This window comes from Gobius niger, assembly GCF_951799975.1.
Source record: "Gobius niger genome assembly, chromosome: 10".
Lineage (NCBI taxonomy): Eukaryota > Metazoa > Chordata > Actinopteri > Gobiiformes > Gobiidae > Gobius > Gobius niger.
Genome location: NC_136861.1, coordinates 2,215,077 through 2,359,255, shown reverse-complemented (window position 1 = coordinate 2,359,255; position 144,179 = coordinate 2,215,077). Strand labels below are relative to the sequence as shown.

The following is a 144,179-nucleotide window of genomic DNA, read 5'->3' as shown; positions in this document are numbered from 1 at the left end:
TTCCTACAATATACTGTGATGGCATTTGGCATGTGTAATGCCCCTGCTACTTTCCAGCGTCTCGTTAATTCTGTTTTGAAAGGGGTGCCACGCTGCAATGCCTATTTAGATGATTTAATTGTGTATTCGTCCACTTGGGAGGAACACCTCGCTACGTTGACTCAGGTTTTCGCTCGTCTTGCTCAGGCTTCCCTCACTTTGAATTTGGCCAAATGTGAATTTGGAAAGGCCACCGTCGTTTACCTTGATAGAGAGGTGGGACAGGGTCAGGTGTGCCCTGTTGAAGCGAAGGTCGCTGCCATAACTGCGTGTCCGCCTCCAGCAACGCGGCGCGCACTTCGTTGTTTTCTAGGTATGGCCGGTTATTACCGTAGCTTTTGTCGCAACTTCTCGTCCATCGCTTTGCCTTTAACTAATTTGTTGAGTCCAAAGGTCGATTTTGAGTGGACCGCTGTGTGTCAACATGCTTTCGAGTGCGTAAAATCATTGTTGAGCCACGCACCTGTTTTAGCCGCTCCAGACTGCTCTTGTCCTTTTAAATTGGAAGTTGATGCGAGTGCCGTCGGTGCGGGTGCGGTTCTTTTGCAGGAGGATGACAGTGGGGTTGACCATCCAGTCAGCTATTTCTCCCGTAAATTTAATAAACGCCAATTGGCCTACTCCACAATTGAAAAGGAGACATTGTCGCTGTTGCTCGGACTCCAGCACTTCGAAGTGTATCTTGGGTCCAGCTCTCTGCCTGTCGTTGTCTTTACTGACCATAACCCGATTTTTTTTCTTTCCCGTATGTACAACCACAATCAGCGGTTAATGCGCTGGGCTCTGATGGTGCAGGATTTTAATATCCAGATTCGCCATAAGAAAGGGTCCGACAATGTCATGGCAGATGCACTGTCCAGGATGTGAGTATTTTGTTTTTTTCTCTAGCGTTCCCCCGTATCAAATTATTTTTGACATTTTTGAATTGTTTAGAAAACTGGTAGTTTCCACTCAAGGGGGAGAGTGTTACGGATGGAGATTTTCAGCCCCGGTGCACTCCCGTTATTTCTGTTTATAATTTCTGTTTTGTTTAATATATGCGAAACCGCTTGGCGAGGCCCGCCGTATGACTGGTCCGCACCTGTTCCGCCAGCTCGCCACGGATTGGACAACCGACACCACGGCGGACCAATCCACAGACCAGGCTCGTCAACCGGCTCGCGAATCAGAATCAGCACCTGGAAGGCCACTCCCGTTAAAGCAATGGACTTTCGCCTTGTTCGAGGCGGCTGGGAGTTGAGCAACCCAGTTCGCCTTAGCGTCGTTATGTTCTGTCACTATGGCTAGCCGAAATTTGTTAGTGACTTGTTTGTTTCTGTTCTGACGCTTCGTTTAGTATTAGTTCCTTAAGTTGTGTTGTTTGTTTTAGGAACTAATTTGCATATTCGTTTGAATCTTTGTTTGGTAAATTTTCCAAGTAGTTCTTGTTTTGTTCGTTTTCATCTTTTGGTTTTCGTTAGTGTTATTTTTTGTTTTACCCGTTGGGCCTCCTTTTGTTCCCTTATTACTTATTTTTGTAAGAATAAAATGCGCAGTTTTAGTTTTAAATCTACCGTGTTCCGTCCTTTGTTCCCTAGACCATAGAGGGCGTAACAATCTAGATTAAAATGGCTCGCTTGCCTGCTGCAGCTACTGCTACTACGCAGGTATACGCCGTATAACCACTAGAAGGCCTGCAGAATTACCGCATAACTACTACAAAGTGGGAAAAGATACGTATCACTCATTTGCGCAGTGTTATTTTTGCGTTTTCTGTCCGTTTGGAGACCAGCACAAACTCCACCACTATTTCCTCCCCTGAAAATGAGAGATCACAGGCTCACATCCCTCTCTCTCTCTTTTTCTCTGTCCCTCCGACAGCCCGACTGTTCCCTCCCAGCTGTGCTCGTGCGCAATTGCGCACAGCTCCGGTGTACATGAGCACAAAATAAAACCCGGCCTGAGAATAGCTCATAATGATAGAGGCTTATTAACCGTCCTCACGGCACTGGAGGAGTCGCTACGTCTCAGCTCATGGACACTTTCCCTGTTCATCCCCGCTCTAGGAGTCCACAATGCCGAACGCTTCTCTCCCTCCCCTGCAGCAGCGTGAGAGCGGTTTTGGGCAAAGGCAGTGACAGGTGCAGGCGGGAAACAAACTGTATTACAAAGCGCTGAAGTCCACGGGAAAGACCGCGTAGACTGTTCGAAGTGTGCGTTTTACTCTCAGACACTGAAGCTGTCCCTTGACAGAGACTGAAAAGTGGATGTGCCCCGCCCACAGCGCTGACAGAGCCACGCGCGCTCCTGTTCACAAAAAAAAAATCCTAAAATGAGTCGTTCTCCAGAAGCAGCGCGCATGGTTTTGTGTGTGGGGGAGTTTGCAGGCGCTCGCTCTACAGCGCGAGAGCCCGGTGGTTGAGTAGTAGAGGAGTTGGTGAAAGCAGACTGGGCTTTATTCATTGAAGTTTTCATTTTGGCTTCAGTCCCACAGCCTTATAGTCTAGCTACAGCCTTTGAATGTTAAGAACATTCCTATAGGTCTATTGCTTGTCATTTCAATAACATTTATATTCACAGTTTGGTTTATAATCTATTTAATTCTCTGATACATTTAATATTAGTAATAGTAAGTGACGGGCTATTTTTTTCAGCGCATATAATTGGCTATCCCCCACGTCTGCTAAAAAATACAGTATACCCACTAGAAAATTAAAGACTACACCACCAGCAGAATCAAAAATGTCAATTACCTTGTCAGACACCCTGATGCCCCCTGGCGAGGTGCTTCAACAGATAGTGTTGTCTTTGGTCCTGTCTCTGAGCCCTCCTTTGGACTTGGACTGAAATCAAGTGTCTATATTTTAAGCTTTGTGGATTGCCTATACCTGGAAATGCAAGATGGAATTTTCAGAGTGTGAGGATGAAAATACAACAAACAAGTGATTGTTGTGTTTTTGTCACCCTTCTTTTAAACACTTTTTTCAAACACATGAAAAAAAAAAAAAAGTTTAGAAAGTGACGAGAAGGCAAAAAGAGCCACAAAAAGAGTGACAAAAACGTGTCGGTAAAGCAACAATAATATTACTAAAAGTGACAAAAACATGATGAAAAGTAAAGAAAAGAAATGAAAACACAACAAAACTGCAACAAAATGTGACAAAAACACAGCAACAATGTAACAAAATAAGGTCATGATCAGTTTTATCATAAGTCTTAGCTTTCAAATGAGGCATTACTGACCTATGGGCTTTAAGATCCAGTAGAGAAGCTTTATGGAGTCAATATTTATTGACTAGGTTTGGGAGCAGGACGACGCCTCAACCTATCACACTTTGCACACCAACCACTCTTGCTTTCACTTAACCACGCCTCTAATTACTCACGAGCCATTATATGCCAAGCCAAGCCTCGTCATCTCAGTTTGTTTGAAACTGTCGACCCCACCCTCCCTCTCTTCATGTATGTTCCATTTCAGCAATGATTCTCCTGGTCCCGAGGGGGTCCCGAATAGCTGGGTTCATCCGAGACGGAGCCCCCACCCACAGTCTCGCCCAGTTTCACTCTACACTATAACCTTGTGAATAAAATCTTAATTGCACTTTGTTGTGGCGTGGTCCTTGCTAGTGAACAGATTTAAAGCTGAACAGGAGAAAATGCGCTCGGTAAAGAGGTGCCGGCAGGCACATGAATGTGTTGGAATACAATCACAAGGATGGTGTCCCTTTTGAGAGCAAGCCAAGGCCAAATGGTGCAATCCCCCTCTGAAGGTGCGTTCACACCAAACACAGCCAAGCGTCAGGTTTACATGTAAAATACATGGAGGACGCGCCTCAGGGAGCGTCAAAATATCCTGCACGCGCCTCCTGTGCGGCACGTTTTGAAGCTTTTCGTACATGGTAAGCTTTAGACGCACCTCCAGGGCGTCCACGCTAGAGTTGGGAAATGTTTTACTTTTTGGGTCCCCCATGGCAAAAAGGTCCTGGGTGACAGGTCAGACAAAGAGCGGTTCAGAAGCCCCTTATGAGAGACCAACAGGCCCAGTTAGAATCGTGAGGCCGTCCTTCTGTGGACCCACCACCTGCAGGAGGAGCCATAGGGGCTGGTGCAATGTGACCCACGACCCGGCAACAAAAGAGTGGAAGAAAATGGATGGATCTTGTTCATGATGTGCATTCTGTATTCTGTAACTGTATTTATGATTTTTTTCTTTTTTTTGTAGGTGATCTCATCATCCAGCAGTTCACACAGTGTCTTTCCCTGGAAGCCAAAAGCCAGGACTTTGTGACCTTTAGCCCCTCCAAAGACTGTCTTGATACCTTTCTTCATTCATCCATCCATCAGTCCTATCCTGAGCTCTGGGCATAGACTTGTATGTGACTATGTAGTGAGTCATGGTGGTGTCACAAAGGTTCCCGTAACATCAGAGCTTCTAGCTAACAGGCCAACAACAAACCAATTTGTCTGAGCATTACAATAAAGCAGTGCATCGTGTCTGCAATAAGATCACAGATGACGATATCCATCCACTGTCCCATTACTTTGAGCTCCTTCCATCAGTGCAGAGATTCATTGTGCCAAGTAAAATGTGTTTCCTTTGCCATCAAGGAGCTGAATAAGTTGTAACTAATGTCGTTCAGTCAGTCTGTTCCTTTTCCTTTTCTTTTGATGAAGCGAATCTGCTGCTGCTGCGTCTGCAATGAACTGATTTTATTATTATGTACTTTGCTGGGCAAATGTATGAATGTGTGAGCAAGCTAAAGGCACATTTCTGACATCATTGTGAAAAGTAGACAATAAAGTGTTTCTATTCTATTCTATTCTATTCTAGGACCTTATGTCCTTTAGTTCTGCTGCAGTCATTTCAAGTTCTTACTTTAGTACTGCTTTTCAAGGTTGCTCCTGAATCTTGTTTTAATCTCGGTTTAGTCCTGCTCAAGTTCTGGGTCTGGGTTCTTGGAGTTGAACAATTGAGTCATGGCGCATTGAGTTGCCTTGTGTACGAAATGCGCGGTATAAATAAAGTTGCCTTGCCTTGCCTTGCCTTGGTGAAGCCTTGGTTTATGTCTGACCTAATCCTTTATTTCTGTCCAGTGCTAGTATGGTTTAGTCCTGCCGACTTCTAGTGTACTAGTTGTATCAGTACCACAGTTTGAGAACTAATGTGATGGACACCATTTTGCCAATATTTGAAATTAATAAAAAGAAAAGGAAAAAAAAAGTTTCCATTATCATATTTCTGGCCACGATTCCAGCATTAAATTTTACTTAACTGGTATTTAAAGGGTATTACATTTCATTACATCAGACCTGGAGCTACCCTGTGTTATCACCTGCCAGCAATTCTGATGATGATACCACTTCATACACGTAATTTTGTAAAATGGTTGTTAACACCCAGCCAGTTACAGCTAATGGTTTGTAGAAAAGAAGTCTATTTCTGAAACTATTAAAACCTGAAATGCTCTTGTACTTCTCTCCATCTTAGCTGACAAGGATAGTCGGCTAATGCAAGCAAGACACTACAAAACATTACAAGAAATGAGCAAGAAGCCAAAACCAAACCAAGGTGTGTCCCAGCTATTAGATCTCAACTTTGAAGCCAGAAGAGCAATCACTCCCTCACCTGGCCATCCACCAAAAAAGATGGGGACTGCTTGTGAAGCATTTCTATATATCCTGAAGGTAGGTTATGTATAATTTGTTTTATAAAGATGGGTCACACTGACTACAACAAAATTGAGGAGAGGTTATGCAAAATCTAGGCTAGCATGTTACAATGTTGTTCTCTAATTTAAAAAAAAACATCCGTGGAGTTCTTTCAGCCTCGACCTTCTACTTCTGAGGACGGCCTGCAGATGGCATCTCCAGACAATCATTTATTCATGCAAATGGCAAAATCAGTGGCTGAGATTCTCAGAGGCTGCACAGGCCCTTGAGGCTGCACAGGCTCAAAGCGACACGATGCTGCATCACCAGACAGACCTGCACCAACGCCTGCACCAGCGCCTGATAGGGCCATTCCCCAGTCCAGCCAGCAGTAACGGTGGGACCACGGGTGGTACACGAGGAAATATTTATATTCTGCACACATTCAAGCTACTGTCGAACACTAGGAGGCAAGGACGTCTCGTTATATTACTGGGGTGGCACTTTAAAAAGATAATTTTAAAAAATCGTCCACATATCGAAAAGTGCTGCACCATTAGAAATTTAATAATGGGACACAAAAGCATTATATTTAGCCATTATATATTTGAGAATATGCTAGTATAAGCCATTATTAAGACTACTATCTATTAATGTTAATGTTCATTTATTATTCAGTGCCTAAATGAACTTGTGACATTCAATATTTTTATTTTTACATTTTTGCCTTGCATTTTAATTGGGTCATGTAGGAGAATATTCTGAATGAAATAGTAATTGTCTATATTGAGCTCATTGTGCTGTGGAATTAGAGCGTTTAAGGTAAAGAAGTTGGCATTGTTTGTGTTTTATCCTTTTTATCACTTGTAGCTACATTCTGTGCCTGCCCTCTGCCTCGCGCTGCCGCCTTAAGCTGTGTACAAACCAAACGCTTTTAAGGCGTCAAAAACATGCTTAAGCCCGTAGTTAGACGCTTGTGCTTACTTGAAGTCAGACGCTTGTCACAAATGTCACCGACGCTCTGGCCACACATCAGCGTGTGTTCGTAGCTACAACAGGCATCCTCGAGGCCCAAACACATTCCCAGCGCAGATTCAGAAACTGAAATAAGTTTTCTTGTCGCCGCCTTTAATCCTGGTGTTTAGATGAAGACTTTGTAAAAGTCCCAGAGCTGCTGTAGCTCCGGTTCACAATGAAGCTAAACCTCTGTGACTTGTTTACATCTGTGGGCCGACATAGAATCTGCCCCGGTGGCTCAGCTACAACGTACGTCACTGTTGGAGAAAGCTCCTGATTGGTCGACGCTCGCAAATTCCTCCAAAAAGTTAAACATTTCCCAACTCTAGCGTCGGCCGCACTGGACGCCCTGGAGGCGCGTCAAAAGCTTTCCATGTGCGAAAAGCTTCAGAACTCGCTACACATTTTGACGCTCCCTGAGGCGCATCCTGCATGTATTTTAAATGTAAACCCTGGCCCTGCCCCCCCTTGCTACGCCACTGCAGCTGAAACATGTAACGGTAAAGATTTCAACATCTCTAATCTTAGTGTCTGACCAAATGAACCTTGAAAGTTATACTAGCCTAAAAACATTACTACAGTTAATTTACGCTTGTGATGGTGTGACGCCCCCTGCTGGTTTTGTTGTGGCCGTGTAACTGTTTGGGCTTTCCTCTCAAGGTGCTAACAGTAGGAGGTGCCTGGGGTCTGTGTGGAGCTGTGTGTGTTCCCGGATGGCTTTAAAGGGGCTTTCACATCGCTCTCAGCTGCGGCTCCGGGGCGCACGCAGGCACGATATCCTCGGCCACGCCATCGCCATGCCGTCAGTCGTTTGCTTATCCATGTTGTCAACCTGCCTAGTATGGGCTTAAAACTCCATTTATGTCCTGCCCCTCTTCTTTGTTGCGGCCTCACGAGCCGGGGGTCGTAACAAATGGGGCTCGTCTAAAAAGTTGAGTTGCGAAATTGGCAACTTTTTCCCTACAGACTTTGTTCAGTTGCTTTGTAGTGCGTTTAGTTTTTGCAGGTTTTTTGATGTTTTGGGTTCATGCCTTTGTTCCCATGCGCGCAACCTACTTTTGATGAGTGACTTCAGCGTCGGAGGGGAGGCCTGTGCTCCGTTCGAATTGAGTTTTTCGAAAGATTGTTGCGGTTTCGGCATGTTTTTCGTCAGGACATGCAGGTGTGTGAAAAACTCCCTATAGCTAGGTAGGCAAGTTTGGGGATAGGTGAAGCATAGAGGGGGCAGTGGTTGCTCCAAGCCCGTTGTCGCGTGCTTTAACTGGTGGCAACACTTCCGATTTATTCATTACATTTTTGGCTATTTCTGGCCGTGGATGGAGTTTGAGTTGGAAGACTTTGTGGCTGGGCCCTCAGTGGGTCAGCTTGACGGCTGTACGAAAAATAATTTGCTGGAGATTGCATTACGAAAACAATTGTCAAAACATGAAAAGAAGAAGATCCTTAAATGACAAATTCACGATGCTCCAGCTGAAAGAGAGATCCTTCCTCTGGGCGGTGCGGTAACTGATGCTGAGGAAGATGGAGTTGCAGTTAGAGTGACGTTTGGACCTCAGGGAACATGAGCTTCAGCGTGATTTTGAACTGCGCAAATTGGAGTGGGAGGCAGTTGTGAGGTGTGAGGCGTCGCGGAGTTTGGGTTGTCAAGTAGTAATCTGCTAGAGGCCGAGTTTGATGTAATCGGTGTATTCGGTTAATCCCACCATTTATAGGAAAGGATGTGGATAAGTATTTTAAGCGTGTGGCAACGACGTTGGGATGGCCTCAGAATGTTTGGCCTTTGTGTGACAGTGTGAATTTTGCGTGCGCCCCGCAGACTATAAAAGGTGTTCAGTTTCCTCACTCCGCCCCACCCACCTCTGACCCCTGACATGACGCGCTATCGGAGCCGGTGTCATGGTGGCAGTACAGCTTCTACTCTACTAGGACTGGGCGCACTGTCGCTGTTTGTAAAAGCGTCAAGCTCAGCGATGTCATAGTGTTGCGAGTATCGGGTGAGTAGGGCAAGTATCCTGTGAACATTCACTGATTTGCGGGTGGCTAATGCGGGTTTGTTTATAGCTTCCGGGTGGTTCGGCGTGAGGGCTTGTGTTGGTACGGGGAACACAAGGGGTGAGCCATGACCCGGTATGTCGCTAGAGACAAGACAGACGGAGGGCACAAGGGCGCCAGTGCCAGACCTGACGGGCCGTGCGGTGGCCAACTGCGGCAAATATGGAGGAGAGCGGCGCACGAGGCACCGGGGACATACTGGACGTGTGGACGACGCGTAGGAGGCAGACACTGGACAATGCAAGCGAGGGCACGCGAACGGGGCGCAATGTGCCACGATGCGACGCACCGAGGAGGGGTTGTGTGAAGGTGGCGAGGGAGCAGCGTGTCCAGGCCAGGGAAGTCCCACGGACAGGAGCGGAGGGGTCGAGCGGCGGTAGCAGGCTCCCCGGGCATACGCTCCCCGAGGTGGACCCCTGTAGCGCCAACGTGGAAGTCTCCCGCAACCGACTGGACCCCCTTCGCACAGACGAAGCACCTTAACGCACGCCCCAATTTGATAGCCCTTTTATCCTCCCTATTTATGCCTTTTTAATGTGTGTTTTACTGTGCTTTTAATTTAACTACATTAAATTGTATTTTATCCTTTTAACCTGGTTTTATCATTGGCTACACCACACCACAATATCCTCCAGAGAAGTTAAACCTGTGACACGTGTTTACAGGCAAGGCTCAGGAAGCATATGCATTGCTGTCACCTAAGGATAGCTTGTTGTATGAGAAGGTGAAGGTTGCAGTAGAAAGGGCGTAGAGCTGGTACCAGAGACTTATCGTCAAAAGACCCGCCGATACAGGAAAGCCGAGATTCAGAATAAACTTTGATCAGTTGCGTGACCTAATTTTGGAATTCAAGAACTGTTTGGCAGAGAGGATTGCAACTTATATTAAGGAACAAAACATTACGAATATGTCGGATGTGGCTGTACTGGTGGATGAGTACGTACTGACTCATAAAGAGTATTCAGGCGGTGTGGGTCCAATGTGTCAATGTGTGGCTGATGTGTAGCGGACCCTGCGTGCGGTTTTCACTTAAGGACTCGCAGGACTCAGGACACATTTGGAGGAAGCAGCCGCTTCAACTCCATTTATTTTTGGCACATAAAATCAAACGGTGTTAGCCCCGACGACAGCCCCAGCCCACAGTACAGTCTACGATACACTCAAAAGAAAAGACATCCACAGCATAAACTAATATGAACCAAAATGACAATAAAACAATATGATGACTTAAAAGACACTTGGGATTTACAACAAAATGAAATATAAGGAGCAGATGGCTCGAAATCCTACCTCTTCCATAAAAGAGCTAACAAAAGAGAAGACGGAACAGGAGGAGCCAACTTTTATAGGACTGGTTTGGGACAGAACGTGACACACAAAGGGGCAACAACCAAAATAAACACTTCAAAACAAGACAGACAACTCAAAGACACTGCCAGGTATGATTAACATCAACCAATTAAACAAACAAAAACTTTTGCGTGTGGCACCACGCAACACCCAGCACTGGCGTTTCACCAATTCTCCAGGATTAACTTCGAACTATATAACCCTGTTACAAATGTAATAAGCGAGGACACATCAAGACGGTCTCGCAGACCTCTTGCTGCTGGAGCCCCTCAAAAGGCAAATCCACGTTCAGAAGTGCCAGGACTCCTTTGTTAGTTATCTAAAAGTCTAAGTATCAACATTATCATTTTGGTTTAAGTAACATGACATCATGCACAGTCAACTCTAGCGTCGGCCGCGCTGGAGGCGCATCAAAAGCTTGCCATACGCGAAGATGCGCTGCGGGACCTCTTGTCGCCCCCCTCCATGTATTTTAAATGTAAACCTGAAGCTTTGGAGGCGCCGGCAGCGTTTGGTGTGGACGCAGCATCAGTGTGTTACGGGGCTTTACAGGCCCATCACTATTATTCACTGTTCTATCAACGTACTCACAACTGTCACCTCACAGGATCCAGAATGACTGAACCTGAGGACCTGTCTTTTATACCCAGTCTGTAATACTAAGATGCATTGGACTTCAGGTAACCCTCACCCTAATACCCCAAATCAGGGCGGCTAATTTGATAGCACCTGCATTGCACTTGAACAGGTGCAAATCACCTTTGTACGATAGGGAGTAGTTAAAAGTTGAAATTATTAGTTAGATAGAAATTCAGTTTAATCTATAAAATACAGACAGAATGGTCGAAGCTAGTCGTTTTGGGACAGTTTTTGGTTGAATAGAGTATTTCAGGATATTTTCAGTGAGTTTAGTGACAGTATTTGAGTTGTAGTGTACTTAAAATAGAGTTATGGTTATCAACTAGTTGAGTTTTCAGTTAGAAAAAGGTGTAGACAGTTTAGATGAGATTAGAAATATAGAGAGGTAAAGTATAGAGAGGAGAGGTTTAATTTATTTGAGATACATTAGATTTCAGGATATGTGCGAGGGAGAGTTAACTTGGCCATGGACCCTGTGAAAGTCACGGAGTTATTGGACTGGATGGTCCACCTGGCCACAGTGGTGACCTCGGCCAAGGAGACCAGCTACGTCTTTGACCAATTCCATGGCAGCAAACTTGGGGGACTCTGTGGCTGGGAAAAAACACAAGACCATTATCGCTTGGTATTATTGGCCTGGGATGCAGAAGGACATCCAGGACTGGGTGAGTAGAGAAATAATAACCCACGAAAATGACAAAGATGTGTCCTTCCTGCCAAATGTGCAGTAGCAACATATAAGAAAAGGTCCAATATCAGCCAAATCAAGTGAGTCTGTTACCCTTTTATGTACCTCTGTCGCGTAATTCCTTTGAATATTGATTGTTTTTACTTGAATGTCGGTAACTGAGGCCTTTGAATTGGTGGGGATGGACCTGGTGGGCAAACTGACCAAAATGAAAAGTGGTTATCAATACATGTGCGTAATGATTGACTACTTCTCAAACTGGGCTGAAGCCTGCCCCCTGAGAAGGAAGCCTGCAGAGGAGGTGACCACATGCATCATGCACTTCATTCACACTTTGAGTCCCAAAAAGAGTATTAGATATGTAGGACTGTTCTTATTTTCTCTTCTGGTACATCCTGAATAGGATGGTAAGGGAACACCCGGATACCTCTACTTGTCTCTATAGCATGTTTTTACTGAACCAGTTGATCAGTAACTTGCAACAGACTGATGCTGTTTTGTAATAGCTAAACAGGACTCGTTTCAGCCCAAACCCCACAGATTTTCATCTATTTCTGCTTCATCCAGTGCTACATTCTCCTTCCCCAGCCCTGTCCGTGTGTTGCTGCTTTTACCACGGGTCGCTGTGGCTGCAGCCCGTTAGCCAAAACAAAGTGGAGGGCTAAGGGGCAGAATTGAGATTGGGCATTAGATAACTGACAAACTGCAAGCGTAGATTTGCCTTTTGAGGGTCTCCAGCAGCAAGAAGAGGTCTACGAGGAGGTCAGGGGCAACATCCTGCGAGCTCAGGGGAGGACGCGGAAACGTAAACTGAAGACTGGGCATGACGACCAATTTGCTGTGGGGGACCAGGTTCTCTTACGAAATAAAAATGAGGAAGGGGAATGAGGCGAAACTCTTCCAGGAGTATGCTGGGACCTTTCACAATTGTGTTTCTGTGGAACAAGTATGTGGAGCTCATGGCTCCACAAGGCCAGACCAAGTTACAGGCCAACTTGGACCTGCTCAAGCGTTTTATTACACTCAAAGCAAGGATTCCATCTAAATTGAAGCTCAACCAGGCAGAGGAGTCGGGCGGTGAGGCGGGACCCCAGGCGGGGCTCAATCTGGACACCTGAGTACAGACCCTTTAAAAAAAAAAAATTAATTTCCATAACTCCATTCAAAACGTTAAACTTATTATAGACTCAGGGCCCACAACTTAAACGATGTCAAGTATTTAGTTGTTTATTTGTACATAATTTGGGCTTCCAGCTCACAAAACCCACAAAAACAGGATTTCCAAAAAATTAGAATACTGTGAGGAAATCATCAAACTTTACAGGGCATGAATAGATTGTTGTCGGTGCAAATCGATCTATGTTTACGTTTGCGTGTTAGAGAAGTTACCAGAAAAAACGTCACTGCGCAATTGCATTCACTCCCATGAAAATTAGTAAGGCAAGTTTTATACAAATGCATGTAAAGATGTAAATAAATATATGAAGTCCATGAATGTTTAAAGGGATATTTCCAGATTTGACATTTCCTAGTTATCCAGGGTGTTGTTGATTTTAGGTGATTTTTTTTTATTTTTTTATTCTTGCAGTCCTCATATTTGAAAAGTTTTGTGGTGCTAGGCAAGTGCATTTCTACGATATCAGCTAGCCTGCATTAAAAACAGTCTGACCCGCTCCACAGTGCACCTGAGGCAAATCACTTATAACACCAGACTAACCATGTAAATGTCTGTGTCCATAGAATATTTTTTGGAATATAACTGACCTTACATCACATAAATGATTGCATTTTGAGGGCCATAATAGTTACGACTGGCGGTGGAGACGAGACCGTGTAAAAGTGTGTAAACGGAAGATTTATTTACTGAAAGGAAAGAATAAACACATGTGAACAACAGATAAGACTAACGTAGGTAACGTTAATTTAAAATGTGCGAGATGAGTCAACGAGGCTCCCCGACCAGCAGCCAGCTGTGAGGTGGAGCACTGCAGCCAGAGGAGCCAGGGGGGGAGGAAGCACCTGCACTGCCCCTCTTCATCAGCACCTGCGGCAATCAGGCAAACAAGCAGCACCTGAGCAGAGGAGGCAGAGGGAGGAGCAACTGCAAGGGCCGACAGGTCCCCCAAAACCCTGTCCTGCCCCCAAAATACGACCGTCGTAACACTTCCTTAGCTAGAATGCTGTCTGAAGCTGGCACTGCTCCTGCAGATACATCTGATCGCCCGAGGCACTTCACATTTATCCATGACCTCCAACCATGCTGGGTCAACTCTCAGCTCCACTTACTATGCTCCTGACTTACCACTCTCACTCCGTTCAGCTCCTCTACTTCCTCTTCTCCTCACTCTTCTGACTATACTGTTACCCCTCTATGTACCACTAGAACCCCATCGGCTCCACGCAGTTCAGAACTGACCACTGTCACCCCTCTATTTGCTCTTTCTCCTCACCTACTCTTACTTCTGACCTCTCTGCTGTTATCATAGACTGTAGAATTAATAGAAAGCTTCTGCTAACAGCCTGTCTGTGTCTGGCCCTCATTAGTATACGAGATTTCTAAAATGTTTCTTATGAAAACCAGCCTGGTTTCCCAGCGTTATCACAGGAGCAATATCCAGCTGTAGAAACACCTTGCACAGCTAGGAAACAGCCACATGAATGACCAGGGAGCTTAAGAAGGGAATCATGGGGCGTGGATTGGTGCCGCGGCTTGAGCTGGGGCTGTGACTGGATGATTGGTAAAGGCTGCTGATGAGGCAATGAATGAAAGCTGCAGGTACGTCTACCATGTTGAGTTTACACTGAAGCTTCATTATAACAAATATTCTTAATGCAAAGTCGACTAAATTTGTCTTAAACTTAGTTGGATATTTTCTGCTACTCCTGCATTCACCTGCAGCCAATCCTCTGTAAGATGATTTAACATGATCCCTTTTATTTCAAATCCAAATAATTCCCCTCTTTGTTTTTCTTCCAGCATCCTTCTGCACAATTCCTCCAATGTCTGTACATGTCAATCTCAACAGAAAGAATAGTCAGATTTAAGGATACAATGTTTAATAAAATAATGCTCATGTCACAAATAAATGCTTTTATCCAAATACTGACTCACAAGCCTATATTGTGTCTAAATTTGCAATAGACCAGGGCAATGCCTGGCCCAGGGGCCAAAACTGGACCCCTACGTAGTTTCTCAGGGTGATTTTAGTAAAAGCACCTATATTGCCGTCAAAAATATTTGGACAAAGAAATCATTGTGTTTCACTACCTACGCCGCTATACACCTGAAGCCACAACTGACCAAACTAGTTCTAAATATGGAAGAGGCTTTAACTTGTGAACCAAATCCTCTTTATATTTAATTTGTTAAACCAAATATACAATTTAATAGCAATTTAACCATACCTAAATAGTGGAATGATTGAATAATTGACAGAACTATCAATTAAGTGAACAATATAATTCCCAAATGATTCACTTGTTTATCATCTTTGCTGTCATTACTGTCATAGTAATCACCCTCTATGTTCCATAATATGTCCATCACATACATCACCTCTGTACACTGCTGAAAGTAAAGATTGAATGCCTGTCAGGTCAGGTTATGGACCTTGATCATTTGTTTCGGGGTGCTGTGGTTTATCTTTCACATCTGCACTATTAAGAAAAGAACCATTGTAACTATCTGTGGCCCTGATAATGTAGGATGTTAAACAGTCTTGTGAACGAAATTCTTCACTGGCTGTGTGTTGCATGGTAAATGGTCTCAACCTTTACCATTTACTGTGTTTGTGTTACATAATGAAAGGGCATTTTGGGCAGAAACATATTTATGAACATTCAACACACTGAGTCAAAAGTCACAAAAGTCACAATCTGATATGTGGCATTTTAATAATATACAAACATGTACAAGGTCAGCATTTCAGTAAAATATAATACAAGGTTTAGCGAAGTCGAATTTAATGCTTTTTAATGCCAAAAATACTACTATTTTGAAAACCACAAACATAGAAATAAATTGGCGCAGATTTCATTGAAGATTTGCAAAGATTTCATCAGAGGAAAGAATGTACAGCAAAAACAAATGTGATCCATTTCATCCCAAACTGCAGCTGAACATGTTTTAGACCATTTTTATATTTTCAATGAACTTACACAGTAAAAATTGTCGAGAAAAGAAATTTAGAATGGCAGTTGGAATCTAATTTAATGCTTCTGAATGCCCCGTGGAAACTCTGTATTACATAAGAAATATTACAGATAAACTTTAGCTGATTGACAGTAACTAATAATCCAAAAATATAACTTTTATCCTCCCCATTTCATATGCAGAGTCAATTTACACAAAGGCACATTTGTAAAGGCTGGTTTAAAAAGAGCACTACAAATACAACTGAGAGTTTAAAGTCATTGGGAGTCATTTACCAGGAGATTGTCCATTTACTAAAACTGTAATACATGATATTTGAAACGTTACATCCGTGTCAACATGCCGACCAATAGCTATGTGGTATTTTCAAGGTTGCATTCACCATTTATCACAATGACCCCCCTTGTGGGTACGGTCTAGGATGTGCACAGTAATGCCTGCCACGATAAATCATTTTTGAGGACAATATATCGTCTCAGAAAATATCGCGATAAACGATAATATTGAGTATAATGCAAATACCGTAGGCAATAATAAGAAAACTGCAAGCAACTATTTTGAATTAAATGTATTGCACTTTTGGTATTCAACACTTATACCAAGTCCAAATTAGAAGGATCAACATATTCTAGGACATTGTATCAATCTGTGCTTTTACATGACTTACACTAGGATCTGTGTTTGAAGTAGGCCAGTTATGACAAAGAAATATTCAATATCCCTGATCAGAGACTGACTCCAGTTCCATTTACTTGCATACAATATTTAGGAAAAATATATTTCGACCAATATAGACATGTGGCACAGATTTTTTAAACAGACACTTCAGCCCAAAACACCTATTCCAGTCATGGAGCACAATCACATTGTGGTGGCGCATTGTTAGCTGGCTGAAGAAAAAGTAAAAATGCCAAAACGTAAAAATATCATTAGATATGTCAATCCATTTATTGTAGTACAGGGTGATTATGGAAAAAACTGAAAACAAAATAATGAATAACTCACAGTTTATGGATGATTGGTGAGTTTCTCAGAGCACGGTCAAAACCGTGTGCTCCGGCAGCGCCACACCCGTTACTAATTGCCGCACCTATTAAAGTAAATGGGCCACTCCCAGAGCGCCCCCTAATGGCACCACCACACATAAATCTAAACATTAATTAAAGGGACTATACGGAGTTTAAAAATGTTCAAACTAAGTATTTTCCTCCCCCTACATGTTCCAGCAATGTCTTAATGTGTAGAATGAGCCCAGACTTATCCACCACAACTGCCTCTAAAATCCTGCATTTCATTCAAAAAGGTGTTAATTCGGGTCCGAAGTGCCATCATACACAAGCTTGATATAGAAGCTACAGTTAGGCATACCTGAGGTGTCAAGTAGTGAACATAAAATGACTAACTTGCATCTAGCCCCTTTAAAGGAATAGGCCACCGTTTTTACATACTGAGATATGTTGTTACCTCACCTTAGCCGAGTTAATATATCCCTGTCTGGTCTTTGTCCGTGCGCTCTGTCATGCAAACGGAGCACATACGCAGCCTCTCCCACATGTCATATAGCTCCAAAAAAGCTCACGATAGAAGCTACCAAGCTCTTCCACGTGTTCCCTATTTAAATAAAGTTACGTGAAGTGTTTTCAAGCAAAGTATATTTATACAGAAATGTAACATGTCGATTTTATAGGTGGCAGTCAAGTTACAATTGTGGTTTTCTGAACAGACACCATGGGGAGATGAAAGACCCCTCAATCATCCCATTAACACTTTATCACTACTGAGGGACTATGGAAAGGATTTATTAAGGTAATCAAGTTGCTTAGTATTGCTGTTGATAAAGGTGAAGACCTTGGTACCCCTCTTTGGTCAATTCCTCTGGACAGACTGAACGTTTGAAAATTAAGTATGCACATTTTTTTTAGGTTATAATTTAAATGTCCAAATGCACAAACACTGACCATCACCCTGTGTCTCCCATGGAAGTTGAAAGCTCTCAGAAAGGCTGCATGGTCAATCTTCTCGCGGCGGCGGCAGCAACGGCCACAGACGCAGTGAACGTGAGGTTTTGGGCCCACGAGGAGGGCACCGTACAGGACGCACAGATGCGAGGCACGGACTGAGGAGGCACCAGACGGGACATGACGACACGCAGGTCAGGAAGCGAGATAGCGGCGAGGGAGCAGCGTCGAGCCATGTCCCCTGGAGTGGAGCAGCTAGCTAGATCGAGCGGCGGTTGCAGTTCTCCACGACTCCACGAGGACCACGACTAGCTACTGCACCCTTTTAAACTTGACTTTTAGCTGGCCACTAGATAAATTGTTTCATGCCTTTTTAACAGTATTCGTCTCCTTGATTGCACCCTAAGTTTTAACTCCCATTGCATTTTAACCTGTGATAATGTATCCTTTAGCTTTGTCTTTCGCCGGGTTGCCTGTGTGGCACTAGGTGTTTACTTTATAGATTAAAATAGTTGCCCCTCCATTAAAAACTCTTTAAGGTCATAAAACTAAGTTTAAATACTGTTTACAATTGTTTACTTTTCGCTATGTTAAGGTTTTACTGTTTTATGTGTCATGCAATACTTGGGTACACCAGCAGAGGGCGCTTGGTGCACTTGGTATCAGTAGCTGGCGCTGTAGAAGAAGTCCTGCCAGTACGATATGAGAGGAACAGTGGCAGCAAGCTCCATATTTAACAACATTTGTACATGTTTTACAGCTTGTGCCACCTGCAATAAATATGTTACACCAAGAAGGAGTTGGCCCATCTATCAAGACTAACACCTGCCTTGATTTGTTGCTGTCTATAACATTTATTGAAAACCTTTGAGTAAGTAAACTAATTAGTTATTAAAATGTATGTTTTTTTTTTCTCTTTTCTTCTTACAAACCATTGTCTCAATAAAGATTTTTTTTTTTTTTTTGAGGGCGGGGCCTCAATTTCCTACTACAGCTCTTCTTGGCTGGCATTGGATGATGCATTCTCTAAAAGAGATTCAATAGGTGTCTCCCAGTCACGTGACTAGAAATGCAAGCGCGCAACATTTTGAAGGGAAACAAAAATGTTCGAAGTCGTTGTTGGCTGCTCTTCACTCGCCATTGCGTTGTTGCGTAGTTCGAAATCCGCGCAGTAATCTTCACTTTACTGCGCAGTAATCTTCATTTTACTGTGCGGATGCCAAATTACTCCTGGTATTATTATGCCATACAATATAGTCCCCCCTTTTATCCGCTTAGAAAATCCACATTGTTTAATTTTGTGTAGTTATACTTTGTAGTGTAACACTTCACGTAACCATATTTAAATAGGGAAAACGTGGAAGAGCTTGGTAGCTTCTATCTTGACTAGTTTTGGAGCTATAGAGGAGAGGGGGAGAGGCTAAATGCTAACGCCGTCTGTGCTGTGTTTACGTGACTGAAGGCACGGGTGAAGATCAGACAGGTCCTAAAGAACTCGGCAAAGCTAAGGTAAGAACATATCTCAGTATGTAAAAACGGTGGCCTATTCCTTTAAGACACTTAAAGGAGCTATATCATGCTGTTTTAACCATTCCAAAGTTAAGTATAGGCATTTATATGATATATTGTACCTCTACCATTATGGAGCACTCATTTTTGTGATAAATATAAGTGTTTTCTGGAGGTATTTTTCGAACCCGGAAGACACAACGCTTCGATTCAGTTAACTCCGCCCCCTCTCTCCGCACATACAACTTTACCGTAATATAAATAAACAGCAATAAGTCAAGTCACTTCACGATGCAGTTATACGGAGTTGACATCAGCAATACAGCTTCATAAATGGCTAACACACACATGCTAATATGCTAACACACAAGCTAACCCGCGTTTGGACTGACTCACCCTCTGCTCCATCGCTGTTTACATTATGGGACTTGCGTTGGTTATAAAAGTTAATCCACTTTGGTTCTGGCGAAGGTTCACCAAACATCCATCAGAGACAGTCACAGAAAAACAATATTTTGGCTGATAGTCGCTGAATCCCGGAGAAAAAAAACAGCTGAGTGGCCTCTCCTTGAAAAAGGTTGAATAAACTCCTCGTCCTCTAGCCAAACGCGCTTCTTTTTCTCCGTGACATTATCGTTAGGTAAGAATAAGAACAGGTGTCCAGAGTAGGTAACGAGCTCCATCTTCAGCTGCAGCGCAAACATGACTGATCTGTTCAGACGCGATGTGTTTGTTTTGGCCTCAGCTGACCTGGAAGCACCTCGGGCACATCCTTTTTTCTTTTTTTAATTATTTTTTTTAATTATTTTTTTTTTCTCTTTGTTTCTCTCTTACGACAGAAATAATGAAAACGCTGTTTTACAAATTAAAATCAGGCCGTAAGCATAGAATTAAGACATTACATTACAGACGCTGAGCACTTCCGTTCCGCTGTTACGACACAACTGAACACTCAGTCGTTCACGAGGAGAGGGAGGAGCAGCTGCTCAGAGAGCAGGATTCAGGAGGATTACTGAGAGCTGCGTGAATGAAGCCACAAACCACTCTGGGGGTGTTTTTGATAAGGAAATAGCATAACAACATGGCTAAAAGCTCCAAAAAGTCGATTTTGCATGATATAGGACCTTTAAAAAACCATTAAAAGAACTTTAAAATCGAGGTGTGTGTGTGTTCAGCTGTGGGGTCCTACACGGGCAACTAATAAATGATAGAAGATGCGAGTGTGCAGGGAGGAGAATCGCCTGACCGATTCATTGAAATATACATGTCCAGGGGGACTGTGTCCTCCTTGGGGGATGCCCCACCAGACAACAGATCTCCTCAACAGTCAAAGAGATACAACTGTCTTCTTCCGCTAAACTATTCCTGACAAGAGGAATTTCTCTTGAACAAAGTCAGTGCAACAATACCCAAAAGATGAAAAAATGTCCCCAACCAGCCTTCTCCATTGCGGCACTCATCATTCTCTCTCTACGCGCAGGGGGAGAGGAGAGCAAATCCGGGTTGTGACGAAGGGGCATTAGTCGTAAACTATGCCAAAAGGCAGCAGCCGCCACAGCCTGAGGTCTCAGGGCCGCCAACGCCTGCAAGGCTTCCCTTACAAAGGCCTTGAGAGCCCTGAGTTTGAGGCAGGGGGCAAAAGGCAAAGATTAAAAACACCAAAAGGATTCCACGCATTCAGCTCTGCCGGGAAGAAATCCTTCCAAGGGGCCATACAGTCCGGGTCTAGCAACTTTCTCAGCAGTTTAAGTCTCAAGGCTTGCTTCTTCAGTACAAGGTCCATTAGAATAAGACCACCTCTTTCAACATCATTCATCACTACAGAATGAACAACCGCACTGCGGTTACTTCCTCTCAAAAACTGTGCTAAAACTGCTCCTATTTTTTCCGCAAACTCACCAGGTAAATCACACACAGTCAACACGTGGGTTTCCCTCTTAAAGTCAAATTTCGCAACTTCCAAAAATTCAACTTCGTAACTATTTTAACAATTACATCTTCCCCAGGCGTCTATTACAAACAATCTCATCTTTCCCAACGAGAACCCCGAAGACCCTATAGACATCTCCCGCATCCTTGAGCCGCACAGAGACAGGCCCAGGTCCAATGTCACCACAAAGGCTAGCTTGCGCATTTGCAGCTGGACGCTCCACCCGCGCAGTCGGCTGCCCCCAGTGCCTTTTTTAGGCGGCAGGCTTCATCCACTGCATTTTTGGTTCCCCTATCCATTGAATCAAATACATCGGCCAGCTTCAGGCCTGCTGGACCATCACTAAGGTTTTTTCGACGCTTGTATCCATGCAGGAGGTGGCCAAGTTTGGGCTGGACCGCATGCCGTCCGTCGAACCTGCGGTGGCCTCACTGAGAGTGTGAGGACTCTATGAATCCCAAATGACCTGCAGAGCGTTCAGTCCCTCGAAATCCTCTTGTTGTGTGAGAAGATTGTGGAACTGTATTTCCGATGTCTTCATGAGTTCATAGACTCACGTAGGTCAAGAGAGCCTGTCTCTCATGGCCCTCCCCCCACGCTCCTCCTCTGCCACATCCTCATCTGAGGCCACCCCATTACACACACACAGATGCACAAAGGCCCGACAATCCCTGCATTTACGCGCCCTGGGCTCTACACACTCCCGGGCATAGTGCCCCTGCTTGCCACAATTATTGCACAGGAATTCTGGACAGTCCCGCAGTATATGATCAGGCTGTAGACACCCCCTGCACACTCGCCCCTGTTGGTCATGTATTACCCGAACATAATCTGGGCCCGCAGCTTCACGCACCTCGTCCCGTCTGCCACAGTACGATACGATACGATATGATATACTTTATTAATCCCGAAGGAAATTCAGTTCATCAGCTGCACAATCAAGTCACACATACAAACATCAGATTTAAAATAACTAGAACAGTGCAGAGAATAAATATAATATTAATTTATAAGTATAAAAATAGAGTGTATTTAAAAAAAAACATTTCACTCCCATTTAGCCCCTCCCACCCAAGGATTTGTTATATAGCCTGATCGCTCTGGGCAAGAAGGATCTCCTGAGCCTGTCCTTTGAGAAGGAGAGCGAGAGCAGCCTCTCACTGAAGGAGCTCCTCTGCTTCATCACCAGCTCATGCAGAGGGTGGTCTCTGTTGTCCATCGCAGAGAGCAGCTTCCCCAGGGTTCTCTTCTCCGAGTTTGACACTACAGAGTCCTGATCGGCCCCAATCACAGAGGAGGCCTTTCTGATTAGTTTGTCCAGTGTCTGAGTGTCCCTCTGTCTGATGTTTCCCCCCCAACACACAACACCATAGAAAAGAGCACTGGACATTACTGCCTGGTAGAACAGTTGGAGCAGTAGTCCCCGGCCACATTCTCCTCTGCACCTCGGACACTGCAGAGACTCCCCAGGAGAGGAGCTTAGCCAGAATCTCCTCATCATCAATGTAAGCCGGCAGCCCCATGAAGGAAACAACCAGCTCGTCAATGGAGACATCCAGGGCATGAACCCTGGCCCCTCCAACCCGAAATCCATCCATCAGTTGCTCTTTCCGTTTGATGGAGGTGACTGTCAGTTCATATTTCAGTTTATTAATCTGTCGGCAAGCAATTATTTGTCCACACACTTCCTTTGCAGCTCTCATTGAAACCAAGGGTACCATCCCTTCCACTCCTTCGATTTACAAAACAACGGTCAAGTCCTTCTGATACACATGACACTTCTCAGTCACATTCAAACCATCTCCTGATTTATTGAGTCCATGATCCAAAGCCGATGGTCCAGAGCAAGCAGGGGTTGCAGCCATAGTGGTCGGTCCGGTGAGCATAAAGCTCAAAAGGGGAAAAACAAAATCACTCCTCCACAGCAGGAGTGCTGAGAGGAGGCACACATGCAAAGAAAAAAGGGGGCCAAGTGAAAGAAAAAATAATGAAAATCCCCCAAAACACACAAAAACAAATAAAACTCTTCTTCTTCTTCTTCTTGCTTCCGGCAGGCTATGCGCGGGCATGCGCAATGCTGCCCCCCACCGTCAGAAAACAATACACTAACCTAAATTCTCATCAAAAACAAACAAAACTCCGCAGCAACTTCCCTCCAAAACACTTCCTCGTTAGGCCACGCCCCTCGGTATCTCTGCCTTCTTCTTTTTCTTGTTTTACGGCGGTTGGCAACCAGCTTAAAGGAGCATTACCGCCTCCTACTGTTCCGGAGTATTGGTCAGCCAATGAGCTTACAAACTACATCCTTTGTACATGAACAAAGCAAAATAAAATAAAAAATAAAATAAATAAATAAAATAATAACACACCTACACCCTATCAAAAAACCCTATATCCTTCAAAAACCCCACCAGTTCCCTTATCTGTGCCCCGCTACACTCCAGCACACTCTTCATAGTGAACTCCCTAATGCCCAGCTCCTTCATCCTACTCTTCAGAGCTTCTCTTTCCACACCATAACCCTCACACCGCAAGATTACATGCTCTACAGACTCCTCCGCCTCCTGGCACTCTCCACAAAGCCCTGTCTCAAGTTTTCCTACCATCTTCAGTGTTTTGTTCAGTGCACAGTGTCCCAGTCTAAGCCTGGTAATGACCACCTCTTCTCTCCTACTTCCGCTATGCACCCCAAACCCTGTCACCTTCTTCTTAACCCCAGACAAATGTCTACCCTTACTCCCAGAATCCCCCCGCTCCTGCCACTCCTTAACAACCTGCCTCCAAATCACACTTTTCTCTTCTGATTTGCTGCTTTTAATTTCCATCTCAATCCTATTCTTACTCAAAGCTCCTTTAGCCAATCTATCCACTTTCTCATTTCCACCGATTCCTGCATGTGCTGGCACCCAAAGGAAGCGAACATTGCTGTCACCCCTCCTTATTCTGTTCACAGTCACAGGAATATGAAACAGCATACCCTGCCTCGTCCTTGAACAAAATGTTTGTAAACTCGAAAGGACAGCTGCTGAGTCAGAACACACTACTACTTATCTTAGTTTTGAATACTCTATCCATTTCAACGCTACCAAAATTGCTACCATCTCCACTGTATACACTGCCAGTCCATCCGAAGTGTGACTGTTTATCTCAATCTTTTTTGATGGGACCCCTATTCCAAACCCTGTAATTACATTATCCGGGTTTTTAGCACTGTCTGTGTACACATGAACACATTCAGAGTACTTATTCAAACTGTGATAATGAAATGCTGAAACCAGATCCACTCTTCCCTTCAATTTTCTCTTCAGGTCCAACAGGTACCAGTCAACAGAAGGGGTCCCCAATAACCATGGAGGAACAACAGGGAACACTAAGGCAGGACAGATTTTAAGGTCAGACACATGACACTCCTTAGCCCACTGATTTCCCACCGTTCCAAAATGCTCCTTCTGACTTTTCCCATACTCCCAACATTCCAACAGTACCTCCTTTGTGGGATGTCCATCCCCATGCCCACCAAGATGCACCCAGTAAAGTAATTAAGGGTGGTCGTCAATTACAAGCTATATCTGACAGGGGACGTACTGATGTTGGAGCGCTGGTTAGTATAGGGGTTGAGTATCTCTGCTTGTCACACTGAAGACTGGGTTTCGTTTCCCAGATGGAGAGTTTTGCTGTACTTCACCAATCTTTAAAGTGACATACACATGTGCTCCCCAAAATATGGTGAACTAGTCACTTGAACACATTTTCTGTAGTGTAGTGGTCGTCACGTTCGCCTCACACTCAAAAGGCAGGTCCCCAGTTCGAAAATGCACAGGAACACTTTCTCAGGCATTTGGCTGTGACTTGTCGCTGGTATTCTGAAAGCACATGACACAGTGAGGGAAAGGAAATTGTGCTTTGATGGGCCTGAAACCTGCTCTGTCTCTTTGATTATCACATGCAATCCAAAACTACCAGGGAGATTCTTAATAAACTGGACAAGGATCATGTCAGATTTGGGCATCTGTTTATGTGATTACTTGTCATTAAAAACTGATTGGGATTCCAAGCAAACTTATGGCCTCATAAAATGCATGACCTTCCAAGTAACACTGGTCCAATCGCCAATACACACATGAGTTATCCGTGTGCTTGACTGCACAAGAAGGGCTCTGGTGTGAGCGTGTGATGCTCTACTGTGACCAACAAGATCTCAGTGTCAGGAGTGGGATTTGAACCCACGCCTCCATTTGGAGACCAGAAGTCCCCTTGCCTGGGAAAGAGTTGACCTTGAGTCTTGGGCCTTAGATCGCTCGGCCATCCTGACTGCTTTCCACGCCTTTTGCATTGGGTTTAGCATATTTTGTGTGGTACTACTGTATGTTTGAAGCCAACTAACAGCACAGGCAGCAGCTGTGCATCTCAGAAGGCCGTTAAAGCATGTTTTTTTTACTAGAAAATATTGGTTTCTACATAGTCACTTTAAGATAAAGTTTTCAAACAGAGGACAAGTCTGTAGCAGTCTAAAGCCAAATCCAAGCCCCTACACGGGATGTACCACCGAAACATAACTGAAGTGGCGGATATACAGAAATCCTACCAATGGCAGACAGAGCCGGACTAAAGGACAGCACAGAGGCTCATCATGGCTGCACAGGAGCAGGCCTTGAGCACCAGAGCAATAGAGGCCCGGATCTATCACACCAGACAAGACCCCAGGTGTAGACTGTGCAAAGAGGCCAATGAGACAATCCAGCACATAACTGCAGGGTGTAAGATGCTGCAGGGTGTAAGAACATAACTGCAGGGTGTAAGATGCTGCAGGGTGTAAGAACATAACTGCAGGGTGTAAGATGCTGCAGGGAAAGCTTACATGGAACACCATAACCAAGTGGCTGGTATAGTGTACAGGAACATCTGTGCAGAGTATGGGCTGGAAACCCCAAGGTCAAAGTGGGAAACATCTCCAAAGGTGGTAGAGAATGACCGAGCCAAGATCCTGTGGGACTTCCAGATACAGACAGACAGAATGGTAATGGCGAACCAACTGGACATTGTGGTGGTGGACAAAGAGCAGAGGAAAGCCGCTGTGGTCGACATAGCAATACCAAGCGACTTCAACATCAGGAAAAAGGAACACGAGAAACTAGTGAAATACCAGGGGCTCAGAGAAGAGCAGGAGAAAACCTGGAGGGTGAAGGTATCAGTGGTGCCCGTGGTCGTTGGGGCACTCGGGGCAGTGACGCCCAAACTGGAGAAGTGGCTCCAGCAGATCCCAGGAAATACATTAGACATCTCGGTCCAGAAAAGTGCAGTTCTAGGAACAGCAAAGATACTGCACAGAACCCTCAAGCTCCCAGGCCTCTGGTAGAGGACCCGAGCTTGGAGGAAAAAGAGACCGCCTGTGGAGGGTGAGGAACAGTTTTTTTATTTAAAAAAAAAAACAAGACTCTTCCTCACCCTCCGCGGGCGGTCTCTTTCCATGGAATCTCACCGTTCTCCATCTAAAAACATTAAACTACACAAAATTTCGCAGAGGATGAAGGGTTATTAGAGTCCTGATTGGGATCAAGACAATATGCCAAATAAGAAAATATTGCTCAAATCACACACTCTAATCACACACCCGTCAGACGCCGTTGTTGTCTATTCCGGTCTAAGGCCTCATTAGTATGCAAGCCATTAAAAGATAAAAAGCTGCAATGCCCCTAAATATCATTGCCTGTTTTCTCATTTGCAGAGTAAAAGACTACATTATGTGCGCATCAACAATGCTGTGCCCATCTTCAAACTCTACAACAACCCCAAGGCCAGCCTGAAAGGGGACCTGAGGATCAGCAGAGAAACCATTCACTACATCCACAATCTCCTCAAATCTCCTAAGGACCATGGCTGTGCTGAGGACATAGAGATCCTCGTCTGGCCCATGGTCTGTCCCTGTCCGTTGCCAGTGCAGCCTTTGACATCCCAAAAAGCACTGTACACATGATAATCCACAAGGTTGCAACGACAATAAAAAACAAATTATCTACCGCAATTTCACTGCTAACACAGGATGAACTGCCAACAATTGCACAGGGTTTCGCCCAGTTAAGCCCAGCTTTGAATCACGCTGCTGGAGCCATAGATGGGACACACATCCAAATCAAAGCGCCTGGCCTCTTATATCGGCCAGATTATATAAATTACAAACTGTACCCCTCTATCCAAATGCAAGCAATCTGTGATGTCAGTGTATATGGTGAACAGCAGCGCTGAACTGACACAGCCCTGGGGAGCGCCTTGAATCTTTTGTTTTGCCACTGTATCAACATGGTCTGATTTACAGTAACAAGTTGCACAGTTGTATCTTTCATAATAATACCGTTGCTCATGATGAGCAGTCGAGTCTTTTTATAATCATTTAGAATTAGTGACCATCTAGAAAGGGTTTGGTGAACCATTCTGGGGCTATTATAAATGTTTCACAATCTAATGAATATTGTTTCTACAAGACGGCATCAGTTTGGCCACGGATCAGCTGAACCCGTAGGACCAAGTACACACCTCTTGCTTGTGCTTTCAACTTGCAAATACATCTTTTTTGGAAACTTGAACCGACCAGTGAGCAGTCTTTCCTGATGACGAGCAGCGTAAGAAATCCGGTCCAAGTTCTGCCAAAGAACCACGTTGGTGCTGACCTGCTGATTGGTAAGAGTGAGGCCTTTTTCATTTCTGAGCTGCACCAAGTATTCCGCAAGCTCATCAACACGATCCATTGTCAAACTCTGTTCATCCACGGTCTTGGAGAAAGTATTACAGTATTATTATACAGTATACAGTAGTATTATTACGCCTTACAATATAGTTCCCCCTCTAATCCGCTTAGACAATCCACATTGTTTTATTTTGTGTAATTATACTTTGTAGTGTAACACTTCACGTAACCATATTTAAATAGGAAAAAAGGTGGAGGAGCTTGGTAGCTTCTATCTTCACCTCGTTTGGAGCTATAGCACGTGAAGACCAGACAGGTACAAATGAACTCGTCTAAGCTACGGTAAGAACCAGAGATGCACATAAGTCTCTGACCTGCAAGTCCAAGTCAAGTCCAAGTCTCTGGCTAGGAGTCCAAGTCAAGTCCCAAGTCTCATCGCTTGTTTTATACTGAGTATTTGGTAGTGATTGGATTCACAAACTCGCCATATTATTTTTATTCTTTATGGCAGGAAGGCCTTTCTACTGGCCAACATCACGTAAATGTTTTTTTCAATCTTGTCTCTATTTTTTTTAACATCTTTGAGACAATAATCAAGTGTTGTCGCTCTTTAGAATGTTGTGTCACGTTAACGAAACCTATTAACAAAATAGGTACAACTTCTTTATGGCTACAGACCAAATTTTAAATCAAATCAAATTCACTTTATTTATCCGTTAGGAACTTCATTTGCAGGAGGAGTGCCACTACGGGCCCTATAAAAACAGAACATCCACAGACATTCAACAACATACAGCAATAATAAATACATTAGAAAACAATATAATGGCCCTTTGATAGATCAAGGTCGGGAGGAAAGTTACTCTTTGTCCCCAGAGGGAGGGACCTGAACCTGCGCCCTGACGGCAACAGGGCGTAGTGAGAGTGCAGAGTATGTGAGGAGTCTGTGGAGATCTGGGTTCGTTTCCTCAGAACTCTCGAGTCATAGATGCTGCTGAGTGAGTCCAGCTCCTGACCAATGATTTTATTGCTGATTTTGATTATTTTATTGAGCATGTTGCGGTGGGTGAGGGTGAGTGAACCAAACCAGACAGTGATGTTGAATGTAAGGATGTATGTAAGGATGTATGTTGAATGTAACATATGCCATGTTGGAAGTTGATGGTCATCTCTTTGGTCTTGGATACATTTAAATCTAGACAGTTCTCCCTACACCACCGTGAGAATGAGTCCAGTTCAATTTGCAATAATCCGTGTGTGTTTGTAGTGTCCATGATACAGTGCCTCTCGTTAGTATTCATACACCTTGAATTTTTGCACATTTTGTCATATTTACAACCCTAAACATAAAGATTTTATTTTTATTTTTTTACTGAACGTTCACACACAAGAAACAGACAACTGTGAAGTGAAAGCAAAATGATACATGATTCTGTTAATTTTCAAAAAATAGAAAAGTGAAAAGTGGGGCTTGCATAAGTATTCATACAGCATTTTCTGAGTGCATTAAATTGCCTTTAAAACATTTCTAATGACTCCAGAATGTTCACACCTTGGCCTAACGGTTAAATAGAGGCACCTGTGTGTAATCTACTCTCAGTATAATTACAGCTGTTCTTTCAGGCCCTCAGAGCTGTGGTCGGAGTGTGTTGGTCACTGAACAACATAATGAAGGTCAAGGAGCACCAGAGAGGTCAGGGATAAAGCTGTGGAGAAGTTTAAAGCAGCCTTAAGTTATACAAAGATTTCCCAAGATTTGAACATCTCCTGGAGCACTGTTCAATCCATTGTTCGGAAATGGAAAGAGTATAGCACCACTGCCAACTTACCAAGGTGTGGTCGTCCACCTAAAATACCAGAGCGAACAAGGAGAACACTGGTCAGAAAGGCAACCAAGTGCCCCATGATAACTCTGGAGGAACTGCGAAGTGCTGCTGCTGAGCTGGGGGAAACTGTACATGGGACAACTATAAGTCGTATTCTTCACAAATCTGGCCTTCATGGACGAGTGGCAAGAAGAAAGCCATTATTGAAAGGAGGCCATAAAAAATCCCGTTTGAAGTTTGCTAGAAGTCATATGGAGGACACAGCTCCATGTGGAAGAAGGAGCTTTGGTCAGATGAGACAAAAATTGAACTTTTTGGCCCAAATGCAAAACGTTATGTATGGCACAAACCTGACACTGTTCATCGTCCTGAGTGCACCATCCCCAGTGTCAAATATGGTGGGGGGGGCATCATGCTGTGGGGCTGCTTTTCCTCAGCGGAGACTGGGAAGATTGTGAGAATAGTTGGGAACATGGATGGAGCCAAATATAGAGACATTTTGGAGGAAAACCTGCTGGAGTCAGCAAGAGAACTGAGGCTGGGGCGGAGATTCACCTTCCAGCAGGACAATGACCCTAAACACAAAGCTAAATCTACAATGGAATGGTTTAAAGACAAACATATTAATGTGTTAGAATGGCCCAGTCAAAATCCTGACCTAAATCCTATTGAAAATCTGTGGAAAGAATTGAAAACTGCTGTTCACAAACGCTCTCCTTCAAATCTGACAGAGCTGGAGTTGTTTTGTATAGAGGAATGGGCTAAAATTTCAGTTTCTAGATGTGCAAATCTTGTACAGTCATACCCCAAGAGACTTGCTGCTGTTATTGCAGCAAAAGGGGGTTCCATAAAGTATTCATTCATGCTGTATGAATACTTATGCAAGTCCCACTTTTCACTTTTCTATTTTAAAAAAAATAAAAGAATCATGTATCATTTTGCTTTCACTTCACAGTTGTCTGTTACTTGTGTGTGAACGTTCAGTAAAAAAAATCAAAATAAAATCTTTATGTTTAGGGTTGTAAACATGACAAAATGTGCAAAAGTTCAAGGTGTATGAATACTAACGAGAGGCTCTGTAACTGTGTCGTCTGAATACTTGATGTAGGTTATACCTGGGGTGGTTACTCAACTAATGATCTTAAATATGTAAGAACAGGTGCATACAAGAATACTATGCAACCCAACACAAGTGTTTTGAATGTTGTAAGACAATTTAAACTTGCTGTCAGTATACCTAGGAATCCCCAACTGGTAGATTTCTTTGACCTTTCCAAGCAGGTCTTGAAAGGCTTTCTTTATTTCTATATAGGCTTTCACTCAGTGTCACATTTAGATTTATTTTGTTCTGAGCTGGACCTGAACAAAATCCGCAAACATGTATGTAAATATAGTAAACTATAAAGGAACGTTCATCATTTTCTTTGTGCTGGAAATATAATTGCACCTAATTTAGGGTGATCTCTCTAAGTTACATTGCACAGAAGTACTTCCCTGCCATCTTTGTAACAAAACAGTAGCTTGCAACCACAGTATCCAAGTTAAATGATGACCACCTTTTACATGAGTGATAACTTGAGATTGACCAAACTTGAAAGTGTGTTCATCCTGGCTCAGAGTGGACGCATTGTAAGACCACCTTGGCTAAAAACCCTCTCTACAGCTGCACTAGTGGCAGGATCAGCAAGACACCGCATAGCTACGTGGTACAGTCGTGGAAATGTCTTTGTATGCTTTTCCCAAAAATCTATGCAGCCTGCATCCTCTTCATCACAGCAAGTTGTGATGTAGCGCATTAGTTCGGTCTCGACTGAGGAGTTCTCCAGAGTCCACACCATGGCTTTTTCTTCTCTTGTAACCTGAAAAGAGCAGTGGGACTTTGGCTGGTTCTGAAGAAACATGTGCTGCTTCTGCTGCAGCATCTTGCTCTTTTGATTGAAGTCGTTTTCAAGGCTTTCTTTGCGCATTTCAACAAGGACCAGATCTGGAAAAAAAAACTTACTATGAATATCACAATTTCATAAACATTATATTTACACATGTAAATATATGTAAATTATAATAAAGTAGAATAACATCCTGTTCAAGCCAAAACAAGCAGAAGGATGGGTCTAGCAGAGCAGACATCATGTAGATTGAATCCCCAAAAGAAAGCGTGCTTGGATTTTCTTCTGTAGTATCCACATTGGTAAAAATCCCATTGAAGCGATTCTTGAGTGATGTATGGAGTGCGTCCACCAATTTCACCAGACAATGACCTGCTTTCTGCATAGCAATGAGAAGACTGTTGAGAGAAAGTACACAAGGAAGAGCTGTGCTTGCGGTCACCGCCTTCTCTCCTTATGTAAGGTCTGTTGCTTGAAGAAATGGAGCCAAAACTTCCACAAGCTCCTTCAGTTGACTCCAGTCTCTAGTTGAGAAGCAACGCTCCTTGAGAGAGGAGAGACTGCAGAGTGGGGGTTATTTGCTTCCATATCCATAGAATGAGCAGTTACCTCTATGAACCCTCACATGCACCGGTGTCCAGATGTCCACTGTGACAGAGATGGAATTGGTCTTTTCAAGTTTATTTTTTATTATTATGTCCATTTCAGCAGCAAGTTCACTCAGGCGCCTGCTCACTGTAGATCGGCTTACTGGGCTGTACCTGTCCTCCATCACTGACAGAAACTTTCTGAAATGCACATTGTCAATTAGAGAGAGCGGAAGATTGCAAGCAATAACTAGTTCTCGAATATTGGACTCTGTAATTGCTTTTTGTTTGGGATGGCCCTGGCTGTAGGTGTGAACAGTTTTATTCAAAAATGGTTCAATGCTGCTGCTCTGTCCCTCAGCTGCATTTTGGGACCTTCCCTGAACCTGCAGATAGAAATGAAAACAGTTTGTTTTTCTTCACGTATGGTCCACATCAACAGTTTTGGGGAGAATACTTTGAAATTGTATTTAGTTAGTGAATATTGAATACTTGTCTTAAAATGTAGTTTGTAACGTATTCTGCTACTACACAGTACTGTATTCTGAATCCTGTGAATACTTTTAAAATTCTTTCACATTGATTGTCATATTTAAATATGGCGCATAATTACACCTCTTCGGGTGTGTTTTCAAGTGCCTTAAAAAATTAGAGGTTGTGGCCTTGGCGTCAGTAGTTTGAAGGCCACACTCCTTACATTTTGCAAATCATTTGTCATGTCGCTGCAAAAAGTTTTTAAACGCAAAAGCTATTACAAGTGGAGGCGCTTGTTGTCCCGTGTCTGCTGTGATGCTGATGATTGATTGATAGCATCAATCGCGAGTCCCCATCTCTGGTAAGAACACATCTCAGTATGTAAAAACTGTGGCCTATTCCTTTAAAAGTTTGTTTACAACATTGGTCGATAACAACAAAAAGCCGCATTTAGCGGCAGCAAACAGGCTAGCTAAATCCAACATGAAAATAGAAACAATTGAAGAAACTACTGAAGTCGACAAGAGTACAAGAAGCAAGGAGGATGCGTTCAGTGTTCTGCATTCATCTGGCCAGGGAAAGAATGAATCTCAAAAGTGATTGGTCGCCATATACAGTCCTACAGCTGTCGGGTACCACCATCAAAGGTTTTGCAATTAACAAATTATCTTAACAAAAATATCTCAAGTTGAACATGTAACAAACTCAACAGCTGAAAGAGGAGACTGCTTTGGATATGGCTAAAACCAACTGTGCTTCTGAATCTGTTGGCTCGGTGCTCACTTTGTAATGTCCGTTTCCATTTGTTTTGGAGTTATTTCTGATCTTCCTTTTGATGCTTGGGGTAAAAGTTTGAACAAGACTGGCACTGGCTGCCCAGGCCAGGGTTTAGAGTTCAACTGCCATCTGACGTTTCCCCCAAAGCAGAGTGGTGCAGGGGAAGTGTGCTGGGCCCATAACCCAGAGGTCGATGGATCAAAACCATCCTCTGCTAGATACTTTGTGGCATGGTAATAAGGTGTGGTTCTTCTCTCTGTGGAAACAGTGGCCCTTCTGAAAAGCAAGATTTTTTTTCCAAAAAATTCCAAATGTGGCTGATGCGTGGCGGACCCTGCGTTGTGTAGTTTTACTAAAGGACTCGCGGGACTCAGGACACATTTGGGGGAAGCGGCCACTTCAACCCCATTTATTTCTGGCAAAATTTAAAAGAAAATGGCGTTAGCCCCGACGATAGCCCCAGCCCACTGTACAATCTACGAAATACAAAAGAAAAGACATCCACAGAATAAACAACTAATATGAACAGAAATGACAATAAAACAATATGATAACTTAAAAGACACATGGAATTCACAACAAAATGAAACATAAGGTGCAGATGGCCCGAGATCCTACCTCTTCCACAAAAGACTTAAGAAAAGGGAAGACAGAACGGGAGGAGCCCACATATATAGGACTGGACTGGGACAGGACGTGACACACAAGGGGCAACAACCAAAATAAAATACACTTGCCAAAACAAGACAGACAACCCAAAGACACTGCCAGGTATGACCAACACCAAAACACCGAACAAACCAACAAGAACTACGCCCAGCGCCAATTCTCCAGGATATACCATGAACCATAACCCTGTTACACAAAGCTGTGCCCCATGCAATGCTAGTCTCCTAAGGAACCCACAGAAGTCAGTTTGGGCTGGTGCCTTTTTACAATGAGACCCATTTGCTCCTCTACTAATCAGAAATGTTTTCAGAAAACAAAGTCATTGCTTGAAAAGGCTCAGATAAGATGTTATGCACAGTGAGGCCCCTTGATTTACAGGCCCTTTGCCATCTCATCGCAAACTGTTTCAAAAGGGTCCACTCACAAAGGAGACCGTTGTCTTCTAGAGCACTCAACAGAAAATCAACATCAACATACTTCAATAAATGCTACACAGTATGCCAGTGGGCTCGTCCGGGATTTGAACCCGGGACCTCTCGCACCCGAAGCAAGAATCATACCCCTAGACCAACGAGCCACAAATGACCATGCCTTAATGCTTTACCCTAGCAACTCTTTCACACTACAATTGAATGCTTTCATGCTCACCCCTAAAGCTGTCTGCTGCTCAACTGAGCAATCAATAAATGGCATTGGTTTACGCTTCTAAGAAGCCATTTATTCAATAAGACTTGTTCAATAATGTCTGAAATGTGACATTTGCATATGCTTGTAAAACACTCAACAAAATCTGAGACTAGGTTTTATTAAGTAGGACATGAAAGAACATTAATAAACAGCAGGTTTAAAGGGTTTAGTGGCGATGGATAATGCGCCTGACTATGGATAAGATTCTAGGTTTGACTCCAGAGGTAGATTGCCCATGACAGGGCAGCGCATGGCCACAAGTCCCAACCATAGACTGTAAAAAAAAATGGACGTCTTATGCTCACTCCTCCCCGTTTACCAGATTGACCACGGCTGTGGGGCAATTCATGGCGGATTTACAGGCTCCCCCTCCCCAGCTCTGACGAAGCATGTTCCTAAAAAGGACATACGGGCGGGATTTTCACCGTAGACTCGGCCCTTGCGTGACGTGTAGCTCGCGCTGCTCCAATGCTAACAGTCCGAGCCTCATTAAGTACCAGATTTCAAAAATTCATATTACGAAAACCAGCCTGGTTTCATATCATTGTTATTAACCCAGCGTTATCTCAGGAGGAATATCTAGCCTCGTCTAGTGTTGAAACAATTGAAACCAGGCTTTAAAGTAGTTTTTAACGTGTCTAAAGTCCAATGCTTTTCAATGGGGGCCTAGCGGCGATATGGAGGTACTGCAGCAACGGCGGAGCAATGGCGGCCCCCACGTTTGTGGTCAAAAAGCAGAGCAGCCAGCGGCCATTGGTCCCAACCCGTGGCCTGCTCTTTGGACCAGTGCTCTTGTTTCTCTTCAGGTCACATAAATCTTTCGCAAAAGACTTCCATGGAGAGGAACAAGAGATTTTACCAATGTTTTGATGCCCTGCTTACTTTATTGTGAAAGAAAGGCATTATGCATTTCAATTGCAGTACATGTAATCACTAACTTTTCCCTACCCTGTGACTCAAATGCTACAACAAGGCTACTCAACAAGTTCTTATCCAAAGTTTGACCTCTTCTGAAACATGGAATTGAACTCTGACATTATCGTATAGAGGTTTGTACTGTGTGATGGCCGCAGCAACCCCAGCATTACGGAAGAGTTTCTCAATGCCACTTGTACAATCAAACTTGTACAGTTTGTGATGTTCATCATCTACACCAGAGTCACAGGGTTTGGGTTAAACTGTATTTTCTGATTCTTCTAAACTGTTAAGATGTGTCTCATTTTGTTATGTTTTGCTGTATGCCCCCAAGTTACTTGTTCACCAAATACCGCTACATCACCCTTGTAGCGGTGTCTGCTGTTCACCAAACAGCAGATACCGCTACAAGGGTGACGAGATCTACCACCAGGGGGCAGTGTAGTTTCCCAAAATGCAAAAGTTAATTTGCTCAGTCTGCATTTTCATACATAGGCACTAAGAAATGGAATGAGCTCCCTTCAGGAATTGTGAGCATAACAGATTTCAGAACCTTTACTAAAGAAGTAAAGGACTGGTTTATGAAAAACCAGAGCTGCAGCATTAGCTCCAAATGATGTTTATAAACTGTAAGTAAAATGTATACTATGATTATGGACTTTTATGATTAGGACACCATATGCAAGGGTAAGAATATTGTGTTTTTTTACATGTGATGGTGATGATGAGGATGAAATGTAATAAGAGACTGAGTGATCTGTTATGGATGTGATGCTGATGAATGATCCCTGACTGCACTGTATATTTATGACACTTTCCCCAAAGACTACAGATGGACATTAGCTTGTGAAGCAACAGTCTGGTACAGTCATCTTTGCTCTCGAGCATAATGTACACTATCCTGATAAATAAACAAACAAACCATTTTAATTGTCAAGGCAAGCACTGATGATCGATGCGTATGAAATAAATGATCACACTGAGCACAGGCGTGTGCCGTGTCTTACATCACGTTAAACACTGTGGAAAGTGGAGACAAAAACGACTCCTTTGTCTTTATTGATCCTTTATTCATGTCTTTACTTAAATCAATAAAAGTCTTTATTGAATCAGTGACAATGTGTATGTGAAAGGGCAGACTCCTCAGTGCTGCAGCAGGGGGCGCTGCTGAGTCTGATCCTGATGAACAAGAGAAGCGTATGTGAAAGGGCAGACTCCTCAGTGCTGCAGTAGGGGGCGCTGTTGAGGCTGATCCTGATGAACAAGAGCAGCGTATATGTGAAAGGGCAGACTCCTCAGTGCTGCAGCAGGGGGCGCTGTTGAGGCTGATCCTGATGAACAAGAGCAGCGTATGTGAAAGGGCAAACTCCTCAGTGCTGCAGTAGGGGGCGCTGCTGAGGCTGATCCTCATGAACAAGAGAAGTTTCTTCAAGCGTTTTTGGACAAATGATAACATCGTCAGAGTCAGCACTGAGATTGAAACTTTACGACAAAAACATGAAACAGCCTCGTTTGTCAGTTCACCTTTACACGTGTTTATCAGATACACGCGCATTAGTATCAAACTCCGTCACTTCTTGGCCGCCGCTCGCTGCAGTCGATCCATCAGTTGGCGGTTAGAGGCGGGGCATCGGCCCAGCACTGCCCCCAGCTCCGCCTCGTTACGGCGCTCGATGGCTGCGTCCGCTGCCCCCTCCAGGTCCCTGCAGAAACACATGACCACACTTTAATACGCTTAGACACATGCAAGAGCGCCCCCTTCAGGTCCCTGCAGAAACACATGACCACACTTTATTACGTTTAGACACATGCAAGAGCGCCCCCTTCAGGTCCCTGCAGAAACACATGACCACACTTTAATACGCTTAGACACATGCAAGAGCGCCCCCTTCAGGTCCCTGCAGAAACACATGACCACACTTTAATACGCTTAGACACATGCAAGAGCGCCCCCTTCAGGTCCCTGCAGAAACACACTCTCGTCACAAACGTCGCAGTGGAGGGTTTTATTTCTAGGTCACATTTAAACTCAAACCGTCAATAAGCCGAATTCCCATCTTGACTGCACATGTGTGGCTACTAATTTCAGCCACCAAACAAACCACTCCGCCATTGAAATGTGTGAGCGAGTTCAGGTCAGCGGAGCGTGCCCACTGAAGTATACTGAGCCATAACCCTGAACCATAAGGCTTACGGGCATTGGTTTAAAGACTATAAGTCTCAAGTGACATTTCTTGCAAATATTTATGTTGTCAATATCTTGAAACAAGGACTGGTCGTCACTTTGACAACATCTCTACATATGAACCACCGTTCAGTTCTTTCAGTTTCTGTCTGTCTCCGTACGCAGCCCATCCATCCATCCATCCATCCATCCATCCATCCATCCATCCATCCATCCATCCATCCATCCATCCATCCATCCATCCATCCATCCATCCATCCATCCATCCATCCATCCATCCATCCATCCATCCATCCATCATCTTCCAGCTGTTGGAGCTGCCCAAATTACATTGCACCAGCCCCTTATGGCTCCTCCTGCAGGTGGTGAGTCCACGGGAGGACAGCCTCACGATTAAATGGGACTGGTTGGTCTCTCATAAGGGGCTTCGGAACTGCTCTTTGTCTGACCCGTCACCGGGGACCTGTTTGCCATGGGAGACCCTACCAGGGGCACGAAGCCCCCGACAACAGAGCTCCAGGATCATTCGGGCGCTCAAACCCAGAAGGGATCCGTACGCAGCTCTGGTTGTACAAATAGACTTTATGCTAATGCAACAAGCTCCACAGCAGCGACAAAAATGCTTTAAATCATCAACTTTCCAGCGGTTAAAATGGTCCAAATCAGAACTTTCTTCATTTATTTACGCTAGCCATCAATATTGTTTGGTAGCCAAAAAAAAACCCATTACCCATAATGCAACACGACATGGGAATTCAGCTTATACTACAAGAGCAAACTCCAAACGAAGAAAAAATCTATTTAAAATCAATAAAATACAGACAAACAATTGAATACGTAAAATGAAAAGCAGTATACAGACACAGAGGACCACACAACTAAGGCAGCATTTAAAACTGGAGAATAGAAGTGTGTGATTTAAAAAGATACTGACAGCACCACTGCTGATATTATTTTATTTACAGTTAACCAGAAAAATCAAGGCTGTTACGGTCTTTACCCCAGCAGGAGGCAGGCTTTGACCCGTTGTTCTGGAGAGACCTTCACCAAGTACTTCTTGGCTTCATTTTGGTTGTGGTTCTTCACACAGACTTCCACAAACGGCTGCAGCACAAATACGTCACGTTATGATCCACACAAACACCTACTAAAGGGAATAAACCCGGATGCCCTCCTGCTCCTAGGGAGGACTCACCAAGTATCCGATGGGAGACTTCTTGCTGCGTGAGAACTTGTCGAGCTCGTCCCAGTCATGTTTCTCGGCGAGCGCACGCAGCTTCAGCCACCAGAAGCGTTTGTCTGGGACGCGGAAGTCTCTGCAGAGCTGCTCGGCATGTTTATAAAGGCCCAGGTTCAACAGTGCCTCCATCGTGTCCTGGACAGAGGCGGCGTTAGCGACACGCGCTACTTTAACAACACGGGCTACTTTAACAACACGTGCTACTTTAACAACACGTGCTACTTTAGCAAAACAGCTTCTTGGACCTTGAACAAAAAAGTAACGAAATTGTAAAAAACGCAACAAAAAAGCAATGAAAAAACAGCAAACACCAACAAAAACAAAGAAAATGATACGACGAAAAAGTTATAATCACTTTTGTAGGTCTGGAGAAATGAGCTTGGTTAAGGTGGTAAGATGTTTTAAAACAGCATTGGCATGTAAATGCGATCCGATTGGCTGTTACCTGCAGAGACAGTCCCTGTAGCCCCGCCCCCTTCTCCTCGTCCAGCTTCCTCTGAAACTTCAGCAGCTTCATCTCCTCCTCAGTCGCCTACGACACACACAAAGTCAGAGAGCGCCCCCTGTTGATAGAGGACACGGCGCCCCATGTTGATAAAGGACACGGCGAGTCATACCTTGGCGTTGAAGTCATTCTTGGCTTTGTTGTACTCGTCCACAGCGTTTTGCAGCGACGCCAGACGGCCATCGAGTCTCTGGAAAAAACATCACACAATGCTATTTGTAGTATTTGGAGTATTTGGAGTACTACAGCCGTCCTGCTGTACTCACCGGCTCCTTGAAGGCGGCGCTCACGTAGAAGTTTCCGAGGCCGTCGTGGTCGTCGTCTTGGTTCAGCAGATCTTTGAGCGTCTGACTCTCCTCCACCTTACAGAACTGAGAGGGCGGGGTTAGGACTGAAGGCGTGGGGTTACCTGCAGGGGGCGGGGTTAACCATAGGAGGCGGGGTTACCTGTCTGTAGAGGCTCAAGGCCAGTGGTTGGTTCCTTAGAGTCATAAAGAAATCTCCTCTGTTCATTTCATTCTTCAGGAAACTCACCACAGTGAAAACTACACAAACAAATAACACAGACAAACAAATTCAGATCAATATCACACAAGTAACACACAGAACTCTTTTAGTCTTATGGGTGGTGTACACTGTGTACACCACCCATGTATCGTACGTCGTCAAAATCATGCAGTGTACACCCGTCATCAGTCACATGTCAGTAGGCTCTGTAGTTTCAGTGTAAAAGTGGTCAGACAGATTTTCATGGGGAAAAGGTGCAGTGGGTGTGGTCAGGTGCAGTGGGTGTGGTCAGGTGCAGTGGGTGTGGTCATTGGGTGGAGTCAGGTACAGACCCAGGTCAGTGTCTCCGCTCTCCACAGCTTTGCTCAGAGCCAACTGACTCCTCTTCATCTTCAGCAACAGAGGAACCTGCTCTCCAGAGCGAGCTTCAAACTCCAGCAGCTGCAACGAGGAGACGAGTCAGAAACCAGGTCTAACACGGGACTAAACCAGGTCTAAACAAGGACTAAAACCAGGACTAAATCAGGACTAAACCAGTGGAAATTGTTCTCCAGCGCAAGCTTCAAAATCCAGCAGCTGCAGCAAAGACATGGGTCTATACCGGCCCAAGTCGTACCTTGGGTCAGGGTAAAGGAGTCATACCTTGATGGCGAGCTCCGGCCGACCCGCTTTTGTCGGGTCAGGGTTAGGGCAAAGGTGAGGGGTCAGGGTTGGTACCTTGGGTCAGGGCTAGGGCAAAGGTGAGGGGTCAGGGTTGGTACCTTGGGTCAGGGTTAGGGTAAAGGTGAGGGGTCAGGGTTGGTACCTTGGGTCAGGGTTAGGGTAAAGGTGAGGGGTCAGGGTTGGTACCTTGGGTCAGGGTTAGGGTAAAGGTGAGGGGACAGGGTTGGTACCTTGGGTCAGGGTTAGGGTAAAGGTGAGGGGTCAGGGTTGGTACCTTGGGTCAGGGTTAGGGTAAAGGTGAGGGGACAGGGTTGGTACCTTGGGTCAGGGTTAGGGTAAAGGTGAGGGGTCAGGGTTGGTACCTTGGGTCAGGGTTAGGGTAAAGGTGAGGGGTCGTACCTTAGGTCAGTGTTAGAGTAAAAGAGTCGTACCTTGATTGCAAGCTCGGGCCGCCCGCTCTCATACGCCTTGGCCGCAATGTGAGAGTAGGAGACGCCGGGGGAGTCGCCGACTTTAGCACAAACGGTCCGCGCCACGGCCTCGTCTGATAGGTCTGTCTGCTGCACCTGGACACGCCCACAACAGAGAGTCAGGTGCCCTTCCTGTATCTGTTCTTAGGGGAGTCGCTCTGAGGTTTATTTTACATAAACAGACGAACCCGACTAACCTACACCATTCTAACCCAAACCTGACTAACCCAAACCCCACTAACCTGACTAACCCCAACCCGACTGACCCCAACCCTACTGACTCAAACCCAACTGAGCCCAACCCGACTAACCCCAACCCGACTGACCCAAACCTGACTGACCCCAACCCGACTGACCCCAACCCAACTGACCCCAACCCTACTGACCCCAACCCTACTGACCCCAACCCGACTAACCCCAACCCGACTGACCCCAACCCGACTAACCCCAACTGAGCCCAACCCGACTAACCCCAACCCTACTGACCCCAACCCTACTGACTCAAACCCAACTGAGCCCAACCCGACTAACCCCAACCCGACTGACCCAAACCTGACTAACCCCAACCCGACTGACCCCAACCCAACTGACCCCAACCCTACTGACCCCAACCCTACTGACCCCAACCCGACTAACCCCAACCCGACTGACCCCAACCCGACTAACCCCAACTGAGCCCAACCCGACTAACCCCAACCCTACTGACCCCAACCCTACTGACCCCAACCCTACTGACCCCAACCCTACTGACCCCAACCCTACTGACCCCAACCCGACTAACCCCAACCCGACTGACCCCAACACGACTAACCCTACTGACCCCAACCCGACTAACCCCAACCCGACTGACCCCAACCCGACTAACCCCAACTGAGCCCAACCCGACTGACCCAAACTATTCTAACCCAAACCCCACTAACCCGACTAACCCCAACCTGACTGACCCCAACCAGACAGACCCCAACCAGACAGACCCCAACCCGACTACTAGTAGTAGCAGTAGTAATAGTACTTTGCACTCGGCCCAGTGGCGCAGGACGCGGCTCACTCCCTGAAACTCTGGGATTTTCAGATAACGGCAAACTTCTATCGCCAACGGATACAGCCTCCTGTGGACCAGTCTGTAAAACAAGTATAAGTACTCCAGTACAAGTATTAAAATACTCCTGTGGACCAGTCTGTAAAACAAGTATAAGTACTATAAGTAAAAACAAGTATCTAAATACTCTAGTATAAGTATTAAAGTACTCGAGTACTCCTTTAGCCTGACTACAGGGGGGTCAGATGGGGGCCCGGAGGTTTGGTAATATGTTCAGATAAATATTTGGAGCATTTTATTATTATTGACATGTTTTGATTTGGTTCTACAGAGACTGTCCGCATGCTCATACAAGTCAGGGTAAATCAACGAGGAGCCGAGCGTTGACAGTTTTAATGCACAACATGGAGTCAAGAACAACACAACGCAAAGTGCAGTAAAACCCTTTTCTCACGCTCGGCTCCTCTTTTTTTTGGTTTAAATCGACTGAAACTGGCAGAAGTTATTTAACTTTTTAAGCTGTTTTTACCTGAAGCTGGTTCCAGCTCAATTGTTTGTTGTCACTATGGAAAAGGCTGCAGTGGAGTGATATAGAACATGATTTAACTGTTGCTGCTTGACCATGGGATAAGAGTAAAAATCCCACGGTCAGTGAGATGCTAATAACATATATTTGGTCCGGTGGAACCGTCTGTCCTCGGGTGTAACCCACTGGAACTGAACACGTGTGTATATAAACATGTATGTGTGTGTATACAGACTCACCGGTCTATCAGCACCTGCACCGTCATTTGTTTGAACCTGAGGTCAGAGGTCAAGGCACTCATACAGCGTTCAGGACTGTGCAGTGCTGCAGTAGTGCTGCAGTAGCACTAGAGTAGTATTTTTAGTATTGAAGGATACTGCGTGTGCGTCAGCGGCAGTCCGACTGAACTCTCCCTGACGGCGTTCAGGACTCTCAATTCTCTGCAGATAGTTACAAACGGCTCTGGGCTGAAGTCCGACAGGAAGCACTTCCCAAACGATGCTGCCTGCAGGGGTAAGAGGTCAGACGCTAATAGATCCATCACTGACCTGACTCAAAGGTACATTTAAATATAGACAATAAAAACTTAAACCCAGACTGAGCTAAAAGAACCCAACACAAGGAAACGGTTCATTATTAAAAGCAGAACTAAGTAACTTTCTTAGTTCCTTTTCGTAGTCCCACTGACAGTAATACAAGTGTTAAGGAGATGATCGGGGGGGGGGGGGTCTTTCATCTCCCCCCGGTGTCTCTGCCTCCGACACGGCATCCCCAATACCCATTATTGATCTTCCTAGCTGCTCTCAGTTCTCCACAAAATCACATTAGGCTCAAATTTCTGAGTTTTAGATAGATAATATAAGATAGTCCTTTATTGATTTCACAATGGAGAAATTCACTTGTTACATTCGGGACTTAAGATCACTCAGGGTGTGCAAAATAGACATGAAATGTGAGCAGTTCAATAATTAAAAAAAAAGACATATCTTATGTACAATGACTAAAACCAAAAATCTTAAGGGGCAGAAATATAAATAATGAGGAAATAAAGAATAAAATAAAAACAGAAAAAAACAGAACAGACTATAAAAAATACAATATCAAGGTCAAATTGTCACTGATGATACAGAGAACATTGCACGTAGTTTTGCAAAGAGGTTATTGCACATTTTACAGTCTTGTTGTACAGTCTGACAGCAGTTGGGATGAAGGCCTTGCGGTAGCGCTCCTTCTTGCACTGAGGGTGTCTCAGTCTGCCACTGAAAGAGCTTCTCAGTTCCTCTACAGTCGGGCTGGAGACGTGGGTACAGGATAGTGTCACTTTAACAGTGATTACAGCCAAGTTTGAGTGAAAAAAATATCTCCATTGTGTAATTGGGTTGTGGCACAATGTACAAAATCCCTCTCTCCCTTTGTCTTCTCTGTCAGCGTAGTATTTACTCTCACGGACAAAATGAAACATGCCATGACAGCTGCAGTGCTTGTGGCCTCTTGTGGCAAAAATTACTTCACTTTGCTTTAACTTTGACTTTTAAGGAACATCAGAAACAGTAAATCACTGGCTTTAGCAGCAGAGCCCTCTGGGTAATGCACTCACCCGCAGCAGAGCCTTCTGGGTAACGCAGTCCCATTCGTGTCCGGCTGCCTCCACACACTGTCGCACAGCCTCCGCCAGGACACACTGCTCCTTTATCTCCCGCAGGTACTCGTCCGCTCTCTGACTCAGCTTCTGCAAAACCAGACCTGCTTTAACCTTTTAATAACCTCTTCACAACCCTTTAATAACCACAAAAAAACCTCTTAATAACCCCTTAATGACCAGATAAAAACCTCTTAATAACCCTTTAATAACCAGATAATAACCTCTTAATTAACCCCTTAATAACCACATAATAACCTCTTAATAACCCCTTAATGACCAGATAATAACCTCTTAATAACCCTTTAATAACCAGATAATAACCTCTTAATTAACCCCTTAATAACCACATAATAACCTCTTAATAACCCCTTAATCACCACATAATAACCTCTTAACGTCTTAATAACCTCTTAATAACCACATATTTTTTTCAAAACTGATATCTGAACAATACTTTTTCTGATACGACCGATATATAGTTTTTTTCTAAGGCGATTGCCGATATGCTCAGCTGATATTTTTGACCAATATTTTTTGGCTGATTTATTCAAATGTCTGGTCTAAAATGTGGCTGATTATATTCTATTATTTTAGGTGATTCAATAGTTTCTGTCCCAGCTTTGATTAGTTGCCGTACGCATTAGCACACTGTTGCTAGTCACGGCATTTTGAAAATACAATTGCGGTGGTTAAAACTAACTCAGCGATTAAATTCTCTTAAACTCTCTTCTTTTCATTGTGATGTTTCTCTGTTCTCCTTAGGCCGAGTAAGCTTTTTTTAACAAGACTCGTTTCAAAGCCCTGATGTCACTCTTTCAAATGCAAAGACGGGAAGTCTCCATCACTTTCAGTTCCAGAGAGATTGGATATAGATATAGATCAGCCAATATTGTTTATTTATTGGTCTATTTGGTCGGGACAGTGCATGTTAATGAATATACATGGGTCTCATGCATGTAAACAAGCCACACCGGATTGCAGCCTTGGGCTAATTTTTATTGTAAAATCCCCAAATATTACATCAGTCGACCTCTAATTCCTATACTAAAATATTTATCATCTAGAACCAGAAAACAGAACAATAATGTGTAGAAGATCTGCACATTTACAATATCAGGTTCATCTACAATGTCAAGAAATGTGTGAATAATTTGGGGAGAATTGAGGAAAAGTGAGAGAAATTGTGGCAACAATAAGAAGAAAATTGTGGAAAAATTTGCCTGAAAAGGGAGAAAACTGGAAATTTAAAAAAAAATGCAAAAATGAGGGGAAAAAATTGTGAAAAGGGAAAGAATTGGGGCAACAAGTAAGAAATTGTGGAAAAATGGGGGAAACATTGGGCAAAGTTCAGTCCGGTTCACATGGGGTTCAGACCTCGTACTCGCGGTGCGCCTCCAGCAGCAGTGCTCCGGGGCTCATGGAGGCGATCTTGAAGATCTCCTGAGAAACCAGAGGAACCTCCTGCAGCAGCTCCTGATGAGACCCACTCAGGACCCGCACCCCATCCAGCTCTGGGACCAGGACCGAGACCGAGTCCAGAGGAAACCTAAGTGTAAGCGTTAAGGACCAACACAAACACTAACCCAAGACCAAGACCAGAACCTGACCCCTAGCGTGACCCGCAGACACTGAAGGATACTGGATGGTGTCGCTGCACTGGCCAGCCACCAGCAGGAGGCGCTCCCACATCAACACCACAGAGGGCTGCTGCGCTCGCGGCCGACGGCACCTGCAGGACGAGGAGAAAAACAGGTCATTAAACCAGAAAGATCAAAAGATCTGAGAGTCAGGCTTATCCACTGTCCCCGGATAACTCACCAGACCTAAACCCTGTCTCACCAGACCCAATCCCTGAGACTCACCAAACATAAACCCTGAGACTCACCAAGCCTAAACCCTGAGTCTCACCAGACCTAAACCCTGAGACTCACCAGACCTAAACCCTGAGACTGACCAAATCTAAACCCTGAGACTCACCAGACCTAAACTCTGAGACTCACCAAACCTAAACCCTAAGACTCACCAGACCTAAACCCTGAGACTCACCAGACCTAAACCCTGAGACTGACCAAATCTAAACCCTGAGACTGACCAGACCTAAACCCTGAGACTCACCAGACCTAAACTCTGAGACTCACCAAAACTAAACCCTGAGACTGACCAAATCTAAACCCTGAGACTGACCAGACCTAAACCCTGAGACTCACCAGACCTAAACCCTGAGACGCACCAAACCTAAACCCTGAGACTCACCAAACCTAAACCCTGAGACTCACCAGACCTAAATCCTGAGACTCACCAGACCTAAACCCTGAGACTCACCAGACCTAAATCCTGAGACTCACCAGACCTAAACCCTGAGACTCACCAAATCTAAACCCTGAGACTCACCAGACCTAAACCCTGAGACTCACCAGACCTAAACCCTGAGACTCACCAAACCTAAACCCTGAGACTCACCAGACCTAAACCCTGAGACTCACCAGACCTAAACCCTGAGACTCACCAGACCTAAACCCTGAGACTCACCAGATCTAAACCCTGAGACTCACCAGATCTAAACCCTGAGACTCACCAGACCATCTGTTTAGGAGCTGAGCGCATCTTCGTGTCCACCTCACACAGCTTCGCCTAAAACACCAGAAAAAACGGTCTGAGTCAGTCAGGTCTGGGTCATATCTGGGTTAGGGTTAAGATCTGAGGGACTCACCTGCAGGTTGGAGGTCCCGGTCCAAACCAGTCCGGTCTGAGTGAACAGAGCCAGATATTTGTAACTGAAGGAGACGCTCATCTGGAGGATAGATCCGGCCTCCGGACTAAGACCTGGAGGAGACTACAGACCGGGGTTGGGGTTAGACCGGGACTAAACCAGGGCCAAACAATGTCTAAACCAGGACTGAGACCCGGAGTAGACTGCAGAGACCGGGGTTAGGGTTACACTTTGCCTGTCCATCCATCCTCTGTTTTTTGTTTTTGTTCTAAAGCGTCAGGAACTTTGCTCACAGCCTCAAATCTTCCAAAGCTTTATATCGATCCGATCACAGCCAGGGACCAAATTAACCACGAGGGATATATTCTATTTCATGAAATGAATTTAAGAATGTTCCTGCTTCATCTATTCGAACAGGACTTTCTTCTATTGGAGGTTTTTTCGTACCGTTCCAAACAAAACAAACGGAACAGTTTCCAATGACGCCTTGTTCCTTAAGTTTTTAGATCGTTCACATTAGTCTCCGTTCTTCGGCCGACGCTCCGTAAAAATACACCAACTTCCTCGTTTACAAAATACGCCACATTTTGTTTGTGTAATTTCTCTGCCTGGTTCATACGCCTGTCAGTCACGGCCATCGGGAACTTAAAAAGAAATCAAGCTCATGCACACACACACACAAAGAAGAGGAAAAGCGTGTGTTCTGGCTGGACAGGTGAGGGTTAGACTGACCACGGCTGTACAGCTGGTGTTGTCCAGGACGTACAGGTCTGGTCCATTGGAGAGCAGGACTTTGGTCTGACGGTCCTGAGTGAGAACAGCCCAACAGCAGGGGGCGCCCTGGAGGCCTGAGGAAGAAGAAGGAAGTTTGTCCAGAACAAGGTCTTTAAGCACATTCAGAGTCTGGGGCAGCAGCTGAGTGGGTTTTGGATCAATTTACCCGAAATCAGAGGAAAGAACCAAAACAGACAAAGCAACAATAGCAAAATAAAAAAGCGACAGAAGAAACAACAAAAGAGTTTACAAAAGCGCGCCAGAAAAGCATCAGTAATTGAAAGAAAGAAAGAAAGTGAACAAAAACATGACGAAAACACGCAAAAAACACACACATAACAAAAACGCTTAAAATATTTGACAAAAAACCCAGCGACAATGCAACAGAAACGTTTGAAGCCTTAGTTTTCAAATGAGACATTACTTTCAGAGAAACGTAGATTTAAAGCCAGACTCAATCCAACAGTCGCAGCAACAGTAATAATAGTAGTGGCAGTACCCACCTGGGACCTCCGGGAGGCGCCGCAGCTTCAGGTCGTCGATGTTGGTAGTCAGCGTAAAGCGTCCGCAGCCCGTTACTATGGCGACACCAGAGCCGTACGGCGAGTGGAAAACTTTGGCCTCGAGCACCTGGCTCTGACTGACTTCCTGCACACGTAAACATGCAAACAAACATGTAAACAAACATGTAAACAAGTAAACAAACAACCTGTTGGGGAATGCAGATGGTGTCACAGACCTGTCCCAAACTGAAGTGTCTTTTGAAGGATCCAAACAAGTCGTAGATGAGAACTTTCCCGTCCTCCTGAACACAGAGCAGCTCATCTGAGACGGTCCACCCCAGCTGCACCACGGTGCCGCTTTTCCACTGGGAACACACAAAAACATCAGTAAAACGTCACAAAAACATCTCTGAAACATACAATAACTAAACATCACCAAAACATAACTAAAAATCACCCCAAACATCACTAAAACAACTAAACATCACCAAAAACATCACTAAACTAAACATCACCAAAAACATCACTATAACATAACTAAACATCACCAAAACATAACTAAAAATCACCCCAAACATCACTAAAACAACTAAACATCACTAAACTAAACATCACCAAAAACATCACTATAACATAACTAAACATCACCAAAAACATCACTAAAACAATTAAACACCACCAAAAACATCACTAAAACAACCCAAAATCACCAAAAACATCACTAAACTAAACATCACCAAGAACATCACTAAAACAACTAAATATCACCAAAAACATCACTAAACTAAACATCACCAAAAACATCACTAAACAACTAAACATCACCAACAACATCACTACAACATAACTAAAAATGACCAAAAACATCACTAAAACAACTAAACATCATCAAAAACATCACTAAACTAAACATCACCAAAAACATCACTATAACATAACTAAACATCACCAAAAACATCACTAAAACAACTAAAAATCACCAAAAACATCACTAAACATCACCAAAAACATCACTAAAACAACTAAAAATCACCAAAAACATCACTAAACTAAACATCACCAAAAACATCACTAAAACAACTAAACATCACCAAAAACATCACTAAACTAAGCATCACCAAAAACATCACTAAAACAACTAAAAATCACCAAAAACATCACTAAACATCACCAAAAACATCACTAAAACAACTAAAAATCACCAAAAACATCACTAAACTAAGCATCACCAAAAACATCAATAAAAAAACTAAACATAACCAAAAACATCACTAAAACAATTAAACACCAAAAAACATCACTAAAACAACCCAAAATCACCAAAAACATCACTAAACTAAACATCACCAAGAACATCACTAAAACAACTAAAAATCACCAAAAACATCACTAAACTAAACATCACCAAAAACATCACTATAACATAACTAAACATCACCAAAAACATCACTAAACATCACCAAAAACATCACTATAACATTACTAAAAATCACCAAAAACATCACTAAAACAACTAAACATCACCAAAAACATCACTAAAACACCAAACGCATCACTGTAACATAACTAAACATCACCAAAAACATCACTATAACATAACTAAACATCACCAAAAACATCACCAAAACAATTAAACATCACCAAAAACATGACTAAAAACAACCAAAACTCACCAAAAACATAGCTAAAACTACTAAACATCACCAAAAACATCACTAAACAACTAAACATCACCAACATCACTACAACATAACTAAAAATCACCAAAAACATCACTAAAACAACTAATCACCAAAAACATCACTAAAACAACTAAACATCACTATAACATAACTAATCACCAAAAACATCACTAAAACAATTAAACATCACCAAAAACATCACTAAAACAACTAATCACCAAAAACATCACTATAACATAACTAAACATCACAACAACATAACTAAGCATCACCAAAACATCACTAAAACAACTAAACATCACTACAGCAAAACTAAACATCACCAAAAACATCACTAACGTAACTAAACATCACCAAAAATATCACTGAAACAACTAAACATCACCAAAAACATTACCAAAAATATCCATAATATCCGCATGTCATTAGAACATTACTAAAAGCATCCTTAAAACGTCACTAAAACATAACATATTATTAATATCACTGACTGGGTCCATGATCTCTCACCAAAAATCTCCTCAAAAAATAAATAATTTGATTTGGAGCTATAGTGGAGAAGAGGGAGAGGCTAAATGCTAACGCCGTCTGTGCTGTGTTTACGTGACTGAAGGCACAGGTGAAGATCAGATGGGTCCTAAAGAACTCGTCAAAGCTAAGGTAAGAACATATCTCAGCATGTAAAAACGGTGGCCTATTCCTTTAACCTACTACGAACGAGGCCAGGCTGAGCCCGGAGGCCGAGTAGATGTCGAGGTGAGGCCTGGAGCTCGGAGAGCGGCGCTGAGGCTCCCTCAGGATGGCTGCGAAAACACAACATCTTAATATATAATCTCCAGCAGCATATCCATGTTAATAATAACGTGGATCCTCACCGATGGGCCCGCCATACGGAGCCGCTGCCACCAAAGAGTCCCTGAGCCCATCCCTGAGCGGCCAGGACATTTCATACAGCTCCGTCTTACTGAGAAACACCACAAAACAACTATTAATATGAATTTAAATGCCTCATACAGCTCTGTCTAAGAAACACCAGATAATAATTATTAATATGACTTTAACTGAAGCGCGCTCTTTTTCTGACGCATGGGTCTCTCTGTCTTAAGTAGCCACACTGTTAACAGTTAGTAGGTTTCGCTTTGCTTTTCGCACAGACACTAAACAGTTTTAAAGTGCCGCGATGGATATCACATCGGAGCTGAAGCGCATGGATTTGGATAAACAAGGAAGGAAGGACCAAGAGAGAAGAGAGAGAAGAGTGAGGAGAGAAAGAGAAGAGGTGTATGCAGGGGGTATGAGGCTATGAGCACACAGGTTGGGCGGCGTGTGGAGCAGCTTCAGACTTTTACGCACAAGTTTGAACACATTTCCCTTGCAAAATTCGTGTTTAGTTTAGATCCATTTATCCTTCAATCTCACATTTTACCTAACATGCAGTCTATACAAAGGATAGAAAAATCTCCCCCAAAAAATGGGGATATCATCCAACCCTAAAATGCAACAAAAAAAGTGACAAAAATCCCACATAAGAGTAACAGAAAAGTGGGGGAAAAGTGACAAAAACACAACAAAAAAAGCAATAGAAAAAATTGTCAAAAAAGTGACATCAGGAAAAAGGTCTGTTTAGATAAGTTTTGTAAATGAGGCGTTACATTGGCCTAATGTAACCTTTTAGATTTGTGTAGAGCTGAGACAACCACAGGAAGAAGACTTAGGAAAAACAGCTGTAGAATATGACAGATACAGACTCATTCATCAAATATTTATCATCAAAAATATGATCTACACATTTATGTAAATATGAAATACTACAGGAATAAGATCCAGATATTGTTCCATCTATTGTGTAAAAAACAAAGTGAAAACAACACAAAACTCTCACGACACAAACCACGGTTTTAACGAGACGCTTCACAGAGATCAGTGACTCAGCGTCACAAGAAGCTAATTCAACTTTTCCCAATTCTTTTAAAACTGAAGATTTTTTTTAAAACTTTATTAAAGCCGAATGGATCAGAACAAGTGTCCGATCAATGCCCATCAGTGAAAGATTATACTTAAGCTCAAAATAAGAAACGGGGCGAGGAGAAATATTTAATTGAACACATTTCATAGGGAGGTTCTGGGAAACCATCAAATGCGATTATATTTATTTTTTATGATGATTTTAAAATATCAAACGAGGTTTCAGAGGCCTCGACAAAAGACACGTCATTACTGAAGCAGTACAAATATTATATCATGTATTTTAATGAATAAAACAGCGTAGTTTGGGCCCGTTAGCATTAGCGGTTAGCTCAGGAGGCTCCCCGGGTCTTTGGTGGATCTCTCACCGGTAAAAGGCGTCTCCCAGCGGGTTCCAGCTCGCGGTGACGAACGCCATGTCTCCGGTGCCGCTGTGGAGGATCGGGGGCCGCGGAGAGAACCAGGATTTGTTTTAGTTCTATAAAATGTGTCAAGTGTTCCGGGTTGTTTTGATCAGAGTCACATGATCCTCTTCCTCTGCGGTGGCACTCACTGCGAGGAGCACCTCCTGCTGGACACGGGGTGGTACTGCAAAAACAAAGCTGCTTCTTCTTGAGCTGGTCATACACTGGCTGTTTCTCAATTTGGGCATTCTGCTTGCCCCAAAATCTTATCCAACTAGTCTCCATATTTGATGTTCTGAGATTCACCCTCTACAGACCAGTGGTTACCAACCATTTTACTGGAAGCCGCCCCTGCACATGCTATAGTCGGACTGCGCCCCCCATTCCAAAACCTATTGCCACTGCAAATGTATAAAACAATGAATGCTAAAAATAATTCAAAGAAACAAATAAACTGCAATTGGAGTGTTTTATGCACCGTACCACTTTCTCAGTCATATTTGATGATTTTTACCCATGAGAGCTCTGAGCCTGTGCAATCCCAGGCGCCCCGCAAGTTTGGAACCACTGTAATGACTATATAGTCACGTGCACGTTGCCTACTCACTGCAGAAAGGAGTGAGCCCGTTGTCCAGAGCACCAGCAGAATGAACAACTACATCTACAATAGGTAAAACTCGGGGAATAAAAATTCAAGAGACATTACTGGTAATATATGACGTAAGGCGCTCAAAATAGTGTTGTTTCATGACAGATTATCATTCTCATAATTCTTCATATCTTTCTGCAAACATATTATGAACAAATACTTACTGTAATTAAAGAAAAACTGTCAATTTCATCCAGGGAACAAATGGACACTGAATTGTGCTGCATCCCTTTCATTGAAACAATGGCAGAGGAGAAAACCCACAATTGTAAATTAAAAAGTAGGAAAATTATGTATCATTCATTTTATTTATTTATTTGATTGGGACAGTGCATGTTAATGAACAAACAGGAAATACATGCATGTAAACATTGTAGCCAAAGGCTTATTTTCTCACAAGGGTCACAAGACATTGCAGAATCATTATCAACAAATTATCAAAAGCCCTATATACAATAATTGAATTAGACATACACGTCAGCGTTCTTTGTTGGGTATCTAATTTGTCATTATTCTAGTTTGTTATAGTGGAATAACACATGAAGAACATTTAACCTTCATTCAGTTCACAGGCTGGAGGAATTCATCCAAAACTGGGTGGGAGTAAGCATCAGTGTCGTTTGTGTTGTTATTGCCTACTAATAGCTATTGATTTGTTACTACTGCACTAAAGTACTGTCATTATTCCTTTTTTCATAGGGACTTTGTTGCAACCTCTGGCCTGGCAATAAATGCCAAACATGCCAAAAAGTATAAGGTTGTTGTTTCACATTTTACCTATTTGTATAGAGACAAATATGGATGAACTCTTTGTGAATGAATCCATTTTCCCCGAGATCCGACGGTACTGCAGGGGCCGGATGGACGTTGCACTTCGGGGGCCGCGCTCTATAAATCTCCCTGTTGTTGTAGCATCCAGTGTGTCTGTCAGAGCAGGTGGGTGGTTCCTGCGCCGGCCTCTGCTCCCACTGAGGGCAGAGAAGTGCAGGCAGTTGAGGAACACAGAGAAGTGGAGGGCAAGAATTGCTTGATTTCTTGAAGGAGCAGGCTGAGAGAGAGGAACAGAGAGAAGGAGATGTTTATTTTTAACATGGTTCTGGTTCTACATTAGCCTGGCCTTAGCCATCCGTAAACTCCGGTAAATTAGCATCTCCCTACATGTACGTGTGGGCCTGATCTCAGTGGCATCAGTGTAATTTCCACCTGCCATTCAACGAGCAGGGGAGGCGGGGGTTGTCAGTGACGTCAAGCATTTGCGCCACATTTGCTGGTTGTAGTTCGGCAATGGCGGCGGATACGAAAGTAACAGAAGCTCTTCAATCTGTTCTGGCTCAGCTCCCAAATACCCAGAAATTAAAACGGATGCCTTGGAATGTGCAAGGAATGCTCCCATAGCCCGTTTCGCAGATACCGCCATGTTGAAAAAACGCAAAGCATTGTGGGGCGGCTAGGGGGCATGTGCCGTTTGTTGACATCGATGAGCTGTCAGTGGTCCTGATCTAGTGACAGAGGTTTATATGCTGGTTTTAAAGGTATATTTTCTATTGCCAGACTAATTTATAACAACATGCTGTTGACCGTTTGTGGTATATATATGTTCTAGTAAATATAGCGCCAACAATGTCTTAAAATAATATCGGACATAAAACTCAAATAATGTCAGGAAAAAAATGATTCACTGTTTGGGTCAGTGTAATTGGCAGCTTTGGGAGTATCAGCAATTGTTTAATTCATTTTTTTATTCAAATAATGAGTTACATAGGCAATTATTAGCATGCTGTGTAAATATGCCATGACCATTTACAAAAAGAAAAAAGACAACTTGGCGAGGTGGGTCAAACGATGCCTTTTATCATTGGATTTTAAGTTCATTGATTCCCCCATCCAGACTACTTAGGTGCCCAATGTATTCTTATTAAATATGTTCATATTTTCTTGCTAATACATGATAGTCCCATCTTACTATGTAATCCAATTATTTGACCGATGGCTTCCTCAGAACTAGAGCAGTGGACAATTAAATAACTCAGGGTATTTCTGACTGAGAGGTGTTCCTGTACCAAACAACTACAGGAAGGACCAGCTTGTGGAGAATTGTCGCTTGGCCATGGGCCTCAGCCTTCCTTCAAATCTGTCTCCAGCACAGTATGATACAGCTATATGGAGGTCAAAGAAAGAGAAGCTCTCCCTGGATGGGGGAATCATTAATCTGCCAGACCCAGAAACCTTACAACAGGGTTGGGAAGATGAATCTGCCAGTTTACCTGATCTTATCCAGACTGGTGTGGAAATTACGTAGATAGCAGTAAGTTTACAATTTCAATGTCATGAAACAAACAACATTTAAAAATACAATTAATATTACATTATTAGAAGTCTGATTACAATTATTGTGTTGTGTGAGTCCAAACATTATTTCTGTTGTAGAAAATCGAGCAATAGGCATAAAGACGAGTGGAAAGGAATCTCTGCGAGACGGGAAGTACCTTTACCTCTCAGGACATGTACACAATGTAAAATATCATGGTATTCAAAATAATAGGTTCAAAATAATAATCAAAATATAGATGTACTCAGAATTAATTTTGTGACCCTGTCCTGTCCTCCCTGTTACTTACTATTACAGTATCCTATATATTGCAATAACATAATTTTAATGCTTCTTGCAGTCTCCGTGGTACATGCAAGCATGTTGCTGCATTGTGTCACTACATCATTGAGAGGGTAGCACGTGGCAATAATGCCACCATTACAGAGAAGAGACAGGTCTGGCATGCACCCAGTAAGAAGAAAACCCACCCACCAGACTTTCTGAGTAATATACAAATTCAAAAACTTCAAGGTAAAGCATTCACTGACAGGGGTGTATAGGGCTGTCCCAGAAACTTTAGCTTTTATCAAATGTTATCAAGTTTCAACATCAAAAATCACAAACCCTGCAGTGCACTCAACAGTACAATCAACATAATAATTCAACAATGAGTAAATATTCATATTCAAATTAAACAAAGCAAATATATAAATACTGAGATGTCAGTTTCATGTCATAGATCAGTTGAATACAGTACACAAATATTTATGTTTTCAGGTTATATCCCAGGTCACAGTCTATTTGTTATAAAGTTTTGTGTTTTATAGGGAATTGTGTAATAGAGGAGGTGGTGGGCCGGTCAAGGAGGTTTCAGTTTGACCCCCGTTCCCTTAATGACCGGCAACCAAAGACTGTAACACAGCTCGACCTGGAGGGCTTGCGTGCAGCAAGTGGTGGTTGTGCTGGAATTCTGGCATATCTACCTGGATTGCCAAATCCTGAAAAACAGACACCAGTTCAAGCCCACTGTAGTCCAGTGGAGGAAGTAGAAGCACAGACTACTACACCATCTCTCCTGCCTACCCTCCCTGAGATATCAAAATGTGTAACAGACAATGAGGAGCTTTTCTCTGAAGTATCGAAAGCAATCACGGAAAATGCTGTTCAGGTTCTTTCAGCTAAAACCAAAGATCAAGCTCAGTCTGATCTTTGGAGTCAGCATAGGGTTGGGAGAGTAACTGCAAGCAAAATGCACAAGGTCAGTAGCATGGTAGATACTGAAGGAAATGTTCTGGGAAAAACTAAATCTGTGTTGAAGGATATTATGAATTATTCTCCTCCTGCATATTCGCCAGAAATCCACTGGGGTCAATATAATGAGAAACATGCCATTAAGATGTTCTTCAACAAAAAGCGCAAGCAACACAAGGGTTTAAAAGTTAAAGACTGTGGTTTGTACATCTGCGACAAGTTCCCAATGCTTGCAGCATCTCCTGATGCCATGGTTACTTGCAACTGTTGTGGCCCTCAACCCCGTCCCTTGGAGGTGAAAAACCCTTACAAGTATAGAGGGTTGACAATCACTGCAGCCCAGCAGCCAGATTCATGTTTAAAAATTGCCTGTGATGGCCTGGTAAAGCTAAAAGTAAATCACAGTTATTACACTCAAGTACAAGCTCAGTTGTTTGCAACTGGAGCAGATGTTGGATATTTTGCATTGAAAACAGCTGCTCCATACAATAATTTTCACTGTGAGGAAGTGATGTTTGATCCTATGTTCATGGAAGAAGTTGTGAGGAAATGTGTAACATTTTTTAAGAAAATAGTGGTGCCTGAGCTGCTCTCTGGCCAGCTCCTCAAGGAGCTGCAGGCTCAAAAAGTGTCCTCAGCAATTCCGACAATAATACCCAGGCCCTCAGCATCCTCAGCCGAGAATAGTTGTAGCATTTGCACCAAAGAGTGTGTTGATGAGCCCACTGTATTCGAGGAAATGAGTATCTTCTGTGATTACTGCAAAGGCTGGTTTCACTGGGTTTGTGTTCAGGTGAAAGGAAGTGAGACGTTCTTGAAGAGAAAGACTATGAAATGGAAATGCCCTCAGTGCAAGCTCAACCAAAACAGTGATATGGCCTAAATCAGGGTTTACCTAACTTTGTTGTTTTGTCTGGGGCCATGGACCACCATTGTAAGAAGTTATTGTCTCTTACAGTACTATAGGGGAGTAAAACATTACAAATCAGTTTATAACATGTATTTAGGGAGTTTGCTTTGATAACTGACTGTATTTTATATGTTGCATTGCACCAAAAATTTACCAAAAAGTGGTGTGTTATTTTTATGTAATTTTGAAATGATTTAGGGACACCCAAAGAAAAAGGATAGATTAGCTTTGTAAGTCTTAGCTTTCAAATGAAGTGTTACACTGGCCTATAGGCTGTAACCTTGCAGATCTGGGTAAATTGTGAACTGGAGAAAAAGGCGTGGGTTAAGAGGTTAAATTAAACTTATATTGTTGTATGTTCATTTTGTAAAGATGAATTGATGAAAACTGGTATTAAAGACAGGTAGAGCTCAAAAACTGGACTCATCATTATCCATCCATCCATCCATCCATTTTCTTCCACTTGTCCGTTGCCAGGTCGTAAATCACACTGCACCAGCATCCTATGGCTCCTCCTGCAGGTGGTGGGTCCACAGAAGGACAGCCTCATGGTTCCAACCGGGCCTGTTGGTGAAACGTTTAAAAACATCTAATTATATCCAGAGGTGGGTAGATTAGCCAAAATATTTACTCAAGTCATAGTAACGTTACTTTAAAATTATTTCACTCAAATAGAAGTAAAAAGCAGTGACCTAAATATTCACTCAAGACTGAAAAAGTACTTGGAGAAGATTTTACTTGTGTATTGTGTGTTTCAGCGAAAAAGTATGATTTATGATTCACTCGTGGCATAAATTATGAACAACATAACATGAAATTATGTGAAAATGGTATTATTTATTAACAAGACAAAATGTATCTATTTTATGCGTCAACATGAAGATTTTAAGATTTACTCACAGTGGAACTAGTTACTTTTTTATTTTACTCAAGAAGACTGATGAATATTACTCAAGTAGAAGTACAGTAAGAAAAAACTACATTCAAAAGAACAACTACTTATAAAAGGTTACTTAAAAGGGACTATACAGAGTTTAAAAATGTTAAAATTATGTCTTTTCCTGCCCCTACATGTTCCAACAATGTCCTAATGTGTAGAATGAGCCCAGACCTGTTCACCAAAACTGCCTCTAAAATCCTGCACTGTCACTCAAAAAGTTGTTACTTTGATCCGCCGTCATGCACGAGCTAAATTTAGAAGGTGCAGTTACACGTATGACCTGACATGTACTTAAAGGGACTGGATGCAAGTTGGTCATTATATACTCACTACTGCCACCTGAGTGTATTACATTTGATACTGAGCTCACGTAATCTTTGTTTTCAGCAGCTATTCAGTGGAACAATAGGTGGTTGCAAGTTTACTAGTGCTGCAACAACAGTAACCCTATGATCAAACAGATCAAACATATCTAAAGGCAACTCAGACTTCATTATGTGGAAATCCTTCATGCGTCCAATGACTCGTTCCACGTGTATGCGAGCATTGGCCACGGTCTTGGTTTTCTGGTCATCTTCCAAGGAGAACTGTTTTTTCCCTTTTCGAAAAGGAGGAATTGCCAACTTCACTCCTGTCATTAGAAGTAGTTCCTGGATATTGAATCCACGGTCAGCTAGCAATGTGTCTCCTGGATCAAACTTGTCAATAATCCCAGATCTTTTCACCAGTTCTTTGTCACTCATTGACCCACCAGCAGCTTTAGACAAAAAGCATACAGTGCCAGCAGGAGTACATGCAACTAAAACTTTAACTGTAGGTCGGCCCTTGTATGCGGAGAATATCTGACTATTGGCCTTTGCCAATGATGGCCTTTGGATTGGCACTTCTGTGCAGTCAATTATTGCACGTACATTATTATATTTCTTAAAGCAGTCAGGATAGTACAGTGGCAGTTCTTCTTGTTTAGGTCAATACAGGTGAGGTGATAGCTCATATGCGAGAAGGGGTAGCCATGTTGACAGCACTTGTGATACGAGACTGGTGCATGTTCCAAACAAGTAGGCTAAGAATTCTTCTGGTAGATTTAATATCAGTTTCATCAGTACCATAAACAATTCATTTGCTGGGGACAGAAGTCGTGGTGGTCCTGGTTTGGTGCTGTTCTTTAGCTGGTATGACTTCAGAGTTTCAGACTGTACTCCACGGTAATATTGCATATGTGGGATCTTGGATTCAACCTGGTTAAGAACCCATAAAAAGAGTGCATACGAAGGCACACCAGTGTGCAACGACACCAGCTGGTCAGAGTTCTGTATATCCTCAATGTTATATTTGCGTCTTTGGTGTGGGGGCTCTTGTATTTTTTTTAGTGTTTGTATTTCTTAGCGCAATCTTTCATTCTCTTCTTTTAATTGTTGATACTCTCGTTGGCAAAAGGCACACTTTGCGGTGCATGTGCATTCATCTGAACAAGCTGCTGTTAATGCACTGGAGACTGTCATACAGCTCAACGCTGTTCAGCCAGAGCGGGGTCCAGTCATACAGCTCAACACTGTTCAGCCAGAGCGGGGTCAAGTCATACAGCTCAACACTGTTCAGCCAGAGCGGGGTCAAGTCATACAGCTCAACACTGTTCAGCCAGAGCGGGGTCCAGTCATACAGCTCAACACTGTTCAGCCAGAGCGGGGTCAAGTCATACAGCTCAACACTGTTCAGCCAGAGCGGGGTCAAGTCATACAGCTCAACACTGTTCAGCCAGAGCGGGGTCCAGTCATACAGCTCAACACTGTTCAGCCAGAGCGGGGTCCAGTCATACAGCTCAACACTGTTCAGCCAGAGCGGGGTCCAGTCATACAGCTCAACACTGTTCAGCCAGAGCGGGGTCCAGTCATACAGCTCAACACTGTTCAGCCAGAGCGGGGTCAAGTCATACAGCTCAACACTGTTCAGCCAGAGCGGGGTCAAGTCATACAGCTCAACACTGTTCAGCCAGAGCGGGGTCCAGTCATACAGCTCAACACTGTTCAGCCAGAGCGGGGTCCAGTCATACAGCTCAACACTGTTCAGCCAGAGCGGGGTCAAGTCATACAGCTCAACACTGTTCAGCCAGAGCGGGGTCCAGTCATACAGCTCAACACTGTTCAGCCAGAGCGGGGTCCAGTCATACAGCTCAACACTGTTCAGCCAGAGCGGGGTCCAGTCATACAGCTCAACACTGTTCAGCCAGAGCGGGGTCAAGTCATACAGCTCAACACTGTTCAGCCAGAGCGGGGTCAAGTCATACAGCTCAACACTGTTCAGCCAGAGCGGGGTCCAGTCATACAGCTCAACACTGTTCAGCCAGAGCGGGGTCCAGTCATACAGCTCAACACTGTTCAGCCAGAGCGGGGTCCGGTCATACAGCTCAACACTGTTCAGCCAGAGCGGGGTCCAGTCATACAGCTCAACACTGTTCAGCCAGAGCGGGGTCCAGTCATACAGCTCAACACTGTTCAGCCAGAGCGGGGTCCAGTCATACAGCTCAACACTGTTCAGCCAGAGCGGGGTCAAGTCATACAGCTCAACACTGTTCAGCCAGAGCGGGGTCAAGTCATACAGCTCAACACTGTTCAGCCAGAGCGGGGTCCGGTCAAACAGCTCAACACTGTTCAGCCAGAGCGGGGTCCAGTCATACAGCTCAACACTGTTCAGCCAGAGCGGGGTCAAGTCATACAGCTCAACACTGTTCAGCCAGAGTGGGGTCAAGTCATACAGCTCAACACTGTTCAGCCAGAGCAGGGTCCGGTCAAACAGCTCAACACTGTTCAGCCAGAGCGGGGTCCGGTCAAACAGCTCAACACTGTTCAGCCAGAGCAGGGTCCGGTCAAGCAGCTCAACACTGTTCAGCCAGAGCGGGGTCCGGTCAAACAGCTCAACACTGTTTAGCCAGAGCGGGGTCCGGTCATACAGCTCAACACTGTTCAGCCAGAGCAGGGTCAAGTCATACAGCTCAACACTCTTCAGCCAGAGCAGGGTCTGGTCATGCGTCTCAACACATATAAGTTTGTTTAAGCATAACACTGTGTTCAGTAATTGCATTATACATAACCAGATGCTCCCATCTCTCCAAGTCCTGCTCACCTCCAGGACTCGGAGGTGTGTGGTTCGGATCACTGCTGACTAGGAGTGCAACGGTTCAGCTATCTCACGGTTCGGTACGGTTCACGGTTCGGTTAGCATTTTAAATGTGCGTCAGTATTTCTACTTGGTGATTAAGGAAAAACTTGAAATATATAGTTTTTCTTTTTCATTATTATTATTACAAACCTGTATAGCTAAAGTGCACTGTTACACAAAGTGCTTGTGTGTTTTGGTTTGAAAAAGGCACTATTTTCACATATCAACAAGGGTTGCCACGACTGACATGTCACGTCTTATTTAAGAGAGGCAGGCATCCACTTTTGAATCTAATTTGAACGTATAATGTAAGTATTATAACAAAATAAATGAACTGAACAAACAAAATACAATTGTCTGCAAGTTATTAAAGGTTATTTTTCAAAAAGGTTAGCATGTCAACATGTTCTGGTAGAAGTTGGGACCTTGACTGTTGTATGTCCCCTGCAGTGGAAAATACACGCTTGCTTGGTACAGAGGTTGCAGGAACTGCAAGTTATGCTTTAGCTAGTGGAGCAAGCATGTTAAATATACCAGATTTTTCTTTCCATCATTTAAGTGGCTTTGTCTGTGATGAATTTGCAGTACATACTTTTTGTTTTATGTTTGTAACCGAATAAACCTTCATTCATTCAAGTGGACACTGTCAGTGGGAGAGGACTTCCTTTTTTGTACATGTCCATCTGTTGGTCTATCACAGTGGTGGACTTGTCTTCCTCACTACTGGTACTGGTGAAACAGTCAACAAAGAGGCCCATAGGGGGTGCTGTCTTCTTTGGGCTCAGACTTTCAACTGTGGAATATCGCTGTACCTGTCCTTCAGCTTCGCAAAAATGCCTCTTTTTAAGCTTGCTATGGTAGCTGTGTCTTCTTTCTTTGGTGCCATATTCTGTTTTATCATGTGGATCAATGGTAAAATCAAGGACACTGTTGGAGTTTTTTCATCACACAGCACCATTGTGGTTGTTTTGAGGGGTGCAAGTACACAATGTCCTCCGTGTTTACAATGTCATGAGTTTCCAAAATGCTCATCTCTTGTGCGTCGCAGTTCTGGGTTTTGTCTTTTCTCGGTCAACATCGACACCATGTTGTCTTTTCCTCTGGAAGCCAAAATATTGCCAGACTGTTGATCTGAGTAGGTTAGTACTAGATGTAGGTTATACCTGGGGTGGTGTTCCTGCAGTCGCTTGTGTACAGATTGAAGAGAGGTGGAGAGATGACTGAACCTTGAGGAGAACCAGTAAATATTGTCCTGACAGCACTCAGGTGGCCGTCCTCTCTGACCATCTGATCCCTTCCAGTGAGGAAGGAAAGGACCCAGAGGATGAGGTGGGGGTTGGCGATCATCTGGAGCAGCCTACACCCCATGAGATGTGGCTGCACAGTGTTAAATGCGTTTGAGAAATCCACGAAGACCAGGCTGACATGGGACTTGGGATTTTCCAGGTGGGTGATGACACCATAGCAGAGTGAGCACAGCATCATCCACCCCTTTCAGTGGCTGGTAGGCAAATTGCAGTGGGTCAGAGTGCACACCCACATCAGCCTGCAACTGGGCCATGTCGCTGTTGGTGCTGGGGTTGCTCTTCTTCACTACTGGATAGATGATGGAGGACTTCCAGATGGAGGGGATGGAGTGCTCCGCCAGGGAACAGTTGAACATGGAGCAGAGGACACAAGCCAGCTGACTGCAGCAGCCCTTCAGCAGGCGTCCACAGATCTGTCCAGGAGACTTGCAGTGCGCGCTCCCCATCCGCAGGCAGCAGCAGCAGGTCCTCAGTGGACTGGGACGTAGAGACAAGCTCTGCAGAGAGCGTCTCCCTCTACTTGGTGAAATCACACTGACCATGCCTGCAATATAAGATGTTAAGATCCTCTGCCATGCAGACACACACCCCAGCAGAAAGCCCAGATGAGGTGGACTTGGAGGGGAGCCAGGTCAGGGTTTTAACAACCTGCCAGGCCTCTCTGGACTTTCCCTGGTTGAAAAGTCTCTCCACCCTGTCTTTATAAGACCTCTTGGCCGCTTTAATTTCTTTGTTCGGTCTGTTTTGAATTCATTTACCTTCTAGCTTGTTTCCTGAATTAAATGCTATTTTCTTTTCATTCAGGGTTGTTTTCAGTGATTTAATTATCCAGGGCTTATTGTTTGAAAACACTTGGAACCATCATCTCTACACAGAAGGAGATGCATGATGTTGTAACATCTGTGGCCTCCTCTAAATTGTTTCCCTCAATGAGTACCTCCCAGTGTGTGCAGTCAAAAAAACCCTGGAGAGTCAACAGACCACTGTTGGACCTGCTTCTTAACTCTTACCTCTGTTACTGGGACTAGATGGTGTAGGTAACGTACCGGTGGTAAGTGGGGAGCATCTTATTCAGTCTGCAACCATTGAAATCTCCGAGGACAAACACAGGAGAGTCAGGGGAAGCAATCTCTAGCCTCTGAAAACAAGACGCAATGGTTTCTGACACGCGTGTCACATTGCCAGAAGTAGCTGAAGAAGCTGGCCAAACTCGCGGGGGAGATATTTGGGCATGAAAGTCAGAGCGGGTAGTTCGACATCAGTTGTACAACCAAGAGTCAGTGACAGTGGCTGTTGTACTCCACACCTGGTTGATGTACACAAAGACCCTGCCCCCATGCTTCTTCTTGCTGCTCGTGGTGTCCCGGGCCAGGCGCACAGGTGTCCATGTGTCCCAAAGCCGCTAAGGGAGAGCTATGAGTCTGCGATGGTGCTATGCAGCCAGGTCTCTTACGCAAATCAGACCTGTGTCCTTGTAAGCCTACTGGCAAGAGACGTTGGCTTGCAGCTCATCCAGTTTATTGGGCAGAGATCAGACATTTGCGAGCAGAATAGAGGGTAGTGGTGGACTTTAGGCTGCACGGGAGGGATATTTCACCTTACCACTTGTCGCCATTACAGCGCCAATATGAAAAGGAAATCCACCATACATCAGTGCGATGTCACATGAAACCCACCAATACTGTGGGATGTGTTAAAAAGGACAAGGCTTTCTGAGCCTGTTGGCAGGGGGGATCCCTCTGACCAACAGCATCAGTGAGGCACAGTGCTCCGATAGTCGACACATGTCGACTATCGGAGAGGGTGTAGTAGGTTTAGTGTTACTATTGGTGGGGACACTTTACAATAAAAAAAAAACTTGTCCTCACCCTCCGTGGGCGGTCTCTTTTTCCTCCAAGCTCGGGTCCTCTACCAGAGGCCTGGGAGCTTGAGGGTTCTGCACAGTATCTTTGCAGTTCCTAGAACTGCACTTTTCTGGACCGAGATGTCTGATGTATTTGACCAAGCGGCACGGTATGGCGGCACGGTAGCAAAGCAGTTAGCGCTCGTGCTTCACAGCTAGAAAGTCCGGGTTCGATTCCCACCAGGGACGGGGCCTTTCTGTGTGGAGTTTGCATGTTCTCCCTGTGTCTGCGTAGGCTTCCTCCAGATACTCCGGTTTCCCCGACCACTAAAAACATGTACAATAGGCCAGGAGGCCAGATGAATGTGTGTTTGAGAGTGCGCATGGGGGACGATGGGACATTCACTGAGCATTCTGTTGAAGCCTTGTCCTTGATGTTTCATTCATATTCCTCACCCTCCGCGGGCGGTCTCTTTTTCCTCCAAGCTCGGGTCCTCTACCGTCGGCCTGGGAGCTTGAGGGTTCTGCGCAGTATCTTTGCTGTTCCTAGAACTGCACTTTCCTGGACTGAGATGTCTCATGTATTTCCTGGGATCTGCTGGAGCCACTCCTCCAGTTTGGGGGTCACTGCCCCAAGTGCCCCAACTGATGCCTTCACCTTCCAGGTTTTCTCCAGCTCTTCTCTGAGCCCCTGGTATTTCTCTAGTTTCTCCTGTTCCTTTTTCCTGATGTTGAAGTCTTGGTGTTGCTATGTCGACCACAACGGCTTTCCTCTGCTCTTTGTCACCAACACAATGTCCGGTTGGTTCATTACCATTCTGTCCGTCTGTATCTGGAAGTCCCACAGGATCTTGGCTCGGTCATTCTCTACCACCTTTGGAGGTGTTTCCCACTTTGACCTTGGGGTTTCCAGCCCATACTCTGCACAGATGTTCCTGTACACTATACCAGCCACTTGGTTATGGCGTTCCATGCAAGCTTTCCCTGCAGCATCTTACACCCTGCAGTTATGTGCTGGATTGTCTCATTGGCCTCTTTGCACAGTCTACACCTGGGGTCTTGTCTGGTGTGATAGATCTGGGCCTCTATTGCTCTGGTGCTCAAGGCCTGCTCCTGTGCAGCCATGATGAGCCTCTGTGCTGTCCTTTAGTCCGGCTCTGTCTAGCCACTTCAGTTATGTTTCGGTGGTACATCCCGTGTAGGGGCTTGTCCTCCCATGACGGGACCTCCAGCTCCTCATCTTCTGTTCCCCATTGTCTGAGACATTCACTGAGCACGTCATCTGTTGGAGCCTTGTCCTTGATGTACTTATGGATCTTGGATGTTTCATCCTGGATAGTGGCTCTCACACTCACTAGTCCTCGGCCTCCTTCCTTACGGCTAGCGTACAGTCTCAGAGTGCTGGATTTGGGGTGGAACCCTCCGTGCATGGTTAGGAGCTTTCGCGTCTTAACATCTGTGGTCTGTATCTCATCCTTTGGCCAGCTTATTATTCCTGCAGGGTATCTGATTACTAGCAGGGCGTAGCTGTTTATTGCCCGGGACTTGTTCTTGCCATTGAGCTGCTTCTTAGGGCCTGCTTTACTCGTTGAAGGTATTATGCTATTTGTTGTGAGTGATCTCTAAGTTGTTAACGGCAGTGGTGGCTGGTGATGTGAAAACCAGGGGTTTTAGTTGCATCTACCTACCTTCAATTATATTTTAGAAGATACTTATAAACATTGTTTTTAACTTAAAAAAGAAAGTCTTTGGGGCATTTAATATTATTATTTTATGTAGAATATATTCAAAACTTATTGTTTACTTTTAATCAACTAAAAAATAAATAATTTCTGACTAAAGTGTAACGATAGTCACTATGCATATTTGTGTTGTGCACCACTGATTTGTGTTTTGTACCAACAGAACCAGAACAAAGGCAGGAGGTGTTTCCTCTTTGATTTCATACAGTTTTAGTCCCAGACCTGCTGTGGTTTCATTATGAGCCTCAGAGCCACAAGTTTAAACCCGTATAAACCGTCAGACAAATGATCCGCTCAGAAATAATGAGCAGCTCACGCATAGACAAGAATCCTCCTCCTCCTTTAGCACCTGGAGCTCCACCTCTGTTTCCCTCAGTGAATGAATGACGTTCCCCTCTCCTGTCGTAGCTCCTCCTCATGGTCCTGAATCTTCTCCCCATCAAATGTCCACGTCCTGGGACATAATTGTCCCAAAGTGTGAAATAAACAAGCAGCAGCTAAAGCAGACGAGCTAGTTAGCATCGTAATGCTACCTCCAGGAAAGTGACTTCTGACGGAAGAAAGTTGTCCCAAGTCCATTAGTTTGACTAAATCCTTTCACCTCCTCTCAGGAAACAACACAAAGCTTCTCCGGTCTCTCAAATGAGAATTTTTTCCTCCGATCGTCCATGAGCTCAGAGCCGCTCCAACAACGAGCTACTCGCGTTTGTTTACAGTAGAGCTTCCTCGTCTTTCACCTGTTATTATTGCGCGTCTCTGATTGGTTGAATTAATGATATACAGTGACGTTTTATACCATAGTAGAGGCCATTGGTTAGATGCTTGGGGCACTGTTCCTCACCGCCCCAAGCACAAAACTACACATTTATGACGCTTTTGCAGCACACGATGAAGCTGGCAGACAAAATGACACGCTCCTTCACCTCCGCTCCCCCTCCCTCAGTGTGTAAAAGACCAGTACATAAGAAAGTTATGATTTTGCTAAACTTAAAACTTCTTATTTTATTTGCAAAATTGATAGGCCCATAATGGACCAGCCGCCACTGGTTAACGGCATGACAAGTAAAATACATACAGAAAGTGTTTACAACATATTTATTTATTGTGACACAATAAATAAAAAAATTAAAGAGACAATACCGTTGTATATTTAGGACTTTGGCTAAATGATTTAAATGTACAACATTTCTACTTAAAACGCAAATAAATAAGACAATGATCAAATCGATGGAGTGATTGATGTGCAAAGACATCGGATCCAGTTACTGAAAATCAATGAAAAAGTTTTAAAGTATTTCAGAAAATAGGATGGAAATGAATTAGAGTGCGTCTGGATGAATGAGAGTGTGTTTGAGAGAGCGAATGGGGGACAACGGCATGAGCCTGGCATGAGTGCCACGTATGTCCATTAACATGCACTGTCCCAGCCAAATAAACATCTTAATTTTTACATGTTACTGTCATTGTGTACTCTCAGTGAGAACAAGCCTTTCTTCTGCCTCTACAGCAGGACATTGACATGACTTACGCCTATGGGACCTGCACCATGTATTTGTCACACACTGTGACAGTGTGCTCTGAATATCAGAGCAGAACAACAGATTAACACATAATGCCCAGACTCCGCTCCACTCAGCTCCTACGAATGACAGCGAGATCAACGCCACTACCTCCACTTCATTCCACTCCTCTCTGCCGCTGCAGGTCCACGAGCAGCCCAAAGAGAGCATGCACAAAGCAACAAGTTTGTGAAATGAAACTCTTAAAGGATCTGTATCATGCTCTTTTAGCCATTCCAAAGTTAAGTATAGGCATTTATTAGCCTGATAAACCACACCCACCTTCTTTCTGCACGAAAGAAGGTGGGTCTGGCCACGCACGGTAGACACGTTGTTGATTGGCAGCTAAGGCCGAGCCGAACCAATCACGACCGTCACAGAGAAATGAGAAGGTTATGTCACTCGCTGCACCTCTATGTTTTTAGTTCAATTAACGTTAACATCAGCCAAAACTAATTATTGGATGAAGTGGTCAAGGATTTTGCCTCGCGTTCTCCGCGTGAGTTAATATTCACTTCATATTTGTTTAATTGGACACAGCTGTCGTCACGTCCGCTAATCGCCGATTGGTTTATTTCACTGACAATCTGTGCGCGTTAGGCCCGCCCCTTCAAACTGCTCCAATTGCTCCGTGACCAGACTAACTCCCTGCATGGAATGAACAGGGAAGAGTATGGCAGAGCCAGGCAAGGCATTTATATGATATATATTGTACCTCTACCACTAGGGGGCACTATTTTTTGTGATAAATATAAGTGTTTTCTGGAGGTATTTTTCAAACCCTGAAGACACAGCGCTTCGAACACGCTTTTTTTCCTCCGTGACTTTATCGTTAGGTAAGAAAAAAGAACAGGTGTGTCCAGAGTAAGTTACAACGAGCTCCAACTTCACAGCTGCAGCGCATACATGACGTCTGTTCAGACGGTCATGGGATGCATTTTTTTTTCTCTTGGTTTCTCTCTTATGACAGAAATAATGAAAAAGCTGTTCTACAAATTAAAATCAGGCCATAAGGCATTACAATTACAGACAGTGAGCACTTCCGTTCCGCTGTGACGACACAACTGAGCAGGTCGGTCGTTCACCAGCAGAGGGCGGAGCAGCTGCTCAGAGAGCAGGATTCAGGAGGATTACTGAGAACTGCGTGAATGAAGCCACAAACCACTCTGGGGGTGTTTTTGATAAGGAAATAGCATAACAACATGGCTAAAAGCTCAAAAAGTCTATTTAGCATGATATAGGACCAGTCCAGTCCAGTCACAGAGAAGATTGCTTGAAGTTCGCCCCGTTCTCTTTTACTTCAACAAGTTTTTTTTCCCCTCCTGAGTGCCAGTGGCAGATAAAAGTCACGTGAATGAGCGCAATATTAACTTAATCGGGCCATGTGATTGTTTTTGTGAGAATAAATCTCTACAGAGTGGAAATATCCGTGTTATTGTGTGTAAAATTGTAGTAAAAAGTCCATGTAGAGGGCATTTACTCTGAAAACCTGGATGTTGTTGGCATCTCATGTCTGGTGCGATCTGAACTGTGGAGCTTGATCCGGCCAGAGTCTGACAGAGGTGAAAATAGAGTTGGATCCGTATTTTTATCGGAGTCCATCAGAGCGGAGAGGAGGATGTATGGAATGTTTCTTATTAATTAAAATAAATATGTATTTGCTAGAGTGTGGGGCAAAGACGGAAAATGGAATCTGGGGGTAACATCTATGTATATTCAAGTGTATTGTTATTAAGTGTGCAGTTTGAAAGCGGAATGAACGGCGATGGTTTATGGGTACAGAGGACACTTATTATACCACAAAATACAGGAAATACAGATGGAAATGCATCAGCAGTTGAAGAACACGTAACCGATGTAAAACTAAAACTTGAATGTGAATGAAGCCAAATACAACTCCAGGCATATTTTTGTTGTTGAGAGAACGGCATTACAGAGACAGGCTACAGACATAATTAAAAGCTAAACAAAAGTTGAGGTTGCACTGTCCTCAGCTGCTTGAGGTGTTAGCAGCTTGCACCAGGGAAGAGAAGATGGAATCTGGCCGTTGCTGCAACACTTCGGGTTTGTCCAGCTCTGCCACCTGTTCAACACAAACAAGTGTCAACTATTAGTCAAGACGCTATTGTGCACTGCAGGAATGGGCTTGAGACTGCATGCATTTTGAGGTTTCTTTGAAATGCAAAGTGCAATATAAATACAATTTCTTCTTCTTCTTCTTTTTTTTATTTTTTTATTATTATTATTATTATTATTATTATTATTATTATTATTATTATTATTACTATTATTATTATTATTATTATTATTATTATTATTATTATTATTATTATTATTATACACTGTAAGGGAAGAGGATTAAGTCCACTTTCACTTTGTTCTATAGAGGCAGGCCTTGTCCCCCCTCTATAAGGGCCTATTGAGATCAGGTGAACAACCATCTTTTGTTAAGTCTACACCCAGTGACTCAGCAGCAGAGCAGGCGTTCTCCCTCCCACCCTGGACCCATACCAGTTTGCTTATCCATCCAATTGCTCAACAGATGATGCCATCTCCACTGCGCTTCATACAGCCCTCACTCACCTTGAAACAAAGGACTCCTACGTCAGAATGCTGTTTTCAGACTTTAGCTCAGCATTCAACACTATCATCCCACAGCAGCTAATACACAAACTGCTCCACCTGGGGATCAACACATCACTGTGCAACTGGCTGCTGGACTTTTTGACGGGATGCATTGATTTGACAGGAAACCTCTTCTCTTTTGTGCTGGTGTGACCATTCTTGCGTCATCCCCTTACTTTGTTCACGAACGCAGGCAGTGTGGCCCCCGTGTTATGCGTGCTCACTTTGAGCTCCCTGTGTCAATAGTGGGGTGAGCTGAGTGAACAGGTGGAGGATGTGAGTGTCGGGGCTCCTGTAGCCGCCTCGTTACTTCGGAACCCATGCGCTCTCAAACCCTTTCCCTGAAGGCCGCGCTCACGTCCCGCGGGTCGTGCATTCGCAGTCCCTCTGCCACTCTGCTCCGTCCGCCCCACTCCAGCAGTGACTTTTGTTTTGCAAAATAAGCATTCACATCTAAAGTGACGCCCCTCCTCCGAAAAGGAATAAAATAATACAAAAAGCCGTTCACCTCCACAAACCCGTTCATATCGTTCACTGTAAAGACTCGTTCAAAAGAGCCAGTTGTTCGCGACCAACTAGAGCCGACGACAGACACACACGCACGCACGCACGCGCACGCGCACGCGCACGCGCACGCGCACGCACGCACACACACACACACACACACACACACACACACGCCAGAGGAGCTGTGGACAGGCACACAGACAAAATAAAGCGTCTGCAGCCGCTCGCTGCAAAAAGTCAGGGATATTTTTTGTTTGGGCGTGTGATTTGAGGAGTGTGGCGTGAGAGCGTGTGAAGACGCTCAAATGCGTGTGTCTCACGGTGAAAGCGTGAGAGTTGACAGCCCTGCATTTTATGTACAATGGGTTGAAGGCGCGCGGTTTTCTCCCGGAGCTAAGCAGGTTTTGGTTCAAAAGTGAGATTATATTTAATTTTCACTCAAATTAAAAAAAAAATGACAAGGACATGTACAGAGAACAGGCATCAATGTCAGTTTGAGATAGAGCGCTAACCGCTGTACTGCCGTACCAGAGACGTGAACCAAAGGAGTGCCTGTGGTCCTTGATGCACAGTGTAGTGCACAGAGATGACTTCAATAAAGTCTTAAGTAATACTTTTGGGAGGAGTAAACAGTAATCAGATTACTGTTAACAAGCAAGTTGCCAAACTCTTTGTCGTATCAAAGTGATCTGCACTGCTTTACCTGTCCATTGTCCATGACAAGAATGCGGTCAGAGCCCAGAACAGTGTTGATGCGGTGTGCAATGGTCAACACAGTGCAGTCTTGGAAGGCTTCTTTGATGGTGCTCTGGATGAGAGAGTCCGTCTCAGCATCAATGGAAGCTGTTGCCTCATCCAGAAGAATTATCTGGAACAGCGAAGGCGCACAGTCTTATTCAGAGGGGACATCAAATCCACTTATGTTCATGTTTCTTCATGTTCTAGCACAGTGCCCTCGTTAAAAACATTCCTGGAGTAGCATTTCATTTCACTCGTTCAAGTGTATGTAATCTTGTTGACTGAGACTGTTTCTTATTTGGCAGTATAATGTACGAACCTGACCAGCCAGCCTCATGTTCTGCTTGTCCACATTTTTTAATGGTGTACTTAAGTACTTAGTTGTTTTTTTTCAATGCTCTGGATAGGCTGCTGGGGCTAACGTGGGGCTAGCTCAGGTGTGGAGTATTGTGCTATGTGACATGAGCAATTTAACAGATGTTTTTCCTTGGCTTGACATCAACAAAGAAAATGTAGTAGTTATTTTGTGTAGATTGCTTCATCCTTTCTACAACCTTTCTCTAAAACATAAAATATAAGGCTCCAGTAATGCAGGATAGGTCCATGTTAAAACTCTTACAGCAAATGATGGCAAAGGTGCACAAAAAACACACACCTTGGAATTGCGGAGTAGAGCTCTTGCCATACACATGAGTTGTCTTTCTCCCACAGAGAAGTTTTCTCCGTTTTCCATAACTGGAGCAAGTAATTTTTCATCAAGTTGTGAGATCTGTGAAAAGACGAGCTGTGGCATAAATGTCCTTACACGACAAATGCTACAGGCAGTCCACTTCTAGTAGATATGGGAATCTCATTCAATTCATCTTCCATGTTACATAATACATGCTAACAATAAATAATGTGGAACAGTGACAGTTTTGTTTAAACATTACACAACAAGAGAGTTCAAACAGCTGTTCTTTTACTATTTAAAAATAAATACAGGCATCAATGTCAGTTTGAGACCGTGAATTATGCTTAGGTAATCAAGACTTACATTATTGTATGTGTTAAGATGAATAAATTAGTTTATAGCTAAACTTCGAGTCATGTAACAGCTGCAATTCTTTTTTTAACCTCTAAACCACCACCTTAACCAAGCGCATTTTCTACAGTTCAACATTACCCAAGTGTACAAGCTTCCAGACTGGAGTTTACAGCCCATAGGTCAGTGTAATGACTCAATTGAAAGCTAAGACCGACAAAACTGATCAAAACTTTTTATCCTTACCGCCACATTTATGTCACGTTTTTGTTGCATTTTTGACACATTTTTTGTGTCTTTTTGTTACATTTCACCGCTTTTTTATTGATTGTAGATTTTTCTTTGATTCACTGATCTATTGTGTTATTGTTGCTTTGGCACGTTTTTTTTTTCAATATCACATATATTATTGACACTTGCTCATGTTGTTGTCACTTTTTCTTTTTTAGCCATGTTTTGATTGCTTTTTCGTTGCTTTTTTGGCACGTTTTTGTTAATAGACTATAGGCAAGTGCATTTGAAAGCTAAGACCTTGCAGTTTCTGAAAATATGTGCAAGATCTGTGTGAGTAAAACACAACTTACAGGGGGTGGATGGCAGGGAATCAGTTAACTAATCAGCATGAGATATCTGTTCTTTGAAAGTTGGATACAGAGTGAGTGATCGTATCATTTATCATCTTCTGACGGTAGACTTTACTTTTGCTTTTAGCTCCCCAGTGACAGCTCAATTCTCTGAGTAAAATAAACACGTGTCTGGATTATGCACCTGAGTTCACACATCTGGCCGTTTTTAGAGGCATTATAAATGGAAGAGAACATTGCAGAGTGATCTCTACACGTTCTGATCAGTGTTGGCAGTGAGAAGAATGGTTGAGGGCTACGGGGACCTAGGGGTTTGACGAGGATTAGGACTAAGGCGCACTAGCAAAATTGTTAGGCGCATACGCAACCAAATTGGAAGCACTCATGAGCCTGGGAGGCAAATAGAAACAGCACTAGCCCGAACGAGCAAAAAGCAAGGTACAATGGGGTGTGAAAGTTTAGGCAGGTCTGATCAAAATGTCTAATAAAATGAATAATCAGACAAGGGTAAGAGGGAAAATGTTCTCCTGCATTTTGGAGACAAATAACAGAGGTTAAAAATAACTTTTTGGCTGCAATGAACAATGGTCAGTTTGGAGAAAAAGGGGAACCAAGTTTCATAAGGAGAACATCTGTCCGACTGTTAATCCATCCCCAGATGGATCCATCATCCTTTGGAGTTGTGTTGCAGCGGTGACAGGGAGCATTTCTTTGGTAAAATGAAGAATGGATTCAATTAATTTTTAACAAATTCTGCAGTAAAACATCTGTGAAAAAGCTGGAGTTACAAAGCATAATATGCTTTGCAATAATATGCTTTGTAACTCCAAATTATGGCTTCTACAAATGGGTAATGATCGAAAACACACTTAAAAAAAAACAATGGATCACAAAGTTTTGCCGTGGCTTTCACAGTCTTCTGACCTAAACATAAATGAAGATCAGAAGACAGTCCAGAAATCTTAGTTCTGTAAGACTTTTGTAAGGAAGAAAGGACTAAAATCCCTCAAACTAGACTCTTTGCTCCTAGAAAATCATTTAAAGCTGAGATACTTGATATATTTGGGGGCTACGAGGCATTAATTGTGGACAAAGATTTGCTCTGCTTTTTTGCATTTTGAACATGTCATTGATCAAATTAAAACCTGATTATTTTGGAAAGTTATGCCAATGTCTCATCTACACATCATGTCTTTTGTAGATCATGTCATCTTTTCGCGCGTCATTATTTAAATTATTAGACATTTTGATCCAGGGGGACGACAACACCATGTAATCATTTTCAAGTTCTACCATTAGTCATACTTTTAACTAATCCATTTGAGCAGCTTTTAAAATGTACTGTAGGTTGTCTATTTTTGTGTAACTTAAATACTATGCCTTTTCAGATGTACTCAAATAATGAAACAAAACAGTAATGTGCAACCACACATTACTACCACTGGATTTACATACAGATTCCTTCATGTAGGTCTTCTCCAGTGCTGTCCAGATTTCCTCATCACTGTAATTGTCAAAGGGGTCCAAGTTATACCTGTGAGCAAAGGCAGATGTTCATGAGAAAGGAAATAACATGCTTTTAGTGACCACAGCTCCTTAATTGAAAATATTTTTGCCTTAAGGGCCTATCTCACTGGCCTGGAGACTAGTTGGAGACTCAAGTTGCTGCAGGTCACTGAGATGTTTTCAAGACGTCCCCTGGAGATAAGGCAAGTCTCCAAGTACCACATGGAGACCTGAAAGAGTGTGGTCTCCGCATGGTCTCCGAGAGGTCGCAAGCAGTTGTGTCATGAATACCATATGTTGTCCTCAACCTGCAAGGCGTTTCTGTGACATCCCTGCAGTGTCTCCAAGACTTGTCAGACACCAAGGAGATCTCAAGGAGACTCCATATGAGATTGAGATCTCCTTGGTATCCGACAGATGTTGGAGACACTGCAGGGACGTAGCAGAAACGTCTTACGATGGTTTCTATCTCTGCGTTTGAGTCGGAGCAAGAGAGTGATGGACAGTGGTACAAACAACTACAGTAAATACATCTACATACAACCAAAGAATGCAGACGATGAATGAAAGTGCAGACAGTGCGTTCTTAAGGTGCATTCACCAACCTGACGCACTGTCGCTGTTTGGCAGCAACATATGCACTGTAGTGACCAAGTGACCCAGCGTGCTCAGAATGTTGTGGCTCTCTGTGAAATGTTTACACCAGGGGTGCCCAAACTTTTTGTCTCCGAGGGCCAAAGGGAAAAAGGGGGCCACGGGCCCAATACGGCGATGTCCAGCGTGAAACACATGTAACTGCATTTAATAATGGATACTTTATTGTATTTTTGGTATACATTTGTATTTGATTCTATCTATGCAAATAACATACTACATTAAAACAAATGTTAACCTAGTTTTAGATGAACAAAATCAACAATTGTAGCAATATAGTGCAAAATGTAAAAAAAAAACACCTGTATACTGGTGGGAAAGTTGATGCTACAACGCCCTGTGATAAACACCAAGACACCACAACAGTGTTTCCTTAACTTTGCGAAAGGAGTGAAACAGCGCCCCCAATTTGACGGTGGTGGCCAAAAAGTGTACTGCATCCATATTTCCCATTGAGAATGAATGGAAGAGAATTAGTATTAACCACATGCAGCACAAAAGTAGGTCACCCTCTGGCGGCCAACAGAATTGTTTCGGGGCCCCACTTTGGGCACTCCTGGTTCGAAAGTTCGAAATCCGTGCAGTAATCTTCACTTTACTGCGCAGTAATCTTCACTTTACTGTGCGGATGCCAAATTACTCCTGGCATTATTACGCCTTACAATATAGTCCCCCCTTTTATCCACTTAAAAAATCCACATTGTTTAATTTTGTGTAATTATACTTTGTAGTGGAACACTTCATGTAACCATATTTAAATAGGGAAAACATGGAAGAGCTTGGTAGCTTCTATCTTGACCAGTTTTGGAGCTATAGTGGAGAGGGGGAGAGGCTAAATGCTAACGCCGTCTGCGCTGTGTTTACGTGACTGAAGGCACGGGGGAAGATCAGACAGGTCCTAAAGAACTCAAAGCTAAGGTAAGAACATATCTCAGTATGTAAAAACGGTGGCCTATTCCTTTAACATAAACTTTCCCCTGGAAACCAAAAAAAAGAAAAACCCCTAATCTTCATCTTTCGCAATAGATTGATTTCAATATAAACGGAAAGCCCCTAAAGATGAAGAATCTCATTTTCAAGGGGGTCCATAGTTATTAATAAATGTTAATGTTATTAATGAAACTCCCTGAAATTAAATCATTGTGTCCAATACCTGACAGTGCCAATAAACAGAACGGGGTCTTGAGGGATTACGGACAGTTTGCTGCGCAGATCATGCAAACCAATGGCTGCTACGTCCACTCCGTCTATTAGTATGGAACCCTTAGCCGGCTCCACCAAACGGAACAGAGCCACACCCAGAGATGACTTTCCTAGCAACAAACAAATCACAGTCTAACATTTTCTACGCAAGCAAGCAGCAACTACCAATATTGATAAAACTGATATGTCTTGACCTACCAGATCCTGTTCTCCCCACAATTCCCAGCTTCTCTCCACCTTTGATGGACATGCTCAACCCGTTTAGGACGATTGGCGTGTTCTCTCTGTATCTCATCTTGTAGTCCTGGAAAGTGATCGAGCCTTTTGATGGCCAGTTTTGTGCCACTTGAGCATTTTGCACTCGTCTAGGGGACTCCGATGGGCAATCCTATTGAAGTGTGAACATTCTGTTGTTAATTACATGTTGACAATATTATAATACAATGGCTGTGCAGTGCATCTGGGCATCTACCCCTTATTCCGACAGACCTCCATCTAGACAGCCCTCCAAACCAAATTCCGTCATTCTGACAACCCTCCATTTTGATAACCCCTTCAGACAACAGATTTGAGAGGGGTCGACTCGACATTCCGACAACCCTCCATTGCGACTTCCCACCAATCCGACACTTTTTGGTGCCTCTATTCCGACAGTAGTTTTGAGCGTAGCCTGTTCGGTTTGTAAACTCCACTGTCGTTAAGGTTAGAGCTAAGGTAAGGTTAGGGTTAGTTCTAGTAGGCCCACGTGTTTTTAATTATTAACTTGTGTGTCGGAATGGCAGGACATTGCACAAAAGGTAAAGTGTCACCACTCCAAATGTCGGAATGGACAAGTGTCGGAATGGCGGGGTGCAACCGATTTGAGCAAAGCCTGTTTGCCGTGCGATGCCAGGGGGAGAGCGTGTGTCCTTGGGGAACATGCTTAGTGATAGGGTTAATGGTAATTCATACTTCTCTTGTGTGTCGGAATGGCGGGATGTCGCACAAAAGGTAAAGTGTCACCACTCCAACAAAGGGGGAAAAAAATGTCGGAGTGCCAGGACATTTGATAAGAAAATGGAAATGCCCCCCCACTCCGACAATTAGACCTCGATGTCGGAGTGATGGGGTGTCGAAATGGTATCGTGTAACCTGGGAAGTATTCACAGCCCTTCACTTTTTCCACATTTTTATGTCACAACCATATTCCAAAATGGATTGGAATAAGGCTGGATGAACGGAAGATTACAGCCCACAAGTTTCATGTGTAGATACAGGGAACAGGAAAGTAATCATGCATGGTGTGTACAAAGTGTAACAACTAACAACAACTTTGTCTGACCGTGATGTATTCTTGTAGACGCTCCACAGAGGTGAACCTCGCTTCCACATCCGTTGCCTGCCTCACAACATACTGAAGCATACCCGTCAACTAGACACAAAGAAATAGATTAGTAACCTGCTAGTACTGATGTGGCATTCATGGAATCAGAACTTTTTACAGACTATTTAATGACTCGTGACTTATAAATAATAAATGGCTTAGACTTATTGCGCTTTACAAGCCTGTGTTAAGCCTGTGCCCTGGGGTAGACTGGTGATAGTCGGAGGGGCTGATGGCACAGACTGGCTTCTGTCAACCACTCACTCACACACACACTGCATTCATTCTGGCCTATTGTACATGTTTTTAGTGGTAGGAGAAACCATAGTACCCGGAGGAAACCTACACAGACACGGGGAGAGCATGCAAACCCCACACAGAAAGGCACCGTCCAGGTGGGAATCGAATCCGGGACCTTCTAGCTGTGAAGGACGAGCGTTAACCACTGTACCATTAATGTACAGTGGGGCAAAAAAGTATTTAGTCAGCCACCAATTGTGCAAGTTCTCCCACTTAAAATAATGACAGAGGTCTGTAATTTTCATCATAGGTACACTTCAACTGTGAGAGACAGAATGTGAAAAAAATCCCGGAATTCACATTGTAGGATTTTTAAAGAATTCTTTTGTAAATTATGGTGGAAAATAAGTATTTGGTCACTTCAAACAAGGAAGATCAGGAAGTTACCTGTATTAATGGCACCTGTTTGAACTTGTTATATGTATAAAAGACACCTGTCCACAGCCTCAAACAGTCAGACTCCAAACTCCACAATGGCCAAGAACAAAGAGCTGTCGAAGGACACCAGGAAATAAATTGTAGACCTGCACCAGACTGGTAAGAGTGAATCTACAATAGGCAAGCAGCTTGGTGTGAAAAAATCAACTGTGGGAGCAATTATCAGAAAATGGAAGACATACAAGACCACTGATAATCTCCCTCGATCTGGGGCTCCACGCAAGACCTCATCCCGTGGGGTCAAAATGATCATGAGAACAGTGAGCAACAATCCCAGAACCACACGGGGGGACCTGGTGAATGACCTGCAGAGAGCTGGGACCAAAGTAACAAAGGTTACCATCAGTAACACACTACAACGACAGGGAATCCCAGACGTGTCCCCCTGCTTAAGCCAGTGCATGTCCAGGCCCGTCTGAAGTTTGCCAGAGAGCACATGGATGATACAGCAGAGGATTGGGAGAATGTCATGTGGTCAGATGAAACCAAAGTAGAACTTTTTGGTATAAACTCAACTCGTTGTGTTTGGAGGAAGAAGAATACTGAGTTGCATCCCAAGAACACCATACCTACTGTGAAGCATGGGGGTGGAAACATCATGCTTTGGGGCTGTTTTTCTGCTAAGGGGACAGGACGACTGATCCGTGTTAAGGAAAGAATGAATGGGGCCATGTATCGTGAGATTTTGAGCCAAAACCTCCTTCCATCAGCGAGAGCTTTGAAGATGAAATGTGGCTGGGTCTTCCAGCATGACAATATTCCCAAACACACCGCCTGGGAAACGAAGGAGTGTCTCCGTAAGAAGCATTTGAAAGTCCTGGAGTGGCCTAGCCAGTCTCCAGACCTCAACCCCATAGAAAACCTGTGGAGGGAGTTGAAAGTCCGTGTTGCTCGGCGACAGCCCCAAAACATCACTGCTCTCAAGAAGATCTGCATGGAGGAATGGGCCAAAATACCAGCTACTGTGTGTGCAAACCTGGTAAAGACCTATAGTAAACGTTTGACCTCTGTTATTGCCAACAAAGGTTATATTACAAAGTATTGAGTTGAATTTTTGTTATTGACCAAATACTTATTTTCCACCATAATTTACAAATAAATTCTTTAAAAATCCTACAATGTGAATTCCTGGATCTTTTTTTCACATTCTGTCTCTCACAGTTGAAGTGTACCTATGATGAAAATTACAGACCTCTGTCATTATTTTAAGTGGGAGAACTTGCACAATTGCTGGCTGACTAAATACTTTTTTGCCCCACCGCACATGGATCAGTGCCGCCTGGAATGGCAGAGCAATTATTTAAGCAAATCACATGTGACCAAGAAAGGACTACGTTTGCAGAAAGCACTTAAAATTCAGTTCATTTGTTTGAAATAAATGCTGAGTGTCCATAACTTTTATGTTTTAATGCATTTGTTACTAGTATTAGAGCTACCCCTGTTGGTCGTTTAGTTGATTAATTGGCCGATGGGGTCCTGGATGACCATGGAAGGTAGAAAGTGAAAGTATAACATCAGGCGCAGCACATGGACTTGCTGAGTCTTTCTCCGCTTTATTCTGGAGTTTTCTGGGGTAAATAAAACGTGGACGTCCGCGTAACATGTACCCAATCCTTCGAAGTCGAAGAAATTAAACAGCCTGTTATGAGTATGGAATGAAACCAACTGTGTGGCGCATTTCACAGTAAAGCACGTGGCTTGTGTTTACGTGACGGCAAAACACAGAGTGGCACATGGAGATGTCTCACCCGGAGGACGTTTGAGATTAGGGACGATGATGGAAGAGAAGAACTACGGCTTTATATGGATGTATATAAGGACAGCACATAAACAGCAGCTGATGCAGGAGTGAGGGAGCAGGAGTCCAAGACTGAAAGGTGAGATTAACCTGTCTTTTTACATATAAATACACCCTTTTCTAGTTCTTCTATGTGTTAATAGTAGTTATAGCATGAGCCTCATAATTGTTTATTTATATTTTATGTCTTATGAGTGCAGTTTGGGTCAGATAGTTTTGTGAGCGCCATGCCACGCCTCCTTTTATTCGACAGGGCATGTCGGCCAAGAAGATAAAGGTGAGGTGTTTTTAAAACGGCTCCTTGAAATAAACATGCACGATTCAGCTTCCGTTAAAGACACATACTCATCATTACTTGTTTGGTATATGGTGAATGCACTCAACTTATATAGCGCTTTTCTACCTTTATCAGGCCCAAAGCGTTTTGCAGTAAGTAACCAGTCACCCACTCACCCTCTAATTCATACACCAATGTATGCAGACACTGGAAGCAAGTAGGGTGAAGTGTCTTGCCCAAGGACACAGCGACAGTGTGCATTTGTGGGAGCTGGGATTCTAACCCAATGACCTTCCGATCACGAGACGACTTCCACATTCCATTTCACAAATCGTGTGTGTGTTCATTAACATGCACTGTCCGGACTAAATAAACAAACCTAGTCCATCAAAAACATACCTGTATAGAGTATGACAAGGCCAAGCCTTTTAGCGACTGTGGAATGACATCATTACTGCTGAAAATAACAAACAAAGACACTACGAAGGTCATGGTGGCAGCAAAGAAGTCCAGCCAAAAGGATAGCCATCTTGTTCCAGCGTTAAACAGTAAAAGGTGGTTGGTGTTTGCGTCAGTGAGCACATTGAACCTACAACGGGACAAGCAATCGTAGAATTGAGCAACAAAAATAAGTCGACACAGTAAAGAACGGACTTGGATCTTCATGGTAACTGTACAATTTTAAATGGCTGTCTTTGATATTGTAGGCATGGATGGTGCTCAAGCCTTGTAGAGCTGATGTGGTCAAGGAAATACAAGGAGAGCGACTTATGTTCTCCATCTGCTTCATCTGTCGAATGCCTTGACGGAACACACTGGAGAAAAGAAACAGAGAAGCGGGTTAGAACTTCAAGTGGCTGCAATGTTTGTTTTACCACCACCTGAACAATTTAGTTCAAAGAATATTGGGTCATTTTACTTTGAGCCTTTTCAGGTAGGACAGGGCTATCATGTTTTTCCAATAAAAACAAATTAAGTGACTGCAGCTGAAATACGTTCAGTAATATTCTGGCCCCATCCTCACAATATCTTGGGCCATTTTCAGATTTGTAGATGTAGATTTGTAGTCTGTGGTACAAAGTGAACACGGCATTTTGAAGGTGGCACAATGCAATGGATAGCTTTAAGTGTACAAACTTGCCTCAAATCAGGGGCAAATTTACTTCTTTCAAGGATATTTTCCTTATTTTTAGGTGACGATTTGCTGTGTAGAGTAAAGTATTGCCTACATTTACTCATAACATAAAAGCCAGGACAAAGTCGCAGCAGGTTGTACAGAGTTCAGCATGGTGATATCACTAAGCATCGCTAAGCAATCAGGGGTTTGTTGCAAGCTTTTTACGCAACAGTGACAGTAGAGAGCCTGCTGACGTATGGGATCCTGTCCTGGTTCAGTAGCTGTACAGCTGCAGAGAGGCAGAGTCTTAGTCAGATCGTGAGCGCTGCAGAGAAGATCACAGGTGTCCCTTTATCACCACAGCAGGGAATCTTCCCTGACATTCCTGCCATCCCATGTTTGAGCTGATGCCGTCAAGGGATTGGTTTAATATTTGGAACTAATTTATAAAATGTATGTATTTTGTGCCGGAGTTGTGCTATGGCGTAAAGATGTAAGATGTGTTTAGCGAGGGCTCCCGAGATGCCTACTTAATTGAGCATTTCCATCAGTGATTTCGGGAAATATTTTGGCTTATTTGGGTTTGTTTTGGACACTCGTGATTTTGGCGTTGCAAAATCTCTGAAATTACTTCAAAACTTCGCAAATACAAGTACACTGGATCATCAGGTAGATAGGCTCAGCGCTGCACGGACCAGAGTTCCCTCAAGACCGCAAGTAACTGGCCTCCTCCCTCACAGAAAACCGACATGATGGCGGATCTGAAGTAAGAAGTACTTCTCGCTCTCAGCAGTGATAAAGAAAGAGATGAAAGAGGCTCTTGCAGAGGACTTCAACATGCTTAAGGTCGAAATTCAATCAGTGAAGACGACTTTAATCAACAACATAGCCACGCTCCGTTCGGACATGGACCAGGTGAATGTCAGAGTCAACGGCATGGAGGAGGGCCTGTCCGTATGGTTGACGAGCTGGTTGTCCTACGAGATACAATGGCAGAGCTGAAAGCTGAGGTGAAGGGCCTGAGGGATAAATGTGAAGACATGGAGGGTCGGATGAGGAGATGTAACGTTCGCATTCTCGGAGTCGCAGAGATGGAAGCCAGCACAAAAAAGGAGTGCTTACAACTCAGTAAGAAGCTGATGGTGGATCGTTTACATCGCTCACCTGGCCAAAAGAAGATGGGTGGCAGGCCGCGAGTAATCGTGGCTAAGCTACACTATTGTCAAGTCTGTGTCGAGGGTATTGCCGCGCTCGTACCCTAGGCCCACTAAGTTACAAGGATGCACCGGTTGCGATTGTTCCTGACTACACCTTCAGCGTGGTCAGGGTTCGATCGGCGTTTACAGGCGTGAAGAGGCTTCTACTTCTACATCTCCTTAATAGAGGGGAGAGGGGTTCCACAGATCTTCTCCGCTGCTCTCACGATGCGCTGGAGGTTCCTTCGGCAGAAGGCAGTGCTGGCGCCGAGCCACACAGTTATGGAGCTGGTCAGGATTCTCTCTATAATCCTCTGTAGAAGAACCACACAGTGATGAAGCTGGTCAGGATGCTCTCTATAGTCCCTCTGTAGAAGAACCACACAGTGATGGAGCTGGTCAGGGTGCTCTCTATAGTCCCTCTGTAGAAGAACCACACAGTGATGGAGCTGGTCAGGATGCTCTCTATAGTCCCTCTGTAGAAGAACCACACAGTGATGGAGCTGGTCAGGGTGCTCTCTATAGTCCCTCTGTAGAAGAACCACACAGTGATGGAGCTGGTCAGGGTGCTCTCTATAGTCCCTCTGTAGAAGAACCACACAGTGATGGAGCTGGTCAGGGTGCTCTCTATAGTCCCTCTGTAGAAGAACCACACAGTGATGGAGCTGGTCAGGGTGCTCTCTATAGTCCTTCTGTAGAAGAACCACACAGTGATGGAGCTGGTCAGGGTGCTCTCTATAGTCCCTCTGTAGAAGAACCACACAGTGATGGAGCTGGTCAGGGTGCTCTCTATAGTCCCTCTGTAGAAGTTGCACATAACGGAGGCTGGGACTCTGGCTCTTCTCAACATGCGGAGAAAGTAGAGACGCCGATTACTTTTCTTGACCAGTGATGTAGTGTGCATGGTCCACAACAATCTCTTTTGATATTAGATTGTTCTGGGTGCACCACATGGCCAGACTGCTCACTCACTCCTGTAGTTTGACTCCGTTGAATGCTGAGCTGAAGTCTAAAAACAGCATTCTAACATAGGAGTCCTTTATTTCAAAATTACCCAGAATGCAGGAAATTGCTTATGTTTGGCTCAAAGTTTCCCCACCGCTATTCTGTCTTAACATACTACATAGTTTCTTGATTGATTTTTCCGTCTTTATACACAGGAAAATCATTAAAAGCATATAAAAGCCTTTCTGCATACAGATGTTTTGAGTCAGGATGGGCATCGAATACGTCTGTATGGCAACCAAAAAGAAAGGATATTCTCATTGTCATGAGTAAGGTAAGTTACTTGACACTTCGCTAAACCAGCAGGCTAATAATACTGTAAAAAACACTGAATTGGACACCCAGCTTGTTGTATAGATAGCTTAGCCTGGCTAATGCCAGACTAAAGTCACAAGTGCAGTTCGAAATGATTCGAGCGCACACAGCAGTGTGGCGATCTTTCACAGATTAACGAACAGTAAATCTCACATTGACAGTAAATCCTTCTATGCTACAGCAGTCTTCAATAGGCTAATAATTTGATAATAATAATAATAATAATAATACATCAGACTTGTATAGCGCTTTTTTGGACACTCAAAGACGCTTTACATGGGGGATAAAACGAAACAAAAAGGGGGGTTTAGGAAAAAGCTAGTTTGAACGGGTGGGTTTTGAGTACTGATTTTAAGGTTGGTAGTGAGTCAGGGGCTGTGGGAGTGAGTTCCAGAGGGTGGGGGCGGCGATGGCGAAGGCTCGGTCCCCCAAGGTCCGGCGGTTAGTGCGGGTGATGGGAGTGAGGCGGTTGGAGTCAGCTGAACGGAGGCAGCGGGTGGGTTGGTGTTGTTGCAGGAGCTTGGTGAGGTCGGGCGGGGCCAGGTTATGGAGGGATTTGTAGGTGAGGAGGAGGAGCTTGTACTGAATACGATATTGAACGGGGAGCCAGTGGAGCTGTTGGAGGACGGGGGTGATGTGTTCTCTGGACCGGGTGTGGGTGAGGAGGCGGGCAGCAGAGTTCTGGATGTATTGCAGTTTTTGGAGGTGAGTGGTGGGAAGTCCGTAGAGAAGGCTGTTGCAGTAGTCGAGTCTGGAAGTGATGAATGCGTGGATGAGGATTTCAGCTGTAGACTGGTTAAGGGAGGGGCGGAGGCGGGCAATGTTGCGGAGGTGGAAGAAGGATGTTTTAGTGATGTTGTTGTTTGTATGAGAGGGTGGAGTCCATTATGATGCCGAGGTTGCGTACAGAGGGGGAGGGGGTGACATTGTGACCGTCAATCAGGAGGGGAAAGTTCTGGACAGAGGGGAGGAGAGATTTGGGGCCGGTGATGAGGACTTCTGTTTTATTGCTGTTGAGTTTGAGAAAGTTATTGTCCATCCAGGTTTTGATATCGGAGATGCAGTCAGTGATGGTGGAGAGGATAACCGGGGTGATGGATTTGGTTGAGATGTAGAGCTGGGTATCGTCGGCGTAGCAGTGAAAGTGGAGTCCATGGTGGCGGATGATCTGACCGAGGGGAAGCATGTAGATGGTGAAGAGGAGGGGGCCGAGCACCGTGGGTGACGGGGGAAGTGTGGGAGTAACAGTTGTTGACAGAGAAGAAAGTGATGACGGTCAGAGAGGTATGAGGTGAACCAGAGGAGTGCTGTGCCGAAGATGCCAATTGATTTCAGACGGTGGAGGAGGATGGTATGGTCTATGGCAGGCCTACTCAATAGGCGGCCCGCGGGCCAGTTCCGGCCCGCCAACCAATTAAATCTGGCCCGCGCCTCATTTTCCATAAGTATATCCATTTTTTGGCATTATCCCGGCCGCGTTCGCGTCGCTCCGCAGCGCGTTTGCGTCGGAATCGCGCTGCTTTGCGTAGCAGACAGTGTGCCAGCAGCCTAGCTAGCGTCTCTCCTACAGCGCGGCTCAAATGAAAACATGGCTTTTTTAAACGGTGTAAACTGAGTAAACAGGTGGCTTATCGTTGGACGGACTGACAGGTTTTCTACACCGAAGCACAAGGACAGTGTGCAGCGTGTTTTTGGACTTTTGTTTTTGATTATCCCGCGCAGAAGCAGCTCTCTTCACGCACCGCGGCAGATGACCACATGTTTCCCTGTCGTCTTCATCGTTACAAAGGGCTTGACCAGCGACTGTCAGGTAAGAAACACCAGTTCAGTTGTGGATGTTTGAAAAGTGGACGATGAAGCTGATGGTGCATGAGTTTTGGATAAGTGTACTGCACCTGCAGCGCGTGTTTAACCGGTCAGCGCTAAACCTCGCTCTCTGGGCTCTAACTTAACAAAATAACATCTGAATCATGAATCTGACAGGTGCATTTTCTTCCTTTCTCCCCCGACTTCATTCGATACGTCTTTGTGGGAAATGTACAAGCGCAGAGATGCTCTTTGTGAAGTTAACAGACAAAAGAGAGGCTGAATATGTGGATGAGCTTCTTTCACTTTTATCATAAAGCTGGAGGTCTGGACAGAACAGCGGCTCAGGGGTTTGGTCAGCGTATGTCCCTTCAGCTGATCAGGAGTTAGTCATGTTGTTTGAGATGTTCTGGTCTCACATGCAACTCTCTTATTCTGCATCAGGCCTTTGGTCTGGTTTATGTGATTTAGTCCTGCCTTAGCCCTGATATATCATGTTTTTCCCTGGTTTAATCCTGGTTTAGTTCTGAGTAGTCCTTGTTTATTATTAGGCTCTTTATTGTTCTGTATTAATATGTTATTACAATGTTTCTAAAGCCTAAAATGCTGGAATATAATACAACTATTGAGTTTAGGCCCAATTCTATTCTATTCAAGCATTGATGATAATGAAATTATCATTTATTTATCACAAAAATATGAATACGTTTGGTGGCAGTGGTCGGCTCACCGACTGATTGGCCCAGTGGCCAATGACCTCCGACAAATCTGGCCCAGTGACAAAAGTAATTGAAGAGCCCTGGTCTATGGTGTCGAATGCAGCGGAGAGGTTGAGGAGGAGGAGGATGGATATGGAAACAGAGTCTGTGGCAAGGAGGAGGTCATTTGTGACTTTGAGAAGTGCTGTTTCAGGGCTGTGATGTGAACGGAATCCGGATTGAAATAAATCGAAGAGCTGAGACGAGTGGAGATGTTGGTGGAGTTGGGTGATGACTGCGCGTTCCAGAATTTTTGAAAGTAACGGGAGATTGGAGATGGGTCTGAAATTGTCCAGGTTGTCAGGGTTGAGGCCGGGTTTTTTCAGGAGGGGTGTGATGGAGGCTAGTTTGAGCAGCGATGGGACAGATCCAGAGACAAGGGAAGTGTTGATGATGCTGGTGATGAGTGGGATGAGAGTGGGTATGCAGGTTTTGAGGAGGGGAGATGGGATCGGGTCAAGCTGGCAGTTGGAGAATTTCATGGTTGAGAGGAGTTTGGGGGTGTCAGAGGGAGCCAGTGGAGAGAAGGAGGAAAGGTTATGGAGTGTGAGTGGGGTGAGTTCATGTTCGGAGGGAGGAGAAGCGGAGGAAGTGGATGCAAGTGAACATTGTATGGCATGGATTTTGGAATGGTAGGAAGACAGGAAGTTATTGCATTTGTCTGTAGTGAATGTGGAGGTTATATTGTCCTTGGGTTTGGTCAGTTTTGCAAATGTGGAGAATAGTGTACGGGGGTTGGAAGAATTAGAGTGGATGAGTTGTGAGTAGAAGGTGGACCGGGCAGCTTTGAGAGCGGAGTTGTATGTGGTTGTAGCGTGTTTGTAGGCTTGGGCATGGACAGTGAGACCGGACTTTCTATGGAGCCGTTCAAGTTGCCTTTTTTGTTTTTTGAGAGTGTGGAAATCTGGGGTGTACCAAGGGGCGGAGGTGGAGAAGGAGACTGAGGCAGTTTTGGTTGAGGCAGGAGGAGAGTGTGTGGTTGTAGAAGTTGACGAGATCAGAGGCAGTTGTATCTGAGGGGAGCGAAGAGCTGGTGATGGCATGGGATATGGAGGAAGAGAGAAAGATGGGACTGATTGATTTCAGGTTTCGAAATGTAATTGTTCTTGTGTGTTTGGCGGTGGAGGTGGGGGTAAAGATGTCCAGGGTGATGGCCAGATGATCAGAGATTGTGAGGTCGGTCAGTGACAGGTTCTGTATGGTGAGGGAGGGTGTGGAACAGACCAGGTCCAGGATGTGTCCATGATTGTGTGTAGGAGAAGTGACGTGCTGGGTGAGGTTGAGGCAGTTTAAAATGTCCAGAAAGTCTGATGTGAATTTAGATGTAGGGGAGTCAATATGAATGTTGAAGTCACCAAGGAGGAGAACGGAGGACAGTTGATTTACAAAATCTGTGAAATCCGAGAGAAATGATGGGCAGGGTTTGTGAGGGCGGTAGATGACTGCAGCAGTGAGTGATTGGGAACCGGGAAGTCTGAAAGCCAAGTGTTCAAATGAAGATACAGCTGGGATGGTGATGAGGCGGAGGTGGTCTGATTTAATGCAATGTAGTCCATGGGTTTGTGCCAGGTTTCAGTGAGACAGAGTAAATCCAGTTTATTGTTGATGATGAATTCACAGAGGAGCAGGCTTTTATTGTTGAGTGATCTTGTTTTGAAGAGTGCTGTCTTAAGAGACTTTTGTTGTGAAGTCCGTGTGGCGGAAGTTGAGATGGGCAGGAGGTTAGATGAAGTCACGTGACGAGTGCGCAGATGACGTATGCGGATGTTGTTGTGTCGGTGTCCAAGCGGGAGAGATGGAATACTGTTTTCGTCACTGAAGTTGTAGAGGAGATTGCGACGGGAGCCTCGGTGGATGTAGGGATGTCCAGTGACTCCACTAATTTGCATCCAACTGCGCAACAAGTTTCAGGCATTTCAGCGGTTTTGAAATGGAAACGGACAAGTGGAAGAAAATGGATGGATGGATGGATGGATGGATGGATGGATGGATGGATGGATGGATGAATAGATTTTAAATGAAACGTTGGTGAGTTTATCTGGAGTTCATTAGCATGCATCCCGTCAAGATGGAGTAACTTAGTTGGCGTGACGTCATGCGGAAGGAACCTATAGCAGCTAAAAGGACTATTTAGAAATGTTGCTGCATGATTTTCACTAAAACCTAGCTGAACAGCACCATTCCAGGCACTGCTATCGAGCAAGTGGGACGCACCGCCTACCGAGCCGACAGGACTGCGGTCTATCCGTTCCATCTATGTTTACATTCAAGCATCTGGACATTACTGTATGTTAGACTGATAAACCAGTAGTGACTCGGCAGCTAACGGAGTTGTTCCACAGAATTTTTTGCCACTTTTGATACTGTTTTAAGCTAATGTTAGGCTAGGCTACGGGAAATGTTTGCTAGTAGCCACAAACATGGCAGATTTCCATGGTAACAGTGAATTCATCCCAAACTGCCATAGTACTCCAGGTAAAAACGTGCTTTCCAATTGTTCTAGTCCTAAGAAATTGGAACAACGACCCCTACGATAAGAGTTCCTTGTTTCCTTGTAATGTGCTTGGGAAATGTTTACATGTGTTGAGGTAATCCTGTTAAAATAAGACTAGGCTTGAAGTTTGATTCGCAGATTGTTCATCTAAAGGTTCCGTATCATTTCAGTTTCCTTGCTAAAAGAACTGTACTGTGTAATGTCCACTTACAAGAGGATGAGTGTAAAGAATAGTCCAAAGATGAGCACCGCCAACAGCATGAAGGGGAAGATGGAGGAAATGACAGCCAGAATGAAGATGACTTGTAGGCAGAAATTAAGAAAAGGGTCAAGGTTCCCAGGGAGCACAGAGTCCACTTCCTCTTGGTCTTTAGCAAAGCGATTCAGAATGCGGCCTGTTGGCGTTGTGTCAAAGAAACTCATGGGACAGGACATAATCTATGAGAGAAAGCAAAGATTTATCCAGAATACTTCCTGATGAGACTTTGGCAAACCTTTGATCCGTTCATTTGAGCAGCAACTTACGTTCCTGAACATCTTGTTGTGGAACTTGCAGGCAGCATTAATTGTTGTGTTTGTGTAGACGAAGCACTTTATGACGGCAAGTAATAGCATAGCAAGAAGAACCAAACCATAGATCAGTTGGTAAAAAGGAAGATCTGGATTTTCAGTGATGTTGCCTGGGTCCGAAGTGGTCATATTGTTGGAAGACTGTCGAAAGAAGAGGAAAAGATAAGTATTTCAGTGTAAAACATTATTCAAGCTGAGTTAAACCCCCTTGAGGAGTCCTGCATGACAGAACAGCTGATCGCACATTGTGAATAGGCAAGTGAGGATAAATGCAGCTCGATCTTTTTCAGGTGGGCTGCTTCCTTCCATATTATGGACCCTATTGTGAATATTTAGTCTTAAAAATACAGTCACCAGTATCACCTTGATCACATATTGCATTGTAAAAAGTTAATTTCTCCACTGTGAGATCAATAAAGTCCTATCTTATCTTAAAATGGTCAGAACTGTTGCTTGTTAATTACTTTTTCCATTTGTGCTCTAGTGTTATTCCACTTTGTAATCAGATCAACAAGTCTTACAACATTCTCTCTATATATAGTATTACACAGACCCTCCAGGATTTCGGGATTGTTGCAGGGGTAAAATGCCTGATTTCGCAAGCCATTTTTCCAAAAGTTTTTCTGCTTATTTTTTTTCTTTTCTGCTACAATATATTTTAACAGAATAATGTAACTTTTCTTTGTATTTTACATCACCAAAGAGACTCCGGGGAATAATAAAAGACTTAAAATATGTGTTATTTTAGATTATTGTATAATTTAAATAAAACAGCACCATGTGTGCCCCTCCCCTTTCGTCTCCTACACTCAGCAACAGAAAGTGGGCGGGGCTAACAGGCAAGCGCAGGGTCTGACCAATGGCTGCTTGCTGCTCTGCTTTATGCCCACAACACTAGAGGCCGCCATTGCTGTAGTACCTCCATATCGCCGCTGGTCTTCCATTGAAAAGCATTAAACTTTAGACACGTTAAAAACAACTTTAAAGCCTGGTTTTGAACTATCTAGAGCTAGATATTCCTCCTGTGATAACGCTGGGTTAGCTACAATTGGAGCTACACGTCACGCAAGGGCCGAGTCTACAGTGAAGATCCCGCCCTTATGTCCTTTTTAGGAACATGCTTCGTCAGAGCTGGGGAGGGGGAGGCTGTAAATCTGCCATGATTTCCCCCACGAGCGTGGTCATTATGGTAAACGGGGAGGAGTGAGGAGAAGATGTCCATTTATGTATACAGTCTATGGGTCTGACTTCACACAAATCTGATAAAATAGAGCTAAGAATGAGAATCCGAGGAGAACAGACCAAAGGACGGATGTCGACATTGAGTTTCAGCTCCAGTTCAACAAAACTGTGACTCCTAAAGTTCGCGCAGTAAAAGCACCAGCCCCCACACTAAACACACATGCAGCGTTTTTTTGTCAGATAAAGCCTATATCGGCAAATAAAGATAGAGTAGCAGAAAAAAGCAACTCAGACAGAGTGCGGGAGGAGATCCATAGGAGCACACAGCAGGTCACACTGTAAAGGCCCAGGCGAGTGAGAGGAGGCGGAGCTTCAGGCCCAGGTGAGTGGGGGAAGGCGGAGCTTCAGGCCCAGGCGAGTGAGAGGAGGCGGAGCAGATGTGAAAGTCTTTCAGTCTGAGGCGGTGGTGCTGGGCATGTACTATGCAAAAATATAAGAAGTAAAATATATTAAATGATGAGAAACTCACTTTAGTTGCGCATAAGTTGTGGATTATAGAATAGTTGCGGGCTTTTGGGAAAGTTGCAACTCCGCACTGATTTGAGGAGTTTGCTTGATGTTGTGTTAATAGTTGCAAACATCGCGTAATCCTGGAGGGACTGATTACATAATCGGCACCAAGGCATTGAGAATGAAATCTTCTTTCTCTGTATGTGTACATGATATGTGTACCCAGAATGACATTGAAGTTATCACAATTAGGGCTGGGTACTTTAATGATACATGGTTTATGATACTGACGCCTGAACAATACTTTCTTCAATACTTTTACTGAAGAAATACAAACGTGACACTGAGGATGCGAAACGAAATATATCACTGGGACAAGAAACACCGGCTCCGCAAGCTTCGGCCCAGCCCCAAGGACCACCGTTAAGCATCGACAGAAAGTGCACCGTGGCAACTATGACTCCAGCCTGGAAAGTGATTTCACTTTCGATAGCGACATCTCTACGTCTTCTTTTTTACCGCAACCGTTGTTTGAAGCCAAAAGTTTGTTTTGTCCCAACACATCTAATGCATCTATAAATACGTTTTGTAGACTGGTCGAACAGGACATTAAGAAATGTGTTGATAAACCCTATACTTATAATAATGAAAAAATGTCAAAAGAGGAAAAGACAGCCCTGAAAGATTTAATGAATGATAAGGATATTGTGATCAAACCAGCTGATAAAGGGGGTGCCATTTGTATCCAAGGCTATGAAAAATACAGGCAGGAAATTATCTCCCAAATATCAGACGCTCGCTTTGACAAAAAGCTTGATCATGACCTCACAGTGTCACACAAAATGACTCTCTATGGTCCCTTCTGTCCTCATATGTGGACCACCACATCAAGCCATTTGTTTACACCCTGCCGTCTTACATAAGAGACGGATTTCATAGAGAAGATCTCTGACTTAAAGGACTGACCCTGCTGTTAACGTTGGACGTTACATGCCTCTATACTAACATTCCCCACGAAAGGGATCTAGAGGCGTTAAACCCTTACCTTCAGCAGGGTAGTCATTTATCAAGCCCTCCATTCAACTTATTTGGACTATTTTTGTTTTGAAAATGTGTTCTACTTACAGACATGTGGCACAAGCATGGGCACCATTTGTGCACCTAATTATGCTAGTTTGTTTGTTTAGTTTTTCTCTGTAAAATAACCACTGATTGATACAATTTTGAAATGGTTCAGATAAATTATCATCTTTAGCAGTCCACAAGAAATCAGTGAATTTGTAAGTTTATTTAATGGTTTTGAACCAGGTTTGGTGTTTACACCACAAATGATGATGATGAAATCTAATGGTTCCATAATCACTGCATTATACCGAAAAGAAGCGGATAGAGATACTCTGCTATTAGCTTCAAGTTTTCATCCCACACCACTCAAAAAGAGCTTATCTGTTTGCCAGTTTTACAAGCTAAGACACATCTGCCACTCTGAACCATGACTTCATGCAAAAGGCTGACATGAAAAAAGATTACCCATCTACGTGGATTGAGGAGGCATCTGATGCGGCTCTGAAGAAATCACATTCAGAACTGTTAAAAAAGACTGAAAAGAAGATAAAATGTTCTCTGTCAACTGCATAACTCAGTATTCGGCTTACTCTGCTACCATAAAGGACACTTTAAAAAATACTGGTACATTTAAACATCTAACCCTAAACTCTCCACAACCTTCAAGGAACCCCCTCCTTTTGTCAATAGGAGGGGGAAACATGTAAAAGACTATTCGGTCCGTGCCAATGTCAGTCCCAAAGTCACATCTACCCAGACATTATTGACACCTTGCCCTAAGGGGAATTACAGATGTGGGATTGTGCGCAATTTAACAACACTTATAAAACTTCTTTCTTCCAACATCCCCACAGTGGTATAAAAAAATACCTGTTTGCAATGTAATAACTTGCGCATCCACACATGTGGTCTATTTATTGCATTGCCATTGTGGTTTAGCATATGTAGGAAAACCATAAGAAAACTAAAACAAACGATGCACACCATGATGTAAGTGCTCTACGTTTTGCAGCATTGAACAAGTCCCCCCTCCTTATAGAGGAGACCATGACAAACTTTTGAAGAAAAGAGAAGCCTACTGGATTGAAACTTTGCAGACCCTTACACCCAAGGGATGAAATGATGCGCTTGTTTTGAATGTTTTGCTATAGTGGTTCCAATGCCATGCTATGTTCACAGGCTGTGTTAACTTCCTTGGTGTACTATTGATTTGCATATATTTAGGCAGATCTTCTCTCTCTTTGAGCTGTCTTATATATCCATTTCCCATATGTATTGCATGTGCCACAAAATGTTTTATTGTATACAGTGCCTCTCGAAAGTATTCATACACCTTGAACCTTTGCACATTTTGTCATGTTTACAACCCTAAACATAAAGATTTTATTTTGATTTTTTTTAACTGAACGTTCACACACAAGTAACAGACAACTGTGAAGCGAAAGCAAAATTATACATGATTCTGTTATTTAAAAAAAATAGAAAAGTGAAAAGTGGGGCGTGCATAAGTATTCATACAGCATTTTCTGAGTGCATTAAATTGCCTTAATTACATTCCTAATGACTCCAGAATGTTCACTCCTTGCCCTAACCATTAAATAGAGGCCACCTGTGTGTAATCTACTCTCAGTATAATTACAGCTGTTCTTTTAGGCCCTCAGAGCTATGGTCGGAGTGTATTAGTCACTAAACAACATCATGAAGGCCAAGGTGCACCAGAGAGGTCAGGGATAAAGCTGTGGAGAAGTTTAAAGCAGCATTAAGTTATTCAAAGATTTCCCAAGATTTGAACATCTCATGGAGCACTGTTCAATCCATCATTCAGAAATGGAAAGAGTAAAGCACCACTGAGAACTTACCAAGACACGGTCGTTCACCTAAAATATGTGGACGAACAAGGAGAGCACTGGTGAGAAATACAACCAAGTGCCCCAAGATAACTCTGGAGGAGCTGTGAAGTCCTGCCGCTGAGCTGGGGGCATCTGTACATGGGACAACTATAAGTCGTATCTACACAAATCTGGCCTTCATGGACGAGTGGAAGAAGAAAGCCATTATTGAAAGGAGGCCATAAGAAATCCTGTTTGAAGTTTGCTAGAAGTCATATGGAGGACACAGCTCCATGTGGAAGAAGGAGCTTTGGTCAGATGAGACAAAAATGATACTTTTTGGAACAAATGTAAAACATTATGTATGGAGCAAACCGAACACTGCTCATGGTCCTGAGTGCACCATCCCCAGTGTCAAATATGGGGGGAGGGCATCATGCTGTGGGGCTGCTTTACCTCAACGGGGACTGGGAAGATTGTAAGAATAGTTGTGAAGATGGATGGAGCCAAATACAGGGACATTTTGGAGGAAAACCTGCTGGAGTCACAAGAGAACTGAGGCTGGGGTGAAGATTCACCTTCAGCAGGACAATGACCCGAAGCACAAAGATAAATCTACAATGGAATAGTCCTGACCTAAATCCTGTTGAAAATCTGTGGAAAGATCTGAAAACTGCTGTTCACAAACGCTCTCCTTCTAATTTGACAGAGCTTCAGTTGTTTTCTAAAGAGGAATGGGCTCAAATGTCAGTCTCTACATGTGCTAATCTTGTAGAGTCAGACCCCAAGACTTTCTGCTGTTATTGCAGCAAAAGGGGGTTCACAAAGTATTCATTCATGCTGTATGAATACTTATGCAAGTCCCACTTTTATTTTTTTTATTTTTTGAAAAATAACAGAATCATGTATCATTTTGCTTTCACTTCACAGTTGTCTGTTACTTGTGTGTGAACGTTCAGTAAAAGAATAAAAACATTTTTTTTATGTTTAGGGTTGTAAACATGACAAAATGTGCAAAAGTTCAAGGTGTATGAATACTTTCGAGAGGCACTGTATATGTAAATTTTTTGACTGCTTTATTCACTACATCCTGATTTTGTTTTCTGTGTTTGGATGTATGTTGTATACGTATGCTGCCTATGTTTTGCCATAGGCCATTATGACAGCATCCTGTGATGCAGCAGGCCACACCCTATTTAAGGATGTCTTCTCATTCATAAAAAAATATTTTTCCTGACGAAGGCCACTGGCCGAAACGTTGCATTAAATCAGTGGTTCTCAACCTTTTGGAGTCGCGACCCCCATAATAACAATGAATGGGCTTCGCGAGTTCCAGTAGGGCGTCCTGGAGCTCTGACGGCAGGTGCGGCGCGTTGGAGGAGGTGAAAGGATCACGTATCCAGTCGTGGATCTCTGGTGCGTCCTCTTGGGGGAAGTACTTATTGAAACTTTGAGAAAGGCCCATGAGATGGGAACTTATAACACTTTTAAGTGTGCCAATGCTTATGTCGTAACTGTCCATGAAGTCATCAAGCTTGCGCAGCCCTCATCCATGCGCACGGCCCATCGCTCCAGCTTTCTTTTAAATGCAGTGATTTTATCAGAAAGTGTAAGGACATTTGCGTTTGGGCCCTGAAGAGACATGTTTAAGCTGTTCAGTCTGTCAAAAATGCTGGCTAAATATGCGAGGCTTGCAACCCACTTAGGATCAGAAAGATGTTCAGCGAGTGGGGAACCGCAGTCGGATAAAAATATGCGGACTTCTTCACGCAGCTCAAACAATCTTGTTAACACTTTCCCACGAGAAAGCCATCTAACTTCTGTGTGAAACAACAGAGCTTCGTGTTCTGATCCCATTTCATGACAGAGTTGAGCAAACAATCTGCTTTGGACCGGCCTGGCTTTAATGAAGTTCACCATCTTAACGGACGTTTGGAAAACATTGCGCAGCTCTGGCTCAAGACATTTACTGGCAAGTGCTTCCCTGTGGATCATGCAGTGTAGAAATTTTACATGAGGAGCCACCTTCAATACGCAGGCTTTAAAGCCTTTTCTCGAACTCTGCATAGCGGCTGCCCCATCTGTGCAGACTGACACGCAGCTCTCCCACCGCAGTCCTGCCTTCTCCATGTCGCTGTCCAGCTGCGTAAAAATGTCCCATCCTGTGCATTTCCCCTCCATTGCCGAACAGAACAGCATATCGTGGTGCATTTTTCCTTCAAATGCGTACCGGACAAAAGTTAACAGCTGCGCGGCTCCTGACAGATCTGTGCTCTCATCTAATTGTAGAGAGAATCTCCCATATTCCCTCACTCTTTCAATGAGCTGATCCTTCATGTCCATGGCCATGTCTTGGATTCTGCGCCCCATTGTGTCATTTGACAAAGGAATGGTCAGGAGGGTTTGGGATATTTTTTCTCCGTGCATAGCCCTCGTCATGGCCACAGCTGCGGGAAGAATAAGGCTCTGCAATAGTGTGGGCCTTTTTTGACTGAGCCACCAGATACGCCACCTCATAAGAAGCTGCCAGGGCTTTTGCTGGGACTGTAGCGTATTCTGTGACCACTGTTCTCTGGCACCTTAGTTCTTTGGCTTTGCGCTGGAAAAAATCTAATGGCTTGTCATTGAATGTGCTGTGTTTCGTCTCTAAATGTCTCTTAAGCTTAGCTGGTTTCAAGCTCTCGTGTGCCAGCACTTCAAAACAAACTACACACTGGGGATATTCAATTTCATTTTTTACTGTGCAGACAAATCCATATTTTAAAAACTCCGTCTGATATCTACGAATTTTCCCGAGGGCCTTGGCACCCGCGTCAGGCACCTTGCGCTTCTCAGCCACAGTTTCCGCTGTTTGGGAGGAGTCAGTAGGCTGTTCTGTAGTTGTCTCTTCCCGCTGTCCGAGTGGAGCAATAACTGTTTTTTTCTGGAGCCAACGATCCATTTTTTGCACTAGGCTAGCCGCTAGTAATGCATTCAGCAATTCTGCAAGTTTGTTTGCTAACAGCCATAGTCCGCCAAAATGTATCTTATTTATTCCAGCTGTTGGGTCACACCGTGGGAAACTATAACCTAAAATTGTTAAGATAAATTAATAACACTTTGATTAAATACCACACACATGGTACATTTTTTTTTTTTTTTTTTATGGATTTTTAAAAAAAAAAATTTACTAGCCTCATCTAGCGCCCCCCCGAATTTTTCTCGCGACCCCCACGGGGGTCCCGACCCCCAGGTTGAGAACCACTGCATTAAATAATGGTGGTGTTGCAAGTATACAGTGTGCGAGAGATTTTTCCTGTTCTTTGATGCTTACACTGAATTATTTGTCATCTATAACCATAAAACTGAACAATAATTTTCATTTATTCCATAAAAGACAGTTTCTTTTAAATGTGTATCATTTATTTGAGCCGAAACAACCAAGTCACTTCATTTAATGCAGTCACTGGAGCAACAGCATCTAAACTTGGTCTAAAAAGACATAAAATCTTTTATTTTGTCGATACCAGTAGTACCTGAACTTCTTTGTGCATTCCATACTGGCATTGTTTAATGGTACCCAGTCCTAATCACAATAAAGCTCACTTTGAAATGTAACATTTTCATAGCATTAAATATGTTTTATGTTTTTTACTAATGTTGCTTTGTTCAACTGCAATTTGCTGAACTCAGTTTTAAAGCTGCATTCGGTCCCTTCACTCCCCTCCTCACACTGCCCTGATAGTGCATTCAAAGGCGAAAGGAAATCTCATTAACATTGAATCTGCCATGTTGGTAATTAGGAAGGTGAAAAATCCACTTTGAAGGTGAAAAATTACCTTTGGGGTAATTCTGCAAGCTCCGAGCTCCTCAGGTGATTCTATTCCATGTTGGAGTTTGGAAAGTTTTTTACCAGCGTAATGAAGTCTACGTAAATAAGAGCAACACTGACTTAAAATGTCTTTTTAACAGTTTATTGATGTCTGTATTTGGGCTATAGAAACTACATCCTGCATCAAAGCATTTCTCTGACCAAAATGAGAAATTCAGTTGTTTTTTTATCGTTTAAAAAGTATAAAAGAGAAAAACTACAACGTTACAGTCTTGAAAGTATAGCCCTGTTGACAAAACAACATGGAGGGTCTGAGGGAACGTTTTGATGAACTTTGGCTGTTTTTTGGCCCAGTTTGGATGCGTTTGGTGCAAACGTTTCAGACTAAAGGAGAAAGGAAAGTGCTGTTCGTCGTAGTGTGCACCTTGTAGTAAGAAATAGACTTTGACGCGAAAGTAGAACTCACATAAACAAACCAAAATAGTTAGCGCTTGCGTCACAAATGAGTAAAGCCTCATGCAGGAGCTTATCACTGAGGCTGCAGTTACGCATTTGGCCTGATGGGGCAATAGCGAGTACAAAACTGACAAACTCCACACAGCCCCTTTTTAAGTGGTAAACGGTCTTTGTGCCAAACCAATGCATCATTTATCTATAAAGCGTTCTCACAAGCTTCATCAGGCTCAGACTCACCCCATCTCCTTGTCCGAGCCAATAACTGAGCCACCAGTTGCCAAAGGCTGTGGATCCCACCAGCAAGACGAAGATCAACAACGCGCCAAACACCACACACAATCCTGCAGAGATGGAGATTAAGGGAATGCTAACTGTGTTTTGAGGTAAAAGTAGCAAAATGTAGATGCAAAAAAACACCTCCAGTCGCCTTCATGTAATTGTAGTAGACTCTCCATTTCCCTCCACTCTCTGTGGAGGTTTCCTGGCGAACAAGCTGGTCACTGACAGCGGCAGCTTCATGTTCAGAGTGCGAGGTTAGAATAATCATGTAATAATACGTGACCACTGACCATGTTTAAAAGACTTACTCTTTGGGGGGACAGAACCAACATCTTCATCTGACATGTCAAAACCTGCAAGATCAACATGTCATGAGATTAAAAGGCTTCAAAAGAACACTTCATATTCTTAGATGTAAAGTCAAGATGTAAAGCCACAATAAGCTTTTCTCTTGGATGTTTTTCATCAGTGGGTGTCAGTAATAAACCCTGATCTGCACCCGCACACTCTTTCCCACGCGCTTCCTCCCTATCCCCACGCGGACCTGCACATGCTTTCAAAATGGAAAAAGTATCTTATGTGCAGCACAGCGGAGTAAAAAAAACATATTGATATGTGTTTGCTAAATTACAATTGTATCTTGTTTATGTCCAGTGGTTCACAACCATGGGAGCGGAGTTGCACATTACAGTCTCCTCTGGTCAAAGTCTGGTCATTAGTCACTATAAACTCGCAGTGCAGTTTCAAAGTTTCGCAAATGTTAATTCACTCGCCTCACTCATATGCAGCCACAGCTGCCCTGGCAATGGGGCTGAAATCTGTATACTCAATGTATACTGTTCAAGAGAATTAACAAGTTTGCTGTTGTCTTTGGAGAGACAGTGGGGCAGATGGTAGAGCGGGTCGTCTCATGATCGGAAGGTCGGAAGGTTCGAATCCCGGCTCCTGCAGGTGCAGAATGTTGTTGTGTCTTTGGGCAATACACTTCACCCAATGTGTGAGTGGTTGGTGGTGGCTGGATGGACCGTTGGCGCAGATGTGAGAAGCCTCGCTTCTGTTTGTCTGCCCCAGGTGAAACTGTGGCTACAAATGTAGCTTACCACCATCAGCAAGGAGTGAATAAACCCCCTCCTTTCATGTGTGAAGCGCTTTGGGTGTGACTTGTGTCATATGAAAAGCGCTATACAAATAAGATTCCCTTTCCTTTTTGATTTGGAACAGCCTTTATGTTTACATTTTGTAAAGGTGTGTGCTGTTGTTCTCATGTTCAAAATAAAGAATCAAATCAAATTTTAAAAAATGCTTGACTCCATCACTGATTGGCGCCATACGTGCATATCATTGTATTGAGCTCGTCTAATTGCAACATCTTTTCACAAGGTTTTTTGAAAATGAGCTAGATTTTCATTAACAACCAGAGAATGCTTTTATGGAGCCCAATGTCCCCTGTTTTCATGACCTGCCCCTCTGTACGTGAGGTCGTGTCACATCTGCTCTCTACCCTGTCTGCTGCTGCTGCTGCTCTGGACAGGAGAGAGAGCAGGAATGGATGAGATGCCAGTCCTGTTCATTTAGGAATAATTTAAACCAAAGCTTTTTAAGAACTCATTATTGTGTCTTATTCCTATCTCTTGCAGATTTGCATCATGTTACTAGTTTTAGGGAACTTTCAAGCACCTTTTCAGATGGAATTGAAGCCGTGGTCCATTCAGACCTATCATATTTATAATGCATCATTTTTAACTGTTGCAAAGTGGGGTAGGGCGAGTTGTGAAAATAGAAACATCTTTGTGGGGCTGGTTACAAACTGCTCGAAATGCGGACCCCACGGGCTGAAAACAACCTGGCCCCTCACATCACTATTACGCGTTATTTATTTTAATAAGTAAACTCCACTGTCCTTAAGGTTAGGATTAGGGTTAGCTTGGATCATTATAAGATAGCGTTGTCCTGCGAAGTTGACATCATTTCCTGTGGAAAAGTGGAGCTCCACCTATCACGTGGACTGGGGACGGCAAATGTGATATACAGAACAGTAGAAACTAGAATATGTTGGCTTTCAAATGAGATATAACACTCTCACTAGTATACGTATAAAATGCAGGCTCTTCAGTTAACATGCTTTGAGATTTGGATATGCATAATTGCTAACCCTAGCCCTAAAGTGGCAGATAAAAGGTCAAACTAATAAACATCAACCCTGACCTGGGTTACTTATTCCACTTTCGGCCCGCGCTCGGCGCATGGAATCCTCCCGGACTCTTTCCTGGACGTCCTGAATGGGCTTCTCCTCTTCCTCTTCCTGAGACTAAAAACAAGCATTTGGTCGGTGTTGTTGTTGGCTTTTATCTGCTTCATTGCCTTACCTCGGACTGCTGTGATTGGTAGTTGCTAACAAGTTGGGCATAGCGCTTGTTATCTTTCATCAGTTCCTCATGGTGTCCACTTTCAACGATCTCTCCGTCCTCCAGCAGCAACACGCTATCACAAAACTCCAAATACTGGCAAATAGAGAGCTTCAAGTTTTTACACCAAGCCACAGACAGCTGTATTAAATCTGATCTTCTGTTGCAATCTGGACATACCTGAAGCTGGTGTGTCACCAGTATGACCGACCTTCCACGGAGCTCCTTCTTGATGCACTCTTCAAAGATGTGTTTCCCCACATGGGCGTCCACAGCAGACAGTGGGTCGTCCAGAAGAACAGTGTCTCTATCGGAGTAGACCGCTCTGGCCAGACTGATCCTCTGCTTCTGCCCTCCAGACAAGTTCAGCCCCCTCTCACCAATCTATAAGGAGACATTAACACCTTATCAGGCGTTTGGAGCAGTTGCGGCACCAGGATCTAATTCGGGGGGGGGCTTTTTTTGCGTCGCTGTTTTATTAATGCAATTGACAAAAAAAACATGTGCCATCATGGCCAGCAATCAGGAGAGACTTCAAGCACAGGCATCGTGGGTGAAGTCTCTGTTCATTCATCAGGCGAAACGTAAAACAATCATTAGTAAATATAAGTTCAGATGCCCCAACAGAGAGTTGGCAGCCTGTCGTTTTCTGTGAAGCTTTTCACAGCAGAGAGAGGAAGAAGGAAGGCACAGAGAGTGAGAGAGGGGGAAGACGCCTCCTCACACAAAGTCTGAATTTCCGTGTCTTTGGGCAAAAAAATAAAGTTTCCAACGCTATTGACCAATGATCACCATCGGTCACTAACAGCGCTGTGGGCCTGGCAAGCTGCGGTTCGGGGACACGAGGAATGCTTCTGAAGCAGAGAACACGATGCAACCCTCTACAACCCTCTGTCTCTGTCCAGGTAAACACTGAATGATGTGGAGCGTCGGGTGGGTCACGAACAAACAGCCTACTCGTGGCACTGCATATCGTATGGGGCATAAAAATAGATGTACAGTCTAGGCAATTGCACAATATACAAAATATTCATATCATGTACATATTTTCATACATACATAACATAATATTGAATGTTATGTTGCTTGTACATATTCAAACTGGAAAAAGGAGAGGGAGGAAGTAAGACTTCTAAACTCCCACCCCCCTAAGTGTCATAAGTACTTGTATTTAGTGGGAGCTAATAGTGGACAATGAACAACAGCACGACAACTCCTACAGCACAACGATCCCAGTCAGTCCCAAATGCAGCAGACCAGCAACGCAATAACACACCCATACTGCACCAAAGCCGCCGAGCAAGTGTCAAACTCTCCCCAAAAGAGACAGGTCACCACCTACAGCCAGTCATCATGATGCAGTACATTGTCAAATTTTCTTAGAAGTTCTTTTTTCTTTATTTCTTTATGAAATTTTTATCAAATATATCTGGATATATCTAGTCTGAATACATACTTCAGGTTCGTGTTACTCATCCAAATAGAAGTACAATACATTGTACTAAAGGTCAGCTACTGGCAGACAGCTATGGCACCAACAGCACGCAGACCTCGCCACACCACAGGCACGCCACAACGCCACCCAATCATCACATCCAGGACCAACTGCAGTCGCCCCACCACCACCACCCACCAGCTCCCACAATGGTTGCTCCCTTTCACATAGTTGACATATAGATTCACATTGATGCATACACAAGCTCACCCAAACTACATGCAATAACATGTTGTTTCTGCAATGTACACACATCTATAACTACATAAACTGTAACTACAACTTTCATATTGTTCCACTAATAGTCGTCATCTATGGTCTGCTGTTCTTTCTCAAATATCCGATTCAAAACAGTCATATAAAAACAGTCAATTTCTGGTTACCTTCAGTTACCTGTATTCAATTACAAACAATTTTCAGAGTCTAACCCTAAATATTGCGACAGTATCCCATCCTTATATGTAAGGATTAAACAACGAGGAGCCGTGCATTAGGCGGTTATAATCCCCTCCGCGAAGTGCATTATAACCGTCTAATGCACGGCTCCGAGTTGTTTATACCATGGTCCCATAACATTTTAAAACAAATGTTTTCATTTACTAAACTCACTAAATATGCCAGACTACAGGGACTATTTTATGTAGGATTTTAACCGGTCACTGTCTGAAGGCCCGTCACAGTGAGTCATTCTCCGCAGCTATTACGAGGATCTCAGTCAGGCTCAACGACACAACATCAGCACAGAATCACAACACAACAGGACTAACCCGGAAACACTTTTCCGTGGAAGTAAACACCGATATGCGGCACTCGTGGGCAGGAGTTATTTCACTTTTTCGCTGTTTAACCTGAAGCTAGCTAGCAAGCTAGCTCAACCAGCTCAACTGTTTATGGAAATGGCTGCGGTGGAGTCGCTTACGCCTGGGCCCCACCAACTGTCATTTGTGTGTTCCCCGAAACAAACGTTATGAATAATTTTAACTGCTCTTTTTTGCAGACATACTAAGGGTTGCAATGCTGTTTTATAATTGTTCCCCCAAACCTCCACGCAATAACTCAAGTATGGTAGCACTAATGAGCAGTATAATAGACATAGCCATGACTCCAATACTTCTCACTAATTTTGAATGCACATACCGTAAATTCTCCAATATAGGCCGGGGCCTTTATTTACTCAAGCGCATGGAGGACCAGGCCTTTATTGGAACCAGGCCAAATTAGAGACAGGCCTTTAATTCTATTTGAGCAAAACAACAAGAAACACAAGATTTGTGTCCATTTGAACCTATAATATTAGGTTCTTTTATTAATTACCATTTCAAACACTCTTCCAGCGGCTGGAACATTGACGCCTTTTGTTTTGTAGGGACAACAGGAAGCGTTTTGCTACTATTAGCGGAACATTCACATCAATGTCTGATTTCTCTACTTTCGTTTTTACCACAGACTTGGATTATTTGTTGTTTTCTGGTGTAAAGGTGTAGACGGAGCTTTTGTGTTTGTGATCAATCATAAAATAGACCAGAGAGAAAACGAGACGCTCGCACTGTTTGGAGAACTTATTTTTGATGCGTGGGACTGACCTGCACACGGAGCAGCTGGATGTGCTTTGAAGACGCAATGGTGACCTTATTAATACCCTGGAGGGTCACACAACATTTGTTGCTTGCCCGGTTTCCAAATATAGTCACAGAAGATTTGAAAAGTGGCTAAATCTGTGTCAAAGTTACGCTTGGATCAGCTCCACTTCGCAGCGCTCCCCATCGGCCCGGGTTCCCGTTTACTTCTTGCACGTGAGTTATCATTTACACGAGTATGAAACAAATTCCTAACTTGGGGAGTATTTCTACCGCTATAGTTTCTAATTATAGCCCCTGCCTGTTTTAGAGACCGGCTTTAATTTACCTCCACCATCTGCGAACCCGGCCACTGTTAGAGAATTTACGGTATTTAATGTGCACTTTCCAAGTAAGTTTTTCACCTTCTAACAGTTGTTTTATGATTCTCAGAGTTCCATCCATCCATTTTCTTCCACTTTATCTGGGGCTGGGTCACGGATAAAGTGTCTCAGCAGAGATGCCCAGACTTCCTGATCCACACACACCTCCTCCAGCAGTTCTGGGGGGACCCCGAGGCGACACCAGGCCAGCTCGGAGACATAGTCCCTCCAGCGTGTCCTGAGTCTTCCACGAGGCCTCTTCCCACTAGGACATGCCTGGAACACCTCCGCGGGAGGCGCCCAGAAGGCATCCAAAACAGGTGCCCTAGCCACCTCAGCTGGCTCCTTTCGACATGAAGGAGCAGCGACTCTACTCCGAGCTCCTCCCGGGTAACTGAGCTCCTCACTCGATCTCGGAAGGTGCACCCAGCCACCCTGCGAAGGAAACTAATTTCGGCCGCTTGTATTCGCCATCTTGTCCTTTCGGTCATTACCCAAATCTCATGACCATAGGTGAGGGTGGGAACGTAGATCGATCGGTAAATCGAGAGCTTTGCCCCGACTCAGCTTCCTCTTCACTACAACAGTCTGACACAGCGACCGCATCACTGCTGACGCCGCATCGATCCGTCTATCGATCTCACACTACGTCCATCCCTCACTCGTGAACAAGACCTCGAGATACTTGAACTCCTCCACTTGAGGTAAGGACTCCCCACCGACCTGTAGAGGGGAAGAACCTTTTTCCGGTGGAGAACCATGGCCTCAGATTTGGAGGTGCTGATCCTCATCCCGGCCGCTACACACTCGGCTGCAAACCGCCCCAGAGCAGCTGAAGGTCCTGATTTGTTGAAGCCAACAGAACAACATCATCCGCAAACAGCAGAGATGAGATCCTGAGGCTCCCAAACACCAAACACCCAGCGGCCCCTGGCTGCGCCTAGAAATTCTGCCCATAAAGGTAATGAACAGAACCGGTGACAAAAGGCAGCCCTGGCGGAGACCAACATGCACCGAGCTGGCCTGGTGTCGATTTTTTGGGACGTATGGTCACCACAAGAAGTTCCCATCTTCACTTTTACACTCCTTCCACCACTGTTGGCCACATACCTCAGTCTGATCCCCATGCAGCAGAATCTCTAAGTCAGCACGAAGACTGCACACACTCAGCACTCTCTGGTATCTGTAAATGACAACATCATTATTCCCATAAAAGCTATTACTATTCATCATTTTCAAATGTACTTTTGTTGATCAAATGGTTCCCCCATCAGGATGTTTTCTTGGACAGTTCCGTGAAATATCCAGGCTTGTTGGGCGACATAAGCAAAGGTCCCATTGACGTACACTGATCCCTGCTGAAGGTACATCTAGAACAGAAAAAAACAACTGCAAAAAGAGTTGACACGAATAATACCCTATAAAATATTTGCCAAACCTGCTCTAAAACAGATGCGATGAGTGATGATTTACCGCTCCCCACATTCCCACACACTCCAACGAGTTTCCCCTGCGGCAGAGAGCACAATGTGTGAGCACCTTCAAAAAACCATAGCACAATTTGAAGCTCTTTACAAACAGTGCACACAGCTTTTCTCCTGCTCTCACCTTTCAAAAAAGTGTTTTGCTATTTTGTACATAAACAGCTTGAGTTTGCTCCTGGGGAAGCAAGTGGTGCAGGGAATGACGATTAACATAAACTGCATAATTATCATTTTCTTTATTTTTATTTCAACTTTGCCATAATTTTCAGTCACAGTGAGTTTTCCCGAGTCGCAACTGGAGAAAGACAGTTGCTTTATTCTTTTTATTTACAATGTTATGTTGTTGAAAAAGGACACTCCATGTCATTAAGCAGACCAAAATATTCAAGCAATATGGGAAAGAAAAAGGATCTCTCTGCTGATGAAAAGCATGAAATAGTTGAATGCCTTGGCCTAGATATGAAAACCTTTGATATTTCATGAAAGATGAAGTGCAATCATCGTACTGTTAAAGGAACAGGCCACCATTTTTCTATACTGAGACATGTTCTTGCCTGAGCTTAGACAAGTTAATGCGTTCCGGTCTGGTCTTTGTGTGGAAGAGCTTGGTCACTTCTTACTTCACCATGTTTGGAGCTTTACGAATATACTGGGAGAGTCCAAATGCTAACAACATGTTTGGTATTTTTGCGTAACTAAGGGCAGACAGTTCATCCATACTGTGACTTACCTGAGCTTAGACAAGTTGATACCTACCTGTCTGGTCTTTGTGTGTGACCATGGTAACTTCCAATTTCACCCTCGTTTGGAGCTATAGGAATATGTTGGGAGAGGCCAAATGCAAACAACATCTTTGGTCGTTTTGCGTGACTGAGCACACGCACAAAGACCAGACAGTTACACATCAACTCGTCTAAGCTCAGGCAAGAACATATCTCAGTATGTAAAAACGGTGGCCTGTTCTTTTAAGAGATTTGTGGCCGGTTCAGAGCACACACGGGTTTGTGCAGATAAAGGCACAATGAGGACGGTTTCTGCCAGACAAACATATCAGATTTATAGAACAGCTGCTACAAACAGCAAACAGGTATTTGAAGCTGCTTGTGCCTCTGGAGTCTCCTAAACATCAAGGTGTAGGACCCTCCAGAGGCTGCAGTTGTGCATAAACTGTCAAGTTTTGGGCCAGAGTCATGGGGAGAGCTGGTCGGCCCCTTTAGGCTCCCTGAAGGTGTGAAAATGACCTCTGAAAATTATGTAGATCATAATCATTTGGAACAGTATATTTTAAGTTGTTTATTATATTTATTTTTCAATCAATTTATTTTTATCTATCACATTCAAATGATCCTCTAACAGTTAAATACTTGGAAATCATGCTGACTGTCATTTGACTTGACAATTTAGAAAATCTGAGAAAAATGACGTTTGCATAATCATTTGGAACGGTATGTTGTAATCAGCAATATCGTTGCCTTCTTATGGTGCGTCCACACCAAAAGCATCAAAAGCATCAGGTTTTTTAAAAAACATGGAGGACACGCCTCGGAGAGCATCAAGAGTTCCCACAGCGCATCAAGCGCATCCTGTGCAGCGCGTTTTGAAGTTTCGAAGTGCGTGGTAAGCTTTTGACTCACCTCCAATATGGCTGACGCTAGAGTTGGAATTGTTCAACTTTTTGGAGAAATTAGTGAGCGTTGACCAATAAGGAGCTCACCCAACAGTGATGTGCGTTGTAGCTGAGCCACCAGGGCAGATGCTATGCCGGCCCGCAGATGTAACCAAGTCATGGAGGATTATCGCGTTGTGAACTGGAGCTACAGCAGCTCTGGGACTTTTAAGTTATAATTTGTCCTTTATTAATCTCTGTAGAGAAATCTCTTTAGAGAAATGTGTTTTCTGCATTTGACCCATTCTCAATGTCGCTGGGTGACCTGTAGGAGGGGTGAGCTGCCAGCATGAGCTGGTACTCGGGGACCCATCTCCATGATGTGGAGCCAGGCTGGTGGTCAGAAACACCTGGCTGGAGGATTCACCTATTGCACATGTTTACAAAGACACACATCAGTGTTTCTTTTACCTAAACACCCAGAATTAAAAGCGGCGACAAGATAACTTATTTCAGTGTCTGTATCTGCACTGGGAATGTGTTTGGGCCTTGATGATACCACCGGAGAAAGCTAATGCTACGAGCTAAAGCTCCGGTCATCACATGAAAGCGAGAAATATGCACAAATAAAGTCAATAAAACCACTATCTTAACAATGATCACCCACTGAACTGGGCTAGCTGATTGTGTTGTTAAACTGTAGTTAAACTGGAGAAAGCTTTTTTTTTAACATTATGCAGTCACATGGTGGATCTATAGATACAGATAGCATTAGTAGGCCAGGAAGTAGGTTTTGGATAACCATTTTTCACTCTTTTCAACCGTTTAAGTCTAAGTTTAAGTCTAAATCAGGCCCATGTGGATGGTTTTTCACAGCAGATTGTTCAGCAGAAGCAAAAAACGGCAGTCATTGCAAACAATGGCATATGTAGCATGAAGTATTTATGGGCTGTGGAACCACTTTGCTCCTCTCCATGTCGTTGTATCTTTATTTAGTAGATAAATATATTTATAATTCAGCATTTCTTAAATTAGTGGTGGAGAAATGGGAGAAAATTCTTTTTTTCTTTCTTTTTCTTCTTTTTTTCCCCCATCTGGAAATTGTCCTCACATGGCCATATGAGGACAATTTCACAGATTTCAAAGTGAGAGCCTGTGTCTATCACTATACAGTCCTGATCAAAAGACTCCGAGGGTCATGGAACACAAGTCAAATGGAAGATCCAAAAAAATGTCACCAGCTGTGAGCCGGAGGGTCCGAATGGCATGGCTGGAGGATCCTTAACCCAAATGAAGGCCGTTACTGGAGCCGACTGCGGCCCAATAACCAGTGGTTCCAACAGACAAGGGTCTGAGGGATGCTCTCTGTAACATCTGCACAGAGCCAGCGGCTGTGGGGCCGAGAAAATATCACAGGTGGATCTGCTTGTGATGCCTTAGAGAATACGTACAGTATTTCTTCCACCTTTCAGTGTCCCATGTTTGGGGCTCAACAGTCTAAATGGGCAGTTCTCTGGCTCAAAGAACAGAGGCCTTTGAAGACATTTTTTTTTTTTGAAGCCCTTGAGTGGTAGATGCCTCTGATGGTTATTGGGCTGCACTCGGCTCCAGTAACAGCCTTTATTTGGGTCTAGGATCGTCCAGTGTCATGACGGACAGACTGACAGAAAATGAAACTGTATCCACATTTTTGCACAGATTTGGCCTTTTAAAGACATGTGGTCCTAAGCATTTGATCAACTGCAAACAATGACTATTTCAGTTTATTTGTTGTTTCAGATGAAACCTTTAAAAAAATATGTCTCACTCCCTTTTCTTCTTGTTACATATTGAAGTTCTATTGCGTCCTTGTTAAGATCCAACTATGCAAAATGTGAATTTTTGCAATTTTTCAACTGATCTTAAACTTTTGATCGGGATTGTAGTATACCTTCACCTACAGTAACCAATTTTAAGCTATATGTGGGCGCCAAGTTTAGTGTAATTAATACATGCTGCATTTTGTATTTAATAATAATAATATTTATTTTATTTTACAAGGGATTTAATGGGTTAATTTGTTGCTTAAAAAATAGAGTCAAATTGTAGTATTGCATTTGTGTTTATTTTGGTAGGTAAATTAGTAAATAGATGTATTTTAGAAGCTAATTTGTAATTTAAAATGTCCGCATTGGAGCTTTAAGCCCAGAGCTGCGCGTTGCGCTAGAGCAGGATCAGAGGCAGTGGAGAGCCGGCGCGAGAAGCAGCAACATTAAGAAAAGAGCCCAACAGTTTCTTACCGTAGTTTATATGAGGTTAGTTAAGGATTCTATGCTCCTGTAAAGTTCAACAAGTTCTGGAAATAAATTTTTGTTCAACTTTTTACGTCGGAGTGGCCGTGAATTTTTTCCTCAACATAAACACGAGTAATCAGGGAACTGTGGACAGACTATAGGATTAGAATGTTGTGAAGTCCCATAAACACAACCTACTGGCTGTGTAGACATTTTCCCCACCTAATGAAAAATAGTCCTTACTACTACTTATACTATTTAGATTTTCAAACATATTCACTGTACCCTTGGTAACGTGAAGGAGATGTTCTTCAAAGTGGATTTGGCTTCATACTGGAACTCTGTGGAAGTCTCCTTGTCTCCAGTGTGTTCCCTGGGCTCTGGTTCTTCCTCCGGTCTGGCCCACGACAGTGTAGCATTCTCCATGACTATCACTGACTCTGGGTCATTCCCTTTGATCAGGTATGGTTCTGGACTCTTCAGGCGCAATATTTTCTACAACAGAAGAGTTATTGAAGAGTTATTATAAATTTAGAGTATACATTCCACAAAAATATGATGAACTCTTGTTTTTTATCAGTCCACCCTATACACAGTACGAACTAAACCATGTAAAATGTCCAATAGTTACACATGTTATACAAGGCCATATTCAATCTGAAAGGGGGGAAAAAAGTACTTGGACCAAACACTCCCACACATATTACTTTTTTTTTTTCAAATAATAATCTTATTCATAATTATAATTTAAAAATGGGGTTTGATTTAATCCTTTTAAAATAGGACTGTCATTTCTAGTTTCTATAGTTCTAGTATTTAAATGTAAATAAAGTCACTGACAGATCTATTGACCCATATTCAGTGTGTAAATCAGGGATCATTTATTTACACAGACAATGAGGTACAAGGCACATGGAAAGAAATGTAAATGTACACCTACGTTAAAATAAAGTTGTTCTTTTTTACCATGATGTATCATAGGTTGTGTTTTTATTATCGTTATTTTAAGCCATATATCACATTGTTTCGAATCATGAGGTTTCCCACCCCTAATGCAAACCACCCATACAGACGCGAGGTCACTGAAAGTCAAATATGCACTGACATCAACTTTTATTCCACATATAAAGTTCACCTCCAGGCACACAACTGACCTTTTGTAAAACCCTGCCCTAAAACAGTTATTGTCCAATCATAGCTCTTAGCAACCTTTGATACAAGACCTTCACCGGAACTCCTCCCATAGAAACTAATGGAGCTGTTTCTGTTTCAAAAATAGCGCCTGCTAACTTTGAAGCATAAGTAATACTCGTTCACCATCCGTCCTGTTGTTTGCCAGCTGTTCTGCCGCTGGAATATTGGCCATGTTTACGTTTTAAAGCAGTACTAAGTAACGTGTTTACCTTAATAAATCCTTTTCGTAGTCCCTGTGTGGGTAACACAAGTGTTTATGGGCTGGTGAAGGGTCTTTCATCTCCCCCTGGTGTCTCTGGCCAGAAAACCATGCTTGCAACTTGACTGCCACTGGGCCGGAGCCACCAATACACACTAATGGAATCACGAAGAAGAAGCTAACATGCTAACAGGCAAAGCTAACTGCGGGCTAGCGTCACTTTAAACAGTACTTACAGCCAAGTTTGAGTGAAAAAAAAAAGTCCATTGTATAATTGGATGTACAATATCACTCTCTCCCTTCGTCTTTTCTGTCAGTGCAGTATTTACTCTCCAAGACAATTAATATGTTAAAAAATCGCAACTTGCTACGACACCTGCAGTTGCGCTTATGGCCTCTAGGGGCAAGAGTTACTTAGTACTGCTTTAAGTGCAAACATAACCTCTGTAAGAGGCCATCTCCTCGGGCGTACACGTAAAAGTGACTCTTGGGTGTAGGGCACAGAGGGCAGATGCAACTTCCCTCAAATCAACGTTTTTGGGCTGATAAACTGTGGGTGATTAACATGTCTCTGGCATTGTTTTGAAAATGAAGTGCATTGTGGTAGAGCCTAAACCCGTCTGCGTGGCGCCCTCGTGTGGTTAAAAATATATATACCATGTTTGAATTATGAATCAGTTGGCTCTGCTGTGATGGCTGACGTCAGCAGTGACTGCCGATGTCAGCCTCATGCTCACACAGCCAAAGTCACAGCTCATGTCCCCAGCTCCTCAGGCACATTTTTCAAATATTGAATGTGGGTGGAGTAAAGCGCTTGTACTGGGGTTAGTTGTTCTTGAAGTCACAGGATGGTAGAAGGAGGACGTTGTAACTTTCAGATTTAAGTCACAAGTGCACTCTGCCTGTGCCTGTAGGTTTAGCTTGCAGCCAACTTAACCATAACGCTCATATTTGATCAACAGTAGGCTAACAAAAGAGGAGAATATACCCGGGAGTGCAAGAGCATGGCAAGTCTACACGACTGTACCAGTTGCAGTTGTGTGTAAAAGCTACCTGCGTTAAGGCATTTTTAAGGATTTTAAAAGTCACAAGCACAAACTTCTTAAGGGAGCGGGGATCCTGCATAAGGTCAATAATCCAATCCATTATACTCTAACTCTCTTTACAAAGTAAAATGTTATATTTGATATTTTCTCAGTAACAACAAAGACAATATCACCTATCACCACATAATGCATAGAATTATGCTCCATCTATGATTTATTTTTTGTAACCGAATAATTATCTAATTGTATCTATTTTAGACATAATATGTCTAAATGCAAATGCATAATTATTTTCATATGGAAATATTTAATGATGGACAGCCATATTGTTCTTATATTTAAGTCTGTAATCAACAGCAACAGCTTGATATCTCTAAAAGTTGTTTTCCCATTCACCTTGAATGTCTCGTCTCTCTCAATGAATGTGACTTGAAACGGCTGTAAATGTAAAGCAGAGTAGAGGTTACCTGGAGGCGTTCAACTGAAACAGCAGCTATAGCAATAGCTCTCACAGCCAGAGGAGCTACGCCCAGACTGAACCTCATGGCATTGAATATAGAGATGGTTGTAAATGCCTGCGGAGAGAAGAAGACATTTTAGACAAATGTGTACATAAATGAAAGAATTAGGGCCGGGATATGTTTAATTATTTAGTTATTTACAAATTAATCAAAAATCTACAGAATGTATATATAATATTAGTGGTGCAGATGGTAGAGCGGGTCGTCTCATGATCGGAAGGTCGGGGGTTCGTGAGTGGTTGGTGGTGGTCGGATGGACCGTTGGCTCAGATGTTGGCTCAGATGTGAACAGCCTTGCTTCTGTCAGTCTGCCCCAGGGGAAACTGTGGCTACAAATGTAGCTTACCACCATCAGCATGGAGTGAATGAACCCCCCTCCCTTTCATGGGTGAAGCGCTTTGGGTGTTACTTGTGTCATATGAAAAGCAAAGATTCCCTTCCCTTCCCTGGACTGGCTACACTTCTTGATTCAATGAAGGTTCTTGAGTCATCTTCTGTACTCTGTAGCTGAAGTGTCAAACTTTTCGCCTCTTCATCCAAAAGGCTTCGTCGGCCCTGATAAACTAAAGACTAAAGGGAGGAGTTCAGCTTGGCTCAGTCCCTCCCCTCTATTAACAGCCACTCTCACCTGTAGGTAAACATCTTTATAGTTATGAGTCTTTGTAGTTCTAAGTCCTTTGCTCTGCCCAATCCCATCAGACCTTGGAAGCTAAGCAGGGAGGGGCCTGGTCGGTACTTCGATGGGAGACTGTTTTGGAAAACCAGGAAGCCTGGGTGAATGTAGTGAGTGAGTGAGAGGTCGGAGGGGCCGATGGCGCAGTCTGGTTGCCTCGCTTCCGTCAGTCTACCCCAGGGCAGCTGTGGCTACAACAGTAGCTTACCACCACGAGTACGGAGTGAACAAATAATGACGACAGTGTGGCGCTTTGAGAAGCTTGGTAATACAGTCTTGTAAAGCGCAATACAAGAGTAAGGCATTATTATTATTATTATTATTATTATTATTATTATTATTATTATTATTATTATTATTATTATTATTATTATTATTATTATTATTATTATTATTATTATTATTATTATTATTATTATTATTATTATTATCATCATCATCATCTCAGCATTTAAGGTGGTTCTTTCACCAGGGGCCAACCAGGTCCCTCAGGTTTGGCTCAGGTCTTCAGCCAATGACTCTTCGAAGTATGCGGGCAGTTCCCAACAGCACCGTCTTTTGTATTTCTTTGGCACTGATTCTGCAAGGTAGTTTGTCCAGGTGATCTTGGAGCCCTTTCTTGGCAGTTCCTAAAGCTCCGAAGACAATCGGCATAATTCGGGTTTTGGTGTTCCACATGCGCTTGATTTCAATCTCCAGATCTCGATACTTTGTGATTTTCTCCGCTTCTTTCTTTAAGATGTTTTTGTCATCTGGGATGGCCACATCAATCAAATAGCACATTTTGTTGTTCTTGTCATGGAGAACAATGTCTGGCCGATTTGCCGTGATGGTACGGTCTGTTGGGATGGTCATGTCCCAAATGAGCACACAGTCACCACTGTCTACCACTTTTTCAGTTTTGTGTTTGTACCACTTCTCACTTGTCCCTGTGCCCATTCTTTGCCATAGTGCCCAATGGAGGTAGGTTCCAACCTTGTTGTGTCTGTCCAGATATTCTTTTGGAGCCAAAATTTTGCAGACAGAAACTCTATGACTGATGGTCTCTTCTGCCTCTCCACACATGCGACATGTGCTGCTGACCTGCATGCCCATCACGTTCTTCTGGTGGTATCTTGTATTTAGAGCTTGGTCCTGTGCAGCTATAATTAGGCTCTCAGTTTCGCTTTTGAGTCCTGCACTCCACAACCAAGCGTATGTGAGTTCTTCATCCACATAACGCTCTTCAGCATGTTTGGCAAATTGGCCATGCAGGGGCTTGTTCTTGTAGCGTTGCACTCTAGCTGCCATTATATTGCCTATGACCAGAACCTTAGTTTTCTCAGCAGTGTTATTTGATCTTGTGGGCACATTGTACTTGATTTTGATTTCATGCCCTCTTTGAACTATGGACTTGCGCTGTACTTGCACCTTGTCAAAGTCTCTTAGGAGTCTGATTAGGCGCCCATCGGACTGCAGGTATTCACACAGCCCTTATTATAATAATTATTATTATTATTTTTATTATTATTTTTATTATTATTATTATTATTATTATTATTATTATTATTATTATTATTATTATTATTATTATTATTATAACATACACCTGAGCTTCAGTCTGAAAGGCCCTACTCTCAGCTAATCACTGCTGATTACTTGCCCATTGATCTGTCCTGGGCTGAGTTTCAGCCTTATTAGCATGACAGAGCTCTCCAGGCCTACACTTCCTGATGTTACGCCCCTGCAAACAAGTCTGTAAAATAAATGTATATAAATGGGCCAAATATGAAGTTGTTTAAACAAAATTTACCGTGGCAATGAAAAGGGTAAAAAACAACTTGCTGTAGGAGCACTGTTCCCTGTCCCTTCGATTGGTGCATCCTAACATGATGATTTTATCATTTTAACGCTAATACTGCATGTCCTCTGCAGTTATACAAATATATAAGTTGCAACTTTTGCAGTAGAATCAATAGCAATATCTCAGCAGGGCCTTGCACAAATTCAAAGAGCTACATGACGTAGCTAATAATATAGGACATGCCACAAATCTGTATTAACACTTACATCAGAAGACTTCAGTGATAAGCCAAAGGCAGTGTGCACCAAGAAAGTAATCACAGTGGCAACGACAGGGCAAAGGGTAGTGACGGAAACGTTGATGTTCTCAAAGTAACTGGCATTTCGCATATGTTTCTTTTCGTCCTTTCTGATGCCTGAAACACAGAACATATATGAGAAATCAGCAGAGACTGACAAACTATGGTCAGCAGTACAGAACATGAGAGCTTCTGTTAGGGCTGGGCGATATGGCATAATCAACTATCACAAACATTAAGATCGCAATTTCTATTAAATTTCCCAGCCCTAGCTTCTGTTTGTGGCATACAAACGTGTCCATGTATGTGTCTAGATGGTGATGTCATCATTGACAATCTTTATTTTGGCTACATATGTTTGACAAAGCTAAGAGCCCAACTGCAGCAAATCTACTAATTAATCAACTAATTGGAATCTGTAAACATGAATTATGTAATAAGTGCCTGGGGTAGTTGTTGTAATTTTGAGTCATTGGTTGGTGGGTTGAGGACGTCGCTTAGAGAAAAAAAGGGGTCAGCTGAGGCGTGGTGTGCTACAAACAGCGCTGACTAGAACAAGCGCTTGCTGCTTTCTCTTCAATCTACTCTTCTTTATCTGTTTTAGCGCTTGCAGGACAAACTACAAACTATTTCTCCCACTGTGAATTAAACACTGTCCAGCTCTGGAATACTGTGTGTCGACGGTCCCGCTCTCGTGCCAGTATCAGAGAGCGTGGTTGCTCCACACCGCAGAAACGGGATCAAAACAACAACACATGCACCTCTCCCCTCTCCCCACCAATAGTAGCAGAAAATATTCCAGTCTGGTACGGTCTATAGGAGATAAAGCTTAGGCAGGGACCACTGCTGTAACATCGCCATGGGAGTCAGTGCACTTTGAGTACTCTTTACTGCAAATGACAAATAAACTGAATATGAAACTGAATCTGAGTCTGTCCAGCTACTTACTGCAACAGGTCAGCGCAAAGGTCTAGTCTACAGCCTGTGTTTAGAAACACAAGATGGTGGCCTAAGCCTTCACTTGGTGAGTATTTCTGTCCTATTATTTGCTACAGCTGTACTTTCAGCCAGTCCTCGGTACTCTCTGGTAGACCCTGTTATGACCGGGTAAAGTACTGACCTTCCAATGCAAGCAGTTATGTAACATCATGCTGTTCATGCTTTGAGCGTATACCCATAACCTCCCAGGTAGTCAGTCAGGCCTTGTGCGTTGTGTTCTCCGGGCTGGAGGTGGTATGGCTCTCAGTACGTCCTCGGTCAAGGATTCTTAGTCTATCAGGCCGCTTGGACCTGGCACGGTCAGGACTTGATGCAGAGCTAGTATGGCCTTTTCTGAGATCTCACTGGTTAAACCCTGATGGTGCACTAACCCCACCAGGGCCACAATAAATATTCACTGAACTACACCTGTTGGACTTCCCCCGTCCAATTGTTGTAAATGTTTTGCTAATGGATATTGCTCTGTGTGCAAATGAATGTGTTGCAAGACATGAATGCTGTATAAAGAAGGGGGACAGTGGGACAGGTGAGTTGGGAGGGACAGTAGGGACAGGGGTCATACTTCACTAATGTGGCTTTAAGATTAACATTAACTTAAAGTGATACCTGCAACTTCCTGCTCAAAGCTTTCCTCCCAAGCGTACATCTTGATTAATTTGATGCTACTCAGTATCTCATTCATTTTACGGACTCGTCGGTCAGTTGACTTTATGGCTGCAAATTTAAATCTCTGTATCATATTTCCAATGAAAGCCTGCCACAACACACAAAAATGCATTATTTGTAGTTCAGACCATTCTGTAACACAATTTGAATGCTTTTAGTGAATATGATTGATTGCCCACCTGTAAAGGTATGAAGATAATGTAGATGAAGACACCAGCTAATGCTGTATAGCCCAAAACATAACAAGCATACACGATACACGCTATAAAAAGCACTGGTGAGATCAGGATGAAGCCTCCAAATATGACAGCCTCAAAGACACGGTGCCCATCACTCGTCAAAACATTAATCATCTGAACAGGAACAGAGAGAACATTTGATATTACACTTCATTTGGACATTTGTTAAGCTAAAATGCTTACCTCGCCCATGGTGAAGTCGTTGACTCTAAGGGAAAGGATCTTTTGGAAAGCCAGCGCTGAGAAGGCTCCTTTCAGGCGGGCGGCTGAGCGGAGGTTGACAGCCCAGAGCAGTGAAATGAAGAAGGCTTTGCAGAACTCAGTTGTGAACAGCCCAAGAGCAAGACCAAGTCCTCTAGCCCATTGTTGAGATTCTGGGTTTTCTATGTATTGTAAGATTTGGTAAACCACAATAGCCTAAGAGAGGAGGAGATGAATAGTTCCTATAAATGCTAGAAATGTCAAAGACTGTCTCAACTGGACAAAAACTATGTGAGTTCCCCAAAAAGGTCATCACTCTGGCCCATTATTCTTCAGACTGACTTTAAGTAAAACCAACTGTTATACATTTTTTAGTTGTTGTATTTTGTTTCGACTCACTGTAAGACATAACATTGTAATTGGAGTCAATAGGACAAAATTAGTTGATAGGTTACATCACTACTTAACTAAACGTTGCAGGGGTATACTGCAAAATCAATTTCAATCATTTTCTCCCATGATACAAGATTGTTTCCTCATCAAAAACATATCATGTAGCATGTTTGAGAAATCTTTGCTCCTTCACGGAGTGGCGAGAGGCTAAAAGATCCACTGTAGCCTGTTGTAATACTAGTTTAAAATATGCAACAAAGGGGACACTTCCAGTATCGAGGCTAAAGCACCTGTGTGCTTTAGGTAATCAGAAAAAATCCCCAGAGCTACATAAAAATGCAACCGGCACCACTGTGTGGAATATTCATGCTCTTGCACCACTGGGTAAGTTCTCATCTTATGCTAGTAAAATATGTCCAGTCTGAGGTTTACTCCTGCTGTGGAGGAGAGAGGCTGCAGTGGCTTTGGCCGTTTCTCAATTCTCAGACAGCAGACTCCGTACTTGTGAACTCCGCGGTACGGACTTGCGGGTGCAGACTCGGAGAACGGACTTGAGGAGTTCACGAGTTTGGAACAAGTGAACTCGATGACATCACAGGAAGTAGCTCCTGAACACAGGGCTGTGAGCTTTTATAACATTAAATCACCTCATATGAAATTAAAAGGGTGACACTGCAGACGAAGTGGAAATGTTTTTAAAGACATAAATTATTCACTTTTGCAATAAACAAAAATAAAGGTTTACATTTTATACAATTTCACATTATTTTTTACAATTATAGCCTATAAATAAGGTGTTGTGTGGAAAGTCATTAAAAAATCTGATGTGCAAACTGAAACAATAATAATAAAAGACAAATAGGTCAAATATGAACTTGTTTGGGGGGTTGCAAATTATTCTGAAAAAACGAACAAACAATTTAGACTTTACAATATGTAGCTGTTTTTGAAGTTCCCACATAAAGATGTCTCTGCAGCGCCTCCTTAATAAAACAATGTAAAAGTCAAATGCATTTGTCCTCAATGACCTGTTCATGACGTTAAAGGAATAGGCCACCGTTTTTACATACTGAGATATGTTCTTACCTCACTTTAGCCGAGTTAATATATCCCCGTCTGGTCTTTGTCCGTGCGCTCTGTCAGGCAAACGGAGCACATACGCAGCCTCTCCCACATGTCATATAGCTCCAAAAAAGCTCACGATAGAAGCTACCAAGCTCTTCCACGTGTTCCCTATTTAAATAAAGTTACGTGAAGTGTTTTCATGCGAAGTATATTTACACAGAAATGTAACATGTCGATTTTATAAGCAGATAAAAAGGGGGACTATATTGTGAGGCGTAATGATACGAGGAGCAAAACGTCCGCGCAGTAACTCCTAAAGACTTCCCCGCTCACTTCCGTCAATAACCTTTAGGAGTTACTGCGCGGACGTTTTGCTCCTCGTATCATTACGCCTCACAATATAGTCCCCCTTTTTATCTGCTTATAAAATCGACACGTTACATTTCTGTGTAAATATACTTCGCATGAAAACACTTCACGTAACTTTATTTAAATAGGGAACACGTGGAAGAGCTTGGTAGCTTCTATCGTGAGCTTTTTTGGAGCTATGTGACATGTGGGAGAGGCTGCGTATGTGCTCCGTTTGCGTGACAGAGCGCACGGACAAAGACCAGACGGGGATATATTAACTTGGCTAAAGTGAGGTAAGAGCATATCTCAGTATATAAAAACGGTGGCCTATTCCTTTAAGACTTTAAATGAAACTGTTGCTGATGTTGTGAGAAAATGAAAGCATGTTCAAAGTTGTTTCCACACATCTGCTCAGAAAACTATCTTGAGCAGGAGACACGTCTCTGAGGACAAAAGATTCTTAAACCGGTCACATCTCCGCGTTTATTTACATGCGCGCGATCAGCTGTAGTTCAGCTGGAGGGGCTCGGTGCTGAGGAGGAGGGGCCACTGCAGGCGGGGGCTTGCGGTGAGCCACGTGCTCAAAACGAGACGGATTGTGGGAAATATAGCCTCTGATGCATCCTTGGTAGAAAGGGGCGGAGCAAGTTCTCTTCCAGGGATTTACAGCGAAGTTGCTGAGAAGCGAACTTTGAATTGGAACAGGACTTGGGCCGCGCGTGATGACGTTTCACGAGTCCCGAGCACAGAAGTCCACACAAGTACGCAGATTGAGAAACGGCCTTTGTCTCCCTCACGGCCGTGTCTCAGCGAGGTAACATAAAAGCGGTGATCATGTTTCTGCGGTGTGGAGTTTACCCACTGGCACGAGACCCTGACCATCATCAGAAACCGCTTTTTTGTGACAATGTCCAGCAACAACAGCACATGGAACTATGAAACAAAGAAAGGAATCACAGAACTTACTGGGCCTGTAAAAGCTGCCATCATTGCGATGGCTCCAACAATAGACGACAGGATTAGCCTGGTTCTTTGAAAACGCATCACCACTCGAGATAAAGAGGCCTTTTCTCGTCCTACTCTGGCCACCTCTTTGTCCCACAATCTCTTGAGTCTGTCAAATAGGCAACCAGCACATTATTTACACGTTTGCCAGTGACATAATCGCTCATTTACATACCTGTCTGAACTGATACCTGACGCATCATGGGGAGACAGCGCAAGTGAATCAAAATCCATCTTTTTCCGGAAAACAGACCACAAAACCGGGGTCATCCAGAAGAAGGTCGAAAGGGATAGAAAACCAGCATTGTCTTGTGGATTCGACCTTACAGACAAATTACAAATGAATAATTATGGGGGTATTTTGTGGGTGTATAGATACAGTTGGCAACACATCATACAAGGGGGCAGGCATGGCATGAAGAAAACTTCTCATGGGAACAATTTTTCCCTATTTTCAGCCATTTTCTGGCAAACTACAAACATATTTATCACACACCAATAAAGTCAAGCCAAAATCGGGTCAATATTCAAGAGCAGATTGAGCAGTAGAAGCAAAAAACGGCATTCATTGCTAATGTTAGCACATGTAGCATAAAGCTAACATAGCTTAGTTGTTAGCATTGTCCATTTTTTAAGTATCTATGGGTTGCAGAACCACTTTACTCCTCTCCATGCCTCTGTATCTTTGTTTATTTATTTTATTTAGTAGAAAGATGTATTCATAATTGAGCGTTTGTTAAAATAATGGTGGAGAAACAGGTGAAAGTTATTTTTTTATTCTCTACTTTGTTTTGCCCCTCTGGCTGCTTTGAATATGACCATATATGGACAATTCCAAAGATGCCGTCTGTATCTATCATAGCACAAGCATAATATCTTGTTTGTTTGTGTGTGTGTGCGCGTGCGCGTGCATATGCGTGTGCATGCTTGCATACATGTGTGTGCGTGTGTTTTGGGTGATACTGACTCAGGAGACGCGCAGCGAAAGGGTTTGAACGCCTGAAGGCTCTGCTTGTATTTTCTAAAACCCGTGGGACGTGGTACAGCTCCGTAGTCCATACTGGGATCTTCTGACGACCTCACGGTCCACACGTCTCCATTGTCTGACTGAAGAGGAAGAGCACAAAACAGAGAAAAACATGAAGAAATGGCAGCCTCATGTTTTTTACAAAACGGGAGACGTTTGACCAAAATAAAAGTTGTCAATTTCAGCCAAAACAGAAACTGAAAAATGTTTTATGCCATAGTTTGATATTGTCCAATACAGTAATTACTTGTACAGTCAAAATTACTGTACAAGTAATTGTACAGTAATTTTTTATTGCAGTAGTTAATAACTATTAACTATATAATATTAGAGCGTGTGACCTTTTTTGTGACGATTTTTTTGGGTCCAGATATGTAGCATAGATCATGTTGCCCAAACTTCACCATTTGATATTGCCTTTAGTACAGTGCTAGGGCCTCACAGTTCTGAGGTTCTGTGGGTCCTGGAGGGTGATACAACAAACGATTTCCTCTTATATTGGCAAATATGATGTGAGGGGCATGAGTGTTATGTCTGAGAGGCCCATTGCTCATTATACAAGATTATCTGGGAACAATAACTCAAGAAATCATTATTTTTGGTATTTTCCAAGAAATTTAGATTTAATGCCAGTTTGAATCCAATTGAATGCCTTTTAGTGACATGTAAGGTGATCCCCAGGACCAAAAGTAAGCAGTGGGATGATGGTTTTGTTTCAGTGGCTGGTCCGAGGCTGTGGAACTCTCTGCCTCTTGAGTTGCGAGCCATCACTGACCTGACACTGTTTAAAGCTAAGTTGAAAACATACCTGTATTATTCTGTTTTTGACTGCGAATTACACATGTGAAATGTACATGTTTTACCATTTTGTGTTGAAATATTTTTTATTACATTGCACTTATGGAAAGCACTTTGGTTCAGCAGGTGCTGTTGTAAAGCGCTATAAAAAATAAAGGTTGATTGATTGATTGATTGATTGATTGATTGATTGATTGATTGATTGATTGATTGATTGATTGATTGATTGATTGATTGATTGATTGATTGATTGATTGATTGATTGATTGATTGATTGATTGATTGATTGATTTGTTGTGCATTTAATTGAATTACTTTGAATGCCCCGCGGAAACCCTGTATAAGATAAACAAAGAATCCACAATCCACAAAGAATACAGATAGGACCCATAGCATACACACTTGGTGGTTCATTTAACAAGGCTGGTGCTAAATAGTGCAAGCCTATAAAATAGAATGTAGCCATTTGTGGGCATGATGCACCAAATGTCTCTTTTTCTTTAGCTCTAAATCTTAAAATGTAAACCTATGTTTTCTGTGTTTCTGTATTGATATGTTTTACCAAGTGGCAGGTAACAGATTGTCAGTAGCCTGGCCAACCAGAATACGTGCTTTTCCATGTCTTTACAGATTTCTAATTTCCCAGGGGTGTGATTGACAGCGTATTTTTTAAACAAAGAAGTTAGTAGTTTTACAAAGCATCGGCAGAAGAGCGGAGACAAACGTGAATGATCTATGACGTTTTTGACTCAAAAACTTAAAGGAACAGGCCACCGTTTTTACATACTGAGATATGTTTTTACCTGACCTTAGACGAGTTAATATATACCCGTCTGGTCGCCAACGAAGCACATACGCAGCCTCTCCCACATGTCATATAGCTCCAAAAGAGCACACGATAGAAGCTACCAAGCTCTTCCACGTTTTCCCTATTTAAACATGGTTACGTGAAGTGTTTTCAAGCAAAGTATATTTACACAGAAATGTAGCCTGTCGATTTTATAAGCAGATAAAAAGGGGTACTATATTGTGAGGCGTAATGATACGAGGAGCACAACGTCCACGCAGTAACTCCTAAAGACTTCTTCCCCGCTCACTTCCGTCAATAGAAGCAGCGTGACTTGTAGTACGTGCAGTAGTAACAGAGAGCTATCGGATAGCTAGTTTGAGTATAGTTGAGGAAGCATCAAGTTTTAATGAGATAACTGAAAGGCGGACTTTGTTGATGAGGAGGAATGGCTGACAGCGGATCCAGAGCCTTATCTTTTTGAGGCAGAATATACAGAGGAGGAACTTGCCCTGATGGACCGACCGTACTCCAATAACTCTCTACAAGTCACGCTGCTTCTATTGACGGAAGTGACCAGGGGAGAAGTCTTTAGGAGTTACTGCGTGGACGTAACCTGGCTAACGGCAGACGGCTGTGTGCGCTCGAATCATTTCGAACTGCACAGCAGCCTGGGGACCATGGCCGAAATTTTTGCATGGATTTGGGAACCAATCACAGAACGAGAAGGGACGGCAAGATGATGACGAGCTGTTTGATATACGGAAGCTTGTAGTTTATTTATGGATAAAAAAAAAAACGTTTATTTACGGATCAAACATGACAGCAGCAGACGCAACGCTATTTTTTGATCAAGCTTTAGGCCGTGTTCTAAATAGTTTAGCTCGAAAGTTTACAGCAGGTACGTCATACGTCATCGGATACTATAATAATATAATAATATAATACGATTGGCTATGGCTTCGTGCAGACGCATGATAGACATTCGTAGCGCCCAATAAACGGCTATGGACGATCGTAAACCACACCTCTCCTACGAGGTGGTCCCCAGACTAAATATCACTTGTGATTTTAGTCTGGCTAGCGTGGACGTAGTGCTCCTCGTATCATTACGCCTCACAATATAGTACCCCTTTTTATACGCTTATAAAATCGACATGTTACATTTCTGTGTAAATATACTTGCTTGAAAACACTTCACGTAACTGTATTTAAATAGGGAAAACGTGGAAGAGCTTGGTAGCTTCTATTGTGTGCTCTTTTGCATGACAGAGCGCACGGACAAAGACCAGATGGGTATATACTAACCCGTCTAAGGTAAGGTAAGAACATACCTCAGTTTGTAAAAACGGTGGCCTATTCCTTTAAGGAACAGAGAGTCATCAGCAATTTGGGTCAGATTTTTTACATTGGAGAATTCAATACGAATGTGTAATGGCTGTTTCAATCAAACAAAGTTCTCTTGTTAAGAAAATAAGACAACATTTTAAGAGTGGTTGACACAATTCCTGTCATGACAATTGGATTATATTATTTTCGAGATTTGATAGGCAAAGTACAGGATGGTCCTGCTTTTGAACAGATACAAAAAGCAGGAGAGGGTGGCTGACCAGGCACGATGGTCAGTGGTGTTTGACTATTTTCCAGAACAAAGAAATAAGAGAGGAAAATGAAGAAAGAGAAGAAACCAAACCAAAACAGCTCTTACCCATGACCTTCTTTTCAATCCATTCAATCCTTGATTGTCTTTCGCCATTGTGTGGTCCTGTAAGAGCGAGGCATGAATACAAAATTGTTAGGGTTAGGCAAAGACTGCCACAGGGGCACTGTTGAGGTCTCAAGAAAGGTCATACCGCCTTTGCTCTGCCCAATCCCGTCAGACCTTGGAAGCTAAGTAGGGAAGGGCCTGGTCGTTACTTGGATGGGAGACCGTATGGGAACACCAGGAAGCCTGGCGAATGTAATGCGTGAGTGAGTGAGTGGTGGTCGGAGGGGCCGATGGCGCAGACTGGTTGCCTCGCTTCCGTCAGTCTACCCCAGGGCAGCTGTGGCTACAATAGTAGCTTACCACCACCGAGTATGGAGTGAATGAATAGTGCAATGTAAAGCGTCTTTGAGTGTCCAGAAAAGCGCTATATAAAACCAATGCATTATTATTATTATTATTACCGAACGTTGCACCAGGTCCTGACCATGCCAGGTCCAGACCCGCTGAGGAGCTGGTACGCCTCAGCCAAAGCCACACTGAGTGCCACCCAAGCTCCAGCCTGAACAATCTAACATGAAAGACCTGAGCGTACGGGGTCAAGGCTTACCGTTACCCGGGGAAGCTGGGTTTAGACTCAGAACATGAAAAGCCTGATGTACCATCACCAAAATATTTGCTTGCAATGGAATGTCAACACGTTAAACAGGCATTCAAACACCAAGCACTAGACTACAAAGTCTGCGTCAAAATCTTAGAAAAATATCTGTTTTATCTTGACCTGCCTTTCAGCCAGGAACCATCATTACATCATTCATGTTCACCGATTAAACTCAACCACTTTTATTAAAAATAATTATTGTAGACAATGACATCACAATCTGGACACATTCTGGAACACATGACACAGCAGTGTCCAAAAGTTATAATGCCCTGTACTGATGACCTTCCACACATTCCTCTTTTGTCAGTCTCGTAAGTCGGCAAATTTACATTAGTGCAGATTCTCAACATGTCCTCATCCCGGTCTCTTCTTACCAACCTCCGATTGGCCGATGACACTTTGGTCACCTGCTGCTGACTGAAGGCGACTGTGACAGTAGAAGGTCGAGGGCTCGATTCCCAGTGCACAGCGCACTGTCATTTTGTCCTTGGATAACTACAGGGGTCATACATAAGGTCATAGACCCCAGGTACTGGGCCAAGTAGCCAATCCTTCCTTTGACTGTTCTGTGGAGATCTCTTTACCTCATGCTAGAAATCCCAGTTTATTGACTAGGGTTGTATATATATGTACAGTGGGGAAAAAAAGTATTTGGTCAGTTTCACATAGACATTCTATTGGATTTTGGCCAAATACTTTTTCCCCCCACTGTATATATATATATATATATATGTAAGTGCAGTTCTAGGAACAGCAAAGATACTGCGCAGAACCCTCAAGCTCCCAGGCCTCTGGTAGAGGACCCGAGCAAGAGGAAAAAGAGACCGCCCGCGGAGGGTGAGGAAGAGTTTTTTTTTTAATATATATATATATATATATATATATATACATATATAAACTCTTCCTCACCCTCCACGGGTGGTCTCTTTTTCTTTCCCTCCAAGCTCTACCGTCGGCCTGGGAGCTTGAGGGTTCTGCGCAGTATCTTTGCTGTTCCTAGAACTGCACTTTTCTGGACCGAGATTTCTGATGTATTTCCTGGGATCTGCTGGAGCCACTCCTCCAGTTTGGGGGTCACTGCCCCGAGTGCCCCAACGACCACGGGCACCACTGATGCCTTCACCCTCCAGGTTTTCTCCAGCTCTTCTCTGAGCCCCTGGCATTTCTCTAGTTTCTCGTGGTCCTTTTTCCTGATGTTGAAGTTGCTTGGTATTGCTATGTCGACCACAACGGCTTTCCTCTGCTCTTTGTCACCACCACAATGTCCGGTTGGTTTGCCCACTTTGACCTTGGGGTTTCCAGCCCATACTCTGCACAGATGTTCCTGTACACTATACCAGCCACTTGGTTGTGGCGCTCCATGTAAGCTTTCCCTGCAGCATCTTACACCCTGCAGTTATGTTCTTACACCCTGCAGCATTTTACACCCTGCAGTTATGTGCTGGACTGTCTCATTGGCCTCTTTGCACTGCTCCTGTGCAGCCATGATGAGCCTCTGTGATGTCCTTTAGTCCTGCTCTGTCTAGCCATTGGTAGGATTTCTCCAGTTATGTTTGGGTGGTACATGCCGTGTAGGGGCTTGTCCTCCCATGATGGGACCTCCGGCACCTCATCTTCTCTTCACCATTGTCTGAGACATTCACTGAGCACGTCATCTGTTGGAGCCTTGTCCTTGATGTACTTATGGATCTTGGATGTTTCATCCTGGATAGTGGCTCTCACACTCACTAGTCCTCGGCCTCCTTCCTTACGGCGAGCGTACAGTCTCAGAGTGCTGGATTTGGGGTGGAACCCTCCGTGCATGGTTAGGAGCTTTCGCGTCTTAACATCTGTGGTCTGTATCTCGTCCTTTGGCAGCTTATTATTCCTGCAGGGTATCTGATTACTGGTAGGGCGTAGCTGTTTATTGCCCGTGACTTGTTCTTGCCATTGAGCTGCTTCTTAGGACCTGCCTTACTCGTTGGAGGTATTTGGCCGTAGCCGCTTTCCTTGTCACCTCTTCGAGGTTGCCATTTGCTTGTGGGATTCCGAGGTACTTGTAACTGTCCTCAATGTCTGCTATTATTCCTTCTGGGAGTGAGACGCCTTCTGTGTGGACGACCTTCCCTCTCTGAGTCACCATCCGACCAAACTTCTCTAGTCCGAATGACATCCCAATGTCTGCACTGTATATCCAGGTGGTATGGATCAGTGAGTCGATATATATATATATATATATATACATACATATATATATATATATATATATATATATATATATATATATATATATATATATATATATATATATATATATATACATACATATATATATATATATATATATATATATATATATATATATATATATATATATATATACATATATATACCCCTCCTGCAACTGCCACCTTAACGTGGTGGAGGGGTTTGGGCACCTGAATGATCCTGGAGCTCTGTTGTCGGGGGCATATATAAAGATGGGATACAGGAGAGGAGTAAATGTGAGAATAACGTTATAAAGAGTTATATGGGACATATGACACTTGTTGGTAGTTACTTGAGAGAATTGTATCAATGATCATAAAGGGGTGATGCACAGGTTTATAAACATGGAGGATATTTTTTGGGCTGATAGTGCTTAAATACATTCCTGGTTGGGTATGGATTCTTATAAGACACGCCCACGTCTACTGTCGCCCCGAGCTGGTTGAACGCCGCCAACACAAACGCCTCGGACAGATGTGTCCTACCGTTATGAGCGCCGCACAGCTGTATTTGGTTGGAGCCAGCTTCCATATTCGGAATTTGCGAGTCACGTTTCTAAAGACACCACATAGGCAATCAGTGATGCGCTCCTGCCCCTCCCTCACCGGCTTGTCCCTCGGTGTCAGAGAGAGGGACCGCAGGCTGAGGCTGCCCGCTCCTCATTCTAGGCCAGGGGTCACCAACCTTATTTCAGCTGAGGGCTACTTTAAGAGCATTAAGTTGTTCGAGGGCTACCAGTTAAAAACAAATCCTAAAGACTTAAACGTACACTGTTCACTTATAGGATATTGACCCCATATTATATTAAAATAGCTTTATTTTAAACTCATACCGAGTCACAAGAACCGAAATAACTGTAATTTTAGTGTTTTACACTTTAGAAAAAGTACTGGACATGCCCCAAAGGGCCCCTGGGTGCCTGCGGGCACCACGTTGGTGACCCCTGTTCTAAATCAAAATCAAATCAATTTTATTTGTATAGCGCTTATCATACATGACATGTAACACAAAGTGTTTTACAGATTTAAAAACATTCTCTCACACCCACCTCCTTCCAAAAATACAGACACATTGTCGCATTCACACTCCCCCCACCCACCTCCCCAGAGACACACCACACAAGCACACAATACACACTCAAGGTAAAACAGTGGAGACTATGGACAAAAGGCTAAGATAAGGCTGGGTGCAGATAAACCAGGTAAGGGAACACCATCCAAGGAGCCGTCTGCATCGGGAGCGGCACCTCGGCTGCAGCCACAGGGACCAACACAGGGTGCCCGGACAACACCACACCTCCATCCAGACACCCACAAGACAGCCCCCCAGCAGCCAAAGCCAATCACCCCTCCCGAGGCAGAGGGCTCCTCCAGAGGAAACTGGAAGAGCATAAAAATTGTTAAAATAAATAAAAGTACGTAAGTAAAATTGAATAATAGGATAATAAAAATAAAAAAAGACCGAGAGGTAAAATACATTAATACAAAATAAATATTAATAACTATTAAATGTCAGTTTAATTAATTGTAAGGTGCTGATAAATAATAATAAATAGGCCTAGCAAAAATAAATATCAGTTAAAGGCTAAGCTAAAAAGGTGGGTCTTGAGCCTGCTCTTAAAAACTTGAACGTTCTCTACAGCCCTGAGCTCCTCCGGCAGGTCGTTCCAGAGGCGAGGGCCGTAACACTGGAAAGACGCCTCACCGTGAGTTTTCCTGTTGACTTTAGGAATAACTAGGAGACCCCTGCCGGAGGAGCGAAGGGGCCGTGAAGGTTCGTAAGGTAAAAGCAGTTCTGAATGATAAGAAGGACCAAGACCATTAAGACATTTAAAAACCATTAAAATCGATCCTGAAACACACGGGGAGCCAATGCAGCGATTCTAAAACCGGTGTAATGTGGTCCCGCCTCCTGGTCTTCGTCAGGACACGAGCTGCTGAGTTTTGTAAGAGTTGTAAACCTGAGATACTCTTTTTGGGAAGAGCAGAAAGCAGGGCATTACAGTAGTGTCTCCGTGTTGGCCCGAGAGAGAATGGGGCGACTCTGGCTATGTTCTTTAGATGGTAAAAACCTATCTTTGTGGTATTTTTAATGTGTGGAATAAAAGTCAGCTCAGAGTCAAAAATCACGCCCAGGTTCTTCACCTGTGAGGAAGGGTGAAAAGACAGTGACTGTAGTTTGGGTAAAAGTCTCTCTCTCTGGGCCTCAGGACCGATGACAAAAACTTCAGTTTTGTCCTGGTTAAGCTGGAGAAAGTTTTCTGCCATCCAGGATTTGATCTCTAAAATGCAGTTAAAAAGTGCATCCATTGGCCTGGTGTCATCAGGAGACATGGAGATGTATAACTGTGTATCATCAGCATAACTGTGAAAGTTGACTCCATGTCTCCTGATGACATCACCAAGAGGGAGCATATACAGGTTAAAAAGCACTGGGCCTAAAATCGAACCCTGGGGCACACCACATGTGATTTTATGGACTTTAGAGGAGCAGGTATCCACACTCACCATGAACGTCCTGTCTGTGAGGTAGGAAGTAAACCATTTGTGTGCAGCACCAGAGAGGCCGATGTGTTTTAAACGAGTTAAAAGGATAGTGTGGTCGACTGTATCAAAGGCAGCGCTCAGATCCAGAAGAAAACAACACTGTCAACTTTTTAGAATCATAATTTAATCTAAAATCGTTTAAAATCTTTAAAAGGGCGGTCTCGGTGCTGTGGTTTACCCTAAAGCCAGACTGGAATTTCTCAAGGACATTATGTGCATTTATAAAATCACTAAGTTGGGTAAAAACAAGTTTTTTTTAAAATTTTGCTTAAAAATGGTAAGTTGGATACTGGTCTAAAATTGCTAAAATCATTAAAATCCAAATTGCTCTTCTTCAACAGGGGCCTCACCACCGCCCCTTTAAAGGCAGCAGGGAAGACCCCCGTCTGAAGAGAGCAATTCATCATGTTTAAAAGCTCGTCTCTAAAAGAAACGGCGTTGTGGCCGGGTCTAAAAGACATGTGGTGGGCCTCACTGAGGAGAAAACTTTATCAAGCATCTCAGCATTAACCAGGACAAAACTGTCAAGTGTTTCCTCTGGAACAAATAGACAATCAGATGTATTAAAAACCGTGTTACTTTGGGTAGATAAAATATTACATCTGATAGTGTCTATCTTCCCCCTGAAGTGGTCTGCAAATGCCTCGCAAAGGGAATCAATGGAGTTTCACGGAAAGCTTTAGGATCATGATGAAGAAGGTTGTCAATGGTTGAAAAAAGAACCTTTGTATTATTTTTATTGTCCGATATGATTTTGGTGAAGTATGAATTTCTTGAGTTTCTAACTGTTTTATTGTATGTTTTCAACTGCTTGGCGTAAATTTGGTAATTGATTGTAATTTTATTTTTCCTCCATTTTCTTTCTAGCACCCTGCAATTTCTTTTTTGTTTTTTGAGTTCCTCATTTTTCCATGGGGGCGTGGGTTTGACTTGCATTTGTTTCAGTTTTAGAGGCGCGACCAGGTCAAGAGTGGATTGAAGCTTACTGTTAAAATCATCAACAATAAAATCACAGGGTGCAGGTAAAACCAAGGGGGGGGGTGTTTGTCTAAAATATCGATAAAAGTTGCAGCCACTTCAGGGGTTAGATGGCGCTTCCCTACAGTTCTCAAGGAGGTCTCACGCTGGATAAAAGCGGTGATTTTAAAAAACACGCAGTAGTGGTCAGAGACAGCCAAGTCAACGACAGAGGACACACCAGTGGACAGGCCATACGTGATGACCAGGTCCAGGGTGTGTCCTCTGTCGTGAGTCGGCTGTGTGACATGCTGAGTAAAAGACATAGAGTTAAGAATGTTTAAAAATTCATTTGAAAGAGGATCTAAAATATTATCTACATGTAAATTAAAATCACCGGCTAAAATTATTCGCTCATAGGAGTTGTGTAAAATTGTTAAAAACTCTGAAAACTAAATAAAAAGTGAGCACTTTTTTGGAGGTCTGTAGACTGTAACACATACAATTTCAGGGCTGCTAAAAACAATGGCACTGTATTCAAAGCTGGTAAAATCATCAAATAAAACTGGCTTGGCAGCAAGGGTTATTGAATTTACCAGAGCAGTGCCACCTCCCTTTTTGCCACTCCTTGTAGAATAAGTGAAGTTAAAATTAGGTGGTGAGACCTCTTTGAGAACAACTGCAGCATCTGCACCCAGCCATGTTTCTGTTAAAAATAAACAGTCAAGTTTATGATCTAAAATCAGGTCATTCATAATAAAAGTCTTGTTCAGCAGAGAGCGGACATTAAAAAGTGCCATGTTTAAGGTGACTGAGGGATGACTAAGTGAATGGTTTTGTGGTGATGAGACTTTTGTTAACTGCTTAAGATTATTTGGGTTATGTTTTATGGATTGTACATATTTAGTCCGCTCTCTGCTGATAATGACAGGGATGGGTGAATATGAATTACAGCTAAAATCAGAAGTAAGTTGGGTATAAAACGGGAAGGTTGAATGACAGTAGTGGTGAGGGCTGGTGCTAACTGGGACAGTTTGCTGGGGTGGAGAGCAGGGGGTTCTAAGAGGGAGGGACGAAGGTGTGGTGGGCTTGGGTTGGGAGGATGCAGGCAGTCAATAGTTGTTGTGGGAATGAATGGCATACACTATGTTGGCTGTTAAAATCCTTTTTCCAAGTGGGTTGATGTGAAGTCCGTCAGGGTTATAGCAGGAGGAGCGGAACCAGAATAGTGTAAAATTGTCAATGTAGCCATAGTTGTATGTGGAGGTGAAGTATTTGAGCCAAGAATGAAGTGCCTGAATCCTGCTAAAACGAACATCCCCACGACCCAGCGTGGGGAGAGGGCCAGAGATAAAAACAGTTTTTCCACAACGGGATAAAAAGTCAAATAAAAGTCTAAACTCAGTCTTTGTAATTTCTGATTGATGGAGAGAAGTGTCATTGGTGCCGACGTGGATGATTATTGTTGTGATTGTGGCGGGCGCTGCTTGGAGAATGTCCGGTAGTTTATTGAGTAGTTTGCTGACAGTAGCTCCGGGAAGACAGTGGGTTTTGGAATTTAAAAATCTACAGTACCTTATGATGGAGTCTCCCACCAGGAGGGTAGTGGGGGAGAAAAGGGGCCGCGGATGGCGAGGGGGAGGCACGGACGGCTGAGGTGGATGTAGCGGCGGGGCGGAGGTAGGACCGAAATTCGGTCTAGGTGAGAAATTTAACAGATGGATTAGAACCTTGTATTCGGGACCAACGGCAGCTGTTTTAACAAATGGGGTACTATGTCAATTTTTTAATATTTCCAGATCAACTCGCCAAGGGTGTAGTTTAAGCCCACTGTTGTTCACTATTTTTTTTAGAGCCATTGGCAATTCAAATTAGAGAAAACGCAAGAATTAAAGGCGTATTTGCCGGGGGCAGGGAACACAAATTGTTCTTGTACGCAGATGACATTTTGGTATTGATTCAAGACCCCACTAATTCTATCACAATCTTACTTGAAGTTATTGATCACTATTCGTTGTTCTCTGGATACAAAATTAATTGGCATAAATCTGAGGCGATGCCTGTCTCACAAGCTTGTACTCAGAGTTTATTAACTGGTTTCAATTTTAGGTGGTTGGATAAAGGAATGAAATATCTTGGAATTGAATTGAACCTGAATATAGATGATATTATGGCTGTCAATATTGGAAAAATGCTCAACAAGATTAAGACTAATTTGGATAAATGAAGTTAAATTTAACATTATGGGGGAAAGTAAACACAGTGAAAATGGTCATAGCCCCTCTTATCAATTATTATACTGGAATGTTACCTATGTGCATACCACGACCTATACTAATAAGTTACAATAACATGATAAAGCACTTTCTTTGGAATGGTGGTAAACCTCGTATTAATATTTATCGGCTCTGCCAACCAAGAAAAGAAGGGGGGTTAGCCCTGCCCAATATAGAACATTACAGTATTTCTTTTGAAATGGCTAGATTGGCCAAACATTGGGCGGGGAAAACCAACCTAGACTGGATTTTAATTGAACGAGAGCTTGCCTCTCCGTTCACACCAATTGATATTTTATCACAAAAGTCAAATGAAGTGAATAAATTGCAAAATCCTATCTTGAAATTCTCTAAAATGGTATGGTTTGAGGTACATAAAAAATACAAGCTTGTTACATATGTGCAAAAGTACGCCTCCTTGTGGCATAACCCAAAAATCAAAATTAATAAACAGACTATTTACTGGGCACAATGGCTAAGAAAAGGTATTAGAACTATAGGTGATCTACTGGAGGGGGACACATTTATTTCATATGATGATGTCAAAAGTAAATTTAACTAGGAAAAAACCCTATAGAGACCTTTCTGCTACTACCTCCACTATTATGTAAGGCCTCAAAATGGTATAATATCTGCCCCTGGGTTAAAAACAATACAAGTAAAAGTCTAAAAGTAATATGGGAAAGAGATTTAGATTGTACAATGGATGAAGATGCATGGGATTCAATTTTGTCTAATAGTGGGTTACACATTAGAGAAGCTAGGGGTAAGTTTACTCAATACAAAATTCTTAATAGATATTATTATACTCCTTCGAGGCTTTACAAAATGGGTATTGGTAGAAACGATCTTTGTTGGAAATGCCATACAGCTAAAGGTACTTTGACGCACGCCCTTTGGGAATGTCCGGTGATCTCTCCTTTTTGGAGCAGCGTTTTAAGTTACATGCAAGGTTGGTTATCCTGTAATCTGCCCAAATCAGCTAGACTGTGTCTGCTTGGAGATAAAAGAGAGGTGCCAATGTTAAACAAACATACATTTAGAGTGTTAAATACTGCTTTGGTAACATGTTCCCGACTCATTTTGAAATTTTGGAAGGACCCTCATGCCCCAACACTTAGAATGTGGAAAGAAAGAATGACTGAAAATGTTGCGTGCGAAAAGATGCTGGGAAGACTACACTGTACGAATGAAACCATGAAGGAACAATGGGACAATTTCTGCACCTACATGTCTACAATGTAATTTGGACATCAGCTGTTTACAAAGATTAGGATGTCGCTTTGTTCTGCACTACCTTGATACATTGCGCCTGGCTGGGTTTGGTTGGGTGCGGTGTGTCGGAGGTGGGGTGGAATGGAGTGTTACCAAGATTAATAAAGTACCTCACTGTTTTGTTTTTATTTTTATTTTATTTTTTTTGTTTGTTATAAAAGACAAAACTCAATAAATATTTGAATTATAAAAAAAAAGTGAAGCTGTACCAGGAGAGGTTGCTTCAGTACACAGAATAATAACAGTAGAAGAAGTAGCACAAACATGGTTTGTAAAAGTTTATTATAAAGACTGAGTGCTGTGACAGGAGGATGAAGGAGACGGTGTGTCAGCTGCTCAGGATCAGGCTGTCCGATACATCAGAGCTGTATGATCATCACGACCTGGAGATGGATTCAAAACAAAAAGTGATATGCAGGTGGTTGCCATGATGTCCTTTAAAATGTAAAAGTAAATATGGCCTGAAAAACAACAATACGGCAGTATGAATGACAGCACAGGCACATGTGTGAAGTAAATGAATAATTATTCTCAATATACAGTGAGAAATACAATGAAGAGGACAAATCCCCCTCTGGGGTGAAAAAAACATCCTTAACTCAAGAAATGCAGTTTATTGGAAACATCTCTGAACCGCTTAGAAAATGTGCTTAACCAAGCACATTTTCTCCATTACCCAAAGCCAAACACTTAACAAAAAGCATCCAAAAAGCAACAAAATCGTGATGAAAATGTAACAAAAAGGCGTCAAAAACCTCACACATCCAAGAGACAAAAAACGAATCAAAAACGCTTCAAAAATGTGGCAAATGGGACAGAAAAGGTACAATCACTTTTGCAGATCTTAGCTTTCAAATTAGGCAAACCACTGTTGCTCTCCTGTCAAGGAGCTTTTGGATTTGGGTATCTGGAGAAAATGCCCTCAGTTAAGTTAACTTCCTAATGTAAACTATGCACTAAGGTTCATGTGGTAAATAGGGGTGTCCATGGTAACTGATTAACCGGGTAAAAGCTCTTTGCTCGGTAAACATCAATGGTTAACCGAGTATTAAACGCTAAGGGCCTCGGTTAACGGTTAATGAAAAACAGCCTTGTGGTAAAGTTGCATCCTGTTGTATCCTCTTCAGAACACATTTGTCTCCAGGTCTCCTGCTCTCCCCAGACGCTTCGTCCTGAAGGAGTAAAGTGTTTTAATGTAATCCATGTACAAGTTTATAACTCCATAAATAAGCACTGCAATGGTGGTGTGGACAGTTTACTAAGTTTACCATATTTGACATCAGTGTTAAACAATTGACTTTCCTACACACTGTTTAATGAAGGTTAGCAACATTAATGTTAAACCGTGTTAAAGCAAATAGCAAAGGACACTTGGCCTGTTGTTCCTATTAGTGACCCTCTGTAGGACAATACATGTTCATTTCACAAGCTTAGCTTTTCGAAATAATTCTCACTATGGTTTTATTTTAACATGTCAAATGTTATAGGAATCTATCCCACTAAAGTGATATCTAAAATTGTTTACTCACCAAACTCGAAGTTTCTCACAAGCAGGATAAGAATGTAGAGTCACGTTTTGGTCCTGTAGTTAGATCCAGGGAAAGGCTGAAAATCCCATTGAGCAAAGCTAGCCCCGTGACATAATTACAAACTTTAGAACTGTCGGCCTCGTCACTCTCCTCCCGCCTCTGCCATCAGCAGCGTGGATCTATTATTAGCACCCGCTGCGTGAGTGAAAAGCACGGAGGGGAGGTTGGGATCGCTATGGCAACGCGGGTGTCAATCAAAGTTTCAATGGAACATCCATAGGACGTAAGACTGTAGGAGCCGCCACCCACTTCCTATGGGTTCCTATGGGTTCCTATGGGTTCTAGGCAAACACGATTCAAAATATGCGGTACTCTCGCAATTTCTAAATGGATCAAAACATTTGCAAAGGGGATCTGACTTTGAATACAGCCTACTTTACAAAACATTTTTTACCTGAGATCATTTTAAAAAGTCGCTCTAAATGTTGTTGTTTTTTGACCTATAATTATAGGGGTGCTTGACATATTTTTGAAATAATTTCACTCCAGTACAAGTAAAACGTAGTGACCAAAATTACTCAAGTAAAAGTAACAAAAAGTACTTGGAGAAAATGTTACTTGAGTACTGTGAGTAACTGAGTAACTGCATGAGCGAAAAAGTCTGATATTTTCAGTGACACCATAAATTGTGTGACACAAAACAAAATCATGTGCAAATCGTAATATTTACAAAGTCAATTAAAAGATAATGGCAGAAAATACAGAAAAACTATAATTCTAAGGAACAATTAGCACAGGACGATCTACATCTATTTTATTGATCAAAATCAAGCATTTGAGTGGAAAAAGCAAAAAAAAAACATGTATTTATACTCAAGTAAAAGTGCAGATACTTCATTATAATTTTACTCAAGTAGAAGTAAAAAGAACTGTATGATCAAACTACTCTAAGAAGTATAGTAACACTAATAACTACATCTTATTTAGCCAATGATGAATTAGCACTTTATTCATCATAAACAATTCATTAGTTAAGTGTGACTGACTCTTAATATAATTCATAATGAATAGTTCTTGACATATTTCGCTTATTCTTTGTTAAAGTTTCAAGCATGGTTTTCTGGCCAGAGACACCAGGGGGAGATGAAAGACCCCCCCAATCATCCCATAAACACTTGTATTACCCCCAGAGGGACTACGGAAAGGATTTATCAAGGTAAACAAGTTACTTAGTACTGCCTTAAGTGTTATTCACACTTAACTAATGAACTGTTCATTATAATTTAAGCGTTAACTCCATCCATCCATTTTCTTCCGCTTTATCCAGGGCTGGGTCGCGGGGGCAGCAGTCTCAGCAGAGATGCCCAGACTTTTCCGACGCCTAATCCAGGTGTTCTGGGGGGACCCCGAGGCGACATCAGGCCAGCTCGGAGACATAGTCCCACCACCGTGTCCTGGGCCTTCCACAAGGCCTTGTCCCACTAGGATATGCCTGGAACACCTCCCGCGGGAGGGGACCAGGAGGCATCCAAAATAGATGCCCTAGCCACCTCAGCTGCTCCTTTCAATGTGAAGGAGCAGCGACTCTACTCCGAGCTCCTCCCGGGTAACTGAGCTCCTCACCCGATCTCGAATGGTGTGCCCAGCCACCCTGCGAAGGAAGCTCATTTCGGATGCTTGGATTCGCAATCTTGTCCTTTCGGTCATCAGTAAATCGAGGGGAGGATCGATCTGGGAGGAGTTCGGGGAAACCATGGAGGAGGACAATCAGCCAGCCTTGAAGGGATTCTGGCGAACCATCCGGCGCCTCAGGAGGGGGAAGCAGTGCTTCACCAACACTGTTTACAGTGCGGCTGGGGAGCTGCTGACCTCGACTGGGGATGTTGTCGGGCGGTGGGTGGAAGGAGTCCTTCGAGGATCTCCTCAATCCCGTCGACACGTCTTCCGATGAGGAAGCAGAGGCTCGGGGCTCGTAGGTGAGCTCACCCATCACCCAAGCTGAAGTCACTGTGGTGGTGAGAAAGCTCCTCGGTGGCAAGGTTCCGGGGGTGGATAAGATTCGTCCTGAGTACCTTAAGTCTCTGGATGTTGTAGGACTGTCTTGGCTGACACGTCTCTGCAACATCGCGTGGCGGTCGAGTGCCCCTGGATTGGCAGACCGGGGTGGTGGTCCCTCTCTTCAAAAAGAGGGTGTGCTCCAATTACAGAGTGATTACACTCCTCAGCCTCCCCGGTAAGGTCTACTCCAGTGTGCTGGAGAGGAGGATCCGGCCGATAGTCGAACCTTGGATCCAGGAGGAACAATGTGGTTTTCGTCCTGGTCGTGGCACACTGGACCAACTCTATACCCTTCATCGGGTGCTCGAGGGTTCATGGGAGTTCGCTCAACCAGTCCACATGTGTTTTGTGGATCTGGAGAAAGCGTTCAACCGTGTCCCACATGGAGCACCTCCAAATCTGAGGCCATGGTTCTCCACCAGAACAAGGTGCTTCCCCTCTACAGGTCAGTGGGGAGTCCTTGCCTCAAGTGGAGGAGTTCAAGTATCTCGGGGTCTTGTTCACGAGTGAAGTGTTAACTCATCATTTATTAACCCTTTACCCCCACCTTAACCGAGCACATTGTCTCCAGTTCAGCTTTACCCAAATCTAAAAGCTTCCCGACTGGAGAGGAACCGCCTCATTTGAAAGAAAGTGACCAATAAACGTCCATAGCTGTTTATTGGTCGCTACGAATGTCTATCATGAGTCTGCACGTAGCCATAGCCAATCGTATCATTGTATCAGATGACGTATGACGTACCCGCTGTAAACTTTTTTTTTTAAATCCTTAAATAAGCTACAAGCTTCCGTATATCGAATAGCTTGTCATCAAATTCCTGTCCCTCCTCGTTCTGTGATTGGTTCCCAAATCCATGCGAAAATTTCAGCCATGGTCCCCAGGCTGCTGTGCAGTTGGAAATAATTCGAGTGCACACAGCAGTCTGCCATTAGCCAAGTTAACATTTTAAAGCATTTTTGTCGTGTTTGTCTCTTTTCTTGTTGCTTTTTTTATTGCTCTTTTGTCACTTTTTGCTGTGTTATTGTTGATTTTCATTTTTGTTGCTCTTTTGTTGTTGTTTTTGTATTTGTCACGCTTTTGTCAATTTTTTATGTACTTATTGTTGCTTTTCCAACATGTTCTGTCGCTATTTCAACGCTTTTTTTCAAGAAGCGTTTAGATTTGAGTAATGCCATACCAGTGAAAGTGTGCTTGGTTCAAGTGGGCGTTAAGAGGTTATGGCTAAATAAAGTGTGGTTACAGGGTTAAAAGGATAATAATAATAATGCATTGGTTTTATATAGCGCTTTTCTGGACACTCAAAGACGCTTTACATTGCACTATTTGTTCATTCCATACTCGGTGGTGGTAAACTACTATTGTAGCCACAGCTGCCCTGGGGTAGACTGACTGAAGCGAGGCAACCAGTCTGCGCCATCGGCCCCTCCGACCACCACCACTCACTCACACTACATTCTTTATAGGTTTCCTGGTGTTCTCAAACGGTCTCCCATCCAAGTCGTGCCAGGCCCTTCCCTGCTTAGCTTCCAAGGTCTGCCGGGATTGGGCAGAGCAAAGGCGGTATGACCACAGGATGCGAGCGACTGTCACACCCTGCAATGTAACCGTTAGCTATTTATTGATCTGGACCAGACGCAGTAACTCACTCAGAGAAATAAAGTCACGCGTGTTGCTCGTGTGTTTATAGCCCCATATGTAGTGTGGATTTGAGAAGAACTCACTCTCAGCTGCAGAAATGCCGTGTTGTTGATGAAGCTTTTAATTAGGGCTGGTTACTGTTAAAATGTTGTCGATACCAGTACTTAAACGATACTTGGTATACCTATACTGAAATATCTGTCGTCTAGAACCAGAAAACAGAACAATAATGTGTGGCAGAAGATCTGCAAATTTATAATATCGGGTTCAGGAAATGTGTGAAAAAATGGGGAATAATTTGGGGGGAAATAAGGAAAAATTGTGTAAAAACAAATTGGGGAAAAAGTGGTGCAAAAATAGAGGAAATATTACTAATTTGAAAAATTGGGAAAACGGGAAAAATTGGGACAAAATTAAGAACAATACATTTTAAATATTGGAATAAATAAAGGGGAAGAAAACATACAAAATTGGGAAACCAAGTCACCTCCTTTTAAAGCTGTCGCTGGACCAACCAGGCATCAAAACTCTAAAGATACAATATTTTTTTTTCTTTTCGGTTCCTTCTTTCGATATCAGTCGTACATAAACCTTTTTCCTCAGATCACACTGGTATTGTTTAATGACACCCAGTCCTTCTTACAGGAACACAGAATACAATCAAACACATTGCCAAAGCTGCATCATTGTGCTGCAGTAACTTCACTACAAGCAATAAATAAATGTTAAATTAGTATTTGTAACAGCGGTATTCTCTGAGGTATGATCTTTTAAGTGGTAAAAATAAATAGAGCAGATTCAGAAAGCAAAAAGCAAAGAAACAAGGCTATTTTCAAACAATCATGTGTTATCACCAGGCTAAAAATTAACAGCACCAGTACAATCACTTTATAATCGAAGTAACAAATGTGAAAAGAGGACAAACTTACACTGGACATGAAGGAATGGAACTGAATGGCAGCAGCAGCCGTGTCAGCAGAGATGGTCCTTCTGTTGAGAGTGAGATTGTTTTATGTACTATCAAAGTCACGAGCGGGCAAAGGTTGGTCTGGTCAGAGATCACCCCCCTCTGCACACATTCCCTCCTCAGCGGGACAATGATGTCGTTTCACATTGTAAAGCCAGAGCGCTTTGCTTTGTATTTCAGATGATTAAATGCTCTTTACTTCAGAGAAATAGTATGTCAAAGTACAAGTAATCTTATTGGAGTAAACCTTTTAGCTCCACTCTTCTCTCCACACTTCAGTTGCAGATAGGTGAGCACAGACAACATCATGAAAGCTGGATCACACACACACACACACACACACACACACACACACACACACACACACACACACACACACACACACACACACACACACACACACACACACACACACACACACACACACATACACACACACACACACACACACACACACACACACACACACACACACACACACACACACAAAAAGGTTTTAAATTGATCGAATCGAACCAAATGTTACCAGTACTGATTAGTACTCAAGTTGGCGCTTATTTCACTAAGTATTTATTATTAAGTCCCCCTCAGTCTGGCTTCAGACCAGGGCATAGCACCATAACAGCAGCAACTAAAGTTATATATGATATGATATATAGGTGGCCATCCCGCCTATGCTCTGCCCAATCCCGTCAGACCTTGGAAGCTAAGCAGGGAAGGGCCTGGTCGGTACTTGGATGGGAGACCGTTTGGGAACACCAGGAAGCCTAGCGAATGTAATGCGTGAGTGAGTGAGGGGTTGGTGGTGGTCGGAGGGGCTGATGGCGCAGACTGGTTGCCTCGCTTCTGTCAGTCTACCCCAGGGCAGCTGTGGCTACAATAGTAGCTTACCACCACCGAGTATGGAGTGAATGACTAGTGCAATGTAAAGCGTCTTTGAGTGTCCAGAAAAGCGCTATATAAAACCAATGCATTATTATTATTATATCGCTCTTGCTTTAGATGAGAATGAGGAATGTATTGCCCTTTTTATTGACTTGTCAAAAACTTTTGATTCTGTAGATCATTGTATTTTGTTAGAACGTCTTGATCTCTTTGGTTTTGATTTAAATGCAAGAAATTGGTTTAGAAATTATCTCACATATCGAACCCAGGCGGTTGTTGCTGAAGGCTGCCAGTCTGAATTTTTATGTCTTAAGAAGGGTGTGCCTCAAGGTTCAGTTTTAGGACCACTTTTATTTACAATGTATATTAACTCTATTGGTGATAACCTAAAACAAAGCCCCATTCATTTATATGCAGATGACACAATTCTGTACTCTATGTCGCCCTCTGCTGCACAAGCAATTCAAAATATACGTACAACATGACTTCAATTTGGTTCAACAAAATTTTACTGACTTGAAAATGTTGATGAACTCCTCGAAAACTAAATGCATGTTGTTCTCTAGAAAAAAGTCGGTTCTGTCACAGAACATGTCAGTCTCTGCTTTAGACGGTTCCATTATTGAGAAAGTGCCATATTATAAATATCTTGGCATCTGGATTGATGAGAGGCTCTCATTTAGTAAACATGTCCAGGAGCTAACGAACAAACTTAAAGCAAAGCTGTCTTTTTTCTACAGAAACAAAAACTGTATCCCTCCTAACAAGAGACAACTGTTAATCCAGGCTACGTTACTTTAAATTTGGGATTACGGTAATGTCATATATATGCATTCCACTGCATCTGTGTTGAAGCCTCTGAATGCAGTTTTCCATTCAGCCATTAGATTCATCACTGGAGATGGTTATAGGACCCACCACTGTGATCTTTATGCTAAAGTGGGTTGGCAATCTCTAGAAGCAAGGAGGGAGCAGCACTGTCTGCTGTTTATTTATAAAGCTCTTCTTGGTGTCCTTCCTGATTATTTGTTTAGTCTTATAAATGTGAGGTCAAATGCTGACCAGCTGAGGTCTCAGGACATTTTGACTCTCGAGTCTCACTGTGTAAAGACAGAATGGGGAAAGAAGGCCTTTTGCTGCTTCGCACCGAAAGTCTGGAATGAGGCACAATAAACCTTTTATGTGGATCATCTCGTAACCTTTGATCAGTTTAAATCCCTTGTAAAGGAGTATCCTCCATGTGTCTGCTCTTGTTTTTAAGTTTTACACATTTTCTTAGTATTGTGTTATAGTCTAATCGTTCCACTGTTGTCTTATTGTTGACTGTTATTTACCTTGTATGTTTTAACAGGTCTCTCTTGCAAATGAGACATTGAGTCTCAAGAGACCACCTGTATAAATAAATAATAATAATAATATGGATTCACATAGAGACATTACATAAAATGTTGCCACGTACAGGAATCAAACCTATACAGGTTCCTGTGCAGGACAGTGGAGACAGATGAGTGTAGGCTTATTTTTACAAGGCAAGTGACAACCCCAGGATAAGAAAATGTGTAAAAACATATATGTATATACACACCAGCAAATGTGCAAAATTTACAAAATTTACAAAATGTAGA

General features: G+C 43.3%; 2 protein-coding genes and 1 long non-coding RNA gene across 3 annotated transcripts; 1 reads left to right on the top strand and 2 right to left on the bottom strand.

Moving 5' to 3' along the window:
• Window positions 1–36,949: 36,949 nt before the first annotated feature.
• Window positions 36,950–52,414, bottom strand: vps16 (VPS16 core subunit of CORVET and HOPS complexes). The gene is made up of 23 exons (XM_079564179.1): window positions 52,246–52,414; window positions 50,788–50,876; window positions 50,624–50,715; window positions 48,467–48,595; window positions 48,231–48,375; window positions 47,686–47,801; window positions 46,954–47,076; window positions 46,819–46,874; window positions 45,883–45,972; window positions 45,618–45,789; window positions 44,199–44,330; window positions 42,979–43,106; window positions 42,841–42,876; window positions 42,049–42,157; window positions 40,998–41,132; window positions 40,236–40,344; window positions 39,844–39,941; window positions 39,663–39,767; window positions 39,509–39,586; window positions 39,337–39,423; window positions 38,847–39,026; window positions 38,652–38,755; window positions 36,950–37,169 (listed from the first exon to the last, which is right to left on the bottom strand). Exons 1-23 carry the CDS (start codon window positions 52,293–52,295, stop codon window positions 37,037–37,039), a joined length of 2,496 nt encoding a protein of 831 aa, XP_079420305.1. The 5' UTR covers window positions 52,296–52,414; the 3' UTR covers window positions 36,950–37,036.
• A 17,525-nt stretch (window positions 52,415–69,939) lies between these two features.
• Window positions 69,940–128,953, bottom strand: LOC306969095 (ATP-binding cassette sub-family C member 12-like; the record flags this gene model as incomplete). The annotated part of the gene is made up of 30 exons (XM_079564697.1): window positions 69,940–70,032; window positions 71,785–71,949; window positions 72,475–72,588; window positions 74,883–74,961; window positions 76,741–76,900; window positions 76,989–77,178; window positions 78,112–78,201; window positions 81,366–81,555; window positions 81,644–81,781; window positions 89,869–90,095; window positions 90,183–90,368; window positions 99,318–99,421; window positions 99,650–99,712; window positions 101,565–101,667; window positions 101,726–101,860; window positions 101,945–102,148; window positions 106,309–106,381; window positions 106,444–106,568; window positions 106,637–106,708; window positions 110,847–111,056; window positions 113,468–113,575; window positions 116,244–116,392; window positions 117,881–118,028; window positions 118,120–118,293; window positions 118,363–118,596; window positions 121,156–121,303; window positions 121,370–121,516; window positions 122,162–122,301; window positions 126,554–126,670; window positions 128,804–128,953. 30 exons carry the CDS (start codon window positions 128,951–128,953, stop codon window positions 69,940–69,942), a joined length of 4,236 nt encoding a protein of 1,411 aa, XP_079420823.1.
• LOC306968711 lies at window positions 85,866–88,690 on the top strand. Its single transcript, XR_013793277.1, has 3 exons — window positions 85,866–85,955; window positions 87,388–87,980; window positions 88,602–88,690. It is a non-coding gene; the product is annotated as an uncharacterized lncRNA (long non-coding RNA).
• Window positions 128,954–144,179: the final 15,226 nt, after the last annotated feature.

Coding starts and splice junctions, on each gene's coding strand:
- vps16 (XM_079564179.1), bottom strand. CDS start 52,295: ATGGCGTTCGTCACCGCGAGCTGGAACCCGCTGGGAGACGCCTTTTAC. Junction 50,877..52,245: donor CTGGGAGACGCCTTTTACCG/GTGAGAGATCCA, acceptor GGTGTTTCTCAG/TAAGACGGAGCTGTATGAAA. Junction 40,345..40,997: donor GGCCCGAGCTTGCAATCAAG/GTACGACTCTTT, acceptor TCCTCGTTGCAG/CTGCTGGAGTTTGAAGCTCG.